We start from the raw sequence: 127,187 nt of genomic DNA on the forward strand, positions 1-127,187 counted from the left end.
TATGTAATTTTAATTTACTGATCCCTGACAGGTCTCCATTGCTTCTGTCCTTTCTTTTTGACAATGTGGAAGATCATTTGTACTGTGAATGAAGCTGACATGTTTAAGATACAAGGGCACACCTGCAGCTGCCTGAGGGTGCACAAGAGACATGTTAGGCCGAAGGTCCTTCCAACCCAGCACCAAGCAGTAACCAGCAGCAGAGGCCTAGTGAACTGTACAAAACCAGCAACTGTGCAGTGTTCGCTGAGAGTGATGCCCCTCTGCTCAGCCCCCAGCAGACACTTCTGCTTGAATTTGTTCAAACCCTCACTAAATCCATGTGCACTTCTTCTGTGAACTACACTCTATCACTGCAATTTTTTCAGTATATCTGCTTGTGTGGAAGATCCTTTCCTTTGTTTTGCATCTGCTGCATGTTTCTTTTATTTTAGAGTAATACCCTTATCTCTTGGACTATAAAAAACTATTGTCCTCTATTTATTTTCTGTGTTGCCAATGGCTGCAGAGGCCCCTATTGTATTCCCTCCTCAGTGGTTTCTTTCTCATGCTGGCGCTTGTTTCTCACAGAGCTAGTCCAGCCCCTGATAACCTCCACTGCCCTTCTGCGAACCCATTCTACTGGCTGGGATGGGAAAATCATAACATCTCAGAATACCCAGCGTGTATGTATGCTGCTTCCATACAGAGAAAAAGTAACTGGTCTGTTCTGTATTACTTTCTTTGTCATTTCTAGCATTTGATTTGTTTTTCTGACCTGAGCATCTGAACACTAAGTTAACATTTTCCTAAAATTCTCATTTATAACAAATAGATCTTTTCCCTGAATGGTAGCGGCATTCATAGAGACCATTATTTTATATGTGAAGCTTTCCTGGGTGAATCATCTGATCTATAATATTTTCCTCAGTCTTGGTTTTGTTCCCAATACTCCTGGCCTTTGTTACTGGTAATTCAGTGATGATTTTGAAAATCTTGTTTTTCTTCAGATCATTTTCAGCAGCTGCCTGCTTTGCATGTTGGAAGCTCATATCCAATTATTTGATGTAAATCAAAGCTTCCAGGCTACTACTCAATTTAAATTCTGCTTCAAAGCCATGGCTAATTTGAATAGAAAAGGTTAATATCCCCTCTTTGTATTCAGAGATATATTTTAATTCAACATAGTTTTTATCATAGAACACAGTCCAAAGTTTTCTACCTTAGATGATATGTGTATAAAAAAAAAATGTGTCATTGTACTTGTTCTTACAAAGAAACATATGTATATATACATACATATATATATATATATTTAAATTAGTCCTAATCAGATCTATAATCATTTACTTTGTTCCCACTTTGCTTTTTCTCATTCCTGGAAATTACTTCAATAACTATCTTTTTTTTTTTTTTTTTTTCTTTTTCCCTGTAGCATGCATGTAGAATGCTATGCTACATGTAGAATGTAGCATAACATTCTTATGTAGCATAGCAAATTCTAATGTAGAATGCATTACATGAAATGCCTTGAATTTCTGGATTCTTGTTTTGTACAAAACTTATGTTGTCATCTGACAAACTATACTTGGTCTTGTTATTTTTTGAGATTCAAGTGACTTCCTACAAAGCCATTAAGACTTCTCAGACATTCTACAATATTATATGCTGTCACAAATTCTGTCATTACCTATCTTGTACATTTACACTTTAACCCTTTAAAACAGTGTTAAAAGACACTTTAAAAGAGTGTCCCTTAAAACAGGGAACTCTTTTTCTTTTGTTGTGCAAAAGACTCTATTGTGTCAGTACCATGGAGCTGGAAACTGTAGAAAAAGTGTTTTTTTTTTTTTTTTTTTTTTCTTTCTCCTGTTTCTCACATCTTCTGGCAGGACAAACACATTCCGTTCTGACCAAAACTCTTCATTAGCTCTTTTCTGATCATACTAAATATTTATTACAAAAATTTCTTTGAAGAAAGAGGTTATCAGCAATTTTGAAGCCACATCATGTGATGTTTGGATAGGAAAAAGAGAGGAAAAAAGGGAATATTTGCTGTCCTGGTGGCAGCAGATAACAGTCAGTGCACTGGAGGAACATTATAGCTTATTCAGTTTGTATGTGCAATTGTTCTCTAAAGAAAAAGACTTTTGAATAGAAGTAAATTTCTTTATGAATATAATTTCTCCACTTGCAGTACTCCAGTGGAGGTGTATATCAGTATCAATCCAGTATATTTTTCCATATAACAGCTTTCAGGCTTTAAGGCCACCATGATTATTGATGATTATTGATTCAAACAATCCCAGGAGATTTATCCATTTAATCTATTTATTTATTTATTTATTAATTTCTTTGACTTTGGTTTTGCTTTTCCTGTTTTTGCAGTAGTATGGAGAAAAATATTGTAATGTGTGGGTGTTTTGGTTTATTCTCCTGTTCAGTGAATCTGTTCATTTTGCATCCAAGCACTTGGTTGCTAAAATCAGCAGAATGTCTAGATTCTCTCTTGCATGTCTTATTATCCATATAATAGCTGATACAAGAGGTAACAGAAATTTCAAGTGATTCATATAGATTCTTATAAAAATTATTAGAATAAAATATCATGAATTCTAAACACAGAAACATATTTAATATTTGATTACCAAAATAATTAATATCTCCTTCTGTGTTGACTGATATTTTGTATGTGTGCTACTAGGAGTGACTAGGAGTGACTTAGTAATTTTTGGTTATTTTAATGAGGTATACTGTGAACTGAAGATGATGCTGATGATATTGATGACAAATAGAACACCAACCATACCTATTAGTTGCAAATGTTGAAAATGACCTTCACAGAGAAAAACATGGAATCACATGAGGCTTCTGTATTAACCCTCAGAGGAATATACCATCATGACTTTTCCATTACCTTTCTGGAATAACAGTTGATCTAAATGACCACTCCTCTTTGATGGAGCAGTAAGAAAAATCTGAAACAGTTCAGTTCCTGTCAACTTCAGACCTAGACAAGGGACGAAAGTGCGGTGCAAAAACCTTGGGCTGTAGCACAGAGAGAAGTCAGTCAGAGACAAGGATTTCCCTAGATGATCTGAGATATGCTGAGCCGGACGGGATCTCATTGTGTCTTACCAATAGGGTAAAACTCCCTTCAAGCTTATTGTATTGATTCATCCACTATACAAAAACCAATAATAGTTGAAAAAAAGCAAGGATAACAGAAATAGCATTAAGTTAATTTTGAAATGTTCAGTTTCTGGCAGGTTGTATCAAGAAAAATAAAGCTCAGAGAACTAAAGTAATAAAATGACACTTGCACAGCAGGTTGTTTCAGGTCTGTCTCTTTAAAGTCTCCTTTACTATTGTGCTGTTTTGTAACTGATCTATCCAGTACAGTGAGACTAAATGAGAATTTTGACCTGCTCCATCTCTTTTGTAAACAAGCACATACAAGGAGTTACAGCTTGTTCATTGGCACAGTTATCTAGGTCAACTGGAGTTTGACCAAAGGCCTGTGAAAATCAATGAAAAGACTTCCGTCAGCTTCAGAGGGTTTTGAATTGTGCCTTTAGAGCTTGGAATAAGGATGATAGAGAGGAATGAGTCCACTTTGGAGCATAAAAAGAGTCATACTTCCATATTTTGTTTTCATCAGTTAATCTCTGAATTTTAAATAGAGTATTGAATAGGGATCTCCTGATGTTTCTAATTGTCAAGAAGTGTCTTGATAGACATCTTCTATAAAGAAATTAGGCATGTAAACTTAAACTTAATATTGGTATTAATGGACCATTGAGTGATATGGAATGTAAAAGGAAGAGCCTTCTGCACTTCTTAAAGATAAATCTGAAGAAATATAGTTAAAAGTAATAGCAAACTATATAACATTTTGTGTTAATAAATAAATCAGTGGTTTGTGCTGAGTAAGGCTTTAAAGTTCTGTTGGTGGTTAAAAGAGGTAGATACGTTCTTGGGGCCAAGCAGGTATATAAGCACTGACAGACATTAAATAAACTTTTTTTTTTTCCTCTTAAAATGTGGTTATAATTTATATGAATCAATGGTTGACGAATATTGCTCTATGGCTTTGTTTTTTTATTTTTCTGGGGGAACACAAGAATCCCAGAAACTATCAGTAATAGCACAAAACTAGACCAGTGCTTTGCTTCTAGAGTAAAACTGCTGTTTAATGTTCTATGTCTAACTCAAGATCTTGTTCAAGATCTTGCAGAATTGTTCACTTTAAGGACTTGGTGAAATAAATTGGTTTGAACTCAGGGCCATGTGTTAGCAACAACAGTGCAGAATAAAATGAAATACAGTAAAATAACAACACAAAGAATGTCTATTGAAAACTGATTGTTGTTGGTTCCCTTTATGTGGAATGGTTTCCTGGAATGGAGGTGGAAGACTATATTATTTTCTTGAAAAAAATACCAATTTTCAGCTGCTAGGAAATGCAGTCTAATCTTGGAATTCTAATTTGGCTAAAGATTTCCCTGTATCAAACCTCATTATTTTGTGAAATTGTTTACTGCAGCTAAAAATATCACTAAGGATGCCTGTTGAGACATCAAGTTGACTTCAAAAAGCTAAATAGACTCATTAGGTGTATTCAAAAGACTAGCTGCATCCATTATCTGTTCAAAGTCAATTAACTGACTTTTATTTAAAACAAAAATCCTTTCTACAACATTGCACTTTTTTTTTTTCCAGTGATGATTACAAGATTAAACACATGTATAAAAAAAGTAATTTTACTTTAAAATACATTTATATCCAGGTCTCTCCCCATCAAAACCTGCTCAGATCTATTTTCTTCCACTGCAAATGGTAAAGGATGCAAAAACAAGGAGTTATATTGGTCCTCAAGCTGCAGAAGTCTCTGGGTATCTAATATTCTGCTAATACAGTTTTCCACCCACTTTGAGTTGCTATCTGAACTGTCCAGACTAATGCCATCAAACGAGACTTAGGCAGCTAAATTTTGAAGCCCAGGATTCTCCCAAATTATTGACCTCAACTTTTGCACAGGACTAGTTATATATGGCCTTATGAGCTTGTCTTTGTCATGTAGGGGGTTTAAAGCTCCAAAGAGGCAGGGGGAGGTGTGGGAGGAGAGTGAGTGTAAATATAAGGGGCTGAAAAGTGGTTGTACTAAAAAAAAATGTTTATTTTTTAGCCTTATATAAAGTAATTTATTGTTTATTACCTTTCTCTGCTGGGTGCATTTAAAATAAAAATATCGATAATTGCAGTGTGTAGGGAGCAAGTGTGATAGGATTTCTCAGATCTATCTTTTGATAAACAGTAGAGAAGATAACCCCATATTTATAGCATTTAGTGTGTTGCATTTGGTGCTTTACAAATTGTTTTTCATATTTGTCATTATCTAAGAGTTTTTAAGGCTCTGTCTTGGAGCTGTTTGGTAACATGATGCAATGTTTCCTCACATTATGTTTGGGACTATGTCTGAAGATCCAGGAATTTCATAGAATTTATTTTCTGACTGTATAAATCTGAAACGTTATTTTTTTCCTCCTTCATATTAGATTGTAGAGAGTGAATGATTACTATAAAAAATCAATGAGATTCTTTGAATGGAAATAGTAACTCACCACAAAGAAAGTTTAATAGATACTTGTGACTCATCAAGAGGGTATTTAAGAAGCATTTATTGCTAAAGTTGCCATAGCAGCAGAAAACTTTTAAACCCCCATGGACCTCAAGTATGGAAAATCTGTGATTGTGTAGTGTTTTTTAAAATTCAAGCTCTTTTGAATCAAACAATATATGTGAAATAAATTCTACAATAGTAGACTTGCTGGAAAACTGTCCAAAAAAATTACACTCTTTTTTGGTCTTATGTCACAGGGGTGCACCTCAGCTGTCAGAAATCTGAGAGGCTTTCCAGAAATCTACAGGTTCATAACAATGTTAAGCCAGAAGCTACATAAAATTTTAATCTCCTCAGCCCTTTCTGAGATAAGAAATTAAAAGATGCCCTGTAAATGTGTTTTTGAGAGGATAACCAGGATAAGTCAGTTCTGATATCACATTACATCTCAGAGCTGTATTCAAAGGCTTGTACATAACGAAGCAAAGCCCAGTCTCCTGCCATGCTCAGAGCTCTGTACAGACAGAGCAGCTCTAGGGGTTTACGGTGTTGAGCAGGTGGAAGTTCTCAGGCTTGGTTCAGTAAATACTGAACCAAGTATTTACTCATTCTAGAGCCTTGGGAATACCATAAAATATTTCCTTCTATTAATTCATCACCTTTTCCACTTTAGAAATTAAACACACATCAATACAGAAGTAAAACAGAAGCAGTATGGATGATCACAATTGGACATAGATGATCACAGCTATTAAGGGGGGAGGGTGGGAAAGACCCCAAACTCTTTTGTCAGTTTTCATTTGTTCTAGTGAAAAAGGCACACGCTGAACAGTCTTATATATACCCTTGAATATTTTCTTTAATGTGAAACTAGGATCTTTTATAAAAAGTCATGAAGAAACATAATTTTAAGTAAAGGAATGCCATCTAACGTCTGTATAATTTTTACATGTAGATATAACAGGGATGATCTTCTACCTGTCTTTAATTTCCTCATAGACAGCAAGACAATAATGAGAAAACAGAAGCTTCACAGAATAGCTAATTACCTGAAAAAGCTCTTAGAGCAGTTATGGTACTTAAGGAGAGGTCTAAAGTGCATTTGTTGAATCAGGGGAATGAGGTCCCTATCTCAATGGGGTGAAAATATTTTTGCTGTAGCAAAGGTATAGAAAACTCTATTCCTAAGGGGAAAAATATATATACATATTTAATTCTGTTATCACAGAACAGCTATCTCTAACACAGGTAAGATAATACCCACACTGATTTTACCACCTGTTTGCTCACTACTATGTGGTAAGCCTTTCCTGTTTCTCCCACACGGGTATATTTAACTTTCTATGCTCACTTCCCAACAGAACTTGAAATAGACGATTAAGTCTGATGGGATTGGTTTCCTAGGAAAGCACTAGATGTTAAAGAGATGCTAGAACAAGATTACTGCAAGGTTTGTTTTTACCAGGTTATATCAACATGCAGTTGACATGACAGACGTATCGTGTTATTGCATGTGTAGATATTTGGAAGTGAAACACATTTCTAGCAGGTTATTTATCCCACTTTAAAAGATACCATATCCTTGATGATTTAGTAAACCTGCAGGTTGATATGAAAAGCCTGAAATGAGTGTTAAGACATGTTAATGATAGCTATTTTTCAAAATTTCATGCAAAATGTAAGACTGTTTTTCACATTTCTGTCTTAATGTTCATGCTATGAGTCTACCATGAACACACTATGTTGCTTGACTAAGGCTGTTGCAAGGCACTTTCACAAAGCTGTGCTGGTGAGGTTCTGGCTGGATAGTAGGAGAAATTTCTGTATTGCAAGGGCAGTCAAACACTGGAACAGGCTTCCTAGAGAGGTGGTTGATGTTACATGACTGTCAATGTCCAAGAGGCGTTTGGATAATGCCCTTGATAATATGCTTTAACTTTTATCCCTGAAGTGGTTAGGCAGTTGAACTAGATGATCTCTGTGGGTCCCTGTCAACTGAACTATTTCTATTCCAGAGTTATTATGTACTTAGGTGGTCTTAAAATATTTATAAGAAATAGCTACAAGCCAAAAAATAAGCAGTGATATAGAACTGGTCACTTGTAACAACGCATGTTTTAATCTATTTGATATCCTTTTAAGTGTTGCTTCTGTTCACTTTGCATTCCCTCCCCTGTCTTCATGAAGCCTTGGGGTGCAGTTCGATGCCGACCACTGGCTGTTGACTCTCTTCCTGGGGTCTGCCAGTGGCCTCTGCTAGAGACATGCTGGTTGAGAGCTGCTGTCCCCAGGTCCTTACCCCAGGGTTTTTCTCAGCTCTATCGTGAGCAGGGAGCACTGTGCTAGAAGGGGCTCTGGCTCAGCTCCAGTCTCTTCTTTGTAGGTAATCGTCCATACTTCTCCCCCACATCCCCCCCCCCAAAAAAAAAAAAAAATAAAAAAAAAAGATCAAAATTTAAGTTTCCTTAAATTGAAGGTAAATGTCTGCAGAGGGGTTTATAATGTTAGCATAGTGCACTCTGGTAACAAAAAAAAAAAACAACATGAAATTAATCTTTATAAGGTATAGGAGCAGGGTTACACGTTGACCACTAGAGAGCAATAGAAAACCAGTAGTTTTACGGGTGGTACAGTAAAATCTCAGCACCCTACAGGGCTGTAACATTTAAAAAAATACAGATGTAGAAATTAACATCATAATGTAAAATTACACTCTTGCTGCTTCTTAATAGTCCTAATGCCCTTCAATCAAACAGAATAGCAGAAGTGAGCACTTTGATAATCAGCAGCAACCTGCATCTCAGTAAATGTCTGAAATGTATCATATATGACATGCACTTCGTGTAGCCTCTTGAATCAGGAATGTATCATAAAACATTGAGATCAGCTGCAGAAATGTAAAGCTATTTTCAGTCTCCAAATCCAGTCCTGCAAGTTCACCCCCCTAAGAAGAGTGGGGAACTTTCAGAATTTAAACTTCTTTTGCTTCTATTTCAAATTCTTATTTTTGTCATTTGTATGCATTTTGTACTTGCACATTTCAGAAAATAAAGATTGGGGTTTTCTTTTCTAAGTGCTCTGAACTCTTACAAAGTAGTATACTTCCACCCTGAAAGACAAAATATTCCTCTCTTTCAAGTATATGTTTCACTTTTTATATAATTCAAATCTAATATGTGTATTCACAGAATACATAATCAAATGAAGCACTTTCCACCCCATTCCCAGATCACAATAGACTGTGCTGTTGCATTATCACAGCATATAGTGAAGCCATATCCACCTGACTGTAATTATGATAGTCTTGAAGAGATAGGAGGATGTTATGTGAGGGTACTTCTACAGTTCAAGGTGAAATTTTGTATGTCTCCAAAAAAAGTATCCCTTTCCATTGGCAACTTCTTTTATCACTACTGTTTTTCTCAGGTTTTCCAGTACATCTCTTTCCTACTTTTTGAAGCTTGTGTATTTAGTAATATGCACAGAAAACTCTTCCAAGAAAAACTCCTAGAGCCCCTCATTAACCTTGTAGTCCTTTTACCCTCTTTATTCTTTTCCTCCTGGTTCATCTCCAAGCAAATCTGTTTCATAGTTTTGCAGCTGAGTTGCAAAGCTGTAGCTCAACATCAGAAATTGTCTGTGGCCCTCCTGGCTCTTCAAGCCATCATCATTTCTTGTCAGATAATCTTGTTACTGAGCGGAAAGAAATGCAGGCTGACAGAAAGACAATCAGCAGCAGATGAGGAGTTGTGCTGAGTTCCTGGTGGGCAGGTCTCACAGGGGATAACAATGGTACAAAGGAACAATAGATTTTGTCCCAAATGCAGGAAGAGCATCATCACTTTGCCGCAATTACTAGGACTCTCTCTGAAGTAAAGCAGGCTACTTGCTTAGCTGATGATTCTGTTTGCTAATTGGTATCATTACCACCAGCGTCTACCTAAGCAACAACCCTTGCCATTACCAAGTAATGACCCTCACGTTAGGGTCCTCATTGTGGATGCCCACAAGTGCCCGACTAACACTGGTGGTACCTGTAGGGTCAGGGAATTAAAGGACAAATAAAAGACCTCAGAAGGGTGTGAATTCATTGGTCAATGGCAAAGGAAAGGGGAGTGATGAGGTGTTAAGTCTACAGAATTATCCTCTCTCTGGTAGTCCAAATAGGTTGAGGGCTGGACACTAAATGAGAAAGGGATCTAGGATCTGAACGGATCTGACTCATTTCAGCGAAGACAGCATTTATATGACAGTGAAAGGAAACGGTGGAGTAGCTGTAAACACAAGGATACAAAATGCAGGGAAGAGACTGAATTTAGTGTAGCTGGAAAACAGCAAGGAAGCTGTAAATTGGCTCTTAATCTTTCCATAAAAAAAAAAAAAAAAAAAAAAAAAGGCTTTTCTGGGTCACATCGTTTAATCTGGCCTTATTTAAATACTGAATGATCTATTTGCTTTTGCTCCAGGCAATTGCTTTTCTAACCTAGAGACAGGCTAAGAAAGAATTGTGAAAGTGTTTAATCACTGTTGTGTATCAGATAACTTGTTCAATTTCACGGATATGAAGTGCATTTATCACAGCCAGGACTGTTTAAGATACAGCTAAATGATGTGGAAAAAAAAGAACAAACCAGAACACCACAGAACAGTTCGACCAGCAAACCCTTTATTTCTTGACTTACTGCTTGTGTTACAGAATATCATCTTTTATTCCAGGAATGTTTCTACTGCTTCTGATTTTGAAGAAAACTATAAGCTAAGTGTAACCCACACATATTTATCTTTGCAGAACAGTTGGCACAAACCAGTTAATTCGAAATTACCCGTGATGGCTTTCATGGCACCCACACAGATAATGCATAACTCTAACTGATTAGACAACAATGTTAGCTATCTCAACGCATAAATTTGTCAAGGCTGATCTACTCCCATGACCTGTCTGCAACACAGGGTACAGTGAATGCCTACAGTGGAGTAAGAACACAAAATACCACCTCTATCAGGCGTACCTAGACAATGGCAAGCCACCATCAAGCCCGCTCTTTCCTATGGTACTAGTAAAGACTGGTCAGAAGACACAACTTAGTGGCGGTTCCTTTTATTGCACAGACCCCAAGTAACAGAACAAACAGCAAAATGGCACACAACTGTTAAGTCACGTACAGGGAAAGCTCCATTATAAAGACACTATTTGCAAAGACTCTGGATTTTATGTTAAATATGGTTTCCTCTTTATAGTTAATATAGTTAATAATATAATAATAGTTAAATGCTGTGGTCACCTTAAAGGGATTTTTAGGAGGAGAGATGCTAAAAGTTTAAACTTTTCTCCCTTCAGATTACGAATAATTTATTTAAACAGAAATTTAGACTTGATAGGAAGCAACAGAAAACGACAGGCACTGGGCACACAGCAACCCTCCGACGACCCCTTCTCCAGCCATCCTTCTGGGAAACGCTGAACGCCTTCTAACACCAACCCGGGCCGGGCTGCACTCCCCGCACCTCCTCGAGGTGGCACCGCCGCGCCCGGCCGCTTCCCCCGAGGGCTTCCCCGCGGGGCCGTGCCCGGCCGGGCCTCACGGACCGCGCTGGGGCTCGCAGCGCGCCTGCGCCACCGGCGGCGCGCGCGGGGCGCCTCAGTAGAGTTCTACACGGCGCCGCCGGCGGGAACGGCGGCGCGGGGCTGACCAATGGGGCGGCGCGGTGCCTGGCCGCCGCTGAGGTCAGTTCCGCTGCCCGGCGCTGTGGGGAGCGGAGGGCCGGGCCGAAGCAGCACTAGAGGCGGCAGCAGCGGCGGGGGGCGCGGGCTCGCTGTCGCTGGGGTAAGTGCTTCGGGGGGCGCCTTCTGTGGGCAGAGGTGGAGCGGGCGCCGCGCCTGGAGCCGAGGGGAACCCGTGAAGCGGCTGAGGAAGACGAGGCTTTTATCTCCCTCCTCCCGGCTACGGGGGGCTCCCTCACGGCCGGGCTCCCCCAGCTGGTCCCGCGTCGCGGCTGCCGCCCGCCCGCCTTCCCCTCAGGGCGAGATCCAGAGGGGGCCCCGGCGGCGAGCGCGGGCTGCAGCCCGGCGCAGTGCTGCCCCCTGCGGGCCGCCGGCGGCGTTGCGCGGCGCTGCGGGCGGAGCCGCCTCCCCGCCGGCAGCGGGCGGAGGGCTGCGCGGCCTGGCGGGGGGATCCGCCGGCCGCCCGGTCACCCCGCACCGAAGAAGCGGAGACGCTCCCTCAGCGAGACAGGCCAGGTCTCCGCGGAGGGGCAGCACCGTGTCTGCGTGGGTGGGCTGGATGCCTGAGAAAATTGGGATTTTTTTTTTTTTTTTGGTCTTTTTTTTTGTGTTGTTTTCTTTTTGGTGGTAAGCTGGCGGGTGCTGCTGGCTCGTGGGCGCCATGAGGGTGCCGTGGATTCGCCTGGGCTCTAAAGCTGTTGTCCAGGTTTGGCGTCTGGGACGTTTTTCTTGAAGAAGAGAAGCTTTCGGGTTAGTAACCACGTTATTGAGCAAATTGAACATCTTGTCTTTTGTATGTAAATTTTGTTCTTTACAGTGCTCAGGCATAAGAATCTCTTAATCTCTTAAAATCTCCGAAATTAAATTTTGTTGCTACAGAATCTATCATAAAAACGTCCTATGTTGGACACTAAAGAAAAATGCGAGGTATAAAATGACTTAGAATTATTTTACAAAAGAATCCAGTATTATCATGGAGGTAGCCTACGTGTCCTGAAGCACACATGTAATAAAAAGAAGTCTTTTGTTACGAAGAAGACTAATGGTATCCTACAGGATTTTGCTGGTATTCTCTTCTGCATTACTACTACAATAAAAGGTTGTGGTAGTAGGCCCTTTTCTTGCAGATCCTTATGTAAGTGGTTTATTTGATCGGAAATTAAATCTGTAGAGATGAATTTTAGCATCTACATGAGTGCTTTGTGAACTGGGTATGGAGGAATATGTAATAGAGCTCTTTTCTCTTTCCTCTCCCATTTTCTGTAGTGTCATGCTTCCTTGCTTTGTTGCTTACAGGCCTTAAAGCTTAGAACAAGGTAATGCTACATGCTAGTCAGTGTGCTTTGGATATACAGAGAGATTTTTGAAATGGTTGTAGTTTTTGTGAATTGGAGAAATATGCAGCATAAATTCGTAAGATAATCATACATGTAATGTATGAAGTGTAATTACATGTAATCATACATGTGATAAACAACTGTATGAGCATCTCTTTGGACACTGTCTAAAGTATTGCTTTTGATACAGTAGTTATATTAGGGTGCCTTGCTTAGTTTATTGCAATAAGACCACCAAGCAGTTGAATTACATATCAGAATCTTTTATATGTCAGGTACAAATAAAGCTAGGCCTCAGGCCCAGAGCCTTAGACCACCATTTCAGTAGAATACTGTGTATTTATATATTGTATTTAATATATATATATACCTGCCTTCTTATGATGTATATAAATCTCGATACATTTTTACAATTTTTCATCTATTCATTAGAAAACTATTCACTTTTAATCAATATTTTGCATAACTTCATACCATAAGTAGTAAACATTCTGAATGTAGTTATATTTTTTGTTTTTGTAGAGTGAAATAACTGTGTATTTTATAATAAAAGTAAGATTTAAAAACTTGGTTTGTGGTCTTTGTTCTTTCTTAATTATCTGCACTGACATTCCTCATTGATTTTGGTTGAAAAGCTTGATGTGAATTTCAGATACAAAAAGCCCTATGTCTGTGTGATTAGCTCTCATTTTGAAGCAAAATGCAATTTTAAGAAGAAATAACTACAGATAAAATCTCTTTGGTGTATTTGAATAATTCGCATTCAATACAAAATCAGTGCTTTTAATTAGTTGCAATATTATGCAATACTTGAGTCAAGCGCTTTGGATCTCTCCCAGTTGTTAGGCCTAAAGCTGGTGGCTGACAGTTGTGGATTCTTGGCTAGTCAACCCCTGTTGCTGGGTCAGTAAGACAGTTCACTCAGCTTATCAGATACAGCCAACCAATACTACATGGCTAGTATATGGCATAGTATGGAGTTGTGAAACGCAGACAAGATAAGTTTACATGGAGATTTAAGTTTTCCCCCAGGGACTTGCATTTTGCATGCTATACTTCTGATACAGTGATGCACAGTGTCTTCTAATTCTTTTAAAATTTATTTCTCTTAGAAAATAATTTGGATGAGTTTTTCAGTACCAAAGGAGAGCTTGATTGTTGAGTGCAGTTTGTGAACTTAGTGTGTGAGAGGTGTATACTTTGCTGAAGTAAGGTCTTATTTGATCATGTATGATAAAAACATGCTGCTCGTCACATCCATTTTGTTGCATTGTATACTTTGAGGTAAAGAAGGGAAGTAAAAGAGTGGAAAAGAAATATTTTTCTTCGGAACGATGAACAAAGTTTTAATGTATTTGAAGGTAATGGAAATTTTAATAAACACAGAATAATGGGAAGATGCTAGGAATTCCTGTCTCTGACAGTGGCTGCGTCAGTGGTTTGTAATTTACTGCAGTGCAAAAACTTTGTACTGGATGGATTTGGCATAGTGAGACTGCAGAGGGTGTCTATTTATTGGTGTTTGTTTTCTAACCTTTATAAAAATGTGATATCTACTGTTAGGAATACATTTTGACTTCTGTGGATCTGTTGATCGCTATCTTGAGCAGCAAGGTTCAAGATACACTACTTAGTGTTACGTGCAAGGTGGGAATATTTCCTTTCATTAATTGTCGTTTTTTTAAATGTCATTGAATAGCAAGTGTTTGGTAGGAGTGAATAAAGTTTGGTTTAACTTCCTGTTATCATCTTTTCATGTGCCTCTGTTTCTTCTTCTAAGGTTTTCCAAAATCTAGGGTATCTAGGATTTCAAAGTATTTTCATAAACTTTTTTTTTTTTCTTTTTAACGAGTACGTTCTTGTAAAGACAATGACTAGAACTGATTTTTGACACTCCTAGGATCTTTTACGTGATTCTTTATATGTCCCATTCCTGCATTTCTATTCAGACTCCCTGTAGACTTTCAGGTCTTGTTTCAGTTGTGTCTTTAGTTTGGTCTGTGTGCTCTGCATCTAATTGTAACTTGAAAAAGTACAGTATGTATAATTTAATTAAATCTTCTGAAGCATGTCTCTGATAACAGTTAATTACCACAATTTTTCAGGGTAATTCTCAGCCTCCCTTCTCTCCCCATTCACGGTGGTATGGAGTGAATGGAGCTGGATTATTGCACCGCCTTTCTGTATCAATCAGATATCAATTAGATCAATGATCTAATTTTTTGAACTAATCAGAAAAAGCAAATAACTTAATTCCTGTATTTAATGAAAAAAACAAAAACCAACACATTGCAATGTACTTTGTTTTAGCCAAAATAGGAATGGTTTGCATCAAACCTTTCCTGATCACTGAACAGTTAATTTAAAAAAAAAAAAAAAAAAGATTGGGGAGAAAAAAAAAGCTAGGTAGACAACAAGGGTGTAATTTCAGCAGCTACTGGTTGAGTTCATTTTCACCTTGTACTGGGTTAAGCTGGGATGGAGTTATTTTTTTTAAGAGCAGCCTGTTTTGGGCTGTGTTTTGAATTTGTGGCTAAAACAGAATTGATAACATACCAGTGTTTTGGCTGATGTCGAGCAGTGTTTGCACAATGTCGAGGCTTTTTTCCTCCCTAGCCTCGTAGTGAGTAGACAAGGGGTGAGTAAGAGACTGGGAGGGGACACTGCTGGGACAACTGGTTAGAATTAGCCAGGTGGGTATTTCATACCATAAAACATTCTAATATACAATAATAATTGGAAGCAGAGGAAAAAGGGGAGAGTAGTGTTGGCTTCCAAGGTGGTTGCTGCGTGTAGACTGGCTGTGCATTGGTTTGCTTGTGGGAGATGGTGAGAGAGTTCGTTTATGCTTCCCCTACACTTTGCTTCTTACCTTCATCTATGAAACTGTCTTTGTCTCAACCCATGAGTTTTCTCGCTCTTGCCCTGCAGTTCACTCCCCTTTCTAATCAGGGTGGGATAGGAACTGAGTGAGAGGCTGTGTGGGTGTTTACATGCTGGTCAGGTTTAACTGACCACATATATCAAATGTATTTGTCACAGGTCTGCATAAAAGCTTGGATTTGGGGTTATACACCCATTTGTTTTCTCTTTCAAATAGAAAACTACTTGAGTTAGAAAAGTTTAGGAAGACTACTAGCCTGTTCTCTGAGTTACCTCTGTTAAATTCTTCTAGTGCCACCTTCCTGGGCTGAGCAATAGAGGTCTGTCTGGTAAATTGAAGCATTTGTAAGAAGTTTGACAGTGTTTTCTTGGTCTTTAAAGGTGGTGGATTCTTTTTCATGCTATTTCGGAAGGTGAAGTTTACAGTGTTAAAAAAATAAGAAAACTTTCTATGTATTTATTCTAATACTGTTTTTTGTGATCAAGGTTGTTGATGGTATAAAGTACGCAATGCTTATCTGCTGGCTGGTTCATGCAGATTGCAGTTTCAGTTTGAGCAGGTAATTGCTAACAGCAAAAAAGGCAAAGACAATACTAATCTAATTTCACCTGTCCCTTCCAAAATACAGTTTTTTAGTTATTTCTTAAAACTGTACAAATCATCAAAGCTTCTTTGGTCTGGATGCAGCTCTTGAGCTCTCCAAGCTCTTGTATAATCTTTCTCCTGAAATAAAGCAGTGGATCTCCTGAATATAGGCCTACCATATGACTTCTGTGTCAACAAGATTCATCCCAAGTCTAAAGTTATATTAGCATGGGAGAACAGTTCTTCTGAGATCATCAGAAGCATTTATTTGACTTTTATCCTGTTATCCAGGCGCTAATGTTACCAGTGTTAGATTAAAACAACCAAATACACAAATCTTCAGATCCTGATATAGTAATGTGTACTTTCCTCCTTCCTGGGAAGCTGCTGTGGATTTGTTTTTAAAGCAGGGATGTAGCTACAGCAGTTGGCACTATAATGAGATGAGACTGCTATAGCCCTCAGTGCTACATACTGGTGAGTTTGAGGTGTGCCACCATCCATCTGTTAGAGACTGAAAAGACAGTTATCTAACCAGTTTTATAACTTTTTGCTGTTGTTTGAGGTTATGTCAATTTTTATGCTCTTTGTATAGCCCCATCTCTAGGTTAACATTCTTATAGCAATTAGGAGTGTTAGCAGATGGAATGCAGGGAGATACAAGAAGAACCTTCTGGATTCTTACTCATATCCAGGCATTATAAAGGTGTTCTGGAGTATCAAATTCTCATTCAGGTAGTATTATAGTAGTAAGATGCTCCTATGAGATCTCAGCTCTGCGAGAGGGTTTTAGAGCCCAAATCAAGCCCTATTCTCTGTAGGTAGACATGGAGTGAAAGTAGATTTCAGGAGCAGAAATAGCCATCTTCTGTGTGATTATATTAAAATGCAGAGGAGTCTAGAAATAACCTCAGGGTCTATACTTGAATGCAGATCTGTGCAACACTATGTCTGTAAGTAAGATTTTGAGTAAGAAGGTGTTGAATAGATTTTTACTTATTACTGTTAGCTTTTGGACTTTATCTTATTTTATTTATGTCTCAAAAGGATGCTTCAGTTGTTTATTTTCCAAATTTCAATGGTCTCGTGGTTTTGGCAAAAGCTTTTAAAGCAGAGATCTTGTTTGTGTTAAATATAGAAAAGTGACAGTAAGTACTAGAACCCGTGCGGCCAAAAGTGTTGCACAAGTGATTGTGGTATTTTTACACTAAAAATACTGTTCTTCCTCTGCCTACCATTGCATTGCTTATTTTGATTGAATAATACATTTTGTGTTATCGGGGTGGAGTGAATTATTTATGTGCTTGCCCACAAGCACATGTATGTAGAAGTGATTGTACTGTGATATTAATAGAAGTGATAGTAATTACTTATTGCAGCCACAGATTGTTTTGACCTAATTATTTTGAGAATATGTGAAGTAGAAATTATGTTGTTATAAATTATAAATTATGTTGTTATGAGTTAGTGTTCAGGACTGCTTGGATCTGGAAACATTGGCATAACTTAGAAAAGAATTTATATCTATACTTCAGGAATTTTTATGTTAATTAGGTTGCGTGTTTCTAGTAATCCTTGGAGTTGGTTTCCTTTTTCTTATTGCTATTCATAAATGAGTGGCACCTGTAGTGTTTTATAATATCTTTTCCTCAGTCAAGGATTGTATATAAACTGAAATCAAATTCTGGTGCAGAGTTCTGTTACTGAGAATCCTTTTTTTAGGCTTAAATACATGCTTTTAAATGGATTTTTTTTTCATGACGTGGAAGAAACTCTCTAGGTTTTGTTATATATTAGATCATTTCATGAATTTACAAATAGAATATAAGCAAACATTAAAGGGTTATTTATTTGGATATGTTTCCATTAGAGTTAATGATTGTACGTGCACAATACAATCAATGTTATATTAACAAGTTTGCATGTTGTAATTAAGCTGTAGTTCACCTTAGTTAAGTAATTAGTAAATCATAACTGACTTAATCTTCTACTTTTTATTCCCTAGTGCTGCAAGTTGATTGAATAAAATTAAGGACATGGAATATAATATGGATGCAGTTCCTTGAGCACCATTTCTTCCAAAGAGCATATTTTGCAAACTGGTGGCCCGAATGAGTAATTAATAAGCAGCATACACAAGAGTTATATCAAGAAAATATTGTCTGTTACTGCTCTGTTTGACAAGACTGCTGCAAAGTTGCATGTTCTGAAATGCAATTGAAGAAAATGAGGGAAATTTTACCAAGATTGTACCCTGGCCAAGTTAATGATAAAAATAATTCCTTAACTACATCCCCAAAGCAATCTTCTGAAGATAAAACAAATCCGTCAAAAGGGGATGGTGACCAGAACCGCCTGTACCAAGGGACTGAGGCTGAGAATAATAAGTTGTCACTGATAAACTGTATAAAATGCAGAAATGTTCAGAAAATTTCAATGCAAGATATAGAAAAGCATAAGAAACTCGGGTGGACTGAAGACAAGAATTTCATCTGTAAGACTTGCAGTCATATTCCACCGCCTGCTTTCCATTTTGTTCCTGAAGGTGCCAATGCTGTAGACTTTGAAAAGCATGAAAAAATATCCTCAAGTAGAAAACAGAAAACATTTAAAGTTAAAAACTTTCTGCCAGGTAAATACTACTGCGATAAGTGTAGATTTTCAACACGGGATCCTTTGCAGTATAAAAAGCATATAGGTCAACATGAAGAAATTAAATTTATTTGTTCCCAATGTAATTATATATCTTACACTAAAGGTGAATTCCAGAGACATTTGGTGAAACACACTGGAACTTTTCCTTATCAGTGTGAATACTGTGAATATGGTGCCGTTAGACATGACTATATAGTAAAACATACAAGAAGAGTACATGAAGCACCCACAAAACGGCCTTCAAATACTATCATAAACCACAAGCGAAAGAAGGCTTGCTTGCCAAGTAAAAGCACTTTATTTGAAAAGCAGAAATATGATGAAATTCCTTTTCAAAATAAACTTTCGAATTCATCTTCAAATATGATTTGTGAGATTCCAGAAAGAGTGACTAAAATAGTGTGTTCGTCTCATGATACAGAATGTAGCATAAATGCAACGTCAGTACAGGACAAAACAATATTGGAGCCATCTGAAATAAGCATGTGTGAGAATCAAAGTGTGGAAGTTGAGGTTTATTCTCCAAAATCTGAGCCTTTACAACCTGGAATGCCTTTAACAGTAATTGCACCATCTGAACTTGTAGTTCCTTCTAACTGTTTAGCTCAGATAGTAGAGATTAAAATAGTGAATGGAGCTCAACAGCTGGTTCTTAAGCTAATTCCTATGAAAGAAGCAGCTTACAAACCTGTTAACTGTGCTGAACAGGAACTTGAGTATCAAGGTAGAGAACGATCTGTAGAAGGAAAAAAAACATCTTCTGTGATTCAAAATGAGTTACTAACCATGGAAGTGAATGTAGACAAGTTATCCAGTGTTAGTAACCAGCTTAATTTAGAGAGTACACATGACAAAAATTCTGAATGTCTTTGTTCTTCGGATTCTCAATGCTTAGACTACAACTCTGTATCTATACAGAGAGAAGATGCATCAAAATTACGCCTTCATTTGGTAAAAGGTATTGATGTGCATTCAAGTGTTGCAGAGCTCTGTTCTCAGTCTCTGGTGACTAATAGTACTGAAAAAAAAAGTGATCTTAAATCCTCAAAGTGGGAAGTAGATGGAAAAAATAACTTACATTATGATTTGTATTGTTATGAAGAAGGTATGGATATATCCCGTCCAAAATATGCAACTGTTTCTGAAGATAAAAGTTCCAAGAACATTTCAGTAAAGACTACTCAGGAGGGCAAAACATTCTATTCTGCTACAGTCCTTAAACAAAAAGATACATTGCCTCCAAAGAGGGATGACAAAGAATGTAAGAATCTGGTAGTTAGCTCTGCAGAAGCACATCTAACTGGTAAGGGTTTTGATAAAAAATCTGTTACATGTTCTGAAGCGGAAAAGAACTTTAATTTCACTAAAACTCCACCTTGGGAGGACATGACTTTTGGCTTTAGGAAAGTAAAGAAAGCTGAAACCATAAGTCCAAAAAACAATCTTCTTCTGGAATCATTAGAACTACAGAAAATGGAGAATAAGAGCAATCCTTTTGAGGGACCTGTTATTTCATCTGTATTTTCTCTTAGTTCTGGGGCCGAAAATGTTCCAGAGGGCATCAGATGGGATGATACAACATGCAATAAGAAGTCAGCAACATTGCTGTGTAGAAAGATTGCTCAGCTCATGTCTGCTGCTGAATCTAACATGAAATCTATGCCTTTGAGATGTCAAGCTTCTAGTAAAAAGGTGCATTTCCCTCAGGAAAATTCAGCAAGCTGTGAGAGAGTCGTTCCTGCCACTGAATTGGAACAAGCTATGTCTTTACCTCAAATGCATGGTGGAAATAGTGTGTTTAGTAGTGAAGAACACAGTAACGAGCAGCTGCTTACATTTGCAAGAACATCTAAAAGCAGGGTAACTAAAAATTCCAATGTTGCTACTCCAGTGTTTATCCCCAAAGGGACAGTGTTGAGAGTGCTTAATGCTACTAGCAGTCAAAACTCTAAAGGAATAGAGAAGAGGAGTGAAGTATCAGCTCCTTCTATGTATTGCAATGAAATGCTTTTGCCTCGCCCGGTTCCTGTTAGTGTTTCTGAGAAGTTTAGCAGTAATGTGCCACATTTGCCTAATCAGATTGAACCAAATGCTCAGTCTCGAAATCTATCGCTCAGGCAAAGACCAAGGCGAGAAGCAAGTATTAAAAATAGCAAACAAAATGGTGTACCATATCAGAAAAGCAGTGATGTGAGTAAGCAAAGCAAACCCTATTCAAGAAGTCAACTAGGACCCAAAAATAAGGTAAAACAAGCAAGCTTCAGGGAACTTCCTAAGAGGAAAACAAGAACTCAGTCAGAAACCAGTTCAAATTCTGACATGTCATATCTATTGACAGCAAGACGTCTTCGGCTTGTCCCTCTGAGAATGAATCAGTTGATCAAATGCCCTCGTCGCAACCAGCCAGTTGTCGTACTAAACCATCCTGACGTTGACACACCAGAGATAATTAATGTCATGAAGACTATCAACAAGTATAAAGGTCATGTCCTCAAAGTAGTTTTGTCGGAAAGGACAAGTAGTTGTCTTGGTGTCAAACGTTATCGAAAGCGTCTTACTCTTCAGAATGCTGAGACAGGAAGCCAAGCAAAAAAACAGAGTATGCTAAAGATGAAACTAAAAAAGACCCATAAAAACAATTACCAGGTGGTGGAAGCTTCACCAGCTGAAACACTTCAGTGTATGTTTAAGTGTTGGTTTTGTGGAAGAGTATATGTGGACCAAGAAGAATGGATAAGTCATGGACAAAGGCACTTGATAGAGGCAACCAAGGGTTGGGATGTTCTTTCTCTTCCAGTAAAAAATCATTAAGTGAGAGGTGTTGTTGTTGTTGTTTTTGTTTTTTTAAATCTCAATTCTAATGGGTGCCATCAATTTGTTTGAAAAGGAAGACAGGTAAAAACACTTCATGAGAAGTTCTCTACTGTTAGCAAAGTGAGCAGAATTACAAAGATACTGAGAAACTTATGAGGATTGAGCACTACTTTGCACTCATGTTTGAAATTTTTATTGGAGGTCAACTTCATGTGTTCCATAAGATAAATTTGAAGAAGATTTGCTATGCAAACATTTTTCTAGTTGCTATTCTCTGTGTTAGAATAGTGTGCTGTAACTGATTTGTTCTAGGTCTGTATGAATTAAAATCTTAGACTATGGAATCTGTCTCACAGGGTTTAATTTGTTTTGTTACAGCATGGTGTTTCAGAGATTAGGCACATATGTACTGAAAAGCACCTTCAATCTTCAGCGGGCAGCAAGTGTATATCAGTTTTTAGTGGCAATTTATATACCAAGCAGAGAAAGTAAAACTTAAATGCAAGCACTCTGTTTCAGTGGAAGAAAACCACCTTCACTGACTTTCAAGAAATACAAGTGTGTAAATGAAGAATCTGTGAGATCTGTGAGATAAGAGTTACTCCCACTAGGTCAAGTAGCACTAAAAATATTATTTTTTTTTGTAGTAATTAGTCTTTACCTAGACTGTATTGTGTAGACATGAGAAGGAGAGCACAAGACTGTCAAGCTTTTTGTACTGCCTTTGTTCTGAGCACACATTGCCAGAGATACCATCAAACTTGGACTGATAGGAGAGAGAAGCTTTTCTTGAGGTGGTCTCCACAGATTGTTCGGAAATCTGAGGAATTAATAGCCAAACATAAACCCTCTAATACCATGTGTGTAGTCTGATAGGAACACATTTGTAGAATTGGTCAGTTGGTTAAAACTTTAGTCAGTAGGTTTATGCTTGCTTAAAGGGGAAGCTTGCTGAAGAGGAAAGACTTTTCAAAACAAAAAGCAGTGTTGCACAACATTGACAGTGTTGAACCAGATTTTCAGTGCAATCTTTCATCCTTCTTAATCTTAAAACTTCAGTTGTTGCTAGAATATATTTTTTGTAGGTGTCAATTAATACAAGCATGTGCCTAGTTACATATGTACCTATAATATCTACTGACTTCAGTGCAGTATAAGCATTGCTTAGTTGCATAAACACATTTCTAAGTCAGGGCCAAATTTCAAGTTTTTACAGAAGAGGGATGGTTATTACTGTACGCAAACAATACATGTTTTTCTTCATCTCGTCAATGTTAAATCATTCTATTTTAAAATCATATAGTATGAATTATATTGAAGCACACAATTACAATTAAAATCACCTATTACATTTTTAAAGATAAGAAAATCAATACTGACTGTAATGCTGGATGTTTATTGTATGTTTGAACTGGGACTACTGTTTTGAAAAACTGGTAGTTCCTAACTTTTTTTTTGCTGTTGGTGCATTTTTGTAAACAGTTGAATTAAGCTGGGAATATTTTTTTTATACACTCCGGCAGATTATACATTGTTTTGATAAAGTATGTATGGTATCTGTATTGAAATGTAAATATTTTAAAACTATAAAGTACATCTGACTGAGGCTTATTTTAAAAAACAGTTAAAACATTGCTTTCCAAACATTTTGCAATAGTGTTAAAATCCTTCAGATACTTGGTGCTTTAAGTGAGATCTTTTTCATCACACATTGAAAAATTTTGTATCATTTGTATCATAGACTAACCTATTCCACAGAACAAACTTCCTTTTGTCTACTTTGTCAGTAATAACGAAATGACAGTTCTCATTTTGTATTCAAATGGAATTATATTTTTTTAGATGGGAACACTAGAGGGTTTTTTCACTTCATGTACTTTTATGCCAAACCTAACAGTACTATTTGCATTTTTGATTCTGAAAATAGTTTCCATTTTAAAACTTTGGCCTATCACATACAATAAATATTGAAATTGTTAACATGAGAAAAACATGGCTAAAATTCCTCCTTTGTTTAAACTCTTTCAGTCCAGGTTACTGTTTGAATTGATTTTGTTTTTGTAGAAGCTACTAAATAAAATGGCTTTGAATTTTCTTCTTAAGAGTTGTCACTGGCAAAATTAGAACATTCCTAATGAAAGCTGTAATCTGTGTGTGTGGAAAAAGCGTTGCTGCTCAGCATTATAAACTGTAGGTGGTTTAAGTATACTAGTAATGCTCGTCTTTAGTAAGCAACTTTGCTGTTTTAGTAAACATCTACAAAGCTTTGTATGTCTCTGACACAGTCTCCTATCTAAATTGTTAAGCTGTCTTATTTTCTCATGGGTTTAATTTAGAAAAAAAAATAACATGAAAACCTTCCACAAGTTAATTTGTATGGTGACTCTAAAAGTTTGAAAGCAGATTACATCATGCTTCTCTTCCTTTTCATGAGGTTTGCCAAACTCTACGTAGCAGCTTCTGTTCTGTTGATTTTTTGGTTCTAATGATCAGATAATGTCATGTGAAAATAATTTCCTTCATATTTAATACTCTCAGTGGTTTGAGAGAAATAATTGTAATGAATGTTCCTTTGCATTCTGATGCAGCATGGAGAAATAAAAAGATTGCAAGGAAGTCAACAACCAATTGTTAAATTCTTGTAGAGCTAGTCTGTGTGACTACACAGTACGTCATAAGTTGGGATGGAATGTCATATTCTTGAGGTCTCTTCCAACCTAGAAATTCTGTGATTCTGTGATTCTGGGCTTTAATGCTTTTATTCTTCTTGGTCCTGTTCTGTAAGGATCAAGTTACCTGAGGTTGTTTTCTTGGTGCCTTACTTCATTAAACTTCTCAGCATGCTGAGAAAAGAAGATTATTAATGCTTTACAGAACAGCTCTAAACTTTCCTTCCATATTTGTAGGGAAAATTAGTTAAGCTTCCCCAAAATCAGATATGAATAAAATATATTTTTTTCTGGAAAAAAAAAAAAAAGCTCATCCATTTGATAAATGCTGGAACAGTTTTAGGTGTCTCTGAAACAATTCTGCTGCTCCTACTGATGATTTAATCTGTGCACTTGAGCATAGTGAGAATTCAAAGGGACTGCTTGCATAATGGTCCTAACATATGTTTGAAAGTTCAAATATGGAATACAAGTATCTGTTACTTCAGTGATTGCTTTGTCCCTCCACCCTGGCCTCAAGCTGGGGAGGCTGAGGGAGTGGCACACCACCAGCTGTGTTCTCAGCCCCCCCTTCTCATGCTCTTGTGCTCCACAGGCAGTGCTTTGCTCCTGCCTCTCTGACCCTACCTCAAGTAGCGTTAGGGGCACCTCTGGTGAGCAGAGTGTGGTGTCCTGTGGAAATCCTACCAAATATGTAGTTGTGCTTGCTGTGCTGTCAGTCTGGACAGCCAAAGCACAAAGACATGGTCAGACAGAGGGATGTGTATCAATAGCTCAGCACGTTCATTCCCAACTCAAATATTATGCTGTGTAAAGCAGGAAGGTGTGATGGGAAGAAGTATGATTGCAAAAGAAGATCCAGGCACATTTCTCCCAAGAGCAATAGTTAATCTGAGGGAGAGTCTAAAACCCAAGACCAGAGGCGCCCTGCCTAGAAATGTAATGCGTAAGAGAATCTGAACGACCATAATGTTTATAGGTGACACTAACTTTTTTGATGACACGAAGGCAAGTGGTGCACTTGATATCCGTGCTGGGAAGGGATTTTATCAGGAGGGACCCTGACAGATGTGAGAACTGGGGCCATGTGAACCTCATGAAGTTCAGCAAGGGCACATGCAAGTTCCTGCATCTGTGTCGGCGAGATCTCCCATGTCAGTACAGGCTGGGGGTGGATGTGTAGATGTGGTGCTTAGGGATGTGGTTTAGTGGTAGACTTGGCAGTGCTAGGTTAATGGTTGGACTTGATGATCTCAGAGTCTTTTCCAACCTAAATGATTCTATGATTCTACTTAAGGTGAAGAATATTTGTTAGTTAACCAGTAAGAGTTTTCATTGCTAAAGGTAGCCTTAGAATCTGCTCCAATACCTGGGAGCATCAGCTGATACCCATCGACTTCAGTGGCTGCTGAGCAGGGCTTTTTGTTCTGCAAATACGTACGCATGCTGAATGAAAGTGTTAATCAGTGAATACTCAGATAATAGCATTTGGTGTGTATTTTTAAAAGCAAAAAATACATTTAATATGACTACATTGTGTTTTATTAGGCTTTGCTACTAACTGAGCTTCAGTGACGTGGGTAAGCAAGGCTGGTTTTCATCTTTTGTTAGCAGGTACAATGCAAGATAAGCAAATTGCTCAACCGTTGTCGAAGTATCAGGAGTCAATCTTTAAACACTTTTCTGTGAATTAATACAATGTGAGTCTCACTTATCTATTGGATAAAAACAAATAGCAACAAATCAAAAATACAGTAATCTATAATCCAAGTTAGAAGTTTTTTTAGGAGAGCGTTTAGAATGCTTCATAGTATGAATGCTTTATCACTCAAAGGCTAATCTGGCTTTTGATATATTTAAATAATTATTCTATTTACACGTATACAGAAATGTGTGATGTTGAGGCAGAAAATATCATTTGCGCAACTTGAATGGATATGAAAGGTAGCATTGTTCTCTCTGGCTTCCTGCCTTATCCTTTCCATCAATGAGTGTGATGGGAACATATTTGTAGAAGTCAATGATTTCTTTCACCGAATTAAATTTCTGGGGGAAAAGAAAAATTGTAATTACTGATTGACACTACAAGTGCTATATGTTTTTGTCTATAACATTAAAAGAATTTCAAATGACAGCATTAGAAGTAGGTAATATTTTGCATAGAATTATGATTGGACATAAGCTATCGTAAAAGGAAAAGCAATGGGATTTAATCCTTTTATTTTCTTTGTGTCTCCATCTTGTGTGAGAGAAAGCAGCTTGGAGCAAAAGGGGAGCATGTCTAACCCCAGGAATGCAGTGTCACCCATAAAAGTCTGTGATAGCAGATGCAATGATAGATTTTGAAAAGATGAAACAACTTTAGGTTATTACTAACTTTATCCTATCAAAATTACTTTTAGTTTGTAGTACATGATATACTGCTGTTTTCTCTGTTTTTTGTTGTTTCATTTTGTTTTGTTTGTTTTTTTTTACATGTACCTTTTATTTTCCCATTTGATTTGCCAATGAAGTCACTGTAAAATCCCTTTAATGTACAAGATCAATGTAAGGGTTTCAGCAGAGTTTTATTTTTCCCTGCTGTAAGAAACAATGACGTCCCTTAAGCCCATTCATAAAATGATAAATGTTTGGTTTGAGGTTCCTGAACTGATCAAGTTGCAACTGAACCATTCTCAACCACGTTGAGACGATCAACATGAGCTGGCAATGTGTGCTTGTAGCCCAGAAAGCCAACCATGTCCTGGGCTGCATCAAAAGAAGCATGGCCAGCAGGGTGAAGGAGGTGATTCTCTCCCTCTGCTCTGCTCTTGTGAGACCACAGCTAGAATGCTGGATTCAGGTCTGGGGTCCCCAGCACAAGGACGTGGATGTATTAGAATAAGTCCAGAGGAGGGCCATGAAGATAATCAAAGGTCTGGAGCACCTCTCCTACGAAGACAGGCAGAGGGAGTTGGGGTTGTTCAACCTGGAGAAGAGAAGGCTCCGCAGACAGATCTTACAGCAGCCTTCCAGTACCTGAAGGAGGCTTACAGGAAAGCTGGGGAGGGACTCTTTGTCAGGGAATGTAGGGATAGGACAGTGGTAATGGTTTTAAACTAAAAGAGGGGAGATTTAGATTAGATACCAGGAAGAAATTCTTTCCTATGAGGGCGGTGAGGCACTGAAACAGGTTGCTCAGAGAAGCTGTGGCTGCTCCATCCCTGGAGATGTTCAAGGCCAAGTTGGATGGGGCTTTGAGCAACCTGGTCTCGTGGAAGATGCCCATGGCCATGGCAAATCATTCTATGATTCTATGAAAGGTACCCTCACCTGTCCTACTCATAAGAATACATCCTTGATTCTGCCATTCTGATGGGTAGCAAATTTCTACTTCTCTACTTTCCAGTCGATTCATTATTAATCACCTCGTGTCATTGCCTTTCAATTTAAATAGTACTCTTCCCTCTGTGTGTAACCTCAAAGCATTTGCAGGTGAGACAGACCAACTTCTAACTTTAGAGGTAAGTGATCCATTTCTGTCATGGATCCGATCATGTGTGTCATGTGTGATCACACCACTGTTTTTCATCTTGAGCTATTCTTTGGATTCATTGTTAACTCACGAGAACTGTACACAGAAATGCAAGTATACTGTTAATTTAGTACTTTTAGTGCTGTTTCTAAAAGAAATGCATGGCTTATTCTATCACATTTACTATATTCACAGGTATACTGTATACATGATAGCATCTCATGGTAATCACTGTCAATTCCACCTGATCCACTCCCAGTATATAACAAGAGGATCAGATGAAATCTGATTTGGTGATATTGTATTTTTTTTAAGACCAAAATTACAAAATTCAAAGCAAATGTGTTATTTTTTTTAAAGTTTTTGTAATTTTTACTAATATAATTTTAATCTACTCTGCTAAAACCGTGTATTTTGTATGTACCAGATTAGCAAAGTAGATAATATTTAATTAGAAAGTAGAAAATATTTAATTTTTATGTCATGATAAGCTTTAAATGTAAGCAAAGATTTGAGTTGTTTTTCAAAAGAACTGTATACAAGAAAAATAGCAGTGTTATAGTTATCTGTGGATCTTAAATAATGAAAACTAACCGGAATGGGAAACCACCAAGTAAATGGCGTTTGCTTGGAAAAATAACCCTCCCACATTATTTCATGGCTTCTGAATATCCTTTGTCCCATATTTTTCCTACTTCCTCATCTCTTTGTAAAGATATTGATTCACCTTTTTTTATATGAGGGACAGACAATTAGAGAATCTGTTTGATTATGTAGCAATAGCAACAACAGACTGTTCTGCCAGATGTGTGGAATTGTATAGATTTAAAATTTTCTGCTTATTTTAACAAATTAAAAAATATGCTAAAATTATAGGTATAAAGATGTATACCTGGAAAAGGAGAACTTTTCATTTTACTTTGCAGGTGATACATATCCAGGATAGGTAGAAATACTATACATGCATAGGAAATTTTCACAATTATTTAAATCAGTATTTGAGCATGGTATGTAAAATTAGGTTTTAAATTACTGTCTTGAAGTTACTTGAAACATTGAGACATACTTGAAACACCAGTATATAAAAGAATACAATTATAACACAGTTATAATTTAAACTAATATACAGTAAATTTGTTATGTGGGGAAATTTATAATAAATCTTTCATGTTATGAACTTGTGAAATGCAACACAAAAGCAATAGGCAGGTCATTTTACTTACATCATTGCCTCTGAGCCCTGTTCCCAGTGCATACTGTTGGCTGTCTTCTAGAAAACGTACTTTAATGTTGTATACTCTTCTTCCATAATAGACAACCAAAACATATGGTTCAGTGTTTGATTTCTTTGAACAGTCTCTAACCAAGAAAGTCTCATCCTGTACGGAACAAATTATTATAGCAGTTATACCAGTAAATTCTGGTAAAAGCGTATCATAACATTTGCCTAGAGCTGGTGTTTAGTTTTAAATCTTGCAAAACTAGTTAATTTTAACAATGTCATACTGTATCAAGAAAATACATTTTTAAATGAAGTTTGATGGTAGACAGTTTAGTAAAGTATTTTCTTTAAATGTAGTGAAACTGTGTTAAAATCAATAATTTCCACGAGTCAAATATAATTAGCATACATTTTGACTGATGATAGTGAAAAGCATGGCTTGATCAATGCTGCTTCTTGTACAATGTTAAGCTGAAACCTTTATTGAAGCTCCATGCTACTAAATAATCTTAAAATGAAAATGGGATATCAAAAGTCAAATCAATTTAAAGAAAAAAGTTATTAAGTAACAGGAAGAAGGAAGAAGGAATAGGTGATGTCATTTTTTTTTCCTTTTTAGAAAAACAGTGTATGATTTTGGTTAATTTCCTTTGGATAGAATAATGATTTATGATACAAGGACATGGTCTCTTTAATGCTTGTTATGACCTCTTTGTTTTAAGTTTTAGTTGAGTCTTAAGCTGGTATGATAAATATTTATACTATCGGGGTAACCTGGGTGTTTACATTTTTTTTTTTAATGTAATTACTACAACAGTTTCAATTACAGTTTCTGTTTCTAGGGATATGCAATAATAAAAAAGATACCCATGAAGTGTAACAGTGAATATAGAAATAATACTGAAAAATGGCTTTGTCCACTTAATGTGTGTTCAGAGTTGACACCCATGCAGAACTAGCCTGTAGGCTGTTCATATACATAAACTGCAGTATGCAATTAAATGTTTGCATGATTGGTTTTAGCAATTTCATTCAACACAGTAAAGATTTTCATATGCATAAAGAGTTCATGAACCTAAATGTTTGTTAGAAAATGTTTCAAATTCTGTGATCTGGCTGTTTAGTTTTACTCTTTTGTAGGAAGGCCTGAGAGGGAGAAAGTTACCTGTGGTAGAGCTAAAATTCCAACATTAATTCCTTCAAATGACTCTACCTAATTCTGATTTGTGCCAACTTGATACTTCTCATTTATGCAGTAGAGAAGCAGAGGAAGGAAAAACAAAATGTCTCTTTTTCAAAATTATTACTCTTGATTGTATGGAGTATGTTCTCATATATACGGTTTTATTTTATTTTTTCTTAACTGTAACAAAGTTTGAGACTAGAGTGAAAATATGTAAATCAGAGAAGCTAAGAACCTCTGACAAATCTAAGCATCTCACAAGTTTTCAGATTCTCTGTGAATAATAACAAGTTATTGTCACTGTAGTAGGAACTACAAGAATTTCTGACCAGAATTGCCAACTGCACCAGGAGACCTGAACTTTTTTTTAAAGGATGTGCAGCAAATGAAGAAACCAAGAGATGACATTAATCATTAATGCTACTATCTTAGTATATCTGATTCTGTGCTTGATGCAATCAGTAGTAGAACCCATGTTGTGGGGTGCAAGATTATTTTCTGGCCAGAAATCAGATATGATAAATACAAAAATGAGGGAAAAAAATCATTTATGCATTTCAATGAGACTGTGCTATTATTGAAGAAAGCTGCTACAGTGTGTTTCTACAAGAATGTTAAAGAACAGAATCATTAATTCTTTAATGGGTACTTTTTGGGGTTTTCACACGTAGCTAAGGATGGGAGGTTATAAAATCTAATTTACTTTTGAATATCTTAAAATCACTATGCTTTTCCCAGCAGATGCTATGAATAAATTGAAGTCCAAAAAATATGCCTATATTGTTGTTCTTGCTGATAGCTCTCCTGGGTGCAAAGCATTGAGCAGTGAGCCAGGATCTGGTATCAGAACTAATCCCCACACTCAGCTGTTACCAAAGGCTCACCTTTACTAACTGCTTCTCATTTACACTTCCCTACGCAATCACAGAGCAGCTGTATGCTTTGCTTTCCAAACTCTTTTCAGAGTGGCCAGTTCAGGGCCAAATTTAGATCTGATTGGAGGCCTCAAGCCATTACTCTGAATGCAATTAGAAAGAGCTCACTGAGAAACTGCCTTCTCTCTCCCATTTGCCCTGGGATCCCATACTGTATTTAAAATTATTATGCATGGAAGTATTCTAAAGAAACACTGTAAAACCCTATCAGACTGGAAACCCAGTGGAAGAAGTTAAATGACCACAGAAAAATTTTAAATTCTGGAATAACTTGATGCTAGCGCTCTTTGGCCTGGCTGTCCTCAGCAACCCTTCATAATTGTTCTGATGTAGGTCTGCCAGAACACCAAGGCAGCCACTAGGACTTGTGTGGGGCCCTAGCCCTTCAAAACTCTCTGCTGGCTGTTAACCCATGGGAGTGCATCAGTCCTCATGCTCCTGACTCCTTTGGTGACTGCAACTTTCTGGAGACTGCAACTGAGAGGTTTTGTGCTAAAATTGCCCTCAAAACTAGCAATCACTGCATTCTATTATACTAATAAGTAAATAAATCCAGCCCTTCACAGTTTGGGGTACTGTGGGTTGGCTGATGGGTTGGAATGCGTCTTTGACTTTTCAGCCCTGAAGGCTTGCTTTCAGTCTCTGAAGTAGTTACAAGATAAATGGATTTTATGCCTTTTGTTGACCATACCACAAACCTTTTTTAAACCCAACAATCCACCCGCATTGCCCAGGGTGAGACAGTGAGAGCAGGGCGTCTTTCTTTCATGTAGGTCACAAACCAGTGCCAACTGCCCTGGCTGCTGGGCACTGCCCAGTGTACTCTACTCAGCGCCTCCTGCTCCCAGGGGCCATCCGTCCTTCTGCTCACCCCACACCCTCCAGGCTGTGCTTTGCAAAGCACTTAGCCATAATAATGACTGCAAAACAGCAAAATAGGTGGATGCTCAAATGACTAGAGTTAATTAAAAATAAACAAATACTGATGCATACTCCTGTCCTTAATCCTGTTGATAATGTCTGATGTGTTACATGGCAAACTGCTTGGTGGTGTATGTATGTTTGGTAGTGTGGCAATTAAGAATTTTAATGTAAGTTTGTTTATCAGAAATGCAATAAAATCAGTTGACAATATTTTTAACTCTTTCTATATTTTGTATCAAATCTAAATTGTCACGGATTGTATGGTTAGTTCACAGAAAAATTGTAAGCCATTGTGGACAGTTTAAAGACATTTTCTCCAAGATTTTACACCACAGATTTCAAGATAGATTGTACTTACGGTGTTCTCCTGTAACAGTGCCACCTCTGCTTCATGGCGATCATATTCTCCAATGTACCATTCATATTTGTTTAAGTCCTTAATTTTAAGATATCAAAATCAGTGTATAGAAATTAAACACAGATGGTTGAAACAAATCCCAGTGAAAACCGATTAAATCAAATTTGCCTTTAAAGAAAATTTGTCATGGTTTGTTAGAATGATAATAATGCATCTATATCTAGAAATTGTTTTGGAAAATGTGTTCCAAATTAAACATCTAAATTCTTATCATGTTGGATTGTTTTCAGGGGTGCTGAAAGCCTACAGGTTTCAGACTATTTAATTTCTTAGACAAATATATTTAGTAGGCCGTATTTCTTAGTTGTGACCATGCTGTAGAGTGATAATGCCATTTAAAAAACCACAACCCTGTCTTCATTAAGCAAAGCATTCTTTACCTTTTCTATGGGCTGGGTAAGAGATTTCATTTCCCGTTTTACAAGTGAATGTTTTGTGAATGATTTGCTTTCATATGATGTGCACTGTACAGGAGATGGTGACCTCTTCACTGATACATCCTCTACATTTAATGTGGGCCCTGTAAAAGAAAATTCAGAAGGAAAAACAGTCATATTTTTTAAACTTAAATTTTAGCTTCATTTTCCCCTATCTGTTTTACATGAGAGAATAGCATTTATAATTTGGAATTGCAGTTTTGTGCTTGCAACCTTTAAAATTTAGAACTGGTATGACTACTCTCGTGCTAATGCAGGACCAGTGATTTCAGATCCATGCCCCAAGAAATTTAAGACATGAATTTTCTGATGCCTTTTAACTGACATCACTAGTACCCGTAAGCATAGCAAAATATTATATGTACATTATAATAAAATATAAAATACTAAAAAAAAAATGGGGACATTTATGTTCTACGAGTGTAATTCTGCTCTGCATTTACCTTTCAAAACCCTTGCATTTGTATTGTATCCAAGCATATTAAAGCTCCTCATTTATCCCATTGCCAGATGGCATTATTTCCACCAAGCCTTAGAGGATTCAAGGCTCTGCTGTGCCGATGAATTTCAGTTTGCTCTGCAGCTTGCTGCAGTGAATAAATTTAGGGCCAGGCTTCATTTTTTGGATACGGAGAAGTGAATTTGCTCTTGCATCAAGAAAAAGGTAAAGGCAGAGCCCCCAGGCTGTGCGCTCCTGCTCCCTCCTTTCCTGGTGGGGTTACGTGAGCCAACTGAGGGAGCTCAGGCAGCTGAAAAGCATCCTCCTAAACCAAGTGATTTGCAGTCTATATTTAATGCTGTCTTTTATCAGCAGAGCACGAGGGAGTGCACGGGATGGGGCAGGACCACGAAGTGCAGGGTGACATGGGAAGTCTCAGGCTGGTGAGGCTGCAGTGGAAAAAGCTTGAGAAAAGCTTCAAGATGTATGGTTAGGAAGCATTTTGCAGGTACACACCATGAAAAAAAGAAATGGTTAACTGCAGAATAAAAATATCATGTCCTGCCATAAAACAGAAGGCATTTTTACTTGTTTTGTGCAGTGCTGTTGGTAGAAATGGGTTAGTGACTATTGTAAGAGTAAATGAGAAAAATGTGATTATCAATGGCTTCCATCTTTTCCTTTACTGTCATAAGAGACAGTAATGTTTGCCAAAATGGAATTTCATTATGTTTTATTTGTTGGTCATGTTTTATCAGTTTATTCTGCCAATACATAACATATGAAAGTTTTAAAGAAGTTCAGAAACACCCTTTTACAGAAGAATAATAGTTTTCATTGTTTCATGTATGTACCATGTGTCATGTTCTGGTTTACAGCACATTGCATTTGTGTTTAAGCCAGTAAACAATGTCCACTGATGTCAGTAGGAAAACAACCATATTCATTTATATTCATTCATATTCAATAGGCAATCGATCCCTTCAGAAATGAAATTACTGAGCCAATTGTGTAAAGGGTCTGTAACCAGGCATCTAATTTTTTTTTTTTTTTCCTGCAGATTGAGTCATTAAAACACCCACATGCCACCATTCAGTTTATTAGATCCTGAAACTGTCATTTGTATTCACATTTCATTTCTGGTGGCTGTCCTCAGATACTTTATTTTTAAAAAGAAACCCTGCAGCTAGCACTATGTTTGCTTTGTGACTGGTGTGTTTGTTCTGTAGAATTTCTTTCTCGTATGTCAAGAAGTGGAAAATTCTCTTGCACTGCTTGCCAAGAAATTAAAGAACAGTTTAGATTTTTACACAGAAAATAATTTGTTTTAAACAATAAATGATAAAAAACAGAGAAATTTCTCAGAGTGAGAGAAATATATATTTACATATGGTAAAAAATACAAGGTTATTCATACAAATCCAGTAAAGTTAATACTTTCTTTGTAAAATATTTTTTTAATCCAAACACGGACTTTAAAGGAACACTTAGGATAGCAGGGGTGAAGGCCACTTCTTTGTTCTGTTTTGTCCCTGTTGTTTCACAAGGTCAAAGAATTCAAGGACATAAAGTGAGGTTGTGCTGTCTCAGAGGGCCTGCACATGAAGGACCAGAAACAGTGGTAGGAATGGCAGGAGTTTCTGAAGCAGAGGTTGGTACAGGGAACCTAGGAAAAACAAGGAATTGTGCATAGATGAGGACTGAGAGACTCCTGAGAACAGCCCAAAATAGAGGTAAAGGAGCTTACAGCACGAAGCAGTGGGAGGTGCGCTTGTGTGGCCTGACACAGGCTGAAGTCAAGATGAATCCTTCTTAATTTGAACAAATAATATGGCCTGTATGTGCTTCCTGGTGTTCCTGGCTTTTAGCATGAATTCAGGTTATGCAACTCATGGGCTGTCAGCATGGCTTAGAAGTTTGTATTTTTGGTAGAAAGGGCATTTGCAGAGGCAGTTAAGGGAGAATACAAAAGTACAGTAAGTGTAGTCAAGGACAGTAGAAAGTTACCAGCATGGATGAGCCCTGTACTCCTTGAGGCCACAGAGCTACTGTGTCTCCCAAGGCATGCACTCTCAAAGACTTACTTGTAAAAAAAATTGAGATAAAATATGAGATAACTTGGCTGGTGCACTTTTAATGACATTCAAAAAACCCAGAGACCCACAGAATTCAAAAGACCAAGGTCATATTATTTATATGTACTCCACATAAGGTTTGGACATACTTCTTTGTCAATCAATCTTTTTATGAAACACCAATATATCAGACAGTTTCCTTTCTATAATATTTTCTCTTTAGTGTATATATATACGTGCAAAAATCATATTTATACAACACACTGATAAATGTTTTCCTTACACAATTTTTACCATGAAGTTTGGAAAACAAAGGGATTTTGCTTTTCAAATGTCTGTAAACAGATGCCATTTTTATTTTATTTTATTTTATTTTATTTTATTTTATTTTATTTTATTTTATTTTATTTTATTTTATTTTATTTTATTTTAATCCTTTCTCTTTTGGATTTATGTAATTGCTTTTTAAAGCAATGGTAAGTTTATTGACAGGTAGGGATAAGTCAAATAGAACTTTTGGGCTAAAAGGGTAAATACAAATAAAGCCATATATATACATTTTTTTTTAGAAGAGATAAGGTAGAGAGGTTGACAGACACCAAATACAATATGACACAACAGCAAAAAGCTAACACAGCTTTTAACTGTGTTTGTGGAAGTATCATCTTCCAGATTAGAGAGTGTGACCGTGAATGTGGTGAAACCACTCCCATGTGCTTCATTCAGTTCTACGAGTCTCAAAAAAACACAGGGACAATGACGGGAGTGATGTTGCCATGGTTACTGGACAAGCCACACCATGGGCTGGGGCTGAGCAGGGCAACCCGCGACTGTTACTTTTGGCTCCCAGTCCCTTCCCTCAGGAAACACCACACAGCCCAGTGAATTTCCTATTTCCAGCCATAATATATTAACAGACCTGTCTGATAATGCCATCTACAAGTCCTTCCCTCTAGGAATCTGTGATAAACCTAAACTAGTTTCCACAAAGAAAAGATCAATGTATTTACTTACAGAAAGTCATTAAAACCATGGTAGCTGCTATATAAATAACATCCTGAACATCTGCAGCTTCCATCCATGTCAGCTGATGGCAGCTCTGCTGGGGAAAGCAGCCTGTTCTGCTCACAGCACACTTTCTCCTTCTCTGCCTCTTTGCATGCCCAGCAATTTGCCTTTTCATCTTACCCCTATTGTACCTCAGCAGCTCATCCAAATCTCCTTCCTTTTCTGGGTGTGCGGTTTTATAGTGGCTTAATACTCTTGGGTTAGGTTAGGCATTTCTGAGCTTTCTTGAACCATGGGCAGGGTACAGCCAAGCAAGTAACTCCAGTTGGTTCTACATTGCTATTGACTGTGCCATTGTTTTACTATTTTTTTTTTCCCTTCTTGCTTCCTTTAACAATCCCTTTGCACTGACTCAACGCACTGAAAATACCCAGTGCAGATGCACACACATAGAAATACATATCTGGTGCCTACTGCGTCAGTTTGGCACCTGTAACTGTGACTAGTGTTTAGTTTTCAAAGCTCTTCTCTTCTTACCTGAGCTGCAAACATCCTTGGAGCTCTGTATATATTGGAAGCTAGGAGAAAGCAATGAAAGTAACGTCAGAAAAATATTTCTGTTAGCGGCACATGTTTAAGTAACAGTAAAATTACAGAACAATGCATAGCTGTGCTACCCCAAAACATACCTTCATCTTACAAATTGCAGCCATGGGCCCTCCTGAGTTTCAGGTGATAATTTTGTATTTACCAGTTCTTGACAGATTTCTCTTCCATTAATTTCTCCAGCCACTTTTTGAAATTACATACGTTTTTACTCCCCATGAGCCTTTGCAAGAGTTTCATGCTTTAACCCCATGTGTTAATGATTCTATGATTCTTTGATTCTATAGTGAAGCACAATTTCCCTGTGTCTGTTCTGAGCCAACCCCATGCTAATTTCACCTGCTATTTCCAGTCCTTCCATAAGGAAGATGCAGCAAGCAGTTGTTCCCTGACACTCATCATTTTTTAGCCCACTGCTGAGTGCCCCAAATTTTGTAGTAGTATTAGTCAGAACTGGGGAATGCACTGGACAGATAACTTCCCATAACAGAGCCACTGGTACCACAGCACAAGAATCAAAATACTAGGGGTCACAAATACTGGTAATAATTTTAGGTATTACAGGTAGTAATTTTATCTTGGAGAAATGCTGTCATCATCAAGAAGGCTAGATGAGAGATTCTGTCTTATCAGTCAGCTGTAGGAAAGATGTTAAATTTTTGTCACAGTTCCTATACTTTATCCTATACTTTTATATTTTGTTGAATGCTTTAGGAGAGATGTGGTAGAATTGCATTCAAAAACTTATTTAGAAAAGAAAGATTTGAAAGGTTAGAAAAGTAGTAGAAACTGTGGCAGATTTCTATGGAATCATAATCAGCCTTAAGAAGGCCAAGCATATCTTCACATATAAAAATAGAATACAGAGGGTAGGGAAAATGCTGAGGCTGGAGATGACAGAGCTACTTTGTATAGTATATTTAACACCACTTCAGGGAAATTGAGGTAAAATCTAATACAGCAGTATGCTATTAAATATAAAAATTGAATGAGTATTTGTAATAGCTTAAAAGCAATTCCCAAAGACCTGTGCTTCAGGGCAAAACATTATATATCACTACATGGCATCAGAAAGTGATATCTTCTTGCTTTTATTACATAGTGAAGTGTAATTTGCTACGTGCAGAATGTTTAGTTCTCGAAACATCCAGTACAAGCTCATAAAATTCTTATATTCCTACCTGGATTCAGGAAGATGCTTTATTTTGTTCTGTTGTGATTGTAAAGTCAATTCAAGTTTCTTCATCAAATCTGTAACTATTAATAAAAAGAATAAGAACTTACTATATCCTCTCATGTGTAACTTTGTCAGTATCTAGCAACTACCACTAACAAAAATAACCACATTTGTGTACAAGGGGAAGCAGTTCAACAGAGAAAGCTAATAGGCTACAATCAATCTGATTTAAATCAGTCAATTAATGATTACAGTGGGAAACATTACTGTAGTATGGAATGTTACATGCTGATGCTGAACATTACAGGTTTTGCTCGTGCTAAATATGGATCAACATAATATGGACTGACATAATGGTAAATGGTGGAGAATGCTGTACTAGAAGCTTACAGAGATTTCAAAATCCTTCTTCTAGGGCAGGACAGGTAGAAAACACATGTATTGATGCAGTTAATACTACTTCTAGCTGGAAATCAGGAAACCATGCCTTAATCCACAAAAAGAACTGCCAGAGGAAATTATGAATTCATTGACATAGAGGTGTAAATAGCATAACAATTAGTTAGCCTGTATCTATCTTCAAGGTATTTTCAAGTATTCTTTTGTTTCATGGACCTTCATACGGACAGAATAGCTTAAGGTGGTTTTAAAACATTTTATGCACATCTAAAGAATTGACATATTTTTAAAATGCTTTTTGAAAACAAAACAAAACAAAACAAAAGCTGCTATTTGTAGTTTTAAAAATGTAAAGCTTAAAAAGATAGATTTTTAACTCTTTAAAGATTTTTCTTTAAATATTTTTTAAGACTTTTAACTTTCCTTTTTCACTTTTTTTCCTCTTAAGACTTTGGTTTGCATAGAACAAATGTGATGCCCGGCTTCCCCAAATAGGTGTAGCTAATGCAAATTAAATCCTTTTTTCCACTGCATTTTCCAGAATCATTGAAGTCACTCTAAATCTCTCCATTCTCAGCAGATGTATACCTGAGGGATGTCTATTACTAGTTTTAATTCAGAGCCAGACTGCATAATCCTGTACAGTAGGAGAGATGTTAGGTTCCTGTACTGAGTTTTAACACATCTGGAGTTTTAATGATAGGATATGTTGTTCTTGGAATATGAAAGAAAGACAACAAGTTAATACCATATTGTTAAATACTAACCTTTTTCTCTTCCAGATGCCTATATAAAATGATAACATAGATAGTGAATATTTTTGTTTTGATTACCAACTTGAACTTACCACAACAAACGCAACTATTTTTTTCATTTTAAAACAATTTATAGACATTCAGTTATAAATACCTGATCACTTTATCAAAACCTCAGGCTGAATTTTCATCTCAGTCCACTGGCAACAATGAGAAATGAATGTTTAGGGGTATAAGTGAACAAAGGGTGTATCACGATCATGTTTCATGATCACTGTCGTTCATCAGCTTAATTTACAATATGGTTTTCCTCAACCAACCTTCTGTGAATTCAAGAGATTAATTTGATTGACTGGAGATACACTATCCAAAGATGAAAATCAGTCATTTCTTTTCAGACCCTTTAATAGTACAGTTACTTTAACTGTCATGGCAGATACTTCATTCAAAATCACTGTGTGGGGAGTCTTAGTACAGCATAATATATTGCAGAGAAGTGAACAATAGATAGGTGTCTAGAGACTATAGTTGGATAAACTTTCACTCTATTTCTGTAGTATTTTGATTCATGCAAGAATAGTGATCATTTTGATTATTAAATTGATACACATGAGAATATAATACATTAGATTAAACAGAAGAAAAAAGATTACTCTTTGCAAATGGTGTTTTTTTTAAGTCTTCCTTAAAACTTACCTCCCCATTAATGTTTTTGCATTACTTAGAAATTCATAGTGCTATTCAGATTGGACAGGACCTAGGCAGGTCATTGGACCAAACCCCTGCTCAAAGACTAAGCTAGTTGATGAGGCCAGGGCTCAGAGCTTTGTCCAGCTGAGTCTTGCAGACCCACAGAACATAGATTTCACAGCCCATCTGGGCAACCTGTTCCAACAGTCTTGAAATTGCCCTCATAATTTTTTTGGTTTTTTTTTTTGTTTTCCTTACTTCTGGTTGAAATCTTCCTAGTTTCAATTTGTGATCATTGCCTCTTGTACTTCAGCGGTGTACTCTGTAAAGCGCCAGCCTCTGCCTTCTTCTTGATAACCTTCTTTTGGGTTTTGGAAGGCTGCTAAGAGGTTCCCCTGGGGTTTCCTCAGGGAATCCAGGCCTGTCAGCCTCATTTCACAGGGCAAGGGCTGCACACCCTGATAGTGTTGGTGACCCTATGTCCATCCTGCTCCTGCCTGCCAGCAGCTCCTTGTGAAGCATTCCAGATGTGCTCTGGTGAGTGAGCTCCTCCTGACCCTTTCCTACAGCTCATCTGGGTCCTGTCGAGTGGTAGCTCTGCACTCAACCATTTTGACCTGCAGTTTGATGTACAAAAACTTAACAAGAGCATATCCTGTCTCCTCTGAGTCACATTGAAGCTATCTATGTCTTAGGATCTATACAGATGGGAAGTGATCCATGTTATGAAATATACAGCATTTCTCCTTAATATGTAGCTAAACTATGAACTTACTAGGAACTGCAGCTTTTGTGCAGCTGTACAGTGCCAGAAATATTAGTTACAGATGTAAGATATTTGTTGTTCTTGGGGTTATTTTTATATTTGGTAATGAGTCATCATCTAGGAGAAGACAAAGATTTTTGTGTTAAAATATTATCTTTCTTGGCAGTAGTGCATTTTTTTTTTTTGCTTTAATTGTTAATTACAATATTGCAATCAAAGAATGTTTTGAAAAATCTTTCAAAGCAATCATGAGGGTGAGGTTCTGGGATAGCCTCCCATTCAGAGCTTTGGATCAGAAAAAATCAAAGGATTTTGAAGTTAGAGCTAGATTAGTTTATGGGTTTGTGATACAGCTTCTGTGATAGGAAATGGCTGGACTTAACTTAGTGTAGAAATTACTTTCTTTCCTTTGTTCCCTTGTAATGAGATAAAAACATTTAAAAAATCCATTACTGTAACAAATAGAACACAGTAAAAAACACAAAATAACGTAGATTATAACCCATCATATCTAAATTTTACAGCCTTTAACATTCTACATTATTCTAAGGACTGTATCTCTTAATACATCTTAGAGGAAACCACTAAGAAATTTCTGTTTGTCATAAGTATCCCCCCTCCCCCTTTTTTTTTTTGCTAAGCTCATTTTTTCTGCTTTACTTCATTGATAGATAGATTAGGTGGTGAAGGAACTTTCTAAAAACTTTTTTTTACAGAAACTGGGATAAGAAAAAGAAAAAAAACCACTTGCCTTTACCAGTCTCTGAGAAAAGATAATGCTTTATGTTGTATTTATGTCTACAGGTGAGTTCATGGCATCATCTCTCAGTTTCTGCCCTCTGGCCACAGGCAGCTGATGCAGGGCTGCAGGCTGCACTGGGAGGGGAGCTCAGCTTGGAGGTGCGAGTGAGGAGTGAGAGCCTTTATGGCCTCTGTTGCACACAGGAGCTCAGCATCACTGGCCTTCAGAGTACAAGTGCCTCCCTTCTGCACATCTTTCAGACATCTGCAGCTTTTGGCACTTAGGATATGTTCTTTTATTTGGATACCTGGGGAGGTTGCTATGCACTGTTTGGGTTTTTATTTCTGAAAACAACTTCAGGATCTTAGCTGTCATTCACAGAGTAGCCATTTTGAAAGTACTACACACATTAAAAATAGATATATTTATGACCCAAAGCTAATATGGTTATTATAGTGTTTCTACCTAACAGGCTGAGTCGTGACTGAAATAATGGTACTTTCAAAGCTATGCAGACATGAAATGTGTATGCTTTTGGTGGTAATAATGTATACAAAGATGATTACTTACTTCATTGAGTTCCCTAAGAGATATATGCCTGGAAAAGAAAGAATTATATGAAAAAAAATCATTATCATAAAATAAAAAATGACTTTGAGTACTTAAATACTTTGGTTACATCATCACTGAAAATTAACAGCCCTTGGCATTTTATTACTGTAATAAAAATTCAAAGGCTGGTTATTTTTTGACATAAATTATTTGCGGGAAAAGGTTATGGACTTCCATAAAAGAAGAACAGTATCCGCAGAATTCATTATGGTAAATGAAAAAAGTCTTTGTAAGGATTGATTCTGAGGGAAGGGAGAAGTGATATGAAAGATTATGAGCTTTCTTCTCCGCTCTTACTCTCATGCTAAAAATCTTATTAGAAACTTTAAAGTCAGCTATAAACAGATTTTCTTGAAGACCGAAGAGTTTCAAAAATGGAACATTCATGGTGGCAGAATGCAAAGTGTACACAAAAGGAAATGCAAACCAGGAACTTAAGATGCAAACAGATAAAGAGAAGTGTAGAATGCTTTTCCTGGTCCTGATTCAAGCTGGTATTTAGGTATTTTTCTGCCTTCTCCTGATATGCCTGGTCAACAGGAACATCTTCCCCTAATGAGAAGGAGCATCAGGCAGTATTCTCCCCCTCAAAAGGGACAATGTATCAAATCTGGCATATTTTGTTGGATGAACAAACTTTTCAGCAGCTTGCATTTCATAGCAAAAGAGATAGAGGTCTAAATTTTATAAGTTATTTATGAACATAAAACAACAAGGATATCAACATGCTGGAGCATGTCCAAAGATGGGCATTGAGGCTGGTGAAACATCTAGAAAACAGGTCTCACAGTAGCGACTGAGGGAACTGGGTTTGTTTAGCCTAGAGGAGAGGAGGTTCAGGGCTGACCTTATCACACTGTACAGTTGACTTAACGGAGGCTATAATGAGGTAGGGATCAGGCTCTTCCCCCAAGCACCAAGTGACAAGGGGAAATGGCATCATGCTGTTTTGGGTTTGGAAAGATGCTTTTGTGTTAGCAAGTGCAATTCATTGGCTTGGATTCTGAGGTCATTATTTGACAAGGAAAAGCCCATATGTAGGATACTGGGTGCATAGTAAAGAGGTACTAAAGATGTATTTTCAGGGAGGACTCCTCTACAAGTGGACACGCCACTTGTACGGCCACACATTTATCACATATTTAAATCTTGCCAAAGCTTCTCAGATACATTCCAGCATCTTGTACATGCCCATATTTTATGCAGATGTTTATAGAGTGTATAATTAACGATGTGTAATTTTATAGGTCTTCCAAATCTTGTTGGAAAATAGGATGTGCACTCCTAAATCATGCCTGCAGTTTGACAGCTTTGCTTACAATCTGGCAGATAATGGTGTAGTGCTGCACTACTCCATACTGCAGTCCATGCATATGTTTTCTCCCTGCAGAGCTGTGATTGGATTGGTGATGGGTGACAAATATTTTGAGTGAAATGCTTGTGTGGGAAGTTTGTGAAATGCCTTCCCAGATCATGTATGGTCTTAGTATTGGCCACTTCCCTTACTCCTGTGATTGAAACAAACAAACAAACAAACAAACAAACAAACAAAATACTATGACAGTTAAAAAAAATATTAGAATGATTTTAGTATTTATAACTGCAATACAGAGCATTGTGGTTATGATTTTTTGCTGCCACCCCTTACTTCTACAGTAAGAAATTACATGTATTTATATTACAGACTTTGGCTTTGTAATAAGACCTTTTGAATTCTAGCACTTTGCATACTGATGACTGCTGGCAAACACAGCTTGAAATAGTTCTCACAACTTTCAATTTTATATGCTATCCTATGAAGGGAAGGGATCAGTCATGGGATTTGGAACTTCTCAGCTGTAGGTCAGGTCACACATCTGAATATGAAGGTACTTCATATTAATAAAATGTCTTAACTGAAAGTTTCTGTAACTTAATCCATGAAAAAGAATTTAAGAACCATTTAGGAAAAAATAAAACATACTTAGAGTCAGCTCCTTAGAGAGCTTCTCTTTTGACTCCTATACTTGGAGTAGAAGATTACTTAATGGGTTTGTAAGCTGCTTTTTTTTTTCTTTCTCTGTGGTATTTATACTATAGGATTTGGACTGAGGTGACGTTTGCAAAATGAAGCAAAATTCCAACTTGACGAACTGAAATTGAAACTATTTGTTGAAGGATGGACAAAACTGACATATCTTCTTTGGGCTCAAACATCTGGCTGCAATAGGTTTGCAGAGAGGCATCTGAGCATTATACCTTGTGGCCCCAGGATACGTACATACCACTCCTGTTCCCAGCACATGCCCACCACCTTCCCCATTTACACACGTGTGTTTTGGTCACACAGCAGGAGTGCATCTGTTTCCATGGCAGTGAGCAGCATACATTCATGCTCATGTGGCTAAGCATGCTTGTTGCATGAAAAAAGCAGTCTCATAACTTGACATGCATATGGTCTGCCATAGAGCTGGACACAAGTGGTTTGTGCTGCAGATCCATGCTCTGCTGTGTGTTGTATGACGGTGGATGGGCTACAGGGATCTGGTATAAAGGACTGGTCTCGGGCTGGAGCAAGACTTCTGGCTGCAGATTTCTTTTGCTGAATGTAGTATCCTTGGGTTATGGAGATATTTTTGTATTTCTCTGGCACAGTCAGTGTATATTCCCATCACATGGTTTGCTATTACTTCGTTCACCAACTGTGCTAAGCAAGTGCTATTATTTTTGCTTGGAAGTGGTTGCAAAACCTCTAAATGTCAGGAAAAAAAAAAAAGTAGGACAAACCTTATACTAAGTGTTCATGACTTTTAGTCTACTTTTCTACTCCTTTTCAACTTCTACTTTTCTGCCCCTTTATTTTACTGATATTTTGGTATTTTTTTCTTTAAAAAAATGTTAGTATCAGATTACTCTAAATACCACTTCTCTTGATTATTCACAGCTGTCTAAAGAATCAACATTTATTTTCCTTAAGTAAAAGCAGAGGTGCAACGGAGGTAAAGTCTGGTGATTTTGTCAGGGAGAGTGTTTCAATTTTCAGGCAATCAGCATGAAGAAACGTAGCAGTACCTTGTGAGCTTTGCTGATATTGGAAAGGTATGTGCTTGGCTGAGCGTTTTCCTGGTGTGGGAGACCTGGCTGCTTATCTTTGGCTCTGGAGGAAGTGGCTGATATTGCTTTGGCAGTGTCTTCAGTGGCCTGAAGAAGTCAAAGGAGAATTGGAAGAACTTGTAGGGTATAAAGGAGGCATAAGAATTATGTCTGTTGTAACTGCAAGCTCAAAAAAGGAAAATACAGGAATTTTCCAAGATTTTTTCAATGTATTTGTGCTGAATTTAGCTCAGGTCCAGGATTCAATAGCAAAAGTAATTTTGGATAATATTCTACATTTGCAAGACATTACTGTACTATGTTCCATGCCACTTAACAGTACTTTCATACACTTCACTGCTATGTGCCAAATACAGCTCTTTAGTGCTGACATCTCTGGGTGGGTACAGCTGTGCATAGAGCCCAGCTGCAGAATACGCTGCAGTTTACTTAAGAAATAATTTGAATATCTGTAATTCTTATCACATTTTAAACCAATTTACAGCTCTTATTGCATTCACTATAGATGGTGAAGAATAAGCTTGGAATTTCTGGTTTACCTCTTGAAGGTGTCTATTAACTATAGCAATTATTATTGTATGAGATTGGAAAAAAATCAAAAAAGATTTTTTTTTTTTGTGGGCACATCATAGAAAAATGTAGTCATACATATTCATGGAATAGAGCTGGCCTGTCTCTGTGGGAGTGATTACAACTGCTACAGCTGTATGTGAGCACTCGTCAGCACTCAGTGCCCTGAGCACCCATTTGAGAAATGTACAAAAGCCATCTCTTATGTTATCTTACCGTGGAGGAGGGAAAGGCTGTTAGGAAAGAGAGAAAACAAAAATACATTTAAGCATTTCTTCCTTGTTTTACTAAAATAAGTATTGCTATCTTACATTAAGCAGGCATGTCTGTGTCAGCAGTCAAAGTTTTATGTACTCCATAACACATAACATCATACTTTAATATGCCACTTTAAAGTCACTGAGAGGTAAAAGATGCCTATACAAACCATGAATACAAATAAGTGAGATAATGTAGGACTACAGACACAAGTTCTCTCATCCTTCAGTTAGTGCGAGCAAAATTGGAGTGTGCTTTTAAAAATTTTTCAATGGCAAAATGCCCTGTAAAAAATCTAACTGATGAGAGATTCTGCTTACCTGGGGTCCATGTATTTTCCCTCTTTCTCCTAAAGAAAGTTAATAATATTTGTTAATAGACTGCTGTCCATATAACCCACAAATAAAATAATAGGCTTATTCCAGTATTGTTATTATTGGCAGTCCACCCCCATCCACCTGCCATCCTGTTCTACCTCCAGAACTCCTTGTTGTCTCATCACATGTGGGTTTTGTTAAATCTGTACTTTATTTAGCCTTTTTTAAGGATGGATTTGGAGATAGATTCAGATGCAATTTAAAACTCCTTCTCAAACAAACTTGTGCTTCTCTCCAATTAAACAGTAGACTACTTGTTCTTTTATAATTGTGGCAGTCCTGGAAATATTGAGAGTCTTCTGGTATAGTAGACAGGTAAATCTTTTCAATATCACTCACAAACGTTTGTTTCATAAGAGACGTAACTAGAAATTACCTGAAGCTAGAGCAGGGAAAAAACAAACAAGCAATCAAACAAAAACAATAAAGCAAAGCTAAGCAAACCAACCAAATAACCAATCAAACAACAACAAAAAGTATTTTTGATTATCTCAGCTTCTCAGCTCAAAATATAAAATAAAACAAACTAAAAACTCTTCATGATGCTTGATAAGCAGTGAAGTTTGCTTTTTTCTCTGGATTTCAAAATGAAATATTTGAAAGTGAGAATTTTTTCATGTAATTTGAAAATTTAAACACTGTTCAGAGACTTTATATGTGTGCTTATCAAGTTATGTAGGACTTTTTTTTGATCTGTTTTGTTAAAAATGAAAGTAAATATATGCTTTTTGTCATTGCTGTTTCCAAATTTACCACAATTTGACTGATTATTTAAATGCACATAGAACATCTTACTAGTAAAAATTATTTTACTCTATTTGCATTAGAGTTTAGTTTTGAAGGTATTTTCAGAAGTTCTATATACTGACATCATAAGTAAAGTGAAAAGTGATGCAAAACAACCTAAGTTCCCCTTCAGGTGAGCCACAGTAAGTTGCTCTGAACTAAAATACTGACACCTTAAATGTTTAACCATTCTAGAAAATAGCTGTTGAAAAAAATTATTTTGTGCTGTTTATGCCATCTTGTGGCAAAGCTACTAATAGCACTGTGTATTAGAATAAATGTTAAGACAAATTCAATAGTGTAGTTATTATCTAAAACAATTAGATTACTCTGCAAGTACTATTAGCTCAGGAAGTGCTCAAAAATATATTTAAGTTACACCTTCAAATTGCAGTTTAATTTACCTTCATGCATTGTCCTTGTTTCATATTTCCTGATAGCACACATCTCAGGAAGGCAGGCAAACACATATAGCCAACTTGTAAATTGTTGTGGAATTTGAGGCTTTATCAAACTGTCCAACTGTCAGTAGGACCTTTCCTACTAATTTCTTTAGATTTTGAAGCTGTCTTGCTTAGTATTTCTCTCAGTTCAGTTTTCGTACAAGCTATATCAGTATTTCACATATAATATATATTATATAATTTTATTATTATTATTATACATTATATATAATTATTATATAAGATATATATTATATATAATATAATGTGAGATATATAATCTCACAAGATTCAGTCTAACCTTTCATTTTGTGAATTTATACTGCTTACTTTCTCATCATCTGCAGGAATTACTTGGCTCAATGATTTGAATTAAAGTATGAAATAAAAGGAAAAATTTAAACAGATTCTTTTTTTATGGAATTCTTTGTATTATTTTTCTGACTGGTCAAATGTAATACTTACTCTCTGAAAATCAGCCTTTACATAAAACATAGAAAGTGATCATATTTTGGTAACTGCATTTTTTCTGTCCATATTTAGCAAATATGGTTCAAAGATTTGAAATGATAAGAGAAAAATCATAATTCCCTTTCAAGGTGAAATATATTTAATTCTTCAGTACTTGAATTCATGATATTTTGCTATATCTAAAGTATATCAAACATATTGAAATGTATATAGAAAAGTATTTATAAATATACTTTTTAAAAGAAAATTATTATTGAGTAAAATTTTAAATTAAAGGATTTCAGAGTCAGAGGCCTCATTAAATTCTTGAAGAATATGATTGCAGTCTGTCTACAAATTTGTCACAAGAAATAGAACAAACGCAGTGGAGAAACAAATATATACCAGGTAATACTATAGATTTGGCATTTTCTGAGTAGGAGAACATTGTCAGATAGCTTTTATAAATATATTTCCACTGAGAAACAAGGTGCTCATTGGATAAAATATATATTCTTTGGTAAAGAATTACTGAAATGTTTGGTTGTCAAAACAGCATTCCAAATTTTGCAGCAGGTTTAATTTGGAAAGCAGCTGCTGTTCTGAAAACTGTATTTTCTACCATCTTCAGTGCGTACCTATGTAACAAAGCTATGGAATCACCATATTCTACTTCTGATTGCAGAAACAGATTTTAAAATTATACCTCTAATAGTCACCATGCTCCTCCCCTCTAGAGCGGACGTGCATTTCTGTTAATAAAACAAAGTAAAGATGTGATCTTAGGCATTGTTCTTTGAAACCATAGCTAGTAAAAAAAAGTCTATTCTTCACCGGGATGCCCCAAATACTTTGTAGATTCAGTTTTGACTTTAGGCATCAACAAACAATAATTAGTAGAGAGTTCATTGTTGCAAAGTGAAACAGGAACCTTTGTGACTTTGGAAAAAATCAAATGTTACTTGGCTAAGATTTTGACTGGACTGCCTGTAGCTTTAAATGATGTTACAGAAAAAAGGAAGTAACATTTGTGAACAGAGTTTAAGGTCTTTACTTACAGCCAAATATTGAGGTGACTGAGACGGGTGCTGGCTGCTCATCTCGGAAGTGATACCTGAAGGCATCAGATAACGTTTGTCTGTATAAGAGGAAGAAAAAGTAAGCCTTAGTAATTCAGTAATGCTGTGTATCAATATGAACAGGTTTAGAACTTGTTTACAAGGTCAGGTGATGCCATTTTTATAGCATTTTCATTTTGTCTTTTCTGAACTTCCACAGTATTTTAGTAATGGTATTGAGGCATACCTCACTGTGGTAAAAAAAAATAAAAAAATAAGCTTTTGTAAGCTGATGCACAGTTAAGGCAGATGTTTGATGTAGGCTGTGAACATATCAGTGATTCCCTTTTTCACTGGAACATTTGTTCTTGGAGACGCCAACAGCCTTTTTGAATGAGTTGTTTGGCTTTAGCGAGGGGTGGAGGGGATTGGTCTCCAGAGAACATCTTAATTTTTACTTTAGCTTCTAATAAATACTGCACCTGTTGCCCTCGAAAGGAAATGCGCAGATTGTTAACTGGCATGTTTTCAAGTCATTAACTTTGTACCTCAAGGGCATTTTTATTTTTCTAGGAAAGATGGCAAAATGGGATGGTAGCATGGATTTTTGCCTTTCTGAATACATTTTCATACCTTCATCACTCTTCTGTCACTGCTACATCATAGTTAGTGGGCAAAACATGCAGGTAAAAGGCAGCTTTTTGTTTAATGTGTTTTCTCCAAAAACATAAAAATTAAAAGTTTTGTTTTGATTTTTCAGGGCAGTTACATAAACCACAGACGGTACTGGCTGTTGACTTAAAATCTTTTCTAACTGAGATAACTCTTATCCAAACAAAATGTCCAAATGACTCTTTGGATGTTCAGACTGATTGTGATCTGCTAAATTTACTCACATAAAAAGTCATTTATTTGTTTAGACATCAAACTCACTCATACAAGAACTAATGGAAAAATCTTCACAGACTTTGATATGAACTGGCGCAACCTTTTATATACATATAAAATTCATATTATTTTCGGCATCTGTTTTCCATTCTTCCTCATCTAGCATTTCCTCCATTTATGTATTTTTTATTTTTTTGTTTTGAAAACAGTTTAGAATCTCCATAATCCACGGCTTCTAGCCATGTTTTGGGCATTAAATTTGACTTCAGATTGCTTTAGTAATCCAAAACTTGACTAATGCAGCCATCTTGTAAAGTTAAGAATGCCTGAGAAATACGTTCAAAGTAATTGTTAATTTTTGATATTAAAAGCAGCAGAAAATATCTTTAAAAAGACTGCTGCATTAATTCATCTGCAAATTATCAAATTATCTTCTGGAGGAAGCTTTTTTTTTTTTTTTTTTTTTTTTTTTTAAATATGCTTTCCATGTTAAAGGTTTGTAGGCTTAAATAGCAGTGGGCTTTTCTGTAAAGGTTGTGGATTTGATTAATCAGTTTTTACAGATTTCAGGTGGGATTATAGAATTTCTTCCAGGAAGTCAACAGCAAAATGAAACAAGCAAATAAACAAACAAAACCAACAAAAAGTAGCATGTAAATATTGATTTAATATAATCTAATGGAAAAATGGGGTAACTGTTGAATGTTAAGGTGCAGACAAAGCTCCTCTCTTGATCCTGTTCACTAGTTCTTTATTTTTCAATTAAATTATAGCAATAAAACAAACACCAAGGATGAAATAAAAACAAATGTGTACTGTTACTATTTATGTATAGGTTTGGCCTACTTTCAGCAAACAGAAAAAATATACCTGCATATTCAGATTCCTGTAGAGGTTTGGGAGGAAGGATTCTCAAAGCATGGATGGGTTCCAGAGTGGAAGAATTTATTGTCTCATAATCATCTTCTTCCTGCCCGCGTAGCTCAGAGCATGATTTGAAGTCAGCCTGATTCTCCCCTGTGAAATTTTTGTCCTGGATAAAAGAGGTAGAGATGCATAGGTAATGCAAATAAGTTTAAGTTCAAGATTAATTTCAGATTTGGAAATAGGTAATGGCCAGAACAAGATATTTTGGTACACAGAACATTTTCTGATGGAAATTGAAGGGTTGAAAAGTAATTGAGCAAGAGTTTTGAAGCTCAACATTTTTTATTTTGATTCATAAAATACCCTGTTGGGAGGCAGCTTAAATCTCAATTTGAATCTGGCCTGTCAGCACTCTTGAAAATGCATTGAGAGTGTTTAATTTTATGATCATTGCAGACATTTGAAACTATGCCTTTCATTATAATATTATCCATGTGGTATTTGTATTGTACTGACTGTTTACATATGTTACTTGCAAGAATATATCAACTAGCTCATCACAATTTTCATGCTTTAAAATAAAAGCATATACTGTTTTGGGGATTTCATGCTAGCAAATTAGCAGTCCAATTGACTCAAGATGTCTCTGGATGTGTCTATATGCTTGGATCAGGTTTGCTCAAGATTTCTTTCTGGAGTCCTGCCCCACACGTCTTACTCACTGTTTACATGCTGGACATCACTTCTGGCTTCCTTCTGGAGGAGAAATGCACAGGCAGCACATAGCTGAGATTATTGCCATATCAACTCAGCTGAGGGCACTCAGCAGCTCAGTTAATAATGTTTTGCTGCTGGAGACAGTATAGGTATATCCACGCACTCACAGCATACCTGGATCTTCTCTGATGTTTGTTTTAATGTGTTCTTGAATTTGCTAGTGATAGGGAATCGATAGCTTCCTGAGGTGTCTTCTTCCACTAGTTAACTATCCTTTCAGTTAATGCTTTTTCTCTTGAGTGCTACAAATTAAACCAATTTGTTTCACACTCCAAGGACATATACACACACACAAAAAAATTGATTACTATCCACTGTATTTCAACCTTCATTACATTTAATGTCTGTAATTATATTTCCTTTTAGTCTATCTTTTCATTCCTAGTCTAAACAAGAACAATTCTTTAAAGCTTTTCTGAGCTCAGACAACTCAAAGGATTTTGAACCTTATATCCCCAAAAGGATCTTGAACCTCATATCCCCAGTGTTACTTTCCTAGAAACTCTCTCCAGGTTGTACACAGCTTTATGAAAACACCAAGTGGACATCCTAGAATACAGTGCTTTTGACAATACATTTCAGGGTGAGGTATGCCTTTTTATAACTGTACATATTGCACAAAAGAATATCACCACACCCTAGACATACCCCTGCAGGATACCTGCATTTGCAGGGTATTCTTCTGGATAACTCTTTCCAATTTAGCAGCAGGTCCACTGTGAACTAGGCTGAGGGTGGATATTTTTCAATCAATTGTGCAAACACTTTAAACATATTAACCTAGGACAGGTTTCCATAGTTTGCTTATGAGACAGTCTCACAAGCAGGTCATAAGAATACAAACATAAGAATACTAACAAAAATCAAGATATATCACATCTACTGTTTTCTTTCTCCCCAGCATGCTCATATTGCTGCCAAAAAGGAAATTATTTTGGTTCAATGAGTGGTTCTTCATGTTCACACTAACAGCTTTTTCTTTTTAACTAAACATATTTAATCTTTCCAAAAGATGCTTTCAAACTGACTTTGTGTAATAGTTACTCCAGGTATCCAATGAGCCCTCAATCTGCTTTCTTACTTGTAAAAAATTGATGTTACTTTTGTTCTCCGCTGCTTTAGGAACCTATGACTCCTTGAAGAGTTCCCAAAGATAATAAATTAATACCTCAAAAATTACTTTTAATACTTCCTTAAGTGCTTTAGCATAAATAAATATTCTCCCAGCAGCTCTTTCCCAGTTCTGCTTTTCACCATTACTGCCTTCTAGTTTTTATTAAATCCATATAGTGTGTGAATGTAATTAAGCTTTCTACGAAACCTGAAGCAGCCACAGTATCGATTACAGCAGCCTTCTTCTGTCATCCTTTATTTGTTTAACTTCTTCATTATGCAATGGACCTCTGCTTTCTTTTAATCTTTCTGTAACTTGTAAGGTATTTGCAGTTTTTTATGCATCACTTAACAGCTGAAACTCAAAATCATCTTTCAGATACAAATTGTAAGATATTAAAATGTATACTGTTATCTTTCCAGATTTTATTTGCATTGGTTTTGTATTACAGCTCAAGGTTTATGATTTACATACTTGCTCAGCTTGACTCCTGTTAATTTTGCATGATCTTATAATAAAGATGCATTTTAGATGCATACCATATATGGACTTCACTTATCTAGCTCCCATTAAAACAAAGTTAAAGTTATCCTACGTAATTAAAAAATTCCTATGCTTTATTTTACATTAACAGTGAGGACTACATGTTCTGTTACCAGTGCTGTAACCAAGACAATATTAGCACACACGTAGAGGTGAAAGGAATATAAAATGCTAGGAAGATCAGCATGATACTTACAGAAAAATGTGCATTAGTGAGAACGCTCCTTCTCTCATATTCTGTATGAAATGGAGAAAAATGTCAGCAGATGTAATTCTGTAGAAGATGATATAATAACTAGTAGATTACATAGAGTAATAAAAATTTGTCAGTGGCACAGAATTTTACAGATCAGTGACTGATACAAAGGAGCAGAAGCAAATCCATCCAAGAGTTTTTTGACCTATACAATGCACAAGGAAGTAGCTATGTAGCAATAGGATCCACAACCACTAGCTTGTATAAGTGCACCCACAGAAAACACTCAGAGAAGGACGTGCTCCATCTCCTACCTCTCTTCTGAGTTTTGCTTGCCTAGGGCAGAACTCCAAGTGTTGAGCTTGGGGACCCAGGACTGGAAATCCCTCTTCTGGATAGAAACATATCTTGTTCCTTTAGTGGTACAAGCAAATGTGGCCTCCTGCCTTCAAGACTGAATGAGAAAAGGAGTTGTGCTGATGTCTTTTCTGTAATAATAGCACAGCACTTGCAGCACTTGCCCTGGAGATGTGACTCTGGTTTCAGCTTGAGAAGCTTCAAAGCCATGATTCCCAAGATAAGAGCACTCCATCTACCAGCCTGTAAACTGTTCCAGCTGGTGACTGTTTGCCCATAGATGCTGTTTAATGGTTTAGCCAAGAAACCATGTTACAGGGCTAAGGGGCTGGTGAACAAGAGACAGTGTGTTCACTTGAGAAGAGAGTCCTTAGTTTCACCCTTAACCTGGTTTACACATTTAATCTCGTGACTGGTAAATGCAAAATGGCCACAGTATGTCCTTGCCCAGTAAGCGCCCTTGTTCTGAGCTGTTGAAATGACCCCTTAGCCACATCTTTCACCTGTGCTGGTTTCAAAAACGGCCTGGTTTCAAAAGCAGAGAATGAAGGTTCTATCAAGACTAACATAATTACAACGTGATCTAATGCTTAGAAGGAAGGGAGAATAGTGGACTGAAATTATTCTATGCCAAGGAGAGAGTTAAAACCAGACCCGCTGGGTACTCTGTGCAAGTATATGAAGGATGGGCTACATCCCACAGCCCTCCCTTCCAGACGTGTTTTAAGAGAAGCCAGTCTTTACCAGTTTTGTATTATTATTATTATTATTATTATTATTATTATTATTATTATTATTATTATTATTATTATTATTATTATTATTATTATTATTACTATAGGTCTGAAGAGCACATAAGCCTGATATTGCAGAGTGTTGTATGCCCCAGCAGATGGCATTCAATGTTCATTTGTAAAATGTACATAGTGCTCTTATCTCTACTTGGAGGGTCATTGACAAGGAGCAGAATTATTCATGCAAAATAGTTATCTGATTTTCTGTTTCATCTGTTTTGTTACACTGGTGTGAATTAGAAGTAAGCCCAGTTAAATCAATGACACTGAGGAAAACCGATGGAGATGAGAGGATAATTAGATGGTGAGAATATAACAATGAAAAAACAGTCAGTGTCTTTAAATTGTCGCTTTTGTACATCTGTTAATAAAAATGGTCATTTTATCTCCCACAGAATAACATGAACAACATGAATGTAAAATAGTGGTAAACATCAAAGTTATTACCTACACATTTCAAAGCTTAATGCCAAAAATGGGCTGATGCGAACCTTTGGGTTGATTTACTGATATCTAACATTGATTTACAAATTTATGTCCAGGTTAGTTTATAACATATTCTGTTACCCAAGGATCACCACAGTTTGGAGGAACTGCATCCCTGCACAATGTCAGTGAAGGGAGAGATAGAGTTGTGGTATTCTGTGGGCGTTCCCTTTACATAAGGTAAGTTCCCAAATATTTGCTCTGTGCTAGCTGAGGAGTGCAAACCAGAGAGAAACTGCTCCTCCTGTTATTTTAAAGATGACATTTTGGAAGTGAAGATGAATATTTCATTTTGTCAACTATGCTAGACATATTGGGTTTGCAGAATGAAAAGTGCTGATTGCCATCTGGGTGGTGGAAGGCTGTCAAAGAGACTCACCACTCACAGAGAGACAATTTCTTCTGTTTACTATATATATTGCCCTGGAACTTCCAATTCCCTGGCTTCCATTCCCTATTGTACAGGTATAAAAGAAGACAGAATCAAACAGTTGTAGAATGGTTTGGGTTGGAAGGGACCTTAAAGATCACCCAGTTCCAACCCCCTGCCACAGCAATGGACACCTCCCACCAGACCAAGTTGCTCAAAGCCCCATCCAGCCTGGCCTTTAGCACCTCCATGGATGGGACATCCATAGCTTCCCTGGGCAACCTGTTCCAGTGCCTCAACATCCTCACAGCAAAGAATTTATTCCTTATATCCAATCTAAATCTACCCTCTTCAGTTTAAAACTCTTGCCCCTTGTCCTGTCACTGCAGGTCCTGCTAAATAGTCTCTCTCCATCTTTTCTGTATGCCCATTTAATTACTGAAAGGCAACTAACTGTAACATAAGGCAACTAACAATAACATTTCCCTGGAGTCTTCTGTTCTCCAGGCTGAACAACACCAGCTCTCTTAGTCTCTCTCCGTCTTTGTGTCAGGTAGTTTTCAATCAGGTGGACATTCTCACATCATTGTTTTTTTCAGTGAAGTTAACAACTTGCAACTGGTGGGAGTTTCCTCAAGCTATAGAGACTGAACATTCCATAATCAGTCTTAAAATTTCTTGTTGCTTCACTGCATCCTCTGTGAAATTAATAGATGGTGTATACTGTATAATAGTTGTAACAATAGTAAGGTGTTAGATTTCTATGGCATACATGTGGGTGTGTTTCTGCCAGCTGACAGAGAATGCCTGATGTCAAAGGACAAAAGTGAAGAAATTAAATTTGTTTACTTAGTAGCAGAATAAAATTGTGTGCGTTTTGTGACCATCTTGCTTGCTTTTTATTTTGACCTAAAAAAGTCTGACCAAAAGAGTGACTGGTTAACAATTTGTGCATGCAAATCTGATCTCAGAAATCTAGTCCATATTTAAATGAGAAAGCAGAAGATAGATCTATTCTCACAGACTTTTGTGGGTCTGAGAATGTGCTGTGGTTTTTTTCAGTCATTTTTGCGGTGTTTCAGCAAGTGACAGAAAACAATAAAATGTTGTGGGTTATGTTTCAATAAACCTTGTCATACTTACAGGGTGTCTCCTAACCTCTTCAATAGAAGGAAAAAAAAAAAAGAAAGAAAAAGAAAAAAAAAAAAAGATGGAATACTGCAAGGAAGAACCTGCACAGGAGTTTTCAGTATCACTTTTTTCTGTCTGGTCCAAAAGTACTGTGTAAAATGCTTGGCATTTTCCCTTAGCCTCTAGGGGAGCTAGGCAAGACAAGCAGAACCTTCATAAATTGCACAGATTCAATTCCAAGACCAAGGAAAAGGCTAGGCAGGCTTCTCCTCAGAGACTGTGAAAAAGGTATGTGAATAAATGCCAGTTATGTTAAGCTTTTGTGATATGTCAGTTATCCACAGGGAATAAAAGACCTGCAGTAAGATGTTAGACTGTTGGGTTATTTTTTCAGAACGACTTTTACTTTTTTTACCAGACTTAAATCAAAATCTTCTGTATTGTACTGATATACATTTAAGAAAACTTCACATAACACAATAAATATATGGTATACTAAATAGATTTATCTGATTATGCACCTATTTAGTTAGATAATTTTGTATGTTTTGCATTGAATATCTGTAAGCTCAGCTAAAGGTGTGAAATATGGTATCATTTTCCACTGACTTGAGAAGAAGCAGTGCTTTACTTATGAAATCACTGGGAATTAAACACATGCTTAACATTGACCATAACTGTCATGGAATCAGAGTTAGAGCTCGTATGTCATTGTCCCATTGTTTTGGAACAACAACAAAAGCGACTGTTTTAAAACAGGTGAGTCTTTTTAAATTCCCTCGACTGCTTTCTAGAAGTCAGCAGCCAATGTAATATTTTCAGTTTCCAGCAAGAAGATAACTTATGTAATGTTTTTTTTTTTTTTCAGTATATAGCATCATGAAGCCAACATTTTTTTGGAGCAGCCTGGAAATAAACACTTTTTTTTTTTTTTTTCCATTAGTAGGTATCCGAGAAGTTAGCTTTCTTTTCCTTTTTTTTTTTACAATTCTTTTTTTTTTTTTTTTTTTTTTAAATCACATTAAAATGTTCTGGCCCTTTGTTCCTTGCATACCAGAAACCATCACTAATCAGTAAGGTAAAAAGATATGTTACGGCACTTTTTTTTTTTTTTTTTTTTTTTTTTCCAGTACTGAATGAATTTTACCTTTTGGATGTATTTCCAGATTCATTTCTGCAAGTATGTTTGGACAAGACCTAAGAACATAAAAAAGAAAAAAAAATCGATTTAAATATTAGAAATTACCATTGCTCTATTAAACTTTACATACAATCATACAATCTAGTTTAATAGAATAAATGAAAGTTGCAAGGATAATAATTTACATTTGAAAAACAATTCCATAGACATGGAAATTCAACAAATTGGTCAACAAAATGGTCAAACTGTACTTTTTTTTTTTTTTAAATCATTTACAGCCCCAAATTTGGTGCAGCTATAGAGAACACTACTGATATTGCTAATATTAATTTTAGGCATAAATATTGTAACTGCCTTATTGACAGTATCTTCAGTTTATCATTTCAGGGATGAATTTGCTTGGAGAGATACGACCTAAATCTTTCTTTTAGCGTGCAGCTGTACCACTGCACATGGCACCCTTCCCCTTCTGCCAACCCCCACAGGTATCATGATTTCCCCCAACTCTGACATGGCATTCCTCCATCATGCTATTACTCAGACACAGGGAATATATGAGACATATTGAGTACAGAAGAAATGCATTGACAGGTCTTGACCTAACCCTGGTGCTGTGGACGATAGTTTTCTCACAATCACCCTCTTTACCTACTGGACTTTGTCTCTGTATCAGTCTGTCCAGCAACATAAACATGTATACATCTTCACAGTAGCAGTACTTAGTATTCAGAAACAACAAGAAGAATTATTATTTACAGTGAATATGCAGACAGGGATCACATCAGGAGTACAGTAATACACACTTATTTTACCTACTTTCTGAGGACCCACTCTTGGAATTACAACATAATTTAGGTTAGCAGCTGCTTTCGAACAGAGTGAAGCTCAGTGGTTTCCTGTTCAGCTAGCAGTATGTAAACCACACTAGATTAATCTGGTCTTTGCTGTCTGCTGCTTAAAACATGGGTGTATGAAAACCAAAGCTTTTATTAAAGTTACTTATGGATGCCTTAAAAGGTAATTTATTCACTTACCTGTTTTTTGGTATAGTTTTCTTTATGCTGTTTGAATCTGTCAGGCACTGTACTCTGGTCTTCCTGTTAGCTCTGACACAATTGAACAAAGACTATTGTTAGCAAGTAGCAGTAAATGGGAAAGAAATGTGAGTTTTCAAATTTTCAAGTCTGGGAAACACATTTATGTAAATGATTCCTTTTTCTCCCTCAAACATTTCCACCCTCTGGTGGAATATATTTGCTGGCCTTTCTTTCTTTCTTTCTGATTTGTAAAAAATATAAACAACAAAATACCCCAAACACTATAATCCTGCATCCAGTGCTTTGGTTTCTTTACTGTACAGTACTTATTAAAGTCTTGTACAGCTGAATAGGTATTAAAACCCAGGTCACCTATCCAAGATCTCTTCAGATACTAAAACACTTGCTAAACACAAGCCATGTATATATCAAAGTAACAGGGACCTGTTCTCTTAGTCCTCCACTTCTGGTTGCTCTTGAGCCCTACAGATCACATAATTTTACTCATGTAAAAGAAAGTAATTTGAAACAGAGAAGATTTCAACTTTTACCATTTAACTACAAGAGACTTCAGTGTTTGCAGCAAAAGAGTTAGGATTATCTTGCTAAATAATGCCTACAAATAGTCAAGTTGGTCATGTTCTCTTGAACGATTTCACTGGGGCTCAGTCCTGCCCAGTTTACTCTAAGTTCATAATAGATCCTATAGTTAGTAATACCAAATCAAATTTGATTTTTTTTCATTATAAATATGCTCCAAAATTCATAAAAAAAAAACCCTTTAATTAATATTTGAATGGGCACATTGATAAATAATTTTTCTGTCAACATGCAAATACTAATGGTCACAAATGCAAAAAGGTTTGATTTTGTTTGGCATGAGAGATATTTTTGAACAGTGGCTATAACTGTAGAGAATTTTGGACTTTGCCTATTTCTCAGTTTGCCAGTCAAGAGTTTTAAAAATCTTGTTGTATTCTCCAGCTACTAGAAGTATAAATGGTTAAATTTTAAGTGCTGAGTTATCTCTCTAGAACATCAAAAACACAAACAGTAACTGATGTCTGTCAGCTCTATTCTCTTTAATATTCATGTATATCAACTGTTTGTTTTTCCTTTAAGAGAACAATTTCATTCTCTGCAAAACTTCCCAATTCCACTTACTGAAGTATGTATTACAAATGCAAATGCCTATTGCATATAAATGTTATAAATACAGTGAATGCAATTTTTGTGTGCTTGAATTTGTAGCATTTGTCACCAACCCTTCTGCATGGTGAATTTCCCAACATGCACCTGAAAAGTGACCTTCTGCAAGTTCTCCTTTGCCTGCAGCAGGAAACTATTTTAGTCCCCTTTATATGTTTTTTTTTTTTTCCTTTTTTTTTCTTTCTTTTTTTTCTGCATGTGAGATGCAGCACTGAGGTTGAATACCTCTTTTGCTGGTTACCTACATAAGTCCTTCAGAACCACAGACATGTTAAAGGTAACTAATACTGTTAATGGGACACGATTTGTCAGAAGCTTATCATGGGTTCAGACTGTGGAGACATTCTGCACTTTTTGGGTGACCTATGTTAACAAAATCCCTCCCTTGCCTAAAAAGATTACAAAAAGCCCACTTTTACATTTTTTGCTTTGAAATACAGATATGCCATTTCTTAAATCCCTGTGTCTAATTACAGTGCCAATGCATTTTTTCTTTCATGGAATTTTCTTCATTCTCTGGTCAATACTACAGTGACATTGCTCCCTCCTTCTGCAAAAGGCTTTTTTTTTTTTCTTTTTTTTTTTTTTTTTCTATGCATTATAAGACCCTTTCACTTCTAACTTAAGGGATATGTAGAATTTCATTTATCTGGCTATGTTTTAGAATATTTTTCATCTGTTACACATTTGAGATTGACCAGATACAGAAACCTAAATTGCATGTCTTTGACAGGGCACTTTACTGGCACAGAGAGATCAGCAAAACCTATTTAGCTCAAGATCCAGGTTACTTTGTGTATGGCCAGAAGACATAGCAAGAAGAAAATCTAGGGTAGGCTTCCTGACTAATATTTTACTGCAGACAAACTGTAATGGAGCACCTAAAGCAATAAAAATAACATTTACATTAATGTCAGCTGAATTCCTCTTGATGAGTTCCTTGCAATAAGTTATGATTAATTCGTGACGAATTGGATGTATAAAAGTTCCTGTTTCAAAATCTGAGAATTTCCCAGAGTCACAAAATTTGTAGCTATGTTACTCCATCTGGAAGTTTACTTACTTCCCAGCATTTAAGGGGATAATTACTAGGGTAAATTTTACTTGCCAGGAGTAAAGAATGACTAAATCAATAGCTGAAATATTGACGGTAAAAGAGAGACAAATCCTTTTCTTTTTACCTTTATTCTCTCTCTTTTCTTCTATTTCAACAATGAAATAAGAAGAACAAAAATAGCTATCATATCAGTTCTCCTCTGCCTGCAGTACTTTACATGAAGCAGTTCAATATTGCCTGATGCTTTGTTTCATCAATTACTACATTCCAAACACCCTCCCATACTCCTGTGTCAAATTTTTCTTCACGAGAGATTGTAAATGCCATCATTCGTCCCAAAGTATTCAGAAGCAATTCCCTATTGGCTAAACATTATTGTGGTTATTTGTTTCCGTAGTTACTTACTTTTGCAGTTATTTGCATATTTATTTGTTTTGGCAGAAATTTGTGAGAGCTTGTCTCAAAGAATAGATCTTCGCTGTGCTAGATGATTCACAATCGTAAAGTCAAAGAATGCATAAAACAAGAAAAGATGTGGATGCCACCAACAAATAGGGAACAAAACAATAAGCTGAAGGCAAAAAAAAAAAAAAAAAAAGTTTGGTTAGAAGGAAAGGAGGAAATCATGGAGTATGCAACCCTGTGCGACTGTAAGCATCTGAGGGGGTCAGTCCCTGGTGTGAAAGCTTAGGTACCTGTCAGGAAAGAGAAAGCAATCTTTGTATCATTACTACTATACAAAGAGATAAGTATTACATTTTATTGTCTACTTAACACAAAAGAAAGATCCTAGTATTTTTCACTCTGATTATCCGAATCCATACCTTGAAGTAATTTTCTGAATAAAAATGTTTACCAGGGCAATTAATAAGGGACGGTGTCATTCAAAACACAATTTGTTTCCTGACTTGTGTCTAAATGTGCTGTGTGCACTGCACATGGCAGCGTGATTAGATTTTGGGGATGTTGCAATCTCAAGGCCATTCTGTTATGAGGTGGTTTGAAAGTGCATCATACTGTTCACTGCATTTTCTGGTAACATCTTTCTCTACAGACATTGTTACCTAGCAGTAGGGTTTGGCTTAGGAGGAGGCTTGGCCACTGCTGTTGTGGCCCTGATTAAGCATAACTGAAATCAGTAGGGCAGAAGTAATGTTTAAATCTAACAGCAGAGAACACTCAAAAAAACCTCTCAGGGAGTGCACAGAAGAGAGTTAGTTCACATTTGGAAGTGACAGGAAATAAGAGAGATCATGAATCTGGCTTGATTGAATCTGGCTCACTACTGAAGAGAATTTCAAAGTTGCCTCAATATGGGGATGCATTGACATTTTGGGTGCCTGAATACACCCTGTCTGGCCTCCCGTTGGAGCTCAGGAGGATGTGCGTCCAAATCTTCCTTTTCCTGAATCCCATAATTATGTGCAGAAGGACAGCAGGGGAGCTTTCCTACTGCTACCATCCCACTTAGAGGCGGAAACAGTAATTTTGGGACTGATGCCAGTGGTGGGTAGGAGGTACACATGGGAAGAACATCTGAGCAGGGTTATTTAGAACCTTTAACAGGCTAACATGGAGCCTCTGTACTCCAAATTGCCTGTGGCACACATTGATCTTCTAAGTCCTTTTGAGGTAGTTTTGGGCCAGCACAGTTACCTTTCTATGTACTTGAGATAATTCGCAGTGTGCCGTACTGGGTCTGGCTGGGATGAAGTTAATCATCTTCACAGCAGCCCATATGGGGCTGTATTTTGGCTTTGTGGCTCAAACAATGTTGATAATGCTCCACTGTTTTGGCTGTAGCTGAGCAGTGACTGCTCAGTGTCAAGGCTCAATTTTCTTCCCTCTCTGTTCCCCAGGGGTTGGGAAGGGACAGAGCAGGATAGCTGGCCCCAGCTGACCAAAGGAATGTCCCACAACATATGACACTGTACTCAGCACTAAAATTTGAGGGAATTTCTTTGGGGAGATAGCCACAGCTTAGAGACTGTTTAGGCATTGGTCTACCCGTGGGAGGTAGTGAGTGAAAACCTTTGCATCTCGTGTTTTGTTGATGGTTTTGAATGCAGACACATAAGCATCCTGCAGGTCTGACGCAGAGGCCCAACCACTTTTCTGAAATCAGTCCCAGACACTGTCCTGGAAATTAGCTCTTTTTTTTTTTTTTTTTTTTTTTTGGTTTGTTTTAATTTGTAAAGGTCAGTTTTTATGAATCAGTAATAAGATCATCTGTGGAAGCATTGTGCTCAGTGCAGTGACATCAGACAAAAAGCTGCCTAAAACAGATGCTTATATGATTAACATCTTTAAATGACTTCAGCTGTGATCCTCCAAGTCTCCAAGTATATCTTTTTTTTTTTTTTTAACCTAAAGTGAATGTTAGGAGCATAATAATAAATATTATAGGCTATATTCTCTTAGTATAATTATGTAACAGCTCATTTACAAAATGATTTGAATTCTGACTGGCACGATTCATTTGAATTATTTTCTTAAAAAAAAAAAAAAAAGTGCTGTAGGTTTCCTTGGCAACATTTAAAATGTTATATATAGATGTATAAACAAACCAACCGATCACCATAATATCAGTTAAAATAAACCCACAGAAACACAAGTAAAATGAACAATAATTACTTATCCTATTGATTAAATATGGATTTTAGAAGTGTTGAACAGAAACATTTCCTTAGTGCCAAACTGCATTAGCAATCAGCAAAATGCCAGCTCTTTGAAATTCCACTTACAATATATTAAAAGATTTTAAAGCTACCTTTATCAGGAAACAGCTCCTTTGGTGAACATGTTATCATTCCCATCTCTCTACTACTGGGTAATACAGGTATTCAGACTGACAATTAAGACGCACAGAAGACACTTTTATTTGTCTCATCTGGCTTGGAGTGGCTGTAATGAATCCTAGCCAGGTGATTTTGCATGGGTTGAAAGAGATTAAAAGGAGAGAAAAATGATAACCCATTGTGTCTGAAGAAAAAGACAGGATAATGCTAAGGCACATTTCAAGCCAGGCTTTGTGATCTTTAAGGAGAAGGAAAGATTTTACTCAACCTTATTTGCAAACACTTACGAAGACTGGCCCTTTTAAGAAATTACTGTTGCAAAATGTAGATTTATGTTTTGTTGTTGTGCGTGATTCCATGCTGTGCAGAGAAATGCCTGGAAAAGATTTGGAGTTTGGCAGAGATTCCTCCCCAGAACTCTGCTATCAAATCAGGCAAAACATATTCAAACAGCAACAGTGTTTTGGGACACTTCAAGCCAAATGCTTCAATATAATACGAACCACATTGCAAAGCTTCCTCAGGGAGGTATGGCACGAACATTTTGCCCTTGAAGAAAGGAGTATGAACCATGGGGCTGCCTCCTCCATGCCTTACCCTTCCTGTATGTCTCCTTAAAGGAATACAATGCAAAAGGCAGCACCTTGTGTATATATATACATACATATAGTCTCTATATATGCATGTACACATTGCATATGTATAAATATATCAAATACAGATAATTTATATATATATATATACACAAAACAGTAGAATAAATATATTCTCTCTCTCTGCATATAGTATCTATTATATACATTAGAATATAAATATTGTATATTATATTATACAATATGTACTTGTTTAAGGATAGCAACCAGTTCTGTCACCTCAATGCAAACACTTAGGGCCAGCAGCATGAACCCCTAATAAAACTGTCAAGCTGGCTGAACATATGTTGTCAGGAGGGGCAGGGACCTTGGATACCTGAAAGGTAACCACAGACATTTGACACTTGGAAAAATGCTAGTGGGAGGCTTTCGGTACCTGTGGTTACTGTTCATATTATTGTGCATGTTTATGCCAAGCACTTTCTTATCTGTAATAACAGCTCTGTCACGGCATAATATAGAGTAGGGAGATTAGGCTAACAGTGGCTTGAAATAGAAATGCTTATTAAGTGTGAATAAAAATGGTCTCTCAGTGAGTTTTTCCAAACTCACCTGACATCATGTATTCTATGAGAAGATCAGGAAAAGCATTGATGAACCAAATATGGATATGGTTTTCATATTTTTAAATCCAAGTACTTAAACAATAACGTGAATGAGCAAGACTGAGGGAATACCTTAATGCATATAAAACGGTTTATAGTGACATAATAATAAAGATATACATTAGAAGCACCGTGATTTGTGACCGTAGAAATCAGTGTAATTCAAGTATAATGCCTCATCTGAATTTGGTCCTGGGATGATACTAATACTTCCTAGAGGTGTAGGGTTGTATCACCATGACTATTTTCATTTTCATATTCCATTGTTTCTGTGCAGCCCCTTGGGATTTTTGACATCTAAATGGTAGAGAGTTTCTTCTGGAATGAAGAGCAAAGATATGAATGGGAAGCAAATATGTTTTACTTTTTTTTTGAAGATTCTGGTAACAGATACTCTCTGAAGACTTGCAAAATTTGAAAACATTCCCTCTGAAGGCAATTTTACCTGTAATATATGTCTTTCAAAAGGTTCATATATAGATTTTAACTTATTTTTCTGTTGCCTTCTAAAAGCAGTATTGTTTCCAGATGTGTTCTGTATAGCTACCTACCAAGTTATTTTTACTGGCTTTTTCTGGCTTTTTAAGTCCACACATTTGGATACTCTGGTTATTTGCAAGATGCCCTTGCATCTTGCAATGACAAGTGCAAATCCCTGTACATAAGGCGTTGTCTGAGGAAAAATATTTAACTTCATAATTCTCTCCCTAGTGCTTTGGAGTGAAACAGGAATCCAAAGCCTCCTAGCTTTCCACTTGCTTAAAGAATACCAAAATATTTAATCTGAGGAGGCAGAGAAGCTGAAGGTTTATCATCTCCTTCCTCTTGCACAGATGAGCAATACCCTGGGAGCAGACAAGAAGAAGGCAGATGACATCTTATCTCAGAGCATGTAGTGCTGGCTGAAGCTACCTGCCAGCACTGTGGAACCAGGACTGTGCAACCAGAACTGCCCGGGGTGTTGTCATTACATATACCCCTTTCTAGCATATATGGGAATCTGGCAATTTTACCATAGCCCCAGGAAAACCTGTTTCAGAAGACGTTTGACTCTGAGTTAAGTATCAGAATCAAAATTCCCTCCTTTTTGCTGTAATATGGATGGTTTGCTTCTGCTCTACAACAGCAAATTGTAAAACAAGCTGAGCAAACCCATTGCATGTGACAGACACTTAACCATATGGAACTGAAAGAATATGCCATTTCTGTCCTTCCCTGTCCATCTGCTTCCAGGAAGGAGCTGACAGGTAAGCAGATTTTAGTTTAATTTCACTCTATCCGAATCGAGGTGGAATAATCTCCATATAAAATAAAAGTAGAAATGGTTGATCCTTACACCATAGACATAGAGTCTAGCCTAAAGTATAGCTTTTAGTACTCAGGAAAAATAAAATTATCCTGTCCAAAGCAGAAAGGAAATATGTAAAAGGACTCCAGCTTACTGCTACTGCACTGTAAACCTATATCCATGTCCTTAATATCTATGAATCACACGTTACACCACAGTTAAAGGTTGCCAATGAAATACTGTTTAGAGCTGGATGAAAATGGCCGCTCCATGTATTCTCCCAGGGATGATTTTCATGATGAGTTAAAGGTACATATGGTGGTAACACTTCTAAGTTAAAATGAAAGCGAGCATTAATAGTATTTTTTTTCAGTTATTGTTTACATTTTTTTCATTTATATGCTTACATGAGCAAATGCCAAACTATATATATATATTTAGCAAAACTACAATCAATATTTCAAAACAAAACAAAAACAAACAAACAAATTAAGGAATGATGCAGTTTAGTAGGAAGAGAAGGTGCTTTGCTGAATGGGATATATTTGCCTATTTAAACATTCATGCCACTAAGATTGGGATCCTGAAATATAAATTACGTGTTTGAATTAACCTGCTATTGACTTACTGTAAGCATTCATGCTTGAGAAGACTGAATTTTCTCTAGCTGTAGCCAAGTGCCTCTGAATATTAAAAAAAAAAAAATCAACTTTAGAGATTTTTTTTTCCCCCCTTTCCCTCTCTCTCTTGATTATCCATCCTGATGTAAAAACTTGTCCAGTCCTATATACCTATAAGTTTCTGTTCCTAATTAATCCTAGAATATCCCTGTTATTGCTTTTGACCATTCTTTTCTAGTTGTGCTCCTCTCTGATATCTGGATATCTGCTTGGTGCTGCCAGCTGCCTGATCTTGTGGCTTCATGGGATTTCAGGCCACCTTGCCTGACAGCTACAGACATGTAGACAGGTAAACGTTGGATGTCTACATAAAAGCTTACTAAAGGACAGGGATTGTGTTGGCATAGCCTATGCTGTTTCTGAAGTCTTTGTGAGTAAGTGCCTTACCCTGACAGATGGCAAAGATGAAACCCAGATACATTTCACAAGCAGCACAACATTCGTTTTAGAAAAGGTTTCTGACATCATCACTGTTAACTGCAGCCTAATATTTAATCCCTATCCAAGTTTTTGTCTCCTTGAAGACCATTCAACAGAAGCAGAAACAGATTCCAGGAACCACAAATAAATAAATATTCTGTCAATAACTGAGCACTCTGTATGTTCATAATGGAGCAGCATAAAGTTTTTAGGTCAAGTTCATCTGTGGTGCACAGGAATTTGAAGGCGATAAAATTTAAAGAGTTCTCAAGTTGTCCATCCTTTGTGGTGCGAAATAGCCTTGGAATCAGACCAGGTGTGGGCTTTGGATCCACATTGGGCTAGTTAACTTCCAGCTATGGTCAATGGTTTATTTTTATTTCTGTGCTTCTTCCTGCATGTAGCAACTTTAGTTGCTGTCAGATATTGCTTAGAGGAACAGAGACAGAGTGTTTTAGTACCTGGGGAGAGCATAACAGGCTACTTGGTAAAAATCAATAGTGCTAACTTAATGACATAAACTTCTAAATACACCTACTTCACCTCTGCTACTTCTGCAGTCTATGGCAGGATCATTAATATTCCACTAACTCACAATCTAATGAATGATCTACAGCCAAATAAGGTTACAGGAAAATTCCTATCTACCTAACCATACTGTTCCTGTCAGACCATATCCAGATTCTGTGGGGTTTATCTGACAGCTTAAAGCTTCAATCTAGGCCTCAAACCTCAATTCCAATTTGGAACCTTAAAGACAGTTTAGAGACCTTTGCAAACAACTTATCACGTTCTGTTGTCTGGGCCCTGAGGGCAATAACAGGCTTTAATGACCTTGATCAGCCACACCTGGAGCCTCTCATCACCCCTGCTCATGGGCCTGGAGCCTCATGTCAGCTCAGCCTAGAGACATCAGACCCTACCCAATGAACTATGTCACCAAATTGCCAGTTCCCAACTCAGTCACAGCCATGTCCATGTCTGGCCATGGACTCTGTTGATTCAGACCCCACCTACAGAAAGACTTCCCAGCCTGATCTTGAACCTATTTCATCACATTGGAGCTGCTCAGTAATCACTGGGCTGTGTCTGACCATGATTACTCTCACCAGCTATGATCATAACCCTGACACAACTCCATGCTTGATGATTGGGACCCTCAGTATGTCCTGCTCACCTGCCTGGGATGGCAGAATGGGCCCTGGCTGCTGAGCCTCCTGCCTGACAGCTCTGTCATGCTCCTCAGCTCCCAGCTTGCTGACCCTTGGGACAGCCCTCTTCCTGGCTCTGGTAAAATCCACGAATGTACTAAGTTCAGTTACAATAATAAGTATTTGCTGACAAGAATTGTCATCCAGGCCCCAAGGCTTCCAGCAGCATTCAGCCACACAACAGCCTTTCCAGTTCTTCCTATCTGAGAACACTATACTACTTAACAGTGATTTTAATATTACCCAAACTGAAAAAAAAGTTCTTTGTCCACAGCAGTAGCACCCTTCATCTAACCCCAAATGCCTTGCAGAGTCCTGTGATAAACAAGGTCTGGTTCCTTCAGTCTCAAACTCTAGTACCAGATCTGACTGTAACCCAAAAATTTAAACAATGCTCCACAGTTCTGTTTCTACACTCCACTCATTATCAACTGCCTCCAGATTTCTACTGACTGCTCTCGTCTCAGTCCCCAATTCTTTCTGTGTAACAAACAGTGGTTTGATATACACTTGTGAGTACTTGGCTGGATACTTGAGACTTTTTGGTCATAGTATTATAAAGGAAAATGCAGAAGTCCATCTAGCACTCCTTTGATTCCTTTGAATGATCGGCTCCCTGTTGTGACCTACTTCACATTTTCAATGATTTGTCATGGAATATCTTCCATTCAGGTATACAAGCAGAGTAATGTTGCATATAATAGGGAAATAGAAAAAAAAATCAGGAATTTCCAATTCTGTGCTAAAAGTATAAGGCCTGGTGACTGCTAAAGCTTTACAGCTACAGTTCCTGCCATGTTTTCTTAGGGTCTAGAATTGACATAAGCATCTTAAAAATCAAACATTTTTAATGTGCTTCCCTGTGAATTTAGAAGCATTATAAGCATACATTTTTTGAAATATAAAAGTTTAGTATGAGAGGGAAAGCAGATGGGAAGGAAATCATCAGATCAAAACCACAGGAGCATCAGATGCTCTACCAGTTGCTGGAACATTGACCTTAATGTAGCTGCAACTCTTGCAACTGGACTCTGTACTGCAGAGCAGAGAGAGCCATAATGGCTTTGAACTGTATGTTTTCCACTCCCTCATAATGCAGGCTATAGTTATGTTAGATGTACATAGGCTGCTCAGAAGGATGAATTAGAATGGAAAGGAATATTGCACTGGGAAAAAAATGGGTAATCAGCATTACAAGCATGCCTCTGCTGTGACACAGTTAAATTAAAGTTTAGGATCAGTGAATTATCATTTCTGCCTGCTCCCCTATTCATGCACCATCTACAAAAGCATTTTGTAATGTCTCATAGCAGCGCCTTACTTTAAAACTTTCAGCATTAACGGGAAAATCCAGCATCCTTTAAAAATAACAGATGGCTATGAAGTGAATACAGAGCTGTATTTCACTCTTGGGGTTTTGTGGCTATTCAGAAGCCACTTGAGTTACATGCTCATGGTTAATAACATCAGCAGAGCCACTCCAGTTAATTACAGCATTATATTTACTCCATAGTTCCCTATTATACTTTAAGTCACAGTAAGAAAAGGGCAAGCATATAATCCCTCCAAAGACATTGTGCTGTCCTTGTTAAAAAGCCTGAAAAAGCTTCACAGCTGTAGACAAAATGTAAACCCCATTATGGAATAAGAGATACTCTTTAATGTCTCTTGCACAGAGCAGCTTAACTGCTTAACTGACAGTAGTTCCAGACTGGCCAGATAGCAAACACTGTATTGCTTCTCACAAAGGGCTAGTAAAATGGTGTATTGCCTCCTGCCCAGAGGAAGAAGAGAGGAAATAGGAGGTGTAATGAGTATGTAAAAAGTACTCTTAGGAAGCATGTGGCTGTCTCCAGTTTAATTTATTTATTTTTCTCCTGATTTCACTCCACTCTCTCTTTTTTTGTGTTTCTTTTTTTTTTTTTTTTAGTTTTGTTTCTGAAGGTCAGAAAATATATAACTAAAGCCAAATGGACTAGAATGTTTTGTTCACCAAATAATTGAGACAAAGTAAAATAAAGCTACTTCACCAAGGAAATCTTGAGAAGTTTTTTTTGTCAGGAAGGCTGTAAATCATTGATTTAGTATTTTCATTAAAAATAAAAGGGCAAACTCTTAAAAGTAAAGCTTCATTTCAGAGGAAATAAAAACCCATGACTTAAAAATGGAATTGTCAGCCCCCTAAAAGCCTATTCTTAAGATACTTTTCCACTCCTGTTGGCTCAATACCCCCTGCAGGCAATGAACCAGCAGGGAGTTTTCTTTTTGTTTCACTTGGCCAGATCTGGATCCTCTCCTGACTCCAAATTCACAAGGCAGAGGAAAATGGTTGACATACATACTCATGAATCAGGGAAAAGATAAGGAAGGGTCTGTGGATTAATCTAGGAGACACCATTTAGAAATGTATCATAAGAACCTTTTATTTTTCTTTCTTTCTTTTTTCTTTTTTTTTTTTTTTTTTTTAGTTTTTCAATATTATAAAATCTGTGCTTTTCTTCAGAAAATGTTTCCTTTGAAGACAGTGTCTCCTCACCATACTTTATAGAGAAGCAAAAGCCACAATCTCACTCTTTGTTCTCCCTCCAGCTACTCAGTGGTTTGCACAAAGTGTTGTTTGTGCAACAAAACTTGGGCAATAAAGTTATCCCTCTGCATAGCAGCACTGGCCTTTTTGCAGTGAACACTGTACTTGGCTAGGTTGTGAAATAATTCCTTGATATAAATATTTCAGAAGCCTTGACTGATCATAGGAACAGCTCTACCTGACGTGCTAATAAAAGGCAGCACCGTAGAGAACTACAAGAGGTATATTTGTGGTCTTTTGGAAAAGAAGACCTGTGACAAATGTAAATAATTCACAAATGCTAAAACACCTACTTTATCTAAATAATATTTAGAGCATAGCTGTATTTTCCACTAAAACTTCTTTCAAAATTGAAAATTAATGTTGTAGATAACTTGTAGTTTAATAAAATTTGTACAGTTCTATAACTGATGCTGGAAAACTTTATATTGTAAAACCTAGGGTGTGATGAAGCTGGCATCTTCCAGCTACATTTACAGCTGAGGCATCTATGCCTTTGAAGTGCTTGCAGCTAGGGCTGAAGCTCCTCGCCGCAGACAAGGAAACCTGCTAGCTTAAAACGTAGACTTTAAATTTGCTGTAGCTTAGTTGGAAGTTGACTTAAAAACTTGCTTCTCATTGCAGAGAGCTATCTTTATATCTGCTTCAAAGGCTAGTGACACCACAACATCTTCAATCTCAGGTGTAGTTAAAAGTTTACTCCCATAGCAAAGGTAAGCCACCAGCTTTAAAACACAAGTTTAAATTCAGTTTATTGCTCTTATGTGTAAAGACCTTAGCTTAAATTTGAGCCTCTTTCCCATGCAAAATGTCATTTAATCAATTGCAGTGTTTCAAATGTACCCATCACCCTTCTCTTTGAATACCTCTTCCTGCTGCTCAGCAGGAGTTTTTCCAGAACATGCATAAAGTAAGCTCTCTGGGTTCAGGCTCCTTGGTGAAAACCAGCAGGGCTTTCTCTACTGAGCTGCCCCTACCTGTGAGCACTTCAAAAGAGAAGCCACAGCAGGGGCCCTAGCTGAAACCGAAAGTGATGTGTTTTATGTAGCATGGGAGGTTTCAGTAGTCTTCAGCCTTGAGGGCGTCTTGTTCATTTAAAAATGTTTTTAAAGTGATGTGTTGTATGGTTGTTATAAGACCTTGAAGAGGATAAAACTAGCCACATATTCTTTTCTATGTACTTCTTTCCTTCTGGTCAGCTTTACGAGAAAACAAAATAGAAAAGAAGGCTAGTATGCTCTTCCAGAAACTGTTACCCCAATTCCTATGTTGCATCCACAGAATGACCATATGTAAAAAAGTGAACAGCAAAGGTTATGTGTTCTCTGTGTTCTTTCATCTTGTACAAAGATGGTACCATTTCACACATTATTTTCCTTCTCAGTCTTAATTAAAAATATCAAGAATATTGGGTTATACCTTTACTCCTTGTGCTAGAAGGCTGGCTGCAACACAATTGGGAGAAATCTGAGGAATGACTTTGCTTAAGGATGAAAGTGTATGTTGACTTTAACATAGTTTAAGCCCATGGATTTAAAGGTGTTTAAGTATTTACTTTCCATTGATTTCCAAGTTAGAGGGAATAAATGGCTTTGTTTTTCCTTAAGTTAGGAGACAAAATATGTACATCTCTTACGTGTTTTTAATTCCTTTTTTAATATATTATTATTATTGTATTATTATTATTATTATGCTGACTATAACTCTGATACTAGAATTGCTAAATGACTTTATACACTTTGTTTTTTTTTTTTTTTCTCCCACGAATATTATACTGGCCAGTTTGCCAGGCATGTGTTTTACTGCCCGCAGATCTAGAGACTACAGTAGTTCATTCAGTGATTACCGAATTTGGGTATTTGTAGAGTGCTGTAACTCAAGGTCCAAATTCATATATTTTTAAAATATTTGATTTTTTTAAAACTTGCTCAAAATTATAGACTTACATAGGGTAAGGCCTTCTACTAATCAGTCAACCCTAAAAAAGGTAGGTAAGCTAGAATGGAGAGCTGACTAGCTACATAATTAGCACGTATAAAAGCAAAGAATATATCCAATTGATTTGTCAAGACCTCAGGAACTATCAGATTTGTCCCTTCCTGTTACTAAGTCTAGTGTCCTTTGAAAGTCTAACTCCCTACAACATCCATTCAACTTTCTGTGAAAGCTCAGAAAATGGATATTTATGAAACCTCTTCATTTAGCTAAGCCTCAGTTCTGAGAATTGAAAGTTTCCCTTCCCCCAGCTGAACAAGAAAACTTAAGTGCAGCCTAGATATCATTTTTCAGACAGTATGAACTGATACCAGCCATTATACAAATTCTCTTTTCCTACAAAGAGCTGGGAAAAAAAAAAAAAAAGAAAAATCAAGTTTCCTGCCAGAACATGCATTTGTTCTAGGTTATTATGTTAATGTTCCTACACACCCACAAATTCATCTCCCACCCTTCCCCACATAAAATGTAACTGAATGTCTATAGTTTCTAGAGGCATCTAAGCCCAGGCAAATCTAACAAAGCTACTTTTAGATGGAGACCTGCAATACTCAGGTAGGTGGTTAAGCAGTGAGCTGCTTTGGGTGCATAGCTATCAGTTGTGAGCTGTGAGTAGAAAGTGAGTAGTTTCAGCTAATTTCTTCACATGATTTGGTAGCTACAGAATATTTCTGAAGTAACTTTTTCTTGGTGGCTGGAGTGCTTAAAGACAGCAGCAGCAACAAAAAAGCCAGTTCTCGAAGTTTGCATAATCAAAATTTCCTGTGAAAATCAGCATTTTACTTTCAGTAAACATCAGAATTAATTACTGGAAAAGTTCAGAGGGTTTTTGAACAGCAGCCCATACTCAGACCAATTTAATGAAGCAAGATCGAGCTCTTCTATGGAAAAAACTTTGTCACAGATCCTTATCACTTCTATGGGGGTGGTAAGCAGAAACTACAGGTCCTCTGACCTTTGTGGAAATGTGAGGTGATCCTGACTGACGAACCCCAGCCAGAACAAAGTTAAAAAGTAGCACCTACCACCCTCCAAAAACTTCTGGCTGCTGCTGAATAGGAAGTCTGCTTATTATCAGTGGAAAAAATAAATGAACGTGGATTCAGGTTATTTTAAATATACTTGTAGATCTACCCACTAATATGTGATTCTGGAACAGCTTGAATAAAACTTATCTTCGAATGTCCTTGTTGGAAAGAGACATGGGAGGCAGTGTTTCTTGGTGAAGGACATCAGAGTGGGATTCAGAAACCTTTCATTGCATACTGGGATACACAGTTCCTGTATGATTTCGGTTAACTGACTCAGGCCATGCATTCAGTGCATTTAAACTGGCTTCAGAATCAAGCCTAGACTTTGTGCCCATCTGTGCTCTTCATACCAGAGCTTACTACAAGCTAACTTCAGGGTATTGCAGGTGCTTTTCCCAGGTATGGGAAGATCTTTGGGCTCACCTTTCTCTTGAGGTCTGCACATTTTTTGCATGCAAATTGTGCCTGGCTTCACTGCGTAACGGCATCCCATCAGCACTGTCACTAGTGTTGCGTGACCAGCCTTCTTTAAACTCCATGAAATGCTCTGACAGAGGAATGAGGTTTATACGCTCAATGCATGTAAACATAGAGGTAAATGTAGTACAGTTAAGGACACCCTTCAGAAATCTTCCTGGAGCAATGATTTGAGACCTAGGTGAGGCAGGAGATTACAGTTTCAGAAAGAACTAAGGTAGAAGGCAGTAACAGACTACAGAAGATTTGAGACGACTGTGAGGCTGCCGTGTAACTTTTAGCATAGGTGAAGCATAAAATTAACATCAATAACAAAATGCAGTAGCTGTTAAGTACAGAGTGCCAAAGAGGTTGGCAAATGTTCAGGTACAATACTTACTCCATGCTCTTGGTTCCTGACTCATGGAAATGCAGATCTTCAAATGAGCCTGTGAGGATAAAAGGAACATAGAGTGTTAAAAATCTAGATGTACATATTTCTTGCCACCCTCAAAAAATAAAACAAAACAAAACAAACAAACAAACAAAAAAACTTTTTGGAAAGCTAGAAAATAAATTGTGGTGTCATCTATTCAAAGAGAAAATGTTTCACTTTTGGCAGGAGTACTGTGTTCAAAGATGTGATAATGACTATGACCAGCATCAGAAAGTGTATAGTGTGGTCATGTTTTCAAAGGTGGTGCTAATGAAATCTCCACATGTACTTGAACAATTTTTCAAGGTCTTTTCCAGCCTTGGTGATTCTATGATTCTGTGGTTTTTGTGTACATTGTTCTACCACTGCCATCTGTGCACTCAGTAATAGAATTTGTATGTAAAGATCTATATTTCTGTGAAAATTTGAAGTGAAGTTTAAGTTCTACAAACCAAGCATAAAGTCTGAAGATAATCTGTCAAAACCACATCTCGACATTATAGGTCTTGTGAAACTCTTGGTCACAAATGGTAATATGAAAATAAGTACATCTGAAAACACACACACTATTTAAGTTTGATTTTGCAATTTTGTTGGAGAAATATAAAACTCTAAAGACTGTTTCAGAGTTGTCAGTTATTGTATTGCCATGTCTTTTATGTTGATGACTCAATCAATTTTCCAATTGTCTGCTTGTCTCTGCCCTATATTTCCTAATCAGAGCCTTAGTAGTTCCATAATTTGGAAGTACAAATAGAGTTTATAACTTCTCCATTTACTCTATTTCTATCATTGTCTACTGCCATTACTTTTTATTAGTTAAAACGACTATAATGAGAGTAAAAAATGTTCTTTTCTTCTCTGCTAATGTGCAGCCACTTGTCAAATAGCAGGGCCTTGTAACCTTATGTATGCCAATTGCTTCTGAGCTTTCTATCATCTTCACTCTATTTTGTGTTTTCATTTTAGACTGGCCTTAAATTCATACACAAAAATTTTAAAGCTTTCTCTTTACAAGGGAGTGTACACATTCAGTCCAGTTTAAAATGCCTTAATCTAATTTTAGCTGTTGCTATATATCTGTAGTGAGCCAAACTGTTTTATTTTCTAAAGTTAATTTTATCCTGATGTTTTACTGTGCTGATGATTACCAAGAATTCTGCAAACATTGAATCAAATAGATATCTATGGTAGGTTGCTCTCAATTTGAAATCCACAAAAATGTATTTGTGATACCCAAAATAGCCAACGGTGGCTTGTGATTTACGGCAAGCAGCAATAGTAGAAGCAGATGTACTTCTGATTGAGAAAAATGATTCCTTGATTAGTTTTGAAAGTTAAGATGGAATAAAAATTTGGAAAATTCGGAAAGATGTTATAATAAAAGAAAAAAAAAAAAAAAGAAAAAGAAAAAAAGTGCTTTTGCCCAAACGTCGACTTTTTTTTTAAAAGCTCACCAGAATGCTGATTTCTGTCATGGAGTAACCAGAGTAGAAATTCTACTTTTCCTACCTTAAATACTGGGTATTTTTCTTCAGATAGCTTTCTTCTGAATATTTAGCTCTTTTCAGGTATCTAGAGCTATAACATAGCATGAGCCAAACTGTAACTGTATAATACTTCCAACAATTACTAGTAACTCTTAGTATTGGAAACAAAAGAATTATGAAGAACCTAATAATTCTAAAGTTATACAACATTTTTTTTTCCCCTCTCTAGGCATTTTGGTGTAGAATGGAGCTTAAAAGCACAAAGTCTAAACTAGAGGGAGAACAAAGTGAGAAAACTTGCATAGAAAAAAAAAAGCCAAAAAATCTTACGTTTTTTTCTAAGGCTTGCTTGGAGAGTATTGAGGGACTTTCTAGGGCTTTTACTTTGAGAGAAAAGATGCACAGTTCCATTAGTTTTCAGGCATCTCTAGAAAATTTCATGGGTTGTCTGTCTAAACAGAACAGAATGGAGCAAGCCACATGAACTTCTAGTATTTATAGTATTGGGAATGACCCAATTCCCAGTGGGTCATTGTGAATGCCCAATATCTTAAAATGTTGAACAGAGGTGTTCTGTTTGAGAATGGAGTACTCTGTTCACATGAACACTTAATGCTAATTACTCCTATAAAAATCTTGCTAGACAGTATGTGCTATTAGCACTTTAAGCTTTTTTGCCTTTTTTATTTGAATAAGAAGAAAATCTACAGGTTAAACAAAAACAAGCAAATAAAGCATGCATGGTTATGGTGCAGAAAAAAATGTTTTTATTTTTATATTTTCTCCAATCAGACATGAGTTAGAAAGTTAATACTTTGCTTCTGAAATTGGGACATAAGCTTCTTAATCATTTAGACAGCTTTGAAAAACCGGTTTGAAAATCCAGCTCACAGCACAGACAGATTCTTGGTCAGACAACATGGGAGAAAGAACTGAAGAATTTGGTTTTCAGTTCTGTAAATAATCAAACTCAAATAATTATCTATTCCTATAATTAGCTAAAAATATCTACCATGAGCCAGGTCTTCATTCAGTGACCGTGACACTGTAGAGAATGCACATAAGCCTTATACCGGTTACCCTTTCTCATTTGACCATATGTTTTCTTACAATATATTTTAATGGAAATGTATGACAGTTGTTGTGTGCATGATTCAGAAAATCACTTACAAGACTACAGTTAAGGTGCAGGAATGTTGGATAGCTCAATTTTCATGCTGCCAGTCTCTACCTTCTTTTGAAGTGCTTTGGAGTATGAGGCCAATTGCAGTGAGTAAAATGGGGCACAGTGGTAGGACCTTAAACAGTTGTTTTACAAGCAAGTGTGAAGCAGTTGTCAAATGGCATTGTCAAGATAATTTTCAAAGTCTGTCTTCACAAAAACAGAAAACAATTACATGTAGCAGGAAGTACTTATCTGATTTAAATAAATACAATCTGGTTTTGCTAATCTGTTTCTGGCAATAATTAGCATGTTGCTCAATTTATTTTAATAGCACATTAATTTGATTCTTTCCCTTGCCAGATATGCAACCAGAAGTTTCACAGAAACAAAATATATCTCTAATAGGAACCACGAAAGTTCTCTGTAAAGATAGTTACTTAGGAAGCTATTTGCATTGGTTTATTAAGTGTAAAAATATACTGCACTTTTGTTTTAGTACATGACTTCTACCCAGAAATACAAATCAGCAGTGCAAAAGACACATACAGAGGAAATAGCCACACACACACACACACACACACACACACACAAAAGTGAAGGCTCTATTGATTTGCTTAGAGTGAGAAATGGAAGAAAATGGTTTAAGAAGACAGGCATGAGCATTTGCTGTAGGCCGAGAGGCTGCCCAATGGGGTATGGCAGTTTTATGGACCTACTGCTAATGCAATCCAAATGTTTTGAACCATAGCAGAAAGCTACACTCTAAGAACAAAACCAAACTGATACACAAGTTAATCCCTTGGTTAAAAGACAAAAAACATTTTCAAAGCAGAAGAGCATAGGAAGAAACAAAGGCAACTCACAGTTTCTTTCCTTTAAGGTGCGTGAGCTCTGAGCTAGAACAATGCTGAGATGTTTTCCCCTGTAAAACAATTGTATGCTGTTGCTAAATGCCTCACAAAGCTAGCCGGAGGTCAGTGATGCTCAGCTTAAGTGGATGAGTATTCTGCTGCTTTTTCGTGAGTTTCCTGTGGATGGCTAGCACACACAGAGGCACCAATCAGTACTATGTGAGCTGACCAGTGAATACCCACCGTTTCTTATCTGTGCATCTGCCTCAAGTGAGATAGGATGAATGTATGCTCTACCTTCACCTACACTCAACAATTCTGTCTCAGTTTCACAATAGCTGTTCCAAATCTTAGCATGAAGAATTTTTTTCTGATATGCAGCTGTTTTATATAACTGGGAAAATTTATTATTGCTCCTGATCTTATATTTTCTTATTTCTCAAGCTGTTTAAAGAGCTTATAAGTCATGTTGAGATATGTGTAACTACTTTTTAAATCTATTCCCTCAAAAAAAAAAAAAAAAAGACAACACAAGCAAAACAAATACTTTGGGAACAATATGCTTATTCTTACACTGTAGTTTCATATAGTCATGCTATAGTTTTTTTTTTTGTTTGTTTGTTTTCTATTTATATGCTCCAAAACTAGAGTCCTAATTTAGCATAGACTGGAGTGTTGTGGTTTAACCTTTCCATCAGCTGAACACCACACAGCCATTTGCTTACTTCTCATAGTGGAATGGGGGAGAGAATCAGGAAACAAAAAAAAAAAAAAGTAGGGGAGGGGGGAATTAAGAGGATGATATAAAGACAGTTTAATAGGAGAGAAAAGGAGGGGAAAATAAAAATTATGATAAAGAAATATACAAAGATATATACAAAATACAAAGAAATATACAAATAAATATACAAAATTTGCTGACTGACATCCAGCCAGACTCCAAGCAGTGGCTGTCGCCCTCCCCAGCCAGACTTCTCAGCTCTTATTGTTCAGCACTATGCCATATGCTATGGGGCATCCCTTTGGTCAGCCTGGACCAGCTGTCCTCATTCTGTCCCCTCCCAGCTTCTGGTGCATCCCTAGCCTTCTTGCCAGCCGGGCTGCATGAGTAGCTGAAAGTCCTTCGTTCTGTGTAAGCACCTCTCAGCAACAATGAAAATACATATGTTATCAAAATTATTTTCACCCTAAAACCAAAATACAGCACCATATCAGCTACTAGGAAGAAAATTAAATCTATCCCAACCCAAAACCAGAACATGGAGTCAAGAGAAGTCTTCCTATTGTCATTAATTGTTCTTGTAGAGAATAAAAATAAACCCTATTAATTTCCTTGTAAAGAAACCTGAAAATTATTATTTTTTTTCCTCTCGTTATTCTGCTATAAAGAGTAGAAAGAATGACTGCAAAAATTCCTAGGAAGAGTTAGGACAACCATGACACTACAATCTCTGTCCCATTTACTACTCTCCATTGCAGTATGGACCCTTCTTGTTGCATATTGCAGAGGTGACTCTGAGTGACTGCAGCTCTTTGTCCTTTCTTCTCTTTGTTTTCTGTTCACATCTGTGTTTCATCTGACTAAGTCAATGCTAATTTGACACCCCTCTCTCCCCCCTCCACCCCAAGTTGTCTGTGCTTGCTCGTGTTTCACAGAATAGAAGGTTCTGGAGCTGTGAGGTAGTTTCTGGTGGGATTGCATCTTTCGTATTGTACTTGTTACTCTCTCTCTCTCTATATATATATATTATTACTTAGGCTTGCTTTATTTGCTGGTTAAAAATTATTTTGGCTGACCCATGTACCCATGTCTACTTGCAAAATGGGTTCCACCTGAAGAAAAAATTTGAAACAGTTTATTATTTTGAAATTTCTGAAGTTAACCTTTTTTTTTTTTTTTTTTTTTTAACTATGTCCAGCAAGTTCACAGAGGGAGTAATTATAAAAGTGCTATTCAGATTCAAAGGAACAAGCCTCCCTTACTGACTCTGGATGATACAGAAGTATATGTGACAAATATATATCTCTTGAAGGTTGGTATACTCCACTGCTGTGGAGTGAGCAGTCTCAATTTTTTTTTTTTTTTTTTGGTGTAACAGTCATCCCAGATGAACATATGGTGACTAGGGCTTAAATATGTAAGCACTAAGGGAAGTTTCAATCAGGGGAAGTTGAAAAAAAATTCAGAAAATTTCTCAGAAAATTTCACAGCATCTTGAAGTAGTTAGATGATAAATATCCTCTACGTTTGCTTTTGCTGGGAAAAAGTTCCTTTAATGTTATAATTGATATCAGTATGCCTTTGTGTTTAGTAAATGGTACTTTAACATCCAAGCTGTTCACTGTAAAAAAATGTTTCATTTACAGGGAAAGGACTCAATGGCTGTGTCTTTATGTCTCTAAAAGAGCAATATCCCAGGGCAGATGTAAACACAGCATGATTTGCCTCCTGCAATCTTTCTGTCTGCATGGCTGCTTTGGTACACAGCCTGCAGACTGCCTGTGGGACAAATTTAATGTGCACAAACACCCTGGGCATCCTTGGACCTACAAGCTCTTCTGTTCTGTGGAGGATGCTCTGCCATCCTATATAAAGTTGCTCTTGCAGGCTTACTCTATTGGAGAGTTGAGGCTTAAAAGGATCAGTGGAGATGCCCTTTAATGAACAGTGCAGACAAGGAATATTTGTCTTTACAAAGCAGAGGGAAGAATGGGTTGTACATCGCCTTTTCTGTTTTGGGGAGATGTTGCATGTTCTATTTATTCCCTTCAGTTCTTGGATGGAGAACTAAAATGCCCATGTTTAGATGTCTGTTTTACTTGATGTTCATACCTGCACCTCATATTTTTCTTTTTAGTCAACTATTTTGTTACTGACCACATGTGAACACTCACACTTTACAGTACATCAGTCATCAACACAGAATATAATGACAGAATTGCCAAACTCAGCTTCTAACAACATAATTATTTCTGTGTAAGTGCTGATGAATTATGATGGGAAAGTAAACACAGAGATAGTTTTTACAACACTATTTAGTAGTATCTAGAGAAAATGAAATGAAAAATAAACTCACCTTTGAGATATATGGAATAAAACCTTGTTGGTTTTCCTATGTCAGTGAAGGAGTTAAAAAAAATAAAAAAATAAAAAATAAAAAAGGGGGTTAAATGAATGGATGCTTAAGAGGAATCTTCTGTCTTAACTGGGGTACATCCAAAATCTGTACAGAGGAAAGCTGGAATGAAGAACTTGTAGAAGGAAGACTCATTATTTAACAGTGTTAATATTTGTGTCCTACAGCTGACACCCTGTAGAATAGGCTTTGCCTTCATGTTTTAGTCAATGGGAAAAAACAAAAACAGCACAAAACCAACCAAACACAAGTCATTCAATTCTCCCATCCCTTTTGTTTATGATCATGTTTTGGTGATAGATAATTTTACACATAAATCCTGTTGATAGTAATAATTCCATAACAATAATGGAAATTCTAATATACATGGAACATGTATATTGTGGATTGCTGCCCTGAAGCAACAATGAGCTGGATGTAGCATTACAGAATTACATTCAAACCTTTCTAAGAGGGTTAATATTCAATCCCTTATAGAGACCTCCCCTCTTCCCCTCCCTCCCCAACTTCCCAATTCTATTGCTTGGAAAAGCAGAGCATTTCCATCTACTTAAAGTGGGTTTTGCTGACTCAGGTTAATTTCCTCTGTAGATTCCTTGTTGTAATTTACAAAGCCAAACTACAGATCAGTAAATCCCAGCATATGTTATGCTGAGGTAAAAGGCTGGCATATTTCATTGGGAAGCTTTGTGTACAGTGTACCTCTGCTATTTTTTGGCTGGAGACTGCCTCTATATTAAAATGTCTACATTCAATCAAGTTCACACAGTTTACAGTAATATAGCAACTCTGTCAATATAAATAAGGTCATGATATATCTTTCTTTCAACCTAAATGTGTTCTTCCAAGGTAAATTAAAGAATGTAATGCCAGGGAAGTCTTATGGGAGCTTTTGTTTAATTACTCTGCAATATACAACTGCTACTGTATTTTCTTAGAGTTGTTACGGAAATTATGTTGATAGAGCTGTGAAAACAATTGGGTTTGCTTTGGTGGACTGACCAATAAATTGAAATAAACAGGAAAAAAACAAAACCTTGTATCAATACAGATCAAAAAAGAAAGAAAAATAACTTCAGGAGAAGTGAAAATCTGAAATTTTGGTGCACGATGATGTGTTAAGCTTCGTTTCAGCTGGTAACTGTTCAACCTTTTTCATTGGCACAGTGTAAGTTTTAGATATAGAATAGAATCATAGAATCATTAGGGTTGGAAAAGACTTCCAACATCATCTGGTACCACCAGTATCACCCACTAAACCATGTCCCTAAGCACCAGGTCCAACCTTTCCTTAAACACCCACAGGGACGGTGACACCACCACCTCCCTGGGCAACCCATTCCAATGCCTGACTGCTTGTTTTGAGAAGAAACGTCTCCTCATTTCCAAACTAAACCTCCCCTGGCGCAACTTGAGGCCATTCCCTCTAGTCCTATTGCTAGTTATCTGCGAGAAGAGGCTGACTCCCAGCTCACCACACCTTAATTTCAGGCAGCTGCAGAGAGCAATAACGTCTCCCCTGAGCCTTCTCTTCTCCAGACTAAACAACCCCAGTTTCCTCAGCTGCTCCTCCACCAGCTTTGTAGCCCTTCTCTGGACACGTTCCACAGCTGAAGCAGGAGGCTTCTAGCTCTGTGGTCAATGGGGAGAGACTGAGTTCTTAATGATTTAAAGAAGCATCTTTTCATGTCCTCTGTGAAGCATTCTGACTTTTTCTATTCACAGCACAGCACAGAGGTCTTTGATAGGATGTGAATGTCTAGTGTGGGTTGGTATCAATCTCTTTCTATTCATCCAACTAGATGTTGAAAAGTTTCACTTTGTTTTGAAGTGTATCACAAAAAATATTCTTGACAAAGTAAGTTTTACCATTTAGGTACCAGGACATCACACTGGAATCAAATTTATGAAAATTTTATCATAGAATCATAGAATATCCCGAGTCGGAAGGGACCCACAAGGGTCATCGAGTCCAACTCCTGGCACCACACACGTCAACCCAGAAATTCAAACCATGTGACTAAGTGCATAGTCCTAATGCTTCTTAAACTCTGACAGGCTTGGTGCAATGACTACTCCCCTGGGGAGACTGTTCCAGTGTGTGACAACCCTCTCAGTGAAGAACCTCTTCCTGATGTCCAGCCTGAACCTTTCCTGCCGCAGCTTGACACCATTCCTGTGGGTCCTGTCACTGGTCACTTTCTGACTTTTATGTCATCTTCTTTTCATTACAATCCATTTTGTTCTAAGTTGACTAGAAACATGGCATTTGTATACAGCTTAACAGCCTGTACATGAGGCATATAATTTTGCTGAAGCAAAACATACAGATTTTGACTTGTACAAATGAAAATTTCACTGATATTAAGCTAATTAGCTTTTTTTTCCTTTTCCCTTCCCTTCCCTTCCCTTCCCTTCCCTTCCCTTCCCTTCCCTTCCCTTCCCTTCCCTTCCCTTCCCTTCCCTTCCCTTCCCTTCCCTTCCCTTCCCTTCCCTTCCCTTCCCTTCCCTTCCCTTCCCTTCCCTTCCCTTCCCTTCCCTTCCCTTCCCTTCCCTTCCCTTCCCTTCCCTTCCCTTGTTCCCCCTTTCCCCTTCCCCTTTCCCCTCTCCCCTTCCCTGCCCTCTCTTCTCCTGATAGGGAGCTTGATTTTAATCAGGTGAATGTTTTAATACTGGTTAAGAAATAAAAACCTCTCAGGCCTAGTGAACAATGAAAATAGTGTCCATAGATATCTTTGTCACCTACCTCTAGAAAGCATGCTATTAAAATAACAATGATTTTTATATTCATGAATCAAGAATAATAGAATATACTAATTTAGGAACTTGGCACAAATCATTAGTATCTTAGCTCCTTTAAACTTACGTTGTACTCAACTTGCGGTTTTAAACTGCATGGCTGTCAAATATGGTCTTGGGTAAAAGGTGCTGAAACCAATTCTGAAAAAAGGTGTTTGGATTAGTCCATGTACATTGTAATTAATATCTCTCTGCCCAAGCTTAAGTTTGGGGAAAAGGTGTTTAATAGTAAGTTTGAAGTAAACCCAGGGATATCTAAGCAAAATATTTTGAAAGTGTCAACTTGAGCATGCCTTTGGGAGCAGGCAGGAACCTGAAGGATATATTCTGTCACACAGCTGCCTGGTGCTAATGTGGGATTGCAAATCAGCGAAGCATTGCTGATTACTGTGCCTTTAAAACACTGAGAAAACCTGCTTTATTTGTGTCTTTTCTAATTTGACTGATATGACAAGATAACTTATTCAGTGTCTCATGTCTAATTAGGGCATGAAGGAGCAATTGAGCAATTGGGGCAGTTGCTTTTCTGTATCTTCCTACTCAGATGTGTTTCAATGTCATTGCCACATTATTCAGACATTAAAATAAAAAGTCATATTCTGCCTCTTTTTTTTTTTTTTTTTTTTTAATGGTAAATAAAGTCAATCTGAGTGTTACTCCAAAAATGAAAAGCATTTATTTAACTTCTTATGCCGGATCTGAAACAGTTTTCTATGGAGAGTTTTCAATCAGATAAAAAATAACAGTAAAAAAAAACCCATAGACTTCTGTGTATTAACTCACCAGTACCTTGTATACCTCAGTATCAAGTAGTGAAGAAACAAACATAATGTCTACTCAGTATTGCACTGATTTAATGTTGACTGGCATAACTACACTGCTCTTATTAGGCATATATACCTATTATTATATACCATATTATATACCTGCAGTTTGGAGTATCACAGTGACAATAGCTGGTTAATGACTTTTTGCCTCCCTGAGAAGCATGGGCTTCTGGCCTGGCATGCAGCTGAAGGAAAAAAGTTAGGTAGGACTTACTGCTAAGTTCAAAGCTCAGCAGGAAGCACAAATAAGGAGCCTCTCTTGTTCACAAGACTAAGATGCTGTTGACCAGATGATTACTCATCTTTTCCGTTGTGAAAAGAGCCAAATGAGCTGAGCTGGCTTGTCTGTGAGTATAAGAATACAATACCTCTCCCTGGGTTTCTGCACACATATCAAATTCAGCTGCTTCCACCAAAAGAAGCACTTAGTTGATGTCCTGTTAAGAAAGAGCAAGTCAGTGGCTGAAACAGTGAATTGTTAGCACTACATTTTCAATTTGTGATCACACCTTAATTTTATTTTTTATTAACAAAATTAATGTATCCCATGACTGAGTTTGACCGGAGACTGCTTAGTTCAAAATTTTGCTGATGACACGCTTAACCAATTCAAATTGAGATCACCAATTTTAGACAGAGAAGTCAGTAAAACCTCACACTGCAGTTTAGAAAATAAAACAAAACAATCAAACCCAAGCAAAAACCCACAACCTGAAGACCTATGTATATACTCACGTTTTCTGTAGGTGCTTTTCTTTCAATTTTAGCTTTTTGTGGTTGGTCATATTTCCTGGATCAGGTTGCCAGAACTAAGGCTTTTGCTAGCAAAACAACCTGATGAGGGAACATTTACTGCAGCTAGATCCTCATTCAGGTAAATATAGAGATTAAAACATCCCACTGCATGTGTTTTAATGTATATGCAGATTAAATACATGAAAAATTGCTAAAACACCTACAGTGATGTGAGAGATATTCCAAGAGACTGTACAAAGATTCAGCATTAGAAGAGCTTTGGGAAGATTGCACACTCAGCACTTGGAATTTAAAAAATACCATAATTTCCGTGTGGGCCAACTTATTTCAATTTCCTTTTTCCCAGTTTAATTTCAATTTATTTAAAAAAAAAAAAAAAAAGCTTTAGGATGTCATGTTAAGTACATTCGTGAGTGGGATTTGATCAAAAACAATTTCCTTGAAGGAGGTTTCTCCCCCTCTACTCTCCACTTGTGAGACCCAACTTGGAGTACTGTATTCAGCTCTGCAGTCTAAGAACAATATGGACCTGCTAGAATCGAGGGCCAGAAAGATTATCACAGGGCTGGAGCACCTCTCTTGTAAAGAAAGGCTGAGAAAGTTGGGGTTAGTTAGCCCAGAAAAGATAAGGCTCTGCGGAGACTGTATAGTGGCCTTCTAGTGTTTAAATGGTGCTACAGGAAAGATGCTGACTCTTTTCAGGGAATATAGTGATAGTGCAAGAGGAAATGGTGTTAAGCTAAAAGAGAGTAGCTTTAGATTAGATATTAGGAAGAAATTCTTCACTATGAAGGTGGTGAGGCACAGAAACAGTTTGCTCAAAGAAGCTGTGACTGACCCAGCCCTGGAAGTGCTCAAGGCCAGGTTGGATGGGGCTGTGAGCAACCTGGTCTAGTGGAAGGTGACCATGCCCATGGCAGAGAGGTTGGAACTAGGTGATCTTTGAGGTCCCTTCCAACCCAAACAAGTCTATGACTCATTCTTCACTGTTCAGTTTGTGCCTTGTCTTTTTACTATATGTTGTTGGAAACTTGCTTTGAAGACAGTGACTGCATTCTTGACAGTGTTGACAGACTTCCCTATATCTGTCAAAGAATCATCACTATGGTTTCAATTTCTTCATAAACATTAACTAATAAATCTTCACAGCATCCTTGGGAGGTGCTGGAATTATATTACTCAAATTTGATTGATGAGGAACTGAGAGATTCAAAGGCTTCCATTAATTTTGATAGTTGACTCTAACTTGACAAAAACTCTAATTTTTCAGTGCTTATCCTTCCATAGCACTCCTTTTATCCACAGTACAGTTCTCTTTGATTTGTTAATAAAAGTAGTCACTTTAAAAAGAAAAAAAAACACAAACATAAACAACTGTAACCCTAAATGTTTCGTTTGTAGCCTTCTATCTTTAAGGAAATATCACTGAAGCTAGGGGAAGGCTGACAAAATCTCTCCTGTGATTATGATGGGCTGCATGACAGTTCTACAGCTCTGGGACAGGCCCACATTGGATGCTCTGAAATCCTTGGGTGCCTCATTTCCCAAGGGAAACACTGCATTCTGGAGACACTGAGTCCTTTCTGCCTGAGATCTTCACAGAGGTGGGTGGTATGGGAGCTCTGTTGACCCAATGCTTGGACAACCTGTCACACATGACTTCAGAGACCACCTTAGGCAGCACCATTTGAACAGAGCCTCTCTAACTGAGCAACCGTGGCTCTAGCCACAGCCCTCACCTTCACAGAAGGGACTCTGGGACCATCGAGTAACTACTCAGCATTATTCCTCTTGGTTTCTAGACTCTTGCTCTGGAATTGGGACTTAGAACATGATAAGACTCTGCAATGACGGCACTTCTCTGAGTTTCTCAGGAAATTTGCATCTCAGTTTATCTAATCAACAGCATACTTGTGGAAGCATTTAATTTGTGTTAATTTTTGAAATATGGTCCTTTTTCACAGAAAAAAAAAAAATCTCTAGAATAAATGTCCTTTCTGTGTCCCATCTTACATCCTTTCTTTAAAGTCTGGGTGCTAGAATGATAGATTTGTACATAAAATAATAAAAAGAATTCACACATGGTTAAAATAGTATATATATACTTTTTAACATGGACAAAATATTAAAATCACTCAGTATCCGTCTTTGAAATAATGAGGTCAATTGGGCTAAAATACAAAATGAGAAATGTGTTTTTTTATTATTATTTTTTTTTTCCTGGTTTGAATTCTGAGCTTCTAAGTGCTCATGTAATATGAACATAAAATTAATAAGAGTTGAGTTAGCAATAGTACATACAGAAACCTGATCAAATTTTAGTAGGAAAAAAGGCTATGTTCATGAAATTGCGTTACTTAGGCACTTTAGTAACGTATGTAGGTATAGATATAAAAGTATGTATATATATGTTTACTCTTGTTTACAAGAACACTGGCCAGATGACAAGTGAATATTTAATTAATTTTATTATTTTTTAAATTTAAAGATATTTTAATTAATTCAAATTAATTAATAAGGTCAAAGATCAGGAGTATATATGAATATCTTGTTTTATTTTGTTTATTTTAGAAATCAGCAGGCAAAGACTACTGAAATACTTCAGTAGTCAGAGAACAAAAGTTTACCAGAAGTAACAGTTGTGGTGGTTTTACCATACTCAGCAGCTGAATTCCACCAAAGTTGCTCTCCCTCTCTCTTCCTCCCCCACCCCCCTCCCACCCCCCCCCAAAGAAGGGGGAGAAAACATGATTGAAAAAAAAGCCTCATGGGCTGAGATAAAGACAGGGCAACCACTCACCAATTATTGTCACGGACAAAACAGACTCAGCAAAGGGAGATTAATATAAATTTTTGCTTATCATTAGTCGACTAAAACAGTGAGAAACTAAAACCAAACTTGAGACACCTTAACCATTCCCACCCACATTCACCCTCTTCTCCCAGGGCCCGGGGCCTGCTCCTGCAGGGGCTCTCCATGGGCCGCAGCCTCCTCCAGGCCACATCCACCTGCTCCACCGGGGGCTCCTCCACAGGCTGCAGCGTGGAGATCTGCTCAGGGTGGGACACATGGGCTGCAGGGGGACAGCCTGCTCCACCAGGGGCCTCTCCACAGGCCGCAGGGGAAGTGCTGCTGCCTGCCTGGAGCACTTCCTGCCCTCCTGCTGCACTGACCTTGGGGCCTGCAGGGCTGGTTCTCCCACATTTTCTCCCACCTCTCTCCCAGCTGCTGTGTCACAGCAGTTTTTCCCCTTTCTTCATTCTGCTCTCCCAGAGGCCCAACCAGTGTCATTCACTGGCTTGGCTTTGGGCCGCGGCAGGTCCCTTTGGAGCTGGCTGAAACTGGTGTTTATGTAACATAGAGCAGCTCCTGGAGTCTTTTCACAGAGGCCACCCTTGCAGCCCCCCTGCTACCAAACCCTTGCCATGTAAATCCAATATACAGTTAAGTGCAATTAAAGTCTGAGTTTTCTACTGTGACTGGTAGAATGGAGCGACGTGGAGAGAGAAGAATCACTCATTTTAAAAAGTCAGAAATGTTGAAAACTGAAGGGTTCTGCCATTTTCACTTGAGAGGAAATTTCATACTCCAAATTCAATGATTATTTATATAATTAGGTTCATTAGAATTGGAATAAGGCATAATATTTGGGAGGCTTGGAGGCTTATCCTTGTCAATGTCTTACCCTTCCCCATAGCTGAACTCTGCTGCTTCTGAAGAACCCTTGTTGCACTGGCACCAAATTTCATGTTGGTGAAAAACTGTTATTTTCAGTTCTTTACAGGCATTTTGACAAATCCCAAAACACAACATTCGTAATCATAGAATCTTCTGAGTTGGAAGGGACCCACAAGAATCATTGAGTCCAATTCCTGGCTCCACACAGGACCACACCAAAACCAAATAGTGTTGTTCAAACACTTCTTGAACTCCAGAGACTTTGTGCCGTGACCACTTCCCTGGGGAGCCTGTTTCAGTGCCTGACCACCTTCTCAGTATAGAACGTTTTTTTCTAATATCCAATCTGAACCTCCCCGGGTACACAACTTCATGCTGTAATCCTGACTTAATATAGAAGTACAGAGAACATGGGGACTGTGTGTATGGTCTTGGTCACCCTGGGGCTAAGAAATGAAAGACATGAGTGATATTAATTCAGCTCAAAAAGTTTGAACCCAGAAAAATTCGTCAGCCCTAACTTTCCCTTCATGGCATGATCACAAGCCAAGGAATTTCTTCCAAAAGATAAATTAATTATATTTTCGAAAAATATGTCTAATCTCACTTTACAGGCTCAAGGTGTTAGTGAAGCTAAATTGTTGGAGTATTTAATCACTGTAATTTCTCTGAAATTTCATCTTTTGTGAAGTTTACCTACTTTGAAGTTGAGTTCTTTAATTTACATTTCTAGTTATGGATTTTGTTATGTCATTGTCAGTAAGGTTCAAAGGCCCGCTCTCAAGTAGCTATTTCACGTATTCATGATCAAGCACTTACAAAATAAGTTGAGCTCTTTAGGTCTCCTGTCATGCAGCTTATGTTTCCTATCCCCTAGTTCATTATTTTGGCCTTCCTTTGAACTGCCTTTGCATTTTCACATCCTTCATCTGCAGGCAACAGAGATGGTACAGCACTGCTAGCAGTGGTCCCACTAATGGTGGCTGTTGGTTCATAATTGTTTGTTCAGAGTCTATGGTGGCTGTTGGTTCATAATTGTTTGTTCAGAGTCTCTAACTAGTCTGTCACTATTGGAGGAGTCTCATGTACTGATAGTATTGTTATAAATAATAATTTTCGTGTTAATGTTTCTATATTTTTCTCAGTCACTCTGTTAAATCTCCCTGCATTGATCCTGTCTTCGTTGTCACTGTAAAAGGTGGCCGATCTCCCTGTCCTTACCTCAACCTTTGGGCCCTTTTCCATCATATTTTATCACCCTCTTCCTTTGAGGAGTGGAAATAAGAGAGAGGTGTGGGTGGAGCTGAGCTGTCCATCAGAATGAAATCACCACACCGGAGAGCAGCAGGGGCTTTCAGTCTGGTCTGAGGTCCCAGAGTTGAGGTTGAGGGCAATGATGTGACTCAAGTGCATCTACACCAATGTACACAGCATACACAACAAACAGGAGGAGCTGGAAGCCATCATGCAGCAGGCAAACTATGAGGTATTGGATGGGCAGCACAGGTTCTCCTTTCTTTCCATCCTGATTCTTAGTAATCCGAGGCATCAGAATCACAGAATGGCTGAGTTTGGAAGGGACCTCTGGAGGTTGTGTAGTCCTACACATCTGCTCAAGCCGGGCCACGGACTGAAGGTTGCCCTGGATCATGTCCAGATGGCTTTTGAATATCTTGAGAGCTGGAGACTCTACAACCTCTCTGGACCACATGTGCCAGAGAATATGCACCCACAGAGTAAAAAAAAAGTGGCTTCTTGTGTTCAGATGGAATGTCAAGGTTTTTATTTGGTCCTATTGCTGTCAGTGTGCACTACAGAGAAAAGTTTTTTCTGCCTTGTCTCTCTGTTCCCTCCCATCAGGTATTTATACACAAAGACATCTTTGTTGAAAAGGGAAGCAGTCCAGAAAACTGGAAAAGAAAGAGAAGAGGAGGAGAGGGGAAGCATTCTGTTTTGGTACATATCACCTCCAAATGCTGCCCTGATTCTGCTGCAGCTGAGCAGGTAGCAACCTATGCCTACTTTCCCAAATAAAGTGCATTGCACAGACAATCAGGAAGAGAGGTAATTTATTGTCATCTTTGCAAAGCTGAAGGTCCCTGGGGGAGCTGACTCTCTCACACAGACTGGGCAGTCACTGTCCAGGAGGTAACAGCGTGTTCTGTTGTAAGCCCGCTTGCGATGGCTTCTTGGTCTGGGTTGGGTGAGATTCCTCAGACTCTGCTTTTGAGGAATTCCTCTAATCCAGCTTGCTCACAGTCCAGAACACATGCACGATTCCTCCACAACTGTTCCCAGGTGCGAGGATCAATTCCCACCGTCTTCTTCATGTGCAGAGTACTCGGTTCTCCCCAGAGGGTCTCTGGGCTGAGCAGATTCTCTGCCCCAGAGCCTGAAATTGTCACCCAGGCCAAACCAGTGCAAGGGGAACGGAGTGGGAAAGTCATTTTTTGTAGCTGCTGTTGTCTTAATTTCCTGCAGCACAGGAAGGGTCGTCCAGAAGAAGACATTGCTACTGCTGGGGGATTTCATTTCTCACATTCCCTCCTTTTCTTCCCCAAGGGATGAGGTCAATGTCCACTGCCAGCTGTCAACCCCACAAACTCATTGCTTTGTGTGGAGACCTCTGTTGATGTCCGTAGGTTAGCAACATTCTGAGCCGGTCTTGTAGCTCCTGGAACTTGTGCAGCGCCTGAGCTTGGGCAGCTGGTTCCAGCACCAGGCACTGTGAGAGGGTGAGCAGGATGTGTTTTCAGAAGACCGAGGGTAAGACAACCTCCTTGGTCACCCTTTTGTTTCCTAGGAGGAAGGGTCAACGGTATTTCTCCTTTAGGCAGCAGCATGGGTACCAGAAGATGTCATCCAGCTGCAGTAGGAAACCTCCTGTGCCATCTTGGCAGGGGTGTAGTCATCAGGAGGTGCATCACAGCTGCCTTTGAGGAAGAGGTGGAACAGCCTGTGCCTTCCAGGATACAGTGCAGAGCTGCGACATAGAAAGTAGAAGCTCTTCTGGCAGGTGTGCCTCGCCATGAGCCTGAAGAAGCACAGCTGATGGTCATGATGTGATGTTGTCTCTCACGGCGTGCTGATGGTGAAGCAAGCCCCTGCCTAGTTGATGCTGCAGCGTAAGGAGTCCTATTCAGCTTGCTGCATGACAAAAATCATCTCGATGAAGGTGGTCTGCTGGGAGGCGGTTGTCAGCTCTAACTTGCAGGAGTTGGAGGAGGGCAGCACTTTTAGCTGGCAGTGGTGCGACATAGGCAAAAGCACCCAGGCCTTTTTCACCAGCACTTGGACCCAGGAGGCGACTTTCTCCCTGTCTAGGTGGAATTTGGTGCAGAGGGTTCCTAGGAGACGCGTGGCCAGATACATCCCCAGCTTGTCATCCGGATGGTGGAGGATGCACTTCACGTCCCCCAGCAGCTTCTCCCTGGAGCACACACATTTCAGTTCCACACGGATGTCAGACTGCCTTGCTGGCCGCTGCCCTGTGGGGTCCAAGTCGAGGTGGAAGCAGAACCCAGGAGGTGGAACCAGGAAGACATGCACGTGGTAGAATAAGCCATCCTCTTGGAGACTCCAGCTGTGCGTCCCTGTGTCTAGCTGCAGCTGTGGCATGAAAATATTCCTGCAAAGTGCTTGGCTGACGCAGAGGAGGTCTCCTACTAGCTCCTTGCACAAGTTGGTCAAGTCTTGCATGGGCCCAAAGGTGCACTTTGCTGAAGGTCTGAAAGCACGCTGTGCACCACTGCGGACTTTTTCCTTGTTGTCCTCTTCCCCCTCCTCCTCACTGCTGGAGCTGATCTCCTTTCTGCTTCTGGCAGGCTTTGTCTTCCTGCACCTGGCCAGCCAGCAGAGCCCACAGAACACAACAAAGGCTCCAACAATGGCCCAGATATGCCACTGCTGGAACACAGTGGAAAGCATGGATTCTTCGTGAACCACCTTGTTCTCCATCTCGTCTTGCAGCCGAGCCATCTCCTGTCTCAGCTGCTCCTCACGCTCCCACATCCGCTCAAGCGTGGACATGTCAGCCTGTTCGTTGACATGCCCCACGTACTGGCTTCCCAGCACAGTCAGGACAAAGGCAATCCACTCAGCCACGGCCTGGAGGAGGGGGGAGAGAAAGGGGGTTAGTGGGCCTGTCTGGGAGGGAGCTGGCTGCTGGGGGAGCGGGGCTGGTAAGAGGGCTGGTCTTGGAGTGGGCAAAAGCAGGGCTTGTGAGCACTGTGTGGCTGGGAGCCACAGCGGTGTCGGCAGGCTTGAAGGGGACAGAGGCCCCGGGCAGAGACTCCCCGAGAGTCCCTTCATCCTTGCTCCCAGCCCCTGTGGCCGCACCGGGCCCTGCCTGCGGTGTAGTCCTGAGTGTCTGGACCCCAGGTGCAGGCTCAGAACCCCCACCACCCCAGATGCGTGCCACGGCCCTTGCCCAGCCCAGCCTTCCCCCACACACCATATTCACGGATCGCCCAAGTCCAAATGAAACGGACTGCCTGGTGCTCGCTCCCTTAAGGACAGCTCTCCATTGTGACTTGTCCTCTGATGTGTGTGTGACACGCGTCAGAGCCATGTCACAGATGCCCCACCGCCCATCTGACGCATGGCTGCCTTGGGCACCAAGGCCCCGGAACCCCCAACCTACAAACGCAAGAGCAGTGAGCTCCCAGGGGCTCTGAACCCCCTCCAAACTGCTCTCAAAAATAAACAAGGGGACTTGCAAGCTTGCTCCTTCCCTCTTCTCCTCTTGGATGACTTCTGCTGAGGTAGGGCTGAGTGCTACGTGGCCTGCTAACCAAGAAAATGCACCTTTTGTCTGTGTGTCCACCCCTAGTCATACAAAAGGCAAGCTGTAAAGACTGTTAGCGACCAGCAGTGTTAGGGCCCCTGAAGCTCCCATACTAGTTGCCTAGACAGGATGGTGGGCACTCATTTGAGCGTGACAGAATAGTTCCATTGGAACGGACCCACAACGATCACCCAGTCCAACTGCCTGATCACTTCAGGGCTAAAGAAAAGAGAAGGCATATTAACGAGGGCAGTCTCCAAAGGCCTCTTGAACACTGACAGGCATGGGCACCTGGCCTGATGGCTGCCAATGGGTCCCACCTGTTCCAAAGAGGGAAACAGACTCTAGTCCACGAGCTGGCAAGGGTCATTGAGAGGGCTTTAAACTAGGTATGAAGGGGGATGAGGGGGAAATGAGGCTCAACAGAGATGAACTTGGGGCTGCGGTCCCAGGGTTGAGGTTGAGGGCAATGATGTGACTCAAGTGCATCTACACCAATGTATGCAGTATGCACAACAAACAGGAGGAGCTGGAAGCCATCATGCAGCAGGCAAACTATGAGGTATTGGGTGGGCAGCACAGGTTCTCCTTTCTTTCCATCCTGATTCTTACTAATCCGAGGCATCAGAATCACAGAATGGCTGAGTTTGGAAGGGACCTCTGGAGGTCGTGTAGTCCAACGCATCTGCTCAAGCCGGGCCACGGACTGAAGGTTGCCCTGGATCATGTCCAGATGGCTTTTGAACATCTTGAAACTGAAAATAACAGTTTTTCACCAACATGAAATTTGGTGCCAGTGCAACAAGGGTTCTTCAGAAGCAGCAGAGTTCAGCTATGGGGAAGGGTAAGACATTGACAAGGATAAGCCTCCAAGCCTCCCAAATATTATGCCTTATTCCAATTCTAATGAACCTAATTATATAAATAATCATTGAATTTGGAGTATGAAATTTCCTCTCAAGTGAAAATGGCAGAACCCTTCAGTTTTCAACATTTCTGACTTTTTAAAATGAGTGATTCTTCTCTCTCCACGTCGCTCCATTCTACCAGTCACAGTAGAAAACTCAGACTTTAATTGCACTTAACTGTATATTGGATTTACATGGCAAGGGTTTGGTAGCAGGGGGGCTGCAAGGGTGGCCTCTGTGAAAAGACTCCAGGAGCTGCTCTATGTTACATAAACACCAGTTTCAGCCAGCTCCAAAGGGACCTGCCGCGGCCCAAAGCCAAGCCAGTGAATGACACTGGTTGGGCCTCTGGGAGAGCAGAATGAAGAAAGGGGAAAAACTGCTGTGACACAGCAGCTGGGAGAGAGGTGGGAGAAAATGTGGGAGAACCAGCCCTGCAGGCCCCAAGGTCAGTGCAGCAGGAGGGCAGGAAGTGCTCCAGGCAGGCAGCAGCACTTCCCCTGCGGCCTGTGGAGAGGCCCCTGGTGGAGCAGGCTGTCCCCCTGCAGCCCATGTGTCCCACCCTGAGCAGATCTCCACGCTGCAGCCTGTGGAGGAGCCCCCGGTGGAGCAGGTGGATGTGGCCTGGAGGAGGCTGCGGCCCATGGAGAGCCCCTGCAGGAGCAGGCCCCGGGCCCTGGGAGAAGAGGGTGAATGTGGGTGGGAATGGTTAAGGTGTCTCAAGTTTGGTTTTAGTTTCTCACTGTTTTAGTCGACTAATGATAAGCAAAAATTTATATTAATCTCCCTTTGCTGAGTCTGTTTTGTCCGTGACAATAATTGGTGAGTGGTTGCCCTGTCTTTATCTCAGCCCATGAGGCTTTTTTTTCAATCATGTTTTCTCCCCCTTCTTTGGGGGGGGGTGGGAGGGGGGTGGGGGAGGAAGAGAGAGGGAGAGCAACTTTGGTGGAATTCAGCTGCTGAGTATGGTAAAACCACCACAACTGTTACTTCTGGTAAACTTTTGTTCTCTGACTACTGAAGTATTTCAGTAGTCTTTGCCTGCTGATTTCTAAAATAAACAAAATAAAACAAGATATTCATATATACTCCTGATCTTTGACCTTATTAATTAATTTGAATTAATTAAAATATCTTTAAATTTAAAAAATAATAAAATTAATTAAATATTCACTTGTCATCTGGCCAGTGTTCTTGTAAACAAGAGTAAACATATATATACATACTTTTATATCTATACCTACATACGTTACTAAAGTGCCTAAGTAACGCAATTTCATGAACATAGCCTTTTTTCCTACTAAAATTTGATCAGGTTTCTGTATGTACTATTGCTAACTCAACTCTTATTAATTTTATGTTCATATTACATGAGCACTTAGAAGCTCAGAATTCAAACCAGGAAAAAAAAAAATAATAAAAAAAACACATTTCTCATTTTGTATTTTAGCCCAATTGACCTTATTATTTCAAAGACGGATACTGAGTGATTTTAATATTTTGTCCATGTTAAAAAGTATATATATACTATTTTAACCATGTGTGGATTCTTTTTATTATAAATTATGAATATCTTTATTATTCTGCACATCAAAAATCAGCTTGATAAAGATGGTCCGCTGGGAGGCGGTTGTCAGCTCTAACTTGCAGGAGTCAGGGGAGGGCAGCACTGTTAGCTGGCAGTGGTGCGACATAGGCAAAAGCACCCAAGCATTTTTCACCAGCACTTGCACCCAGGAGGCGACTTTCTTCGTGTCTAGGTGGAATTTGGTGCAGAGGGTTCCTAGGAGACGCGTGGCCAGATACATCCCCAGCTTGTCATCCGGATGGTGGAGGATGCACTTCACGTCCCCCAGCAGCCTCTCCCTGGAGCACACGCATTTCAGTTCCACACGGATGTCAGACTGCCTTGCTGGCCGCTGCCCTGTGGAGTCTAAGTCAAGGAGGAAGGAGAACCCTGGAGGTGCATCCAAGAACACCTTCAGGCAGTAGAATATGCCATCCTTCTGTACACTCCAGCCGCTGTTGTTTTCATCCATCCCCATGGCTAGATTCAGCTGTGGCACGTAATTATCCTTGCAAAGTATTCGGCAGACACAGAGGAGCTCTCCTACTAGCTTCTTGCACAAGTTGGTCAAGTCTTGCATGGGCCCAAAGGTATGCATTGCTGATGACCTGAAAACCCCCTCCTCCTCACTGCTGGAGCTGAGCTCCTTTCTGCTTCTGGCAGACTTTGTCTTCCTGCACCTGGCCAGCCAGCAGAGCCCACAGAACACAACAAAGGCTCCAACAATGGCCCAGATATGCCACTGCTGGAACACAGTGGAAAGCATGGATTCTTCGTGAACCACCTTGTTCTCCATCTCGTCTTGCAGCCGAGCCATCTCCTGTCTCAGCTGCTCCTCACGCTCCCACATCCGCTCAAGCGTGGACATGTCAGCCTGTTCGTTGACATGCCCCACGTACTGGCTTCCCAGCACAGTCAGGACAAAGGCAATCCACTCAGCCACGGCCTGGAGGAGGGGGGAGAGAAAGGGGGTTAGTGGGCCTGTCTGGGAGGGAGCTGGCTGCTGGGGGAGTGGGGCTGGTAAGAGGGCTGGTCTTGGAGTGGGCAAAAGCAGGGCTTGTGAGCACTGTGTGGCTGGGAGCCACAGCGGTGTCGGCAGGCTTGAAGGGGACAGAGGCCCTGGGCAGAGACTCCCCGAGAGTCCCTTCATCCTTGCTCCCAGCCCCCGTGGCCGCACCGGGCCCTGCCTGCGGTGTAGTCCTGAGTGTCTGGACCCCAGGTGCAGGCTCAGAACCCCCACCACCCCAGATGCGTGCCACGGCCCTTGCCCAGCCCAGCCTTCCCCCACACACCATATTCACGGATCGCTCAAGTCCAAATGAAACGGACTGCCTGGTGCTCGCTCCCTTAAGGACAGCTCTCCATTGTGACTTGTCCTCTGATGTGTGTGTGACACGCGTCAGAGCCATGTCACAGATGCCCCACCGCCCATCTGACGCATGGCTGCCTTGGGCACCAAGGCCCCGGAACCCCCAACCTACAAACGCAAGAGCAGTGAGCTCCCAGGGGCTCTGAACCCCCTCCAAACTGCTCTCAAAAATAAACAAGGGGACTTGCAAGCTTGCTCCTTCCCTCTTCTCCTCTTGGATGACTTCTGCTGAGGTAGGGCTGAGTGCTACGTGGCCTGCTAACCAAGAAAATGCACCTTTTGTCTGTGTGTCCACCCCTAGTCATACTCACTTGCCGAGTAGATTGGCTTCAGGACAGACACATTCTGCAGCAGACCGGGGTATTGGGACTGGCAGGGCTTTGTTTCCAGCATCGAGGCCACTTGAAGCAGCCAAGGTAGCCCCCAAGACCCATCAGCCCTCACAAGGGAGGCTGACGAGGCACAGGCAGAGCCAGCAGTGCCCCCTCATCCTGATGTTCAAAAGCAGCCCCTAGGGAGTTGCTAGAGTCTCCAAAGACCTCTTGAACACTGACAGGCTTGTGACATACAGTACCCCCCCTAGGAAGCCTGTTTCAGTGTTTGAGCACCCTCACGGTAAAGAAATATTTTGTACTCTCCTGCCCAACCCTCCCCTGGCACAGTGTGTTGCCGTTGCCTCCTTTCTGTCATCAGTTACCAGGGGTCTAAGACTGGCACTTCTCTCTCACTTCCCCTCCTCAGGAAGTTGTATAGATTACATAGGATGCATCTGAGAATGAATTTGCCAGTTGAATCTGGTAAATCAATGGATATTTACAGGGCTGGTGCCACAGACAGGGGTTTGGCTACTTAAATCATGAGGCTTGCTTTGAGAAACCTCATCTGCTGGTAGCTGATGAAATTCACCTGTCAGAGAAGTGGAAGAGCATCTTCAGTCATAGGCTTGCCAAGTTGATGAAGAGGGCTTTATCTAGACTTGCTGGGGGAAGGGAACCTCAATCCATCCCCCTCCTCCCAGTTTGAAGCCAGTGGCAGTGATAGACGCCCAGAGCATGAAGGTTGGTCACAGGTCATCTAGAAAGCACATGAAGGAATTTCAGCTGTTCCAGCCAGTAAATCAGCTACACGAGGGACACAACTTAAATGTCCCTATGCTAAAGCACGTAGCATGGGGAATAAATAAAAGGAATTAGAGACATGTACACATTTGCAGGGCTATGACCTCATTTGCATTATGGAGACATGGTGGGATGGCTCCTGTGATTGGAGTGTTGGAATGGAAGGATACAGGCTCCTTAGGAAGGACAGGCAGGGGAGATGGGGGGGGTGTAACTGTATGTCATTGAGCAGTTGAAGTGCATGGACCTCTGCCTGGGGATAGGTGAGGAGCTGACAGAGACCTTATGGGTTAAGATTAAAGGGAGGGCAGGGACAAGTGATATTATAGTGGAAGTCTGCTACAAGCCACCTTATCAGGAAGACCAATCAGATGAGGCTCTCTACAGACAGATAAAAATAGCCTCATGTTCACAAGCCATGGACCTCATGGTGGATGGACTTTAGCAACCCTGATATCTGTTGGAGGGACAGCACAGCAAGCCATAGGCAATCTGGAAGGTTCCTTGAATGCATTGATGATAAATTCCTTCTCCAACTGATAGAGGAGCCAACAAGGTGAGGTGCTATGCTGGATCTCATTCTCACTAACAAGGAGGGGCTGGTGGAAAATTTGAAACTTAAGGGCAGCCTTGGCTGTAATGACTGTGAAATGGTACAGTTTAGGATCCTGAGTGCGGTGAAGAGGAAACACAGCAAACTCATAACACTGAACACTGGGTGTGGGTGTGAATCCCTTCTTCAGGGATCTGCTTGGTAGAATACCATGGGATAGAGCCCTGACAACCCCAAGAATACTGGCATCCCCTCCTCTAGCTCAGGAGCATCCCAACAATGAGGAAGTCAGGCAAAAATGCCAGAAGGCCTGCATGGATGAACAAGGAGCTCCTGGCCAAACCCAAACAGATAAAGGAGGCCTACGGAAGGTGGAAACAAGGACAGATAGCCTGGGAAGGGTACAGAGACATTGTCCAAGCAGCCAGAGATCAGATTAGGAAAGACAAAGACCTATTAGTGTTAAATTTGGCCAGGGACATCAAGGGCAACAAGAAAGGCTTCTATAGGTACATAGGTTAAAGACCAACTAAGGAACTTAAAGGTGCACATGTCTATGGGACCTGATGAGATGTATCTGAGGGCCCTGAGGGAACTGGCAGATGTAGTTGCTAAGCCACTATCCATCCTATTTGAGAGGTCACGGCAAGCCGGTGAAGTTCCCACTGACTGGAAGAGGGTAAACATAACCCCCATTTTTAAAAGAGAAAAATTAAGACCAAGGAAACTACAGGCCAGTCAATCCTGCCTCTGTGCCTGGCAAGATCATAGAGCAGATTTTCCTGGAAACTATGCTAAGACACATGGAAAATAAAGAAGTGATTGGTGACAGCCAACATGGCTTCATTAAGGGCAAATCATGCCTAACAAATCTGTTGGCCTTCTGTAATGAGGTTACGGCATTGGTGGATAGGAGAAGAACAACAGATGTTGCCTACCTGGATGTGTGCAAAGCATTTGACGTGGTCCCTCACAATATCCTTGTCTGTAAATTGAGGAGATATAGATATGATGGATGGGCCACTTGGTGGGTAAGGAATTGCCTGGATGGTCGCACTCAAAGATCTGTGTTCAACAGCTCAATGTCCAGGTGGAGATCAGTAACAAGTTCATCGGGGGTCAGTACTGGGACCAGCACTGTTTAACATCTTTGCTGGTAACATGGACAGTGGGATTGAGTGAATCCTCAGCAAGTTTGCTGATGACACCAAGCTGTGTGGTGTGGCCAACATGTTGGAAGGTGGGGATGCCATCCAGAGGCACCTGGACAGGCTTGAGAGGTGGGCTCGTGTGAACTCCATGAAATTCAACAAGGCCAAGTACAAGGTCCTGCATCTGGGCCAGGGAAATCCCAAGCACAAATACAGTCTGGGTGGACAATGGATTGAGGACAGCCCTGATGAGATGAACCTGGAGGTTCTGGTTGATGAGAAGCTCAACATGAGCTGGCAATGTGCATGATTGCAGCCCAGAAATCCATACAGTTCCTGGGCTGTATCATATGAAGTGTGGCCAGCAGGTCAAGGGAGGTGATTCTCCTCCTCTACTCTGTTCTCATGAGACCACACCTGGAGTACTGTGTTCAGCTATGGGGCCCTCAGCACAAGAAAGACAATGAAGTATTAGAATGAGCGCAGAGGAAGGCCAAGAAGGAGGATCTGGGAAATTACAGGCTGGTCAGTCCCACCTCTGTCCCTGTAAAAGTGTTAGAACAGCTTGTTCTCAATGACATCTCCAAGCAATTGGAAGAGAAGGTTATGAGGAGTGGTCAGCATGGATTCACCAAGGGGAAATTGTGCTCAACCAACCTCATAGCCTTCTATGATGGCATCACCAGCTGGGTAGATGGGGGGAGGGCAGTGGATGTCATCTACCTTGACTTCAACAAGGCTTTTGATACTGTCTCCCATGGCAACCTGCTAACAAAGCTGAGAAAGTGTGGGATAGAGGAGTGGACAGTAAGGTGGGTTGAGAACTGGCTGACTGCCCGAGCTCAGAGGGTGGTGATCGGTGGCGCAGAGTCCAGCTGGAGACCTGTGACTAGTGGTGTTCCCCAGAGGTCGGTGCTGGATCCGGTCTTGTTCAACGTATTCACCAACGACCTTGATGAGAGAATAGTGTCCACTCTCAGCAAGTATGTTGATGATACAAAGCTGGGAGGAATGGCTGACACACCAGAAGCCATTCAGCGAGACCTGGACAGGCTGGAGTTCTGGGCAGAAAGAAACCAAATGAAGTTTAACAAGAGCAAGTGTAGAGTCCTGTACTTGGGAAGGAACAACCGCATGTTTCAGTGCAGGCTGGGACATGACCTGCTGGAGAGGAGCTCTGAGGAGAAGAACCTGGGGGTCCTGGTGGACAACAGGTTGGCCATGAGCCTTCAGTGTGCCTTGGTGGCCAAGAAGGCCAATGGGATCCTGGAGTGCATTAAATGAAGCATGGCCAGCAGGTCAAGGGAACTAATCCTCCCCCTCTACTCTGCCCTGGCCAGGCCTCACCTGTAGTACTGTGTCCAGTTCTGGGCTCCCTGGTACAAAAAAGACAGGGATCTCCTGGAAAGAGTCTAGCAGAGGGCCACAAAGATGATACAGGGCCTGGAGCATCTCCCCTGTGAGGAAAGGCTGAGAGACCTATGTCCAGCCTGGAGAAAAGAAGATTGAGAGGGGACCTTCTCAATGCTTATAAACACCTTAAGGGAGACAAAGAGATATGGCCAACCTCTTTTCAGTGGTTTGTGGGGACAGGACAAGGGGCAATGGCCACAAAATGGAGCACAGGAAGTTCTGCGCCAATATGCAAAATAACTTCTTCATGGTGAGGGTGACGGAGCACTGGAACAGGCCACCCAGGGAGGTTATGGAGCCTCTCCTCTGGAGATATTCAAGGCCCATTTGGTGCCTACCTGTGCATCTTGCTGTAGGGAACTTGCTTTGGCAGGGGAGTTGGACCTGATGATCTCTTGAGGTCCCTTCCAACCCCTACAATTCTGTGATTCTGTGATTTTCTCTGGTTTTCTCTGGTTCTACTCATACTAGATAGCATGACTGATAGGATATTCCTAAAGAATTATCTTGTATTTTTGAGTATAGTTAACAAAGATTTCACAATGCAGATAAATTAACCCAGTGTTCCAGGAGTCAATTTAATTTGGTCAGAGATTGTTGGTCAGAGATTGTTGAAATTGGATAACTTGCACTTACGGCCATGCTACATATCTAAATGCAGCCTATTTCACTGGATTTTCAAAACAAGTGTGCCTGAGGAGTTGTCAGAAAATAATGAGGTTCTGTTAAGCCTGCCATAAGAAGGAGTGTTGCATTCCTGTGGCTGAAGCTTCTGTATTTAATTCTCCCTGGAATCATATATTATTGGGAAGCTGAATTCAACAGGGTAACTAGTAGGAGACTAAAAGGATAGAAAGCAAATTCATGGAGATGTAAATTGAAGCATGTTCAATGCCTTGATATACCTTCACCCAGAAATCTGCCATATTACTCATGTTTATATGGAGTGAATAGTAGGGATAGAAATAACCCACATTCTGCAATCAGGAGGGGCAGAAGCTTCTGGGAGGAATACAAGGAATCAAACACATTAAGCTTTAACACTTCTTGGTTGTACTTGAGTGGAGCTCATGCTGGGCAAAGTTTGTTTGCACATTCAGCCTATGAACTCAACACTGCAGGGAAAAATTAACCTGTTCTGAACCCTGTTCTCTAACAGTGTCAGCATCCTGAAGGTTGTGGTACTAGTATTCCAACCAGTTTAACACAGCTGTGTCTTTGTGGTTGCATGAAATCTAATTGTCTTTGAGTTGCAATTCAGTACCATGACTGGAAAGATTTTGGTGGAGTATTTATCCCCCAAACTGTGGGATATATATATATGTATATATATATGTATATATATATATATGGTAGCTACTCATTCAATAAAATGAGTTAAGTACCTGTTTAACTGCTAGTGTGAAGCAGATGACTTATTGCTTATGAAAAAGGAAGACATGAAATTGTGCACAAAAATGTTTTGTAGGAGATGTCAACTTCATTGTCTTCATTTAGAAGAAAAACCTGGGAAGTTCCTTTACAACAGATTACATGGTTATGTCTAGAAGACTAAAAAAAGTCTCACCCTCCTCTGGAAAACAGGATAATGATTATTCTAGATAACCCTCAGATTTGCTATGCATTTTTATTGTGATGCTCCACAGCATTTAACTTTTCATAATTTTCCACCTTATTGATAGTTCTTTGCTAACATTTGCCATGAGATTCATGTGGGTGTGGTTTATCTGCTTGCTCTTTGAGGGATCTCAAGTCTGTCTTTATTTGGAAAATAAAAGAAGGATAGAATTATAATGCTCAAGTTTTACTTTCTCATGAGGTGGTTTCCAAACACAGATCCTTAAATGAAAATTGTTGTATGTTGGCGTGGACCAAGAATGATTCCTAATATTTAATCTGGAAGTCTATGCAGATGAAGTTCATGAAAGACAAATTTAAACTGAGCATGTAAAGAGAAGGGGAATAAGACACGTATTTGAAGAAAATAAACAGGAAGAGCACTGCTTGTATGAGAAAGTCTAGGAGGGAATTCTCTGTGCTACGAAGAAAAATAACAGGGAGAGAAGAGTTATTTAAACTAAAGAACAAAGTTGGCACCATAACAAATGCGTATGAGAATACCCATTTAGACTAAAGTTGAAAGGTAATATACATCAATGAAAAGAATTTGTATAACACTTTCAAAAGAGAGAGCAGCTGGAGGGAAAACCTGTCAGCTTTTATGTGAAAAAAAAATCTTGTTTCAGAAGAATCAGTCAGCTGCTTAAGACTGAAAAAAGACCACCAAAAAACACAGAGTTGTTCTATGAAGAACCTAGGAGCTGCAGACACACAGAAGTTGGACACCCAAATCCATCTACCTTGGGAGGAGCAAACCCATATATGATTCCCAGAAGAAAGGTCACTATCCTTTGCCAGTTGTTGATCTCCAAACTTCCCTAAGGACCACTTGGCCGAACGAAAGAATTTATCTGTCACAGAGAAGGTTGAAGGGTTTGTTGTCACTGCAATAAATACATCTCAATACCAAAAGAAATACCTCTGATATATACCAAGACAATAAAGATGCTGAGATAAAAAAAGATGTTTGGATATGCAATATCTTTAATGGGAAACTCACAGAATCACAGAATCACAGAATTGTCTAGATTGGAAGAGACCTCAAGATCATCAAGTCCAACCTCTGACCTAACACTAACAAGTCCTCCACTAAACCATATTGCTAAGTTCAACATCTAAATGTCTTTTAAAGATCTCCAGGGATGGTGACTCCACCACTTCCCTCGGCAGCCCATTCCAATGCCTCATAACCCTCTTGGTAAAGAAGTTCTTCCTAATATCCAACTTAAAACACCCCTGTCACAACTTTAGCCCATTCCCCCTTCTCCTGTCACCAGGCACATGGGAGAGTAGACCAACCCCCATCTCACTACAGCCTCCTTTAATGTATTTATAGAGAGCGATAAGGTCGCCTCTGAGCCTGCTCTTCTCCAGGCTGAACAAGCCCAGCTCCCTCAGCTGCTCCTCGTAGGCCTTCTTCTCCAGACCCCTCACCAGCTTCGTCGCCCTTCTCTGGACTCACTCGAGCACCTCAATGTCCTTCTTGTTGCGAGGGACCCAAAACTGAACACAGTACTTGAGGTGTGGCCTCACCAGAGCCGAGTACAAGGAGGCTCAAAGTGAATAAAGGAATAGCCTGCTTTGTAGAATAGAAAATAAATTAGGTACTTGTTAGTTTAAAGCTAATAAAGCTTAGGGAAAAACTTAGCTGAGTATGAATATAGTCCTGCCCTACACTTATGACTGCAGAAACTTATGAGATTAAATTTTTCCAAATAGAAAGAAAGACATACATATAACCACTTAAAAGTTGGAGCTTTTAGGTTGAATGTTTTCTATTTGGTCTATTTGAGCCAGAGAGGTATTTGGAAAGAGGCAAAAGCAAGCCAGAACACAGAAGGAAAAACAAAAGATGCCAAAACCTGATTTGATACAAAAAACACAAGTCATGAGAGAGTTTCTGGCAGAGTGCTGACCAAAAGTGCCTTGTAGCTGTAGGACATAAAACCATCTCTATTTCTTTATTCCTGATAGGTTTTGAACAAAGAGGTTTGAACCAAAGATCCGTAATTCTGTTGCTGTTACCAGAATTCAAACTAGTTATTCAAGTCAAAAAGGATAGTACTGTATCAAGTGATCCCAAAAGTGTGTATTTACCCAAATGTATATATTTTTAAATGTTACTGTATGCCCAGCTTGGTTAGATATTGATGAATCATTTAAGAGTGCTTTTTCCAAGCAAGCAGTCTGGGACCAGCCACTAGAACGCCGAGCATTGCCTCATTCCCACTGGCTTCCCTCAGATGCCCTCAAGGAAGGAGAAACCTTCCCATCTCCCAGGCTTCCTAACTCAAGCTGTACATGCTGGGCAAAAGAAAATGACACAATGCTCCTCCCCTATGCCCAGATACAGCTTTGTAAACACGTAAATGTAGTGATTGTGAATAAACCAATTAGACAAGTATACAGTATTGAACAGAAAGGGCTTGAGGCTGGAAAACAATATCCTCCTGGACCTTATAGCTGGGTAAATTGAGACATGAAATAGATGAGTGATTTACTCAGGTTCTAGTCTGGGAGACTGAAACATCAATGCTTCGGGAGTCAATTTTGCAGGGAGGTCTGTATGATATTTAAAAGCAAGATTTTCTTTTAAAAATGTGTTGAAGATGTTTCCAAAGCAAACATGCTTTGTCCCTTTCTTCCCTTTGAAACATGTTATTCTTCCTTTTTTCTTCTTTTGATGTCAAATCAGAATTCAGTCTGGCATTATAATCTTGAAACATCTGGAAACTGTAAATCTAGAAGGAAAAAAACTTGTCTTGTTCTGAATAATTAGAAAGTCATAACATTCCAGAAGGTTGTGGTGGTTGTTTCTTTTTTCACTTTGGCTTTCATATCTGGGAAGAAAAGGATTTACGTGGTTTTCACACTGCAGTGACACAATGTTCTTATGAGGCCATTACCTCTTACCACCAATTTTCTTCAGAAAGCAGATATATTACTGGCAGTTTATTCCTATTTATCAGAAGCTGTATTTGCTACTACTCCAGTGTTACAAGACTAGTTTCTTAGGATGCACGTCTGTGACTCAGTCTCTCCAGGACACTTTGATCCTGCCACATCATTTCCAGTGATATTTGCAGTAACTGATGGACTGGACTTGTAAGGGAAGATTTACATGGCTTAGATGTAAACATCTGTTGTGTTTTGGCTGGGACAGTTAATATTATTTGTTAAGGCTCATATGATGCTGTTTTTGACTTGTGATGGTAATAATGGTGAAAGCACACTGATGTTTTAGTTGTTGTGATGCTTATACAGAGCCAAGGACTTTTCAGTTTCTCATGCTACCCTACTGGTGAGGAGGCTGGGGGTGCACAAGGAGCTCGGAGGGGACAGAACCAGGCTGACCAGAGGAATGTCTCATATGGTGTCATGCTCACAAATAAAAGCTGGGGAAAAGGGGGAGGAAAGGGTGGAAGAGCATTCAGTGTGATGTCATTTGTCTTCCCATGAAACTGTTGCGCAAGATGAGCCCTACTTTCCTGGAAGTGGCCTGCTGATGGGAAATAGTGAATTCCTTGCTTTGCTTTGCTTGCACACATGGCTTTTTATTCACCTAGTAAACTGCTTTTATCCCAGTAAACAGCACTATTAAAAACACTGAAGATACCAATTGTAATGATCTATTAAAAGCAAACTGGTCTGAACCCAGGTTTAGACACAGACTACATCTATGACAGAGGGATTAACAGGTGCTGCATCCTAATGATAAATCCTGTGATTTGGTTATCATGTGGCATTGGATCAAGGGAAGAGGATGAGGATGAAGGAGCAGCAGATCACAAAGTGCTATGGACTGACCACAGCCCCATTCCCCTTTCCTCTGCACCGCACAGCAGAAGGAGGTAGAAGAGGGTGGGTGGAGGGTTGGGGGGGGGGTTAGTTTGCTTTTAGTTTGTCACTGCTGTAGTCTGTTAGTAATAAATGATAAATTACATTAATCTCCCTACACTGAGTTTGTCTTTCCCATGATGGTAATTGGTGAGTGATCTCCCTGTCTTTAGCTCAGTCTTTGAGTTTTTTTTCTCATCATATTTTCATGCAAAATGGCAAATAGGAAATATATTTGAAAGAGCTGTGCATCAATAGTAGATTTGAATTACCAGTGTTTGCATCTGCCCATCTGTCAACACCAACAGGGGTAGGAGGCAAAGGGAAGAAAGAGCACTTCTTCCTGCATGAACTATGCTTGTGTGAGTCTCTGAAATTATGGACATGTATGAATATGTGTAACTGGGCTTATAATGTGTCAAAGGCTAAAACAATGTATCCTGGAGTTGCGTAGTAACTCGTTAAATACATTATAGTCATATACATATGTTATATCTACATCACAACTGTTTTATATTGTCTAAATGAAGTCTTAGAAAAAATATTCTTCTGAAAAGGTTGCAATAGAGCATACTGCAAAACTTAAAGCTATATTTTAATTTCAAGAAAAAATAATAATACAAAAAGCTGATGCTATCATATAAAAAGTTTCAATTTTAGTCATTGCTTTCTGACAAGGAAAGCTTCTTCTCTCAGTTATGTTAGTTTTGATTTTCTGGTTTTAGTTACTTTCTAGCATCTCTGAATCTCATTTCACCCTTTTCCTTTTCCATTACTCACTGTTATTGCATTGCTGATTCAGCATAGTTGCAACATATTTGTTATTTACAAAAGGGGACCACACATATGCAGTTGTTGTCACTGGTTAATTCTTTCTAAGAAGCTTCTGGAAATGGACAGATCTTAGGACAAGTATGACTACAGAGGGAACATCATCACTTTCTAAAATGTGCATTTCATCTTCCTCTTTTTAATCTTACAGAAATTTTTATTATTTGTGGGATATAATTGCATTGAGTTCTTCAGAAAAGAGAATCTGAAATTCAGCTATTCCGGTAGGATTAAAGGTACCTGTATTTATTCAGAGATTTAAGAACAATCAGACTAGATGGATATTTGTACAGGGAATAAGGAATAGCATTGGCAACACCTTTGGAAATTTATTAAAATGTTTTATAAGTAATTTAGTTGAATCAAGTAATGAACTGTGAAGAGTCGTACTTTCAATGCATGTCAGGAACACTTGGGTATTTTAATTTTGTCCCAACTGAATATTCATTCATTCATTCATTCATTCATTCATTCATTCATTCATTCATTCATTCATTCATTCATCCATTCTGTCCTGGTTTCAGTTAGGACAGAGTTAATTTTCTTCCTAGTAGCTGGTAGAATGCTATGTTTTGGCTTAGGATAAGAAGAGTGCTGATAACACCCCAATGTTTTAATTGTTGCAGAGCAGTGCTTACACCAAGCCAAGGACATCTCAGCTTCTTGCTCTGTCCTATCAACAGGCAGGCTTGGGGTGCAGCAGGAGCTGGGAGGGAACAGACTCAGGACAACTGACTCAAACTAGCCAAAGGGGTATTCCATACCATCTGACGTCATGCTAAACAATATATAGGGGTGGCTAGCCAGGGGAGGGAGGCCGGACTGCTCGAGGTTAGGCTGGGCATCAATCAGCAAATGGTGAGCAATTGCATTGTGCATCACTTGTTTTGGACACATGAGTAGTAGTAGTACTATTATCATCATTATTGTTATTATTATTATTGTTATTATTATTTTCCTGTCTTATTAAACTGTCTTTATCTCAACTCATGGGCTTCACTTTCCTGTTTCTCTCCCCCATCCCCTAGAGGGAGGGGGGAGGGTGAACAAACGGCTGTGTGGTGTTTAGCTGCTGGCTGGGTTAAACCACGACACATTCATATATTCCATTTTTTAAAATATGTAAAATTGCCTTTTATCAATATCACTCTGCTCTTGATTTCCACTGGTAGGGGATTTGAGTACATTTGAAAGACATAACTCTGAGTCAATAGCTATTTCATACCCATCAGAATGGAGCTACCTTTTTAATGGATTCCCCAAAAGCTCATTGTTTTCTATTTTGTCTGTGCAATATGTCAAAATGAAAGGCAGATTATTGATTTGATCTACTTTCATTCATTTCTAGTGACACAAGGCTCAGTTAATAGAGCAATGGGAACCATGCAAAATTTCCAGATTTAATTATATAATTAAGAAAGCACAGGCACATCTAAATTTCAACTTATTTACTTTTTTTTTTTTTTTTTTTAAATAAGTTTTCTTTACACTTCTATGCAAAGATGGAATGAGAAATATAAGTAAATATATTATTGGAAGTGCTACTTCCATTTTAATGTCAAAGGGAAAAAATGCTATGTAGAACAGACATTTGCTGGCATCAAATAACTGTTGATCTTTTGAGGTCAAGTAGTTTCAAATTTACCATTCTGACAACCTGCAAAAGTCCAGAAGATTGGAAGAGGTGATAAAATTGTCGCATACTACAAAGCAAAGGAAGCTAATTGCTATCTGAAATCTGTGAAATTTGTGTCAATTGTTGACAAGCAGAACTTAAGGAACAATTAAAACTTTCACTCTGAAGTCAGGGCTTTTTTTTTGAAGACATTCACTAGGTTATGCAGTTATCATTGCCAAGTTTCACTCATGATAAAAAAACAAAACAAAACAAAACAAAACAAAAAACCCACAACATTCTGTTTAATGAGCTTTTCATAAAAGATTAAGAATTACAGAATTACCCTTCTTTTTTTTCTTCTGTTGAGAACTTAGAAAACGCAAAGGTGAAGCCAGCTTTTCAGCAGTTTTAATGAAAGAAATTAAATGTTATAATGTTAATGTTAGTGTAAATAATGTTATGCATGACAGATACATTGGACTTCATGTGGCTAGACCATCTGATTTAACTTTCTTTAAGAAAATATAAGCTCTTAAATATGGCTAGGAAGACTTCCATTTGAAACACCCTCCTGCAGGGCTGTGATCCGTGCACATTTGCCTTGCTACAAAATCAGCAGAATCCCATGTTTTAAAATTCTAAGAACACTTGTTGCCCTGTGCATTTGCTTTGGCTGGTTTCTTTTCCAGTTGTCTTCCAGAAAGTGTTGTAGCTTTCAGTTGGTGCGAATTGGGTCCCCAGCTGTGCTTTATTATGAAAAGCCATACAGTTGTAACAGAAAAATACTTGAGCATTCACAAGTCTTATTCTATCTCTGTCTCTCTCAGCTGCAAGTATCAGCAGTGCAATGCATGCTTGCTTATTGCTGCTTAGAAGTTAAATATTGTTACATAAATGCTCAATGTATGTTTGAGAATTACTTTGAAAAATAGTTTGGAACAGAAAAACTATTTTTTGTCCTCAAAACACAGTAAAATACAAGTATTCCCTGTGTATGGTATTACTTTCAATTAAGAAAGAGCTGCCAAATCAATGATGACACTTGATATCACAGTAGACATTCATAACATTGTATCTGGATTTCTAAACTTCATAGGTCTGAGGCAGTAAGTAGCTGATTTCATTAACATAGTGGTTGTATTGATCAGATAAGGGGCTTAGGAAAGGTCCTATCCCTGGAGGTCTTTAAAAGACGTTTAGATGTTGCAGTGGTTTTACGTGGCAAGGTTTTGGTAGCAGGGGGCCATAGGGGTGGTTTCTGTGAGAAGGATCTAGAAGCTGATCCATGTTTGGTAAGGGCCCCACTGCTGACCAGAGCCAAGCCAATAAGCGATGTTGTTTTGCGCCTCTGTGAGAGCATATTTAAGACAGGGAAAAAAACGCTGCGCCACACAGCAGCTGGGAGAGTGAGAGGAGTGAGGAACAGCCTTGCAGGTGCCAAGGTCAGTGAAGAAGGAGGGGGAGAGGTGCTCCAGGCGCCGGAGCAGAAGTCCCCTGTGGCCTGTGGTGAGGACCCTGGTGAAGCAGGTTGTCTCCCTGCAGCCTCATGGAGCACCACGGTGGAGCAGGGTTCCATGCTGCAGCCCGTGGAGGAGACTGCGGTGGAGCAGGTGGCCCTGCACTGACGGAGGCTGCCGCCTGTGGAAGACCCCTGCCGGAGCAGATTCCGGGCCAGACCTGTTGCCTGTGGAGAGGAGCCCATGCAGGAGAAGGTGACCTGGCAGGAGCTGCTGCCTGTGGGGGACCCAGGTTGAAGCAGTTGACCCAGATTGAAAGCATCCTGAGGGATGGGCCCCATGGTACAGACCCATATCTGGAGCAGTTCTGGAAGAGCTGCTGCCTGTGGGAAGCCCATGCCGGATCGGTTCAGCAAGGACTGCATCCCGTGGGAGGGACCCCACAGCACAAGGGACGAGAGTGACCGAGAAGGAGCGGCAGAGAAGAAGCACTGTAGACTGACCATAACCCCCGTTCCTTCGTTCCCCTGTACTGCTCGGGGGGAGGAGGTGGAAGAGGGTAGATGGGGGAGAAGGTGCTTTTGGTTTCTCTCCTTTGTTTCTCACTTCTCTAGCTTGTTACTAATAAGCAATAAATCTTACTATCTCCCTATGCTGAGTTTTGTCCGTCACGATAATTACTGTGCGATCTCCTTGTCCTTATCTCAACCCTTGAGCCCTTTTCATCGTATTTTCTCCCTGTTCCTCTTTGAGGAGGGGGAGTGAGAGAGCGGTCTTGGTGAAGCTCAGCTGCCTACCCAAGTAAAACCACCACACTCTCTCAGAGAGGGGTAAGGATTTTTGCTCAGGAGTTGGCAGGGCTGATGGATAGGGCTTTAAACTAGAGTCGAAGGAGGAAGGGGATAAAACTAGGCACACCGCTGATGAGCTGAGGGATGGTGCGCTAGAATCAGAGGGACGGTGTGCTAGTGAGGTCCTGCGGTCAGCTCCACAAGGCGCTGCGTGTAGGGAGGCGCATTTGAAGTGCTTCTACACAAAAGCATGCAGTATGAGGAATCAAATGGATGAGCTAGAAGTCTTGGCCCTGTCCCACAGCTACGAAATCATCGGCATAAGCGAAACCTGGTGGGATGAGTCCTGTGGCTGGTGTGTGGTGGAATTTTCTCCCAAGAGAGGCAAACAGCACCTCTGTAGCCCTGCCATGTCACACGACCTTGCTTCCAGCGGCCACACACTTTCTTTTTCCACTTTAGCTCTAGAAGAAGATCCCTGCTCAGCCAAGCTGTCCTTCTGCCCCGCCTGCTTGACTTCCAACATTTTGGAATCGCCTGCTCCTGTGCTCTTAGGAGGTCGTGCTTAAAAAGATGGACCCCGATACCTTCCAAAACAGCTTCTCAGGGGATCTTCCTAACTAGTTCCCTGAGCAGCCTGAACTCTGCCCTCCCCGTGTCCAAAGTTCACAGAATTGGAGGGGCTGGAAGGGACCTCAAGAGATCATCGGGTCCAACCTCCCTGCCAAAAGCAGGTGTACTGGCAGTCTTCCTCCTATCGCCAAAGATTTTTAAACTCAACTGCTTCATGATTGCTATGGCCAAGATGGCCGCCCATCACCACTTCACCCACCACACCCTCTATGTTCACAAGCAACAGGTCTAGGATGGCACCTTTCCTTGTTGTCTCCCTCAGTAGCTGTACCAAGGAATTGTCATCAAGGTGTGTGAGGAATCTCCTGGACCTGCTTGTAACAGCTGTGTGGTCTTCCCAGTTAATGTCTGGCAAGTTGAAGTCCCCCATCAGGACAAGGGCAGCTGAGCTAAGAGAGCTCTCTCTTAGTTCCTTAGCCAATAATTCATTGGTATCGCAAACACCCACTGCAACAGCCACGTGATTGGTTTCTCCCTTAATCCTTACCCAGAAGCTCTCGGCCACGTCCTTGTGCCAGCCCCTTGCCTCGCCTGCCCTGCCTATCCTTCCTGAAGAGCTCATAACCGTCCATCACAGCACACCAAGTCTCGCTTGTTCTGGGATGGAGCTGAAGCTTCCAGCTCCTCCTGCTTGTCCCTCATGCTGGGTGCATCAGTGCAGAAACATTCCAAATGTGCTCCAGTGTACCCAGCGTGGCATAGAGCAGGCCGAATGATCTTGCTAGCGCACAGTCCCTCCCATTTTGGTGTGCCATCCCCTAGCATATCACCAGTGGTTCTGTTGTTATCCCTTTCCTCTTTCAGATCTTGTTTAACGCTCTGTCGATCAGCCCTGCTAACTAACTGTGCAAAATCTTTCTCCTCCTCTGATAAAGGTGCTTCCAGTCAGGCACTAGCTGGCCTGCAGTTGTATGGGCCATCCCATGATGGAGAAAGCCGTAATTCTGTCCATGACACCACCATGGGAGCCACCTATTTATTACCTGCCTCTGCCTCTTTCTTTCCCTATTATTCCTTGCTACCAAGAGAGGAAAATGCTATGTGTGCCCCTGATCCTTTCACCCATTGCCCCAATGCCCTGAAGTCCCCTATGATTGCCCTTGGACTTCCCTTTGCCACTTTGAAGCTGCTGTCGAGATAGAACAGCAATGGATGATGCTCAGAGGGCCTTCCAGGGCGAGTGAGCTTTCTAGAAACATCTTTTACCCTGATCTCCTGGGAGGCAGCAGACTTCTCCATGGGTTTGGTCAGGTTGGCGTATGCGGCCCTCTGTTCTGCTCAGAAGGGAGTCGCTTATGACAGTAACCCTTCTCTTTTTCTTGATGGAGGTGGTCGTGATACTGGGGAAGGCTGACTTGCCCTAGAAAACCCCTCCAACCTGGATGGACCTTCATGCACATCATCGTTTGTGTGTCCATTAGTTCCAGAGTCTGTTGGTTCAGGGCACCTGAAAGGAAGGTGAGGTAGGCAAGGAAGGGTTCGCCTGCTGCTCCGAGCAGATCTAAACTTCCATCCCTTCGTCACTGAGATGCACTCCTTCTGCCTGATGGCCAGAGGGTAGGGGATCCTCCATTTCCTCTGCTGTGTCTGCCTGACGCATCTGTCCCAGGGCTGGCAGAGTACAGTTCAACCTTCTCCGACTCCGTGGTGCTCCTCAGCCTGCCCACCTCCTCCCGAAGCTCTGCCAGGAGGCTGAGCAGTTCTTCTACCTGGGCGCACCTACCACAGGTGGACTCACAGGATGGGATGGCAGGAAGAATTTCTTCATGGAAAGGGTGGAACCGGCTGCCCAGGGCACTGCTGGAGTCCCCAGGCCTGGAGCTATTAAAGAAATGCGTGGACTTGGCGCTAAGGGCCGTGGTTTTGTGGTGGGCCTGGTAGTGTTAGCTGACGCTTGGACTTGAGCTGAAGGCCCTTTTCCAAGCGCAAGGGTTCTGTGACTCTTTCACTGGTTGAGTAGGCACCATGCAGTCACCGGGCCCAGGGGAAAGACGTCCTTGGTGGCCTCCAAGTTAGCTCAGCGTCATGGCACCGAGTCACTTTGAAGGAGCTGCTGGAATAATGAGACAACAACCTAGTTCTATTAAAATATATATTGCTCTTTTGAGGACTGCTGCGGGGCTAGCAGCACCACGGCAGTGGAAATCTCCGTCTTGGCATTGCGTCATGCCTTGACGTCAGGATCAGGGTGGTTTGAACTGCCAGGGAACGGACCATGGGTTCCGGGTCTTTCTCTGAAGGCTGGAGGACTGCAAAAAAAAGAAGAGCAGAGATGAAAACCCCTCTCCTTCCAGAGATCCCCAGGCATCCCCTGCAGACCATGCCAGCCCCACTCGACTCTTCCCCAGGCCAGGAGGAGCAGGAGGGACAAAGGAATCTGTTGAAAGCTGCTGCTCAGCAATGTCCCAGATGCACCCACCTGCGCACCACAGGTCAAGTGGGGCACCTTCACAAGCTGGTTCCCTCACCACCTGCCTCCATCCCTTGGGAGGATTCACACACTCCAGGAATCTCCTGGACTCTTTCCTCTCGCTATTGTGCTTCCCCATGAGAGCAAGGGCTAGCAATCGTGACCCTGCTCCTAGCTGCTTGTAGGCTGTTTCATCTCCCTCTTCGTCCTGGTTGCGTGCTCTACAACAGGCTCCCACCTTCTGTCAGCCTTACTGCCCTTTCCCCTGACTCTTCCTCAGGGACACTCAACCCTTCCAGCGGCACTGCCCAGCTCCAGGCTGGGAGGCCATTCCCTGACACCACGGGCTACCCCGTCTCCTCTCCCTCGTTCCTATGGCTGCATTGCTCCTCCGCCCCGAAGCATTTCCCTGGAGCAGGGCAAGGCACGGGGGCCTCTGCCGCTGTCCCCCCAGCCCTAGCACACCCCCCACTGCCCTCACTCACCACTGAGGATTTCATTCAGCTTCTCCTCGCTCTGGTCCTTGCAGTAGCGAGCAGCAAGACCTAGACACAGAGATCCCATCAGAGCCCCGCTCCCCAGCACGCTCCCAGCAGCACAGCCCCTGGCCTGGCCAGCCAGGCTGTGCCCCCTCCTGCACCCTGGAGCAAGAGCCCAGTCGGGGGGCTCTGGGGGCAACAGGGCTGTGCCTCACTGCCAGGGCAGTGCCTGGGGCTGCCAAAGGCTGCCCCAAGAGGGACCCAGGGGCTGGGCTCACCAATGAATCTGACGGCCTCAAGTCGCAAAAGGGTCTGAGTGGCCTTCAGGTAGGGCTGGCTCTGCTGCAGGTATTCTTCTACTCTGCCTCTGTCCTGCTGCAGCTGGAGAGAGAGAGAACGCAAGGTCACGGGGCTTGCACACCCTCTCCAGGGTCTCCTCCAGCATCCTGGGGGCAGGGAGGGCAGAGGGGCCTGCAGAAGAGCCCCCTGGGGCTCTGTGCTGGAAGGAAGGGAGCGAGGATGCGGCTGCAGGCAGCGGGCTCTGGTTGGGCACATTTGCCCAGCTGGGGCAAACGAAGTTGGGTCCTTACCAAGCACTCGCCGATCCTCCACATCTGTTCTGTCTGGGCCAAGCGCTTGAGCTCTTTGCATCGCAGAAACTCTGCAGCCACGGCAAGAGCTTCCCCAGAGGCCTGCGGAGCAACAGAGGTTGGGAGGTAGCACCACAGCCTTGGGAAGGAGACCCTCTGTCCCCTCCTCTTGGCAGGGCTGTGAGCCTTTCCCAGCGTGTTATGGGAGGCTGTGGTGGGGGACAGCGTGCACTGGGTTCAGTGGCCAAGGCAAGGCCACGGGACAGCCACCACCGGAGGCAGCTCATGCTGCCGGCCGGAGATCCCCCAGAGCAACCCTGTGGTGTCGGCACAGCCTTGCCCACGTAACTGCTCAGCTCTGAGATCTGTACCTTTGCTACGCTCTCACTCTGGTCTCTCGTGTGAAAGTAGAGTGGGAGAAGGCTCCTGTGCACGGTGCTCTTCATTTTCTTCTTCCTTTGCCGCAGCACAGCCTCCACCACGGCTTGGAAGAGGCAGATGGAGTGCTCCTGCACCTGGCTGGACGCCTGGCAGGGAGGAGGACAGGAGGAATTTCAGCATTAGCGTGGCCGATGTGAAGGGAGCTCACAGCACTGTGAGATGCTTCAGCGCTGGATCCTTCCCAGAGGAGCTGCTCAGGGGCAGCTGCAAGGCCTGGTGCCCGTGAAGGGCAGTGCAATCGGTTGCCATCGCAGGCTGCCCGCCAGCCACCCCACTTTCGCCACCAGCCGCACCAGCCATGCCCAAGCAGAGCTCCCCAGCGCCTGGGCTGACGAGGAGACTGGGAAGGCCCTGCCTGAGTGCTGCCCACAGGGCCGGGCTGAAGGGCAGCCCTCGTTACAGGGGGCCCAGCTGAGGGCTCGGGCTCCCGCAGCACACTTACGTGGTCAAAGAGTGGCAGGAGCTTCTCAGCCAGCTGCAGAGCCGGGCCACTGGCCTTCCTCCTCTCCACATGAGCCATCACGTTTTTCAGCACAAGCAGGGCCTTCATCACCACGTCTGTGTTGGTGTCCTGCAGGGCCTCCAGGATGTCTGGCAGCAGGACCTGAAGTTTTCTTGCCTGTAGGAAAGACACCATTTCCCTTCCGTGAGGCAGTGAGAGACCACCCTGGGCAAAGGGCTCTGGTTCCTGAGCACCAGCCTCCTGCCTTGCTTCCTGGCCGCGGGGAGGGACGGGAGGGCAGAAGAGCAAAGCCCCAGGCTGCCAACATGGCTTTGCTTGATGATGGCCCGCTCACCTTCTCAGGTCTCTCTGACACGGTGCAGAGCCCTTTCAGAACCACCAAGCGCATCTCTGGGCTTGGGTGCTTCAGGTAGCTCTGGAGGTGCACTGGGTTACCAAAGTCCTCCTCAGAAATGTGATTCTGGGCCAGCATCTGCAAGAAAGAGCAGTGAGAGCCTGGCAGGGCCTGCAGGGCTCCCTGCAGCCTCTTCTTCTCCCACCTTTGGGCAGGGATGGGGCAGCGCCAGCTGGCACAAAAGAGGCACCAGGCGCGGGGAGCTACGGGGGCTTGCCGGCCCCAGGGACCATGTGTCCGTATGTCCTGCGGGAGCTGGCAGTTTGGGGGTAGATGGGCACAGGGCTGTGCCTGTGTGCCTGAAGGGGCACACGTAGCCCTGCTGGGAGCAAGGTTTCATCTGGGAACTCACAGCCAAGCGACGGATGCAGGTGTTTTCGCTGACAGCGGTGCACCAGTTGCACAGCGGCAAGTCTTCCATCATGATGTTTAGAACCTTCTCCAAGGTCTGCGGCATGGCCAGGATCACCTCCCACATGCCCAGGTTAGTGCTGCAAGCCCAGAATACTCTGTCAGTGAGGCTGCCTCAGCCGCAGGGCCACAAACTGGGCCAGCCCCAGAGGACCCAGGCTGTCCTGCAGCCCCTGTGACTTGGGGAGCACTGAGGGCCCAGCCTGGGCAAGCAGGAGGGGGCTGAGCTGGTGTTCCCTGGGGGCAGGGGGACTCTGGGCTGCCTTGGACAGCTGGGCTGCTGCAGCCCTGGCTGGCCCAGTAGGGCTGGAACACATTGGTGGGAAGGAGGGCTGTGCTCCTTGGGGATGTCCTGCTCTTTGCCATTGGTGTGGCAAGCAGAGAGTCCCCGGGTGCATCTCCCGATGCGGAACAAGCCCTCAAGGATGTTAAGGCCAGGACCTGTCATGTGGCGGAGAGAACTGCAGCAGGTTCTTGACTTCTTCCCTGGGCATCACGTTGGTCAGCTGGAGAAGCAGGGAGTCCAGGCACTGCCGCGCCGATGCCGTGTGGATGCTGCCCAGGTTTTTCCTGATGCACTCCATGATCGTTGGCACCTTGGGGGACAAAGTGGGAATGGTGTTGCCAGCAGACTGCAGCCATTTCCACAGCTGCCACTTAAACTTTGGCCCCTTCCATTGCTCTCTGCTGGCTTCAGGTTGCTTCTGGAGCCCAAGAGACCTCAATGTGCGAGGGAAGCAGGGAGGGAGGCAGGGAAGGAGAGAGGAACACCGCCTGGAAGAGCTCAAGGGCAGGGCCATGGCCACAGGCCACTTACATCTGTCAGCCAGTAGTCAGGGTCCTCCAAGGCTGCGTCCAGCACGCTGCAGGCCCCCTGCTTGTCATGGATGCTGGAGTCTTGTAAAGCTTCAAGGGCTGTGAGGATGATGTCCAGCCTCTCAGCAGGGAAGAGATGTCCTCCAAACCCCTGTGGGAAGAAGGAGGAGCGAAGACATGCCGCACTGAGTGTCCCAAGGGTGCTGCTTAGCTGAGCAGCAAGGGCAGCTCTGGAGAGTGGGCCCTCGGGGGAAGGGGTGAGGATGGGGCATATGGGGCCAGAGTGCTGGCCCTGCAGGTAACCAGGGCTTGCTGGTGGCCAGGAGGGCTGGAGCTGCTGCCAGGACACAGGGGAGCAGCCTTTGCATAGCCCCAGCCTGGGGACAAGAGGAACCCTCTCACCAGGGCGACTGAGGCCGTGCCAGCCCCACCAGTTCTGGACCCCTTTGCTCACACGAGATGCCTGCTGATGCTGCGGACAAGATCCCCAGCAAGGCCAGAGCTCATTACCTTGGCAATTTCACAGGGAGTTGATGTTATAGAAAATGGAAGTGTTGTATGCTCCAAATTCTTGTGTCTCTTTGCATAATTTTCCATGTCCTCTCTCAATCTGCATTCTAAACAGGGGGCAACACCAAAGAGTCAGTAGGGAAGAGCATCTTTGCCAACAAGCTTGCCAAATAATGAAAAGCACTTTCACTAGGAATGGTTGAGGAGGGAGGCTCAGACCCATGGTGAGGAGAGTGATGGGCAGGGATGTAAAGCGCAAGGTGAGGAGTGCTGGGAGCAAGAGGGACCTCAGGGATGATGCAGAAGGAGGAGAAGCAATGGCGTTGGGTGCCGTGGGGGTAGCAGCGTGTCACAGATCCCCTTCTGCTCGGGGTCAGGATGTGCAGGAAGCCCCCTGACACCACCTGCCTTTAAGACGGCAGGGAGCAAACAGTCAGGGAGCATTCTGGAGGGCGTCACCATCCCTGGTGATGCACGGCTGGCTCTGCTGTTCACTCCTCAGGGAAGATGTGGTTTGGGAAGTGCTCATCGATTGATGGCTTAGACTGGGGGAGACCACAAAACAGCGTGGTAGGTGATCTGGGGAGGGTTGGGAAGGACAGCAGCAGAGAACTGCTCCTGGACATCAGGTGTGCGTCTAGCTTCTGCAGAAAACGATAGCCAGAATGCTGCGGGAAGCTGCTGTGAGGAGCAGAGGAGGTCAGGGAACCTGGCAGAATTCCGTGGGCAGCCTCCACCAAGCAAAAGAATAATCCTTCACAATACTTGGGGAAAACAAGTAGACAAATCAGTAGATGTCTGTGTGCAGACGGACGCTGCCCACCACACCTTCTTACCTCTTCCTTCTCTGACGATTTTGTAGAAGTGAAAAAGAGCATCCAAAGCTGCGCGTCCAAAGGAATCATTGCTATTGCTGAAAATGAAGAGGTGGCCCAGCAGCTTGCCCAGGATGGGGATGTAGAGCTCTCTAGAATCATCGTGGCTGTGCTTGTATTTTTCATAGTCATCTGAGTTCTGGGGGAGGAAGGGAGGAGAGACAAAGGGCTTAGTGGAGGCAGAGCCAGCCCCTGAGAGAGCACGGCCTGGGGAGGGAAGAGCAGGGGCAAAGGAGGGACGAAGACCCTCGCTTCACAGTGCTGAGGCACTCACGTGCATCCAGGTTTGCCTCACAGGCACCCCTGAGTGGCAGGATGCTCTGGGATGCAGGAAAGGGTGGAGGGTTCCTTGTGCCTTACCTCGGTCACAAAATACCTGACGATGAAATCACCCAGCCTCTCAATCCTCCTCACAGCTCTCTCACGCACAGCTGGGTTTTTGGAGTGGGCAAAGTCCAGCAGCGCCTGTGAGGAGAGAAGTTGCTGGGTTGACAGTGGTCTGCAAATGTGACCTGAGAGGATTCTTTGGAAATTCTTTGCAAATGCCAAACCTCCAAAATATTCAGCAACTCTGTGCTGGAACTGGTCTTTGGACAGCTGAGTATGAAGGCCACCAGCATGAGGTCCATGGCACTCATAGTCTGCAAGGAGGACAGAAGAGCATCGAATTACTTCTGTGGCCCTCCTCACCCCCAGGAGCTGGCTCTGAGCCCCTCTGGAGTTCAGGGGTGGCTTTGGGGCTAAAAAGCCGCTGCGTGCAGACCTCCTACAGCACAAGATCAGGTCGGGGAAGGGGAAGGGGTGAGGTTGGGAAAGCAAATCTGGACCCCAGCCCATCACTGGTCTTTGGTTGTGTCAGCACGGGGAAGCAAGGCAGCAGCTCAGCAGGACTGGGGGTGCCGGTACCTCACCCAGCACATACCTTGGCGTAGAGCGCTCCTTCTGTCTCTGGCATGTCCGACTCCGGAGGCAGAAAGAAGACGCTCTTGCAGCACACATGCAGGAGTCTCTCCTTTTTGCCACGCAGTGCTGTCGGTACGGTGTTGCTGAAGGAGAGAGAGAGAGGAGCCTGTTGGACGCAGTGCCTCGAGGCTTATGAAGGAGGACACGGACCTCCCTTGGCCGGGCATCCCTGGGAGGGACGGGCAGCCTCCCTGCCAGCTTCAGGGCCACCAGGACATTGCCACCAGGGGCTGGGCACGCACCTGAGGACGGTGACAGTCTCCATGGCCTTCTGCCGGAATTCTGTGCGCAAGCTGTCCACGGGCTCCTTTTCCAGTAGCGCCTGCAGAGCACAAGCAGGATGAGACCTTGGAGCCGCCGGCACCCAGCAGCAGCAGAGCCAGCGCTGCCCCAGCCCTCGCCTCCCAGGGGGCTGGTGCCGGGGGGCCTTGCCCCTTCCCCAACCCGCTGCGCATCCTCTCACCATGATGTTCTCCACCAGCTTATGTTTGCTGCAGAAGCCATGCAAGTTCATCGGCACACCCTTCTCTGTGACAGTTCTGCACAGATCGCAGATTTTGCTGAGGAACAGCATCTTCTGCTCCTCGTCGTCCTGGCAGCCACAAAGACACCAACAGAGCATTAGGGGGACACCCACGGCCAGCAGGACCAAAGCCTTGAGGGGTCTGGGGCTGTGTGGGACTCCTGGAGGGCAGCGCCGGGAGCACAGCTGAGATGCAAGCAGCTGCCATTACCTTTTCTTTGCCTCTGACATACGCCCTGATGAATTCCACGGCCTTGTCTCTGCGCAGTTTCCATGCCTTATCTGGAAAGGAGGAAAGGAAAGAGTGCTGCAGCGAGGGGCTGAATGCAGGGGTGAGGAGAGGAAGGGTCCCAGCCCCAGAAGGACGTGGGGAGGCCGCGGGGATGCCCAGAGGCTGCAGCAGCTCCGCTGGGAAGAGAGGCTGAGGGAGCTGGGCTTGTGGAGCCTGGAGAAGGCTGCGGGGGGACCTCGCTGCGGCCTCCCCGTGCCCAAAGGGGCCTCCAGGAAAGCTGGGGGGGGATCTTCATCATGGACTGCAGCGACAGGACAAGGGGTGACGGCTTTAACCTCAAAGAGGGCAGGTTTCTTTTGGACGGGCAGGGATTTCTATCCTTCACGCCCAGGGCAGTGAGGTCTTGGCGCAGGCTGCGGTGCCCCCTCCCTGGCACTGCCCACAGCCAGGCTGGGTGGGCTTCGGGCAGCCTGGGCTGGGGGGAAGCATCGTGATCGCCGAGGTCCCCCCCAGCTCAAAGCGTCCTGGGATTCTGTGGTGCTGCGGAGGAAGCTCGGCCCCGTCAGCCCAAGCGCCACTTTACCCAGGAAAGGAGTCCCAGAGTCAAGCTGAGGTCTCACTGTCCCCAACCCTCCCCACCCCATCCCTAAGACTCACTGGGATCCAGCAGCTGCGACTCACCGTTGCTGTCCTCTCCCTGGCTGCTGACTGCTGCCTGAGCAGTGGCCTCTGCCGGGCTGCTGTCCTCTGCCGGCAAAATGGCCTCGACTGGGGTTCTGTCCTCTGCCAGCAAGCTGTCCTCTGCTGGCCGGTTGCTGCCCCTAGAAGACCAGGTCTCCTGCCAGGCCAGCCTGGGCTGCCTGGGGGGCATGCCTCCCTCCTCATCCCATTCAGAAAGAGCCTCTGGATTGGGAGAGCTCGCAAGGAGAAACCGGCGGCTCCTCTGGGCGGGCGGTTGCGGCATTGTGGGACGTGGGCTATGCTCGGGGACTCCTCGAAGGCCCTGTGCTCCTGCCCTGTCCGTCACTGCCGTGCACCGACACTGAGGGTCTGAGCCACGGCTGCGCTCTTATAAGGCGGAGCCCTGGGGTGTCACCAAGTGACGTCACAATGGGTGCCACTGTGACACGCGCCTGGGCTGGATGGACCCCACCGGGCGCTGTAAGTTCGTGGGCGACACCAAGCTGGGCAGGAGCATTGACCTTCTTGAGGGCAGGCAGGAAGGCTCTGCAGAGGGATCTGGACAGGCTGGATCAACGGGCCGCATCCAGCTGCGTGGCATTCAAGGCCAAATGCTGGGTTCCACACTTGGAATCATAGAATATCCTGAGTTGGAAGGGGGCAGACCTGAAGGGATGAAAGACACGGTCTCCCGATGCCTCTTGAGCAGAAGGCGTTTATTGCCATTTTTCTCTGCTACATATACTTTCCCCGTAACCACATGTGCTGTCCACGCGCCCGAATCAGTCATACAATTCATTAGAGACCCTCAGCCACGCGCCTCAAGCCAGCCAGCAACTGACCACTGCGCAAAGCTCATCTTTAATGTTGTAGCCAAGTTGATTTATCTCCACCTTGTTCAAGTTTTTGTTACTAACGCTTATTAAAAAAAGGGGGCTTTAGGGCTTTGGGGCGACTACTTGAAGGATCAGGGGCACAGGTTGTGTTTGCCTCTGTCCTTCCGATAGGGAGGATGCGCACAGAATTCCAATGCTGACAAGCAGACTCATCACATTAACACGTAGCTTCGGGACTGGTGCAACTGGTAGAACTTTGGGCTTGTTGATCATGGGAGGGTCTATGTGACACTGGCCTGCCACCACCAGATGAGATGCGCCTCCCTGTAGTGGGTTTATGTGGCAAGGTTTTGGTAGCACGGGGCCATAGGAGTGGCTTTTGTGAGAAGGATCTGGAAGCTGCCCCATGTTTGCTAAGGGCCCCTCTGCTGACCAGAGCTGAGCCAATAAGCGATGTTGTTTTGCGCCTCTGTGAGAGCATATTTAAGACAGGGAAAAAAACACTGTGCCACATACAGCAGCTGGGAGAGTGAGAGCAGTGAGGAACAGCCTTGCAGGTGCCAAGGTCAGTGAAGAAGGAGGGGGAGAGGTGCTCCAGGCACTGGACCAGAAGTCCCCTGTGGCCTGTGGTGAAGCAGGATGTCCCCCTGCAGCCCATGGAGTACGACGGTGGAGCAGGGTTCCATGCTGCAGCCCGTGGAGGAGACCGCGGTGGAGCAGGTGGCCCTGCACTGACGGAGGCTGCCGCCTGTGGAAGACCCCTGCCGGAGCAGATTCCGGGCCAGACCTGTTGCCTGTGGAGAGGAGCCCATGCAGGAGCAGGTGACCTGGCAGGAGCTGCTGCCTGTGGGGGACCCAGGTTGAAGCAGTTGACCCAGGTTGAAAGCATCCTGAGGGATGGGCCCCATGGTACAGACCCATATCTGGAGCATTTCTGGAAGAGCTGCTGCCTGTGGGAAGCCCATGCCGGATCGGTTCAGCAAGGACTGCATCCCGTGGGAGGGATCCCACAACACAAGGGACGAGAGTGACCGAGAAGGAGCGGCAGAGAAGAAGCACTGTAGACTGACCATAACCCCCGTTCCTTCGTTCCCCTGTACTGCTCGGGGGGAGGAGGTGGAAGAGGGTAGATGGGGGAGAAGGTGCTTTTGGTTTCTCTCCTTTGTTTCTCACTTCTCTAGCTTGTTACTAATAAGCAATAAATCTTACTATCTCCCTATGCTGAGTTTTGTCCGTCACGATAATTACTGTGCGATCTCCTTGTCCTTATCTCAACCCTTGAGCCCTTTTCATCGTATTTTCTCCCTGTTCCTCTTTGAGGAGGGGGAGTGAGAGAGCGGTCTTGGTGAAGCTCAGCTGCCTACCCAAGTAAAACCACCACACTCTCTCAGAGAGGGGTAAGGATTTTTGCTCAGGAGTTGGCAGGGCTGATGGATAGGGCTTTAAACTAGAGTCGAAGGAGGAAGGGGATAAAACTAGGCACACCGCTGATGAGCTGAGGGATGGTGCGCTAGAATCAGAGGGACGGTGTGCTAGTGAGGTCCTGCGGTCAGCTCCACAAGGCGCTGCGTGTAGGGAGGCGCATTTGAAGTGCTTCTACACAAAAGCATGCAGTATGAGGAATCAAATGGATGAGCTAGAAGTCTTGGCCCTGTCCCACAGCTACGAAATCATCGGCATAAGCGAAACCTGGTGGGATGAGTCCTGTGGCTGGTGTGTGGTGGAATTTTCTCCCAAGAGAGGCAAACAGCACCTCTGTAGCCCTGCCATGTCACACGACCTTGCTTCCAGCGGCCACACACTTTCTTTTTCCACTTTAGCTCTAGAAGAAGATCCCTGCTCAGCCAAGCTGTCCTCCTGCCCCGCCTGCCTGACTTCCAACATTTTGGAATCGCCTGCTCCTGTGCTCTTAGGAGGTCGTGCTTAAAAAGATGGACCCCGATACCTTCCAAAACAGCTTCTCAGGGGATCTTCCTAACTAGTTCCCTGAGCAGCCTGAACTCTGCCCTCCCCGTGTCCAAAGTTCACAGAATTGGAGGGGCTGGAAGGGACCTCAAGAGATCATCGGGTCCAACCTCCCTGCCAAAAGCAGGTGTACTGGCAGTCTTCCTCCTATCGCCAAAGATTTTTAAACTCAACTGCTTCATGATTGCTATGGCCAAGATGGCCGCCCATCACCACTTCACCCACCACACCCTCTATGTTCACAAGCAACAGGTCTAGGATGGCACCTTTCCTTGTTGTCTCCCTCAGTAGCTGTACCAAGGAATTGTCATCAAGGTGTGTGAGGAATCTCCTGGACCTGCTTGTAACAGCTGTGTGGTCTTCCCAGTTAATGTCTGGCAAGTTGAAGTCCCCCATCAGGACAAGGGCAGCTGAGCTAAGAGAGCTCTCTCTTAGTTCCTTAGCCAATAATTCATTGGTATCCCAAACACCCACTGCAACAGCCACGTGATTGGTTTCTCCCTTAATCCTTACCCAGAAGCTCTCGGCCACGTCCTTGTGCCAGCCCCTTGCCTCGCCTGCCCTGCCTATCCTTCCTGAAGAGCCCATAACCGTCCATCACAGCACACCAAGTCTCGCTTGTTCTGGGATGGAGCTGAAGCTTCCAGCTCCTCCTGCTTGTCCCTCATGCTGGGTGCATCAGTGCAGAAACATTCCAAATGTGCTCCAGTGTACCCAGCGTGGCATAGAGCAGGCCGAATGATCTTGCTAGCGCACAGTCCCTCCCATTTTGGTGTGCCATCCCCTAGCATATCACCAGTGGTTCTGTTGTTATCCCTTTCCTCTTTCAGATCTTGTTTAACGCTCTGTCGATCAGCCCTGCTAACTAACTGTGCAAAATCTTTCTCCTCCTCTGATAAAGGTGCTTCCA

General features: G+C 40.9%; 2 protein-coding genes across 3 annotated transcripts; one reads left to right on the top strand and one right to left on the bottom strand.

Moving 5' to 3' along the window:
- Positions 1 to 11,173: 11,173 nt before the first annotated feature.
- Positions 11,174 to 23,701, top strand: ZNF518B (zinc finger protein 518B). 2 transcript variants are annotated; one of them, XM_068679919.1, is made up of 2 exons: positions 11,174 to 11,427; positions 18,136 to 23,701. In XM_068679919.1, the coding sequence occupies exon 2, from the start codon at positions 18,342 to 18,344 to the stop codon at positions 21,594 to 21,596; it is 3,255 nt and encodes a 1,084-aa protein (XP_068536020.1). In that variant the 5' UTR covers positions 11,174 to 11,427; positions 18,136 to 18,341; the 3' UTR covers positions 21,597 to 23,701. The 2 variants fall into 2 exon arrangements, with proteins under 2 accessions (XP_068536020.1, XP_068536021.1); XM_068679920.1 differs by lacking the exon at positions 11,174 to 11,427 and adding an exon at positions 11,451 to 12,074.
- Positions 23,702 to 26,013: 2,312 nt separating this feature from the next.
- Positions 26,014 to 78,997, bottom strand: CLNK (cytokine dependent hematopoietic cell linker). Its single transcript, XM_068679921.1, has 19 exons — positions 78,851 to 78,997; positions 75,297 to 75,345; positions 58,904 to 58,975; positions 57,876 to 57,925; positions 53,591 to 53,631; positions 50,964 to 51,126; positions 49,206 to 49,285; positions 48,854 to 48,899; positions 46,412 to 46,440; positions 46,050 to 46,066; positions 45,222 to 45,350; positions 42,129 to 42,156; positions 39,373 to 39,391; positions 38,211 to 38,286; positions 36,961 to 37,001; positions 32,845 to 32,984; positions 32,405 to 32,482; positions 29,006 to 29,161; positions 26,014 to 26,314 (listed from the first exon to the last, which is right to left on the bottom strand). Exons 2-19 carry the CDS (start codon positions 75,299 to 75,301, stop codon positions 26,183 to 26,185), a joined length of 1,302 nt encoding a protein of 433 aa, XP_068536022.1. The 5' UTR covers positions 75,302 to 75,345; positions 78,851 to 78,997; the 3' UTR covers positions 26,014 to 26,182.
- Positions 78,998 to 127,187: the final 48,190 nt, after the last annotated feature.

This window comes from Anas acuta, chromosome 4 (genome assembly GCF_963932015.1).
Source record: "Anas acuta chromosome 4, bAnaAcu1.1, whole genome shotgun sequence".
Classification (NCBI taxonomy): Eukaryota; Metazoa; Chordata; class Aves; order Anseriformes; family Anatidae; genus Anas; species Anas acuta.

What these genes read in the sequence shown, in the direction of transcription:
- CLNK (XM_068679921.1), bottom strand. An exon ending in CAAGGATGTTTGCAGCTCAG is followed by an intron (nt 32,985 to 36,960) that starts GTAAGAAGAGAA and finishes TTTCTTTTACAG; the next exon opens with GGCCCACATTAAATGTAGAG. An exon ending in CACTGTTACAGGAGAACACC is followed by an intron (nt 29,162 to 32,404) that starts GTAAGTACAATC and finishes TGTTCCGTACAG; the next exon opens with GATGAGACTTTCTTGGTTAG.
- ZNF518B (XM_068679919.1), top strand. Translation starts at nt 18,342, where the DNA reads ATGCAATTGAAGAAAATGAGGGAAATTTTACCAAGATTGTACCCTGGC.